A 144179-nucleotide genomic window follows, 5' to 3' on the forward strand; every position below is an offset into this window, starting at 1 on the left:
GATTTTACAGTTCTTTCACACAGACCGTTACTGATAACACTGCTTTACGTGGGGAAAGAGAGTCAAGAGACTCTTTATTATCATAGGTATACCTTTGTCCATGTCAAACCACAACACTCTTTTGGACAGACTTGAATGCCACGTTGGTCTCTCTGGCACTGTCCTCAAGTGGTTCAGATCCTATCTGACAGGTCGAGACTCCTTTGTAGCCCTGGGTGACCATACCTCTGAAAAGATGGAGATGTCATGTGGGGTTCCCCAAGGCTCTATCCTAGGTCCTATGCTTTTTAATTTGTATATGCTGCCACTAGGCAATGTCATCAGGAGACACAAAATTGATTTCCATAGCTATGCGGACGACACGCAACTTTATATATCTGTATCCCCTAAGGACCTCAGCCCCATTGACACCCTAACAAACTGCATCTCTGATATCAATGTCTGGATGTCAGAAAACTTTCTCCAGTTAAATAAAGACAAAACTGAAATCCTAGTTATTGGGGATGACCCCCACAGGGAACAAGTATCTGCTAAACTCAAATCATGCTCATTAAACACCAAGGATCAGGTAAAAAACCTTGGTGTCATACTTGATTCCAATCTCAATTTCAAGGCCCATATCAGTAACATCACCAAAGTGTCTTTCTATCACCTGAGGAATATTGTCAGAGTCCGTGGGTTTCTCTCACAGGCTGATACAGAAAGGCTAATGCACGCATTTATCACTAGCAGGCTAGATTACTGTAATGCTCTCCTATCAGGTATCCCCAAAAAAGAAGTTGCCCGGCTACAACTAGTCCAGAATGCAGCAGCACGCATACTGACCAAGACCAGACGGAGAGCACACATCACACCCATTTTAAAATCACTTCACTGGTTGCCTGTTTTATCCAGAATTGATTTTAAGGTCCTTCTGCTAGTTTTTAAATCTATTAATGGAAATGCACCTGCATATTTGTCTGAAATGCTCCCTGGGTATGTGCCTGGAAGAGCTCTTAGATCCTCGGGAACTGGTCTTTTAGAGGTTCCTAAGACTAGACCTAAAACTAAAAGGCATGGAGAAGCAGCCTTTAGCTATTACGGTCCTATAATGTGGAACAGCCTGCCTGTAAACCTGCGGCTCAGAATCCACGGACATTTTTAAAAGAAAACTTAAGACATACCTTTTTAGCATTGCTTTTAATTAGGTCATATCATTATCCTTGTCTTAGGTTTATTTGTAATGTTTTCCAATGTTTTCTTTTTCCTTCTTTGTTTTTTCCATTCCCTTTAATGTATTTTATATTTGTAAATCTGTGAAGCACATTGGGTTGCACTTGCTGTATGAAATGTGCTATACAAATAAAGTTTTGATTGATTGATTGAAACCGATGGCCATACTTTGAGTTTTTTATTCACTAATGTTTTGCAACCAAAAATAAGGCATGCATTTTTTCTGTCCACATTCATAACATTGTTGCACATGTTTTTGCATTCTGTGAAATAAATTACATTTCTGAACATACTCAACAATTTCAAAAATAGTACCGTAGTACCGTATTTTCACTGACAAAGTATGAAATAGGACTTACTGTAAGTGCTTAAACAGACATCATGAACACGTCTGCTATGAGAATGCCTCAGCCTGCTAGCCTATGTCAGATTTTTGTTAATTGCAGCAGCCTTGTTGTTTTTGTATGAGCTGACAGCACACCCTGGTGATCAATGAAAGGGCAACAGTTTGATATAAAGCACAAGGTCGCCAGTTGCACAGCCTAGCCCTGAAAGTTATATCGGACCAAAGCATACAATCGTTAGGAAATTGTCCTAATAATGACTGATGTCTCTGGGGGTTGAAATTGGTTTAAGTCTGAAGCTTATCTGTCTCTGCAGGTTGTGGAGTATTACTATAATGGAGGCAGGGGAGAGGCCAGAGGCTGTTGACACAATGCGCTCAATACCCTTTCACTACAACCCTGTCCATTGTACACAAGAATGATGTGAAAACACACAAAGACCGGCTATCCAGCCTAATGTTAGGACTTATAAAACCACTGACGAGTGACAGTGAGATTCTGACGTCATTCCCTTTTAAAGACAATATCGCGTTGAAGTGAATCCAGCATTGCACAGATGCAAATGGGAAGGATGCACGGCACTATGTCGTCTCCCAGGCTGATTTGGATGTTGCTTTTGCTCAGCTGCTGTTGTGCTGAGGATGAGATTGAAGTTCTATCCTGCCCAGAATCCCAGGAGGTCTTCGACGGATCATGCTATGAGTTTGTGAAGCTCCAGCGGTCTTTCCTCAGTGCCCAGGGGTGGTGTGAGCGGGGTGGAGGACACCTCACCTTTATCCTGAATGAGGAAACCCAGCAGTTCCTCCAGAAGCACCTGGAGCCGGACAGGGACTGGTGGCTGGGAATGGCACCCGCCTCTCCGAACCTGACCATAGACTCAGCTGCCACTGACCGTGAGTAGAATGATACAGTGTATAGGTCAGGGATAAATAGTGATCATAGTGATGACTAGTGAAATATTATTCATGTTATCCATAGAATGTTCAAATACTGTGTTGATCACACCAAAAACTGGCAGTAGTGTGTGTGTGTGTGTGTGTGTGTGTGTGTGTGTGTGTGTGTGTGTGTGCGCGCGTGCGTGCGTGCGTGCGTGCGTGCGTGCGTGCGTGCGTGCGTGCGTGCGTGTTGTCTCAGCAACTATCTTCTTCGGCAGCTTGCATGTCGAGAGACTTGTTTGTTTCCTTACTATTTGGATATCTCCCTCAAGCCATGCCCCCTGATTTACAAGCCCTCCTTTGTTTCCCTACTCTGTTTTAACTAATCTCTGTTTTAACTAATCTCTGTTTTATAGTCAGCTCATACACTAGTTCTCAGAATGTCTTTGTTTCTTTTTATAACCTAAATTGTCCTTAGACTATATTTTACGAGACCACAATTGCGACAATGTTTCCACCATCGTAATATTAGAAATAAGGATATGTATATACTGCCAATAAACTGTTGTGTCTATATGTTCAGATCACTTGAACTGAACATATAGACTACAGTAGGCATGGATATTATTTATATGGAACCTTTCTTTTGTATCCATCATCAGGTTCTCTGTCTTGGCTGGATGGCTCAGACATCAGCTATAATAACTGGGTGAACAGCCCTGATGCACAAGCAGAATGTGGACACATCCGGAGGGAGTCGGGCTTCCAGTGGGAGGCCGCAGACAATTGTAGCCAGGAACTGTACTTCATTTGTCAGTTTGGTATGATATTTAAAATGTTTATTGTGCGTATTATGTGTGTGTGTGTGTGTGTGGCCGCGCGTGTGCTTGCGTGCGTGCGTGCGTACGTGCGTGTTCCTAAAACCTTGTTTCTTTGTTTTTCATAGAGTCTGGGAGGTCCATTGCATGTGATGGCCAAAATGCTACATTACAGTGTGGTTCTGGTCAAGTTATAGAGATAGAGGACAGTTTCTACGGCCGTAAAACAATTCACTACTGCCAGTCCAGACATACTGCATCCCCCCAGGAAGAATGTAGCTGGATAGATGTTGTGGATTCAGTAACAGGTATTGTGAACTAATCATTTCTATTCTTAGATTTGAATTCAGAATCTATCTGTTGTCTGTGTATAGTCCTGTTCTATGAGCTTAATTGCTGATAGACGCACTACTTTTGGTGGTACGAATTTCATGATTGCTCCTAGCTTGTTCTGAATTTTGTCATCGGTAGTTGTAGTCCCAAGTTTATTTGTAAGGGTGGTGACTGATGATGATTCAGTTGAAGTTCTACTCTGTAGGAAAGAAGTGAGCTCGGAGAACAAGTTTATTTAACACAGAGTGACAAAGAATATATAGTATAGGTCATATTACGTGACCATTTACACCAGGGTGGAGAACTCTTCTGCAAAATAAATGTTTGGCTAAGTTCCTCTAATTGTTTCATTGTCTAAGAACACATTATTGCCATTAGTCAAAGTCAAAGTCGTACGATTAGTCACAGACGTTACCGCAGTGAAATTTGTTCTCCGCATTTGACCCATCTCTTGGAACGGTGAGCCACAGCGTGCGCCGTGCTCGGGAATCATTAGTTGATTTGACCCCCAATCCAACCCATTGATGCTGAGTGCCAAGCAGGGAGGCATTGGGTCCCATTTTACAGTCTTTGGTATGACCCGGCCAGGGATCAAACCCTGACCTCCCAGTTTCAGGGCGGACACTCTAACCACAAGGCCACTGGCCAGTTCCAAACGAATACCAGTGGGGGGCATACTTTCCCCCTGCAAGATAAGACTATTGTTTTTGATATGTCTAACCATGCTAATGCTATTTATAAATACAATAATACATATCTCAGATCTGTTATTTCTTCTTGTAGCTACTCACTCTCTATGACGTACACTATGTCCTCCTGATGCACAATATTGGAGTATAAAGAGCCTACATCAGTATATTGAAGAGTGATATCTGGATTTATGCCATAAACTTTATCTGCACATTCATGCTTCCAAGAGGAAGAACCAACACCTACAGACCAAACTTTAAAATGAGCAAACTGGGGAGATTGTCCAGGCCTTGGCGCCGGCGGGTCAGCACTCCCTGGAGAACAATCTTGTTTGGTCAATATTTAGCTCTATTTCAGTGGTTTTCAACCTGTTCTGGACCTGCAGGGCCCAAATCCCAAAACAGTCTTGTTTGGCTTGCCGTATTAAATGGTCAAATGGGTGGAAACTAACATAATATACTCTAAGTTCTTATAGGCCTACTGTATATTGCTATCATTATGAAAACACATTTTTTCTTCTGTGTGGAGTTTGCATGTTCTCCCCGTGTCCCCTAGGGTAGGTACCCTCACAAAAAACATGCAGTAATCCTGGTCTCTAAAACTGCCTCCCCCTGGCCAGCCGGGGCGCCTGACGGAGGGTAAAGGAACTGGTCGGAATAACGTGTTCCTTCCACGCGCTACGTCCAACCAGGGAAATTCCCCCCTGTCAGGTGAAAAGAAGCAGCTTGGACTCCTCGTGCATAGAAGGAGGCATGAGGTCAGTCCGCTGCCCCCCCCCCAGGTTGGCAGAGGAAGTGTAGCACCCAGGATTACAATAGATAATTGGCACTGGGTGAAAAAACTGGGTTACAAAATCGTGGGATAAAAATTAAGATTTATAAAAAAAAGAAAACACATTTTTCAAGGTTTAAAAAATAATTTCCACATCATTCTTATTTGGGGGTCCACTAATGCCTTCACGGCCCAGTACTGGTTGAGAACCACTGCTCTGGTTGTAAATGCAGATGTCTAACAAAGGCCAGGTAATTAACAGCTCTCTAAAATCGCAGCAAAAGCTGCACTTGGACTTGTATTTCATGTCGAACACAAAAAAGATCTTTGTCCTGTGTCTATGGATATGAGGATTATACTGAGAACAAATAGATGTGTTGTGACCTTAAATATGAGGATTATACTGAGAACAAATACATGTTGTGTGTTAGATGACATCCCACATTCACGTCAGCTCAGTGGTTTGGGGCTAATGGCACTGGAAGAGCTGGTGACATTCACCAAGCTAATACTACCAGCAATAGGCCTTTCTCTTTGGCTAACATCATATGTACACCTTTCTGTTTTCAGGCATGGTAAACACAAAAACCTTTCATCTAAATGTTCTGGAGTACCACTTGTTTAATGACATAAGCCTGTATAATTCCTCATACAACAAATAGCGGAACTAGATTTGAATCGTGTTGTGTGATGCAATTGCGATTTCAGCTATTTTAGATTCCTTTTTCATATTTGAAAAAATATATATATACACCGGTATATATTTTTGGTCCAAAACAGCAATACCAGGGTTAATGTGATGAAATTCAAGATATACAGTCGAAAACCATGAATACAGTTGGAGGCCATCGATATTGTCCTTTTCTTTTTGCTGAGGTTTGCGTGATCTGCGCAAAAGGACAGTTAACCCATTTTGGGCGGGAACCCCTTTTGGTGTTTTAAACATTATGTTATAATTTAGCTATTGAAAAATAGCAGATCTACAAGCTCATAGCGCGCCACCGAGTGGCGCGCTACGAGCTTGCAGGTCTGCTATTTTTGAAAAATCGTGAAAATATTTATTTCAGAAAACTGGAGGATTTAGAAGGATTTTTAAAATTTTGAGGTCAGGCCTAAATGGGTCAAATGATAAGGGACAATATCGGTGGCACCCAACTGTACAGTCGAAAACCATGAATAAATTGATCACTCTGTATTCTACAGGTCACTGCCATGGGCTGCAGGCATGAATAAAACCATGAATACATTGATCACTCTGTATTCTACAGGTCACTGCCATGGGCTGCAGGCGTGCCAGGCGGTTGCAGACGGAGGGTCTTTTGGTGAACCCTGCCCTGGGCTGGGAAGTTATCTGTCAGTGGACTACCGCTGTAAAAATGGTCAGAAGATGGTCCGCTAACATCTGACAGAGATTGACTTGATACAATGTTATGTTATGAAAACAGTACAATACAAATTGTAGACAAAGTCAATACTAACATATATGTAGGCATGCATGAACTGTTAGGCTTTGACAATATCTATATATTATTCACAGTTATTAACTATGGAATCGTGCGTTTTTCGTCACTCAAAATCCCCATTCATGGGGAAAGCCCCCATGTGCCCAGGTCTCGTGACATCACTATGACATCATCATCCCCATACATGGGGAAAGCCCCCATATATTGTGCCCAGGTCTCGTGACATCACTATGACATCATCATCCCCATACATGGGGAAAGCCCCCATATATTGTGCCCAGGTCTCGTGACATCACTATGACATTATCAGGTATATTAAGCCCATATACGTGAATGTCTGCATATATGGTCACGCATTGTGATATCACATCTAGTCATGTCTCCAAGACACGCTATATATGGCCATGAACCCTTGTCCATACTTGTTTTTTCATTGTGCATTTTTTGGTCAAAGTTGATCCCATGCCAAAGCGACAGCTTTCTCGCCCAGCAGTCTGCCGTCACCCAGGCGGATGTGTGTGTGCACACACAGATCTGCCCCATGCAGTACGACTTCCACACTCTCACGCCTGTCTCAACAGGCCCGCAAATTAAGTCCCGGCCCTACCTTCATGGGCCCTCATCAAACCCTGTACACTCAAGACACTGCCCCCGCTGCCACCCTTAGATCTCCATATTCAGTATGGGGCTGACCTGTTCTGACATTCCATATGTTGATCTGACCTCATCACACCCTGTAGTGTACAGTGTAAAGGGCGACGTCTACTTGCTATCCTTTACTCTTTATCACACTGTATTTTTAAAGCACAATAATTACTCGTCCACTTACGCTGATGTTTATTGGCTAGACTAGAGTTCATGACAACTCAGACGTTGTACTTTGTAAGAAGCTCATGGATCATCTGTAACTTGTTATCAGTTACAGACCCAATATCACAATTTGGAGCAGATGTCATGGATTGATTTTCAACTTGATTGTCAAGTTTGTGTGACAGCTGCTTATAGAGCAGTGGGTCCCAAACTTCTCAGGTCGAGACCTGAGCGAGACCCAAAAGACCTGAGCGAGACCCAAAAGGGGATTCAACGTTTTCCTCGAACCCAAACTAGTGAAAATAGCAGATCTACAAGCACACTGTAGATCAGCTATTTTCACTACTACTTAATTATTATTTTATTTGTGAAATGTCTTAGATTTGTTTGTTCGTTTTAAAATGTATACAATAATTTTTACTTTTTTATTGTTTATTTTTTCATATATATTTTGAATTATATATATTTAAATGTAGGAAAAGAAAATGGGATTTTTACTCGAGTCTTGACCCATAACAATAATTGGGAAACAGTGGCTTAGAGGCCAAAAACTATTTCCATAATTATTCATATAGGCATTTCTCTTCCTCTCAGGACTCCACCTGTTAATGAGTAAGCTGGCTGCTGTCTTTGACAATGTGACCATCACTGTCAAGTGGCTACTACATCCTTACAAGGGAAACCTGACCTGCACACTGAATACAGGAGATGGACACACCATTGATCCATACACACCGTCAGAGTGAGTTAATACAGGAGACGGACACACCATTGATCCATACACACCATCAGAGTGAGTTAATACAGGAGACGGACACACCATTGATCCATACACACCATCAGAGTGAGTTAATACAGGAGACGGACACACCATTGATCCATACACACCATCAGAGTGAGTGAATACAGGAGATGGACACACCATTGATCCATACACACCATCAGAGTGAGTTAATACAGGAGACGGACACACCATTGATCCATACACACCATCAGAGTGAGTTAATACAGGAGACGGACACACCATTGATCCATACACACCATCAGAGTGAGTTAATACAGGAGACGGACACACCATTGATCCATACACACCATCAGAGTGAGTTAATACAGGAGACGGACACACCATTGATCCATACACACCATCAGAGTGAGTTAATACAGGAGACGGACACACCATTGATCCATACACACCATCAGAGTGAGTTAATACAGGAGACGGACACACCATTGATCCATACACACCATCAGAGTGAGTTAATACAGGAGACGGACACACCATTGATCCATACACACCATCAGAGTGAGTTAATACAGGAGACGGACACACCATTGATCCATACACACCATCAGAGTGAGTTAATACAGGAGACGGACACACCATTGATCCATACACACCATCAGAGTGAGTGCAGAACATTTAACCGGACGGACGGACGGGCAGATGGATGGATGGATGGATGGATGGATGGATGGATGGATGGATGGATGGATGGATGGATGGATGGATGGATGGATGGATGGATGGATGGATGGATAGATGGATGGATAGATAGATAGATAGATGTTGGATTTTTTTTCTTTATAGAGCCTTGGGTTATAGGATTTAAGTCCAAATATTTGTTATCATCTTATCTGTAATTACTTCTGTGCTCGATTTGCTATCCGGAAGAATTGATTCCTTTCAACTCTCTTCAGATGGTGAAACAGCTGGTCTCAAAATCAAACTGTAGCATCATGAATGCAAACAAAAGTGGAATCTGCCAATATATACGTAAAAATAACTAGTACTGGTACATAATTTGGGGAAGATGAAATGGCTACAGTATGTTCAGGATATATCACTGACTGCAGTTCTCTGGTGTAACAAAAAAAAAACAATATCAAGAATAGGTGGCAAGGTCCAAAATACTGTGCTAACGGCAACATAACAACAGCAATAATAAAGATAACAAAGATAAAGTAATTTAGATAAATGTCCCTTGAGGGATTTCTGTAGCCGAAATAGGGAGGTGTGTGTGTGTGTGTGTGTGTGTGTGTGTGTGTGTGTGTGTGTGTGTGTGTGTGTGTGTGTGTGTGTGTGTGTGTGTGTGTGTGTGTGTGTGTGTGTGTGTGTGTGTGTGTGTGTGTGTGTGTGTGTGTGTGTGTGTGTGTGTGTGTGCGGGCACGCGTGCATGCGTGCGTGTGTGTGTGTGTGTGTGTGGCTAGTAATTACTGCAGTTCTATCAGAGTACAATTGATTTTATTTATGTTGGTGTTGTGATTTTAGAAATCAGTTCAATGTTGATTGATTGATTGAAATATGTAGAATTACAGTTTGCAGAATTACAGTACATTTCAAGCACAAACTCAATACAAAGACTGTTAACTGTGAGTGGACGACCCAATTAAGCATTACACTTGTTTACAAGAGGGTCCACCATGTTCAATTCATCAAAATGTAATGAAAGTGAATTTATTTAGCTGAATTTACTTAGCAGATCTAAAAGCTTGTAGGTCTGCTATTTTTGAAAAATCGAAGAACGACTGACATAGAAACATAGCTTTTTCAGAAAACTGTCAGGATGTAGAAGACATTTTTAGAATGTGATCTCAGGTCAAAGGTTAGGGCCTGTAAGATAGCACACACTACCAGTTAGACTCGGACTATATCATAGATATTATACAGTCTCTGAATACACATGAATGTATACTTTCTCTGCTCTATCAGGCTGGAGAGCAGCTTGATTCACAACTACACTCGTCCAGGTGTTTTCATGGTTCAAGTGGAGTGTTCCACCAGTGACTGGCACGTCACAGCCCAGAAGGACATCACCATCCAAGAGCCTGTTGGGAAGTTAGCTGTTCTAAAGTGCTACAGCAAGGACCTGGAAACAAATGGCACCAAATGCAATGTGCTTTATGGCAACCTTTTCCAAATCCAGGTCCAAGTAGAGAGGGGTAAGTAGATCAAAGATATGTGAAAATGGAGGCTATAATGTACCTGTAAAAGTTAATCGAACTAATTGATTTAACAGTTCTACTGCTTACTACGCGTTACCCGCATTTTAATCAAGTATTCTACGCTGCCGAGATTGTTTTATTACCTTTAGATCATACGCTGAAGTATTTGGGCTTTTGATCCGTGAAAATCCGGCGAAAATAGGTTCCTCCGTTTGTTATGTACGATCGCACCACCCGCCATCTTGGTACGCCACAAGACCGCACCACAAGACCCTCCTCCATGAGGTGTTGTACCCCGTTCACTTGCATTGGCCTCAAATTCCTAGAAGCCCTAGCAGCCCAGCGCATGGGTTGATTTCCGCTTTCGTCATCATAACAGGAAGGTCTCTCCCCCTGCTCCGCGGCAAAGACGGAGTTTCTTTTTAATTATATTAAATACGTTAAACACATAAAACAAATGTCGGGTATATCGTATTAAGCAGGGCATATCGTTTGATCAATCAATTTAACGCCCTCAAAGTGTACAGTTACTGTATACAAAATAATCAATAATCGCTCATTTAATAACAATCAATTCATAATGAATCAATATTTTGGGCATGTCATTATAGGTTAGAAGTGTAAAAGATATTCATAAATTTCAAATGAAAATAGCTGACAGTGTGTTGGTTGCATCACAACGTATTGTGAGCTTGTAGATCAGATACGTCCGATCATGTGATCATCATAATCCATAGTTACAGCTCTAAATGTTCCACACCTGGGCACGTTCCTGAATGGTCCCTTTTCTGATGTCATATAGGCACAAATGTGACCTATACGATCCAACATGGAGACACATTGCTTGCGAGTTCATCAGCTCACATTGGACCCGTCCCTCAGAACATCACAGTGGAAGCAGAGGTGACCGAGCAGCTTGGGCTCGGGTGTCACGTGCTGACTCTGCGTGCGTCCAATGGGTTCACAAGCCCTGAAGTGTCCGTAGAGCTGCACGTATGTCTCCTGAAGCCTGTTGAAGGCTTGCAGGCCTCAGTGATGTCAGAGAGTGATGAGTGTCCAAACACCTCAGATCTCATCATTGGCGTCTCCCTGGAACATGGAACCCCTGTGCAGCTTGTCTTCACTATGACCGGAGACTCTGACACCTTCTCTGAGACCAGGGACATGTTGAATGGTAGCTTGACAACATATACGTTCTCCAGCCCAATCGAAGGTACTCAAGTTATACTGTGTAAAAGCCATACAATAATTAAATGTATGTGATTGTGAAAGCCTTAATGCTCTGATCAATATATATATAATCTGTTGTTCTGTTACAGGACAATTACATGTACAAATAAAAGCAAGCAATGTCTTCAGTGCTGTGGATATGGATCTGGACCTTACGAAGATAATGAACGCTTGTCAGAATTACTCTGACTTTCCACTAAAAATTGATTCAAACTCGGTATTTATGGAATTATCACAAAGATTTGTGCACTATTGCAGGGGTTCTCAACGTTTTTGGCCGGGGACCCCCGGAAATGCTTTGGCAATGTCTCGGGACCCCCTCCCGACCCCCAATATAAATTGACTGCTACAATAACCTTAATAATAGAGACAATACACCATAAATAAATACTGAAACCAGATATAATCATTAGGGAAGGTGCATGTACTATGTGTACTATATGTAAACTCTTCATTTCCATTTTCTAGCCATTCAGTTAGAATGGCTAGACTTTTTATTTATTTATTTGGGGACCCCCCAAAATAATTTGGCGACCCACGGGTTGAGAACCCCTGCACTATTGGACTGTACCTTTTTGTCACTGTGTGTGTATAGACTTATTCCAGAGATATGATGTAAATTGATAACCTGGGCTATAGGTTATTCTTTTCAGGTATAACAATACAGTATGAGCCCCCAAAAAATAAAAAAATAAATAGATTGTATATGCTGACTTACTTTGTTTTGTTTTTAGACGGATAATGATTACTTGAATATCACCGTTAGTCCAGATGTTTTGGTCGACCACACTCAGAATGTCACTCTGGAGGTAACTGGAATTGAAACGTTACCTACTGAGGGAAACAGGTTTGAGTGGAAATGTGGTAAGTATATTAAAACATTTAAATAGTTATCTGACTTATGCTACAACATATAATCCCACTCTATATGCAAAAAGAAAAACTTAAAATAGTAATATGCTAATATAATGATTATTAAGTGTGTACTGCATATTGTGGATCATTGTGAAACATACAGTACATGCATAATATTAATATTGTATAACATACAGTTATTATTTATATCATTATTATTGTTGTGGTTTTACTTCTCCCAATGCTTTTGTCCATACAGATGGAAATTGTACGTGCAATAACAATTCTACTGACACAATTCATGTAATTGAGAAAGACTGCCTCCCAGGTCCATTTGAATATTTTAAATACACATTTACTGTGAGAAAAACACCATGGTTTAGGAAATGGATTGATCTTGCAGCAGTGTCTCAGTGCATCACTGTGACTCCAAAGAAATTCAGAGGTGTCGCCATCAGGTAAATCATTCAATGATTTGATGTATTCTAAAAGTAATTTTTTTTGGACATTTATATGGTGATGACAATTATTATTATTTTTATTTTTTATTTTTCAAGTCAATAGATCAGTCCATTTGTTGGATCAACCACTGCATGATGAAATAAATGTCCACCAACATGCATTAACTTTTAAGTGCCTTTTTCAAGTTTCTTATGATTATTTTATGGCTACAATTTTGCTTTCATTCTTACAGTTGTGATAATTGTTCACCAGTAAATATAAGCAACCACATAAAGTTGAAACTGACCTGTGCAGAAACTTGCCCAGTTGTAGTTTGGCACATCGAGGACCCCAAACCTTGGAAGGTATCTCGACCGTGCTTATAAATCACTCAAATATGCTACATCTACATCTTAATTAACTTTTTGTGAAAAGGATAACTTTTTTATGCTGTCCAATTTCCCCCCATATAGGGAGTCCTCAAAGACTGTTACTCCAAAACACGACCACTCATAGAGGAGCAGGCTGGTGACAGAGACTACGTAGTATCTAGCCAACATCTTAAAGATGCAAAGGCTGCAAACGTAAATCTCAAAGTCATAGCCTATGGTGTGTTTCCTTCTTCTGCCTCATTTATACATACATATCATATGCATACAGTACGTACATGATCATATGCTTGTGAAAATAACAGTGTTTAAAAGTCCCTTGTTTCCGGTGATTAAGTATAAATCAAAATGGTAAATGGTAAATGGTGCATTTATATAGCGCCTTTATCCAAGGCGCTTTACATAGATTGTGCATTACATTCACCCATTCACACACACATTCATACACTGATGGTGGCGGAAACCATGCAAGGTACCAACCAGCACATCAGGAGCAATTAGGGGTTCAGTGTCTTGCTCAAGGACACTTCGACACTAACTCTGGGGGAGCCCGGGTTCGAACTGGCGACCTTGCGGTTACCATCTGGAAACTCTACCCCTGAGCCACCGCCAAGCATTACATTTACTATGATCGACTTGCTTAACTTCTGGAGAGGTTATTTCTCATTTTCCTTTTGTTTGTATGTCTTTAGTTTAAAGAATGAACTTCAATTCAATCATTTATTTCTTTGCAGGAAAGACTGAACCAGGCTTTTCTAGATATGTCATTAAGCTCAGGTCACGTAAACCAGGGGCTGCTGACAGGGATGATGAAGAGAATGATGATGAAGCTACTAGTGATGGTTCCCCTTCATGTAGCATCTCCCCAACGTCAGGAACAGTGTTGGATGCTTTCAGTATTACCTGCAGGACCAGCTCCTTCTGCTCCACAGGCAGATGCCAGTTCTGCTACAGTACAGATACAGGTGAGAAGACAATATCAATGTTCTTTGTCTCTTTAGTTAAACAATAAAAATGGTTTCTTGCCAGAAACAGAGAAGATGGCAGTGGATCAGTGCATGTGGGACTAGTGGGAGGGAATTTTATTTATTTTATACTTTATTTTATGAAATGTGTGTTAGGTTAGATTAGGTTATACTTTCGCAGCTCAGACACAATGAATGATTAGAACATTTTGAATCATGTGGATCTTGGGAACTACGTGGCTCCAATTGTGGATCTCAGACTTCATTTGGTCAGCCTGTGTCTATTACATATCTATGGCATGGTTTCAGCCTGATCAGAGCCCCATTGGACTTCCATTATAACATTAAAGTTAAATATTTCAAAAAGTGTAAAACTCTTTGGCCTACTGGCAGTGTCCCAATCTCACCAATGTGTCTGATACTCTGAAGGGGAAGAATAGCTGAGTCTAGATGAGAGGAACAGAGAAATTTAAGAGAACACTCTCAGTTGTTTTGGGCCCTGGGCGTGGAACGATCTACAGACCAGATTAAAATTGGCTTCTTTGATCCCCCTAGTGACCTTTAAGAGGATTGCCTTGGGCACACACTCTCCAGCCATTGCTCCTGCATTGACGAGTAGCAAATGCTGTGATCTTAGTTTTATATTATCTTAGTAGTTTCACGATGTATTGTTCTTATTAGTCTTTTTATTATCTGTCTGTATTCGGTTAGCTACTTAGACTCTCTCTGAGCCTCCCTGGTCGTAGGTTCTTGGTATTACGGATGTCATATGTTTGTCTTTGTCATGTCCTGTATTGTTGTTACTGGCAGAGCTGTGTAACATTGATTTGCCTCTTCTCTTGGCCAGTGCGCACTCGTAAAAGAGACTATAGGTCTCAATGTGATTTTACTGGTTAAATAAAGGTTAAGCCAATGGTTAAGATTTAAACGTGTCCGCTCTAAACATCAGCGCTCATAACTTTATGTTTTGCAGACTGTGTTGCTCCAGTATTGGAATGAAGACCACTTTTGGGCATTTTATTATAGGCAAACATATTGAACATTTTCCAAAAAATCTACAAGTTATCACATCAGTTATTTTAATTGAATGGGTACTCTCTCCTGATTGGCTGAACATTGGCAAACAACCTGAACATTTATTTTCTGTTTATTAAAGGTGAGAGACAAGGAGACCACTGTGACTGAACAAACACTCTAATCTATAGCAATGAGTACTATCACAAATGTAGTGACCTTTTTAACAAAACGCCTGTGTGTTTGTTTTAACCAAAAAAATATCACTTTACCCTATACCTTTAAATGAGTCTCAAACTATGACTACTTGTCTTTTCAGGCAAATATCTGCGCTGCAGTTTAATGAATGAAGTGAAGTCTGTGTTCCTTCCGCTTGGAGATAAGAATGACAACTACAGTATATCTGTGGTAGTGACTGTGAAAAATGGAGACAAGACGACAAACGCAACTATCGTCACTCAGGTCTGTCATCATCTGTCACAGACATACATCATTTTTACAGCAACATTAGAAAACAGCATGTTCACTTGATGCAGTATATACAGTTGGAGGCCATCGATATTGTCCTTTTCTTTTTGCTGAGGTTTGCGTGATCTGCGCAAAAGGACAGTTAACCCATTTTGGGCGGGAACCCCTTTTGGTGTTTTAAACATTATGTTATAATTTAGCTATTGAAAAATAGCAGATCTACAAGCTCATAGCGCGCCACCGAGTGGCGCGCTACGAGCTTGTAGGTCTGCTATTTTTGAAAAATCGTGAAAATATTTATTTCAGAAAACTGGAGGATTTAGAAGGATTTTTTTAAATTTTGAGGTCAGGCCTAAATGGGTCAAATGATAAGGGACAATATCGGTGGCACCCAACTGTATATAGGCTTGGAGTCAATGAGTGGAGCTGGTTATTTATTTATCTCTCCTCAGGTACGGGAAAGCACCTCCGCTTCCTCCGTGGAAGCTCTGCAATCTGCAGTAGATGATTCTGTCGCTCAGTTGGAGCAACAGGGTCTGTTGTCTGGAGGGGCGTTGGGACAGATATTCAGCTCTGTGTCCGATATGCTGAACTTAGAATCCAGTGCAGATCAGAAGGAAGCGAGGTCAAAGGTCAGCATGCAGTGAGGTCGTATACAACATGTAATGTTACTGTTGTTACTGTTAATGTTAATGTTTTGCACTCCGTCCGTCCGTCCGTCCGTCCGTGTGTCCGTCCGTGTGTCCGTCCGTGTGTCCGTCCGTGTGTCCGTCTGTGAACAGCTAATCTCCGCCACTGTTAACCCGGTCGATGCCACATTTTGCACACACACTCCCTGGATGCCAACGATGAACCTCTGCCCCAAAATTTCCAGAACGGCCTGTTATAGCGCCACCAGGAGGCCGCTTTGTGCAAAACAAGTTTTTGGACAGTACACCTACAGATTTTGTCCAAACATCACGCAAATTGGTACACAGTCTCTCTAGAGCCATTCAACCAAACGGGTCTTTCAGATTTCCCAGACTCCATCCTGATTGGCTAAGATTGGCTTCCAAAGTTCGCAGGAGTGTTCAGTTTCAAACAAAATGCTGCAAATCATGAACACATCGTGTGATTTCCGTGAAATTGCGCACGCACATTCCCACTCGGCCGAGGAAGAAATGCCACGTGAACATTTTCAACTCAGCCTCATGGTGGCGCTATAACTGGCCGAAAAGTGTTTTTACCTCTAACTGCACGGATCTGTGGATAACTTTGTATGCCAACTCCCTAGAGGCCAAGGAAAAACCTTTGCCTGGAATTTTTCACATCTGCTCTTTATAGCGCCACCAGGAGGCCGACATATGTAAAACACATTTTCTAATATTACTCCTTCAGATGTTATCCAAATTGCACGCAAATCGGTACACATGCTCTCCATAGTCATGTAATCCACCTTCATTGCCTACGATTAGCTTCTAAACTTTTCAGGAGTAGCCCGCTTGGTACCCGTTTTGTACAAATCACCACAACTACTCAACGCAGCGTCCGATTTCGGTGAAACTGTGCATGCATATTCCCACTAGGCTGAGGAAAAAATGCCACTTGACAGTTTTCAAATCAGCCTCATGGTGGCGCTACAACAGGCCAAGCTGTGTCTCACACACACACACACACACACACACACACACACACACACACACACACATAAAACATGATTATATTACTCCTAAACATTTTGCCAAACATCACACACACTCCTATCCTCCTGGTGGAGACCTGTGCCCAGAAGGGCACTTTTTCTAGTTTTGTTTTTGTTTTGCTAGAGGTTTGGGTTTTGTAGTTACCAGTACCAGTACCAGTCAGGTGACTGGATTCGCAGATCCAGTCAGGATTTTCTTCCTAATAAACAAAGTACTGGATTTGGTGATGTTCTATATTGTCTGAATTAGCTTTATTTGCATTTGTTTACATGTTTAAAAGAGTGACATTGAGAGCTCTTTCACCATACAATGTAAGTCAACGAGGAGCATATTTTGAATTAACAATTTCTAATCATTGGAGCAAATCTTTTTAAATGTCTTGTTGTTAAACAATGGCAAGGTAACTACACAACCAAAAGCTCTACCAAAGTGTTGTTGCCCTTTAATAATGACTGATTCTGCCCTTGCAGCTACGAGAGCAGATGCTGACTAAAATGAGTCTAGTTCTGCGAGATTCTCCTGGCAATTCCACCCAGGAGGTGCAGGTGACGGCCCGAGCTGTGGCAGGCCTCACCAATCGATCAGATGAGCTCAGTCCCACTGCTCAAGTACGCTATTATATATATTAATATATATTATATATACACACAGTACAATCATCAGTGCTCATTACAGAGTATACAAATAGAACAATATCTGCTCCATTCCATTTCTACACGTTCTGAGTTAAATTGACCACATGACAGATGTACAGGTTAATACTATCAGACAAAATGGTGAAATAAAGATTATTAGTTCAACATAAATATATATTATATGATATAAGAGTAATGGATAATTGTATTTCATCATCCATTATACAGTAATACAATTATAATGCAGTATTAAAAGTGGAAACATAAACCAAAGCTAATTTTGCTTATTGAAGTGCAATCAATCATCCATAATCTTGTGTCCGTTGTTGCAATCATCTGCAGGTAACAACTAGTTCCATGTTGGCAGAACTCAGCTCCACTCTCCATTCCATCAATCCAGATGGAGGGGATGAAGGACAGGTTCTAGAAGCTGCTACACCCATCGTTCAGGCAGCTAGTAACATCTTGGATGCTTCATCAAATGTAAGAACAAGTTCTCTCTTGTTCTGTTTCTTCCTCACTGTCCTCAAACACTGTTACAGATCAGTATCATTTTTTCACTCCAGGAAAAGGTCTCTGGTTTTCTCCTTACTGGAATGGACAAGGTGCAGAGTGCTCTGTTAACTGGTCGAAAGCTGGATGGAGGCCCCACCATTATTAGCATGGGTCAGATCAGTGTATATGTCAACAGGTAAGAGATGTTTGAAACTGAATCAGGGGATATAGGCCTACTGTATTTAACCATATGAACCCTACTGTCCATATTCTTGAATGAGCAGCAGAATTAGGAGATCTAAAAGCTAACACATGTTATGAGCTTGTAGATCTGTTAATTTGGACAATTACATTTGATGTAGAAGCAAATCGGAGGGTGCCTATTGCTATTATAGAACTGGGGGAATAGTATGAAGGGTTTTAGTGGTCAAGAAATATCCATTACTGACTATCCATGTTGTCTTATCTTGATCATTTCAGAGTGTCTCCTGAAATGATCCACCATCAGAATATAGCCACACAGACGCCCAACTCCACCAGGTTTTCCTTCCCACCACTACCTTCTGATTTGGTCGCTCCAGGGGAGCCAGTGGATCTGAGAGTAAGTGCGTGCACAATGTGCACATACTATCACATAGTGGGAGTATGTGTTTTAAAGTCATATGATGACAATATTAGTGAGTATAAGGTAATCTGGAGGGGCATCTCAATCTTGTTTTCCATCGCTCTACTACCTTCAAATGGTGTCTGATTTGAATGAAAGTACACACAGGAGTTCCGTACCAAGCTAGCTTGAATGTGTTCTCATCTCAGCATTCTGCGCTCAAGGCCAAGGGTCAAGTCATCACTCTCTTTTGAACCCCATTTGAAAGAAACTTCATACAGGGCTTCAGCTTTGATTGAATACTTTATTAAACAGAAATGGAGTACAAAAGGATAACACCAAAAAAGTCCTTGCGGTCTTGTTTCCATTGGGGTCTGTCCTATAAGTCCTTGCGGTCTTGTTTCCATTGGGGTCTGTCCTATAAGTCCTTGCGGTCTTGTTTCCATTGGGGTCTGTCCTATAAGTCCTTGCGGTCTTGTTTCCATTGGGGTCTGTCCTATAAGTCCTTGCGGTCTTGTTTCCATTGGGGTCTGTCCTATAATGTATTCAATCACAATTCACTGAATTTGTTCAGCTTGAACAAGTTCATGTGACGTTTCTGTTTAGTCCGGCAGCCGGCAGGTAGCCGGCAGGCTTCTTTTGTTTAAAGTGGGAAATGATATAGTCTTTTTTATTGGCCTAAAATATTGTCTATATATGTATGTATATAAATCTCCCACGTCCACAACCCTGGCTGCCGGACTAGTTACAGTAGTTGGTTAAGGTTTTGTTTATGTGGTTTCAATGAGATCTCCAGATATGTCATAATATGTGTAAGTACTGTAGACAGAATTTGGTCCAGATTTGAGCAAATAGAGTTTTTTAGACAGTACTTTGATTATGTACTGTATGTTGTTCTATTCATTAAAAGAGAAATGACTACACAAGATTTTCTTCAGCCCATTAGTCTTATAACAATATTACAGATGATGAGTTTCGAGAAGGACCCCTATTCTTGGAGTAAGGGGAACATCACGGGCACTGTGGGGTCTGTCTCTCTCACTCGAGCAAACGGCACAGTCATCCCTGTCAGAAACCTGAAGAATGAGATACAGGTATAGGACACTCTTTCTTAATTATTGATCAAACAGAGAACAAGAAAATATATAAAAATGCAAATCAGTAGACTAGACTTTAGGTGCTTGGGGTAATGCGAATACATAAAACATTTTGATTATTAATAATATTTTATACACAATGTGGTCTGTGGTTCCTAGATATTCCTGCCAAGACCTGATGGGGGGCAGGATAACAGTACAGTCCTGGACCTGGGCAATTTCAGCACGTTAATGATTGATGTTCCTTCACCTGACGTGACACTGGTGCTGAAAGTAGAGCCCTCCGAAAATATACTGTTCATGCTGTATTTAGGATACGAGGATTATCCCACTGATGAGAAATACGTCGCAAAAACTCAAATGCCTCTCCAGAACTCCACAGAAGGTATAGATAGATCAACCCAAGGATTTGAAGCAAAAGAGAGAGAAGAGAGAGAGAGAGAGAGAGAGAGAGAGAGAGAGAGAGAGAGAGAGAGAGAGAGAGAGAGAGAGAGAAAGAAAGAGAGATCACGTGTGTGTGTGTGTGTGTGTGTGTGTGTGTGTGTGTGTGTGTGTGTGTGTGTGTGTGTGTGTGTGTGTGTGTGTGTGTGTGTGTGTGTGTGTGTGTGTGTGCGTGCGTGCGTGCGTGCGTGCGTGCGTGCGTGCGTGCGTGCGTGCGTGCGTGCGTGCGTGCGTGCGTGCGTGCGTGCGTGCGTGCGTGCGTGCGTGCGTGCATCTGTGCGCGCACGCGTGTAAATACAGTATATTTTGTCATGTTGATGAATGCAGATGAGAAGCACACATGGGTGTTGGGTCCCAGGGATCGAACAGGATCTGTTGGGATCCACTATCTGGTTGTGAAGCCCATTGTGGAGGCAGGAGTGAAATCCATCAATGCCACTGTGACTGTAAGTACAGTTGCCGCCCAGTGCAAGTATTGGAATGAAAGCAAAGCTTCTTGGAGTGAAGACGGCTGCAGGGTGAGTGTAACATATCTTCACTGGTGGGCGGAAACCTTTTATGTCCAAAACCATTACTTTTCAGGAAACGGGGACAGAAAGCTTGTGTTCCAATCGATCCAATATCATTATTTAGTCACAAGCTCGTGTTAATACTTTTCAATTAAATATTTCTGAAACCCCACAGACAGATTTAACCACATCCAACCTGGCATCCCTACTTTGGCACGTCATTATACTATAGCTGAAAATGTTTTAAAAACCTTTTAAAAAGTAGTAGAAAAAGTTGATCTATACAGTTGTGTTGCGATGCTACTTTTGTGTGACACTTGTCATACAATTTATGACAAAACATAAAAAGATGAATTATGGAGATACAAGGTTTCTGCCTGACAGCGACGACAACAATATACCACATGAAGTGTCCCATCACTGTATCCATGGCGATCTGATTGCAACTCAACAGCTTCTTCTCCCATAGGTCGGGCCCCTCACCACGCCGCTGGTCACGCAATGCCTCTGTAATCACCTAACGTTCTTTGGGAGTTCCTTCTTTGTAATGCCCAACGTGGTGGACGTGTCACGGACTGCAGAACTCTTTGCCACTTTCACTACCAATCCTGTGGTGGTATGTTTCGTCGGAGCCATCTTTCTTGCCTATCTGGTGGTGGTTGTATGGGCGCGCAGGAAAGACATACAGGACTCCTCTAAGGTATGTTTCAATTAACAACCAGTTTCCAACCACATGATACTTGATGTGTTTTAACTGTTGATCCTAAGTAAGTCATTTTAGGTTTGATGAATTGGCACATTGTAAATCATTGCGCTGGCAATTTGAATAATTATTATGTCTTTGTGTCTCTAAATATAGGTGAAGATAACAGTTCTGGAGGACAATGACCCTTTGGCTGAGTGTCGCTACATGTTGACTACCAGCACTGGGCATCGACGTGGTGCCTCCACTTCCTCTCAGGTCAGTGGTTTACTAGGGTCAAGGGGCCAGTGAGGCTATTCAACGTTGAAGCTCTGGGCCCTAGTGATAGGAGGAGGGACTACAGGCGGACCTGTGGATTCATGACCGGGAAACCCCGTGCAGCTGGGCTTTAACATTGAGCGCTCGGTTGCACTTCCGCATTTGACCACCAAAATTTGGTGGTCAAATGCGGAAGTAGACGTTCTGAGACGGTACTTCCGGCAGTCTTCCGGGTGCTTCAAAGCGCCACTGAGCAACTTCCACTGACATGAATAGCTGGGGGGGCGGAGCTTCGCGCTAGTTCAATCTCTATCCTTTTATATACTCTATGACTAGGGTTCTCTATTGTTGATTACCTGCTTGATTCATACATTCAACTATATCCTTAAGGGAGACAGATTCCAGACATTCCCTAATGAGTTTTGCTGAAATTTATATAAAACCAATTTCTTCTAAACATAAAATAAGTTAGCCAAACGACCGAGGCAGAAACCTAGACTATAGCATTAGGTGACAGATTGCGGCCAGATGTAAGCAGCTTGATTGGCTGACACAGTTAACGTTATGTGGTAGTATTGATAGACAACATTAATAGCTCAAATGAATGTTCAGAATTGATCAAATTCTCGTACAGGCCGAATTAGTCGAGTTGAATAGCTATAGACATTTCTGGACATTTGACATTTGAACATCTTGACTTGGCTTCCATTCACTTATACTGTCTTGTTTCAGGTGACACTAACTCTGCTAGGTAAAGAGGGAGAGAGTGAGCCACACCACCTGACAGACCCTGAGAAGCCAGTGTTCGAGGGAGGAGGGGTGGACATGTTCCTGTTGACGACACCCTTTTCCCTGGGAGAGCTGCTTAGCATCAGGCTGTGGCATGATAACTCTGGACCACACCCTGCCTGGTAAGGCGAGAAGCGCGCAGACTCCTCTGACAAAAACACAAAAGATTATTTTCCTGAGCTAACATTTGAGATTTTACATTATGATTAAAGGAACCGGTGATTAACTGTTCAAGTTTGTATGCAGGTATATCAACAAAGTGATGGTGCAGGACCTGGAGACGGGGCAGAAATGGCACTTTCTTTGTAATTCCTGGCTGGCCATAGACATGGGAGAGTGCTCTCTTGACAAGGTTTTCCCTGTTGCCTCAGAAGAAGATTTGACGAGATTCAGGTGTGTGTATTCATGCGTCTCATAGAGTAAAGTTACCAAAGGAAAAAAAAGAACGAAAGCCAGCTCCAGCTCTTCTTATGCTTATACTCTGTTGTGTTTATTCAATCCATTCAATTACATCTTCTTCTTGTGCTCACAAATGCATATTCTAGCAACCTGTTCTTCATGAAAACAGCAAAGGACTTCCGTGACGGCCACATCTGGTTCTCTGTGATCAGCCGACCTCCCAGCAGCACCTTCACCCGCGTGCAGCGAGTGTCCTGCTGTTTCTCTCTGCTGCTGTGCACCATGCTGACCAGCATCATGTTCTGGGGCATCCCCACGGACCCCTCTGAGCAGACCATGGACCTGGGTATGGAACTACTGTCAAGAAAGTATTTTAACGGAACACTGTTCAGATTCTCTTACAGTCTGCTGACAAATATCGTCCTTCTAATGGATGAGGGGACTGTAATTACTCCTCCCCTATGTTCTAATGTTAGACATTTAAAAGGAAAATATCACTCGCCAGAACCAGGGATGTGTGTTTTCAAACATGGCTATAACACTGAGTTTGAAGTTGAAAGGGTCTAATCCAATGAATATCATATCAAATATCAAAATATTGAAACGAGCAACTTAAAAACCATCTGGTGTGCAAAAAGAAAAGCCTGAGTAGATTAAAATGACCATAGAAGTGTAAACTGAAATTGGCCTTTAAGTGTTCTGATATTTAAAGTCCTTCATGATAGGTAGTCAATAGTCATTATACCACTAGCAGATATATTGCCATTTAATATATTTAAACATTTTAATCTACACAAATGAACTTTTCTTTTTTCTTTTCTTTTTGTCAACTACTTTAAAGGTCACATTGAGTTCACCTGGCAACAGGTTGTTATTGGAGTTCAAAGTTCAATCATCATGTTTCCAATCAATCTCCTTATTGTGAGTATCTTCAGAAACACTCGGCCTAGAGAGAAATCTGTTAAATTAGTTAAATTAGACGGTTCGAAGCAGGGGAAGACAGGCCGAGTGTCTCCCTCGCAGAAGTCTTCTCCACGCAAGGAGCTGAAGGACATCACGCCCGACACTGTGATCAAGGTGAAATGTGACGTGCTTAGGCAACAGTTCCATCTCCAGACTTTCTACTGTTGTTTACAGTAAAGGTCCCTGCAGCACACTGCTAAACACATCCAGTCTGCAAGGACCTTTACTGAAATGTATGTACTGAAATGAAAATTAATAATAGCTGAATCTATTCTGTGTATCTGAAAGTCTTCTTTGTGTGGTGGTGTGTGTATCTATCTATATATTAGGACATAAAGAGAATTGTCCAGTCACTCTCCAAAGCCATGAAAAGCCCCATGCCTCATCTGGAATTGAGGCCTGGTCACCAGGCTGATATCAACACTCTGCTGTCCCTGGTGGAGGACATCATCAGGAAGCAGAACCAAGCAGGTGGACAGGTCTGTACTGATGCCTCCAAACGGGAAGCCAGCTCCATCATCCTCACGTTAGGCGCAGTAAATCTGCAAGGTAAGCTGTTCCTTACAATCATATCCAGTTGTTCCAAAATGTTAACTGTTCTGATTGAAAACCTGTATCTCCCATCAGTCAGTCCATCCGTGACACACTCCATACAGTAAAGATTTATCTTCTTAAAACTAAATTCCACATGTTGATCTGACCTCATCTGACCTCATCAAACCCTCACTCAAGCCACTGCCCCGGCTGCCACCCTTAGATCTCCATATATGGAGCCGACCTGTTCTGACATTCCATAATATTGATCTGACCTCATCAAACCCTGTACACTCAAGACACGCTCAATATATGGCCAGTACAGAATTCATTCCATATGTTGATCTGCCCCCCCATCACATGCCAAAGCGCCAGCGCTCGCCCAGCAGTCTGCCGTCACCCAGGCAGATGCGTCCAGCCGTCCACGCGGTTTATTAATGGTCACAGACTAGGGTTACTTTAATCACTGGAATACATTAAATTATGTCGACCAAAATGATATTGACATATTTTCTATCATCAGAGAGCAGTGTGTGTGGCAGCCCAGAGAAGACTGTGGATGGTTCCCAGAAGAGGAACAATAACAGGCAGTATCTGTACAGACAACTAGGTCATGTCGAGAAGGAGTTAGGTCTGCTGGGACCTACTCGCTTTTCAAACTCTGATAGCTACAACCGGGCCGTGCAGCAGGTCCAGGGCATGAAGGGCCTCGTGGAGCATCACCTCCATTCCTCCAGCCCGGGAGGCGCCGACCACAGCGGCAGCCCAGCAGAGAGCATCGATGGTGGGGAGGCCAGCAGGACGAGACCGGGCCTCCCCTGGTGGTTTGTGTTTGTCGGGTGGATTCTGGTGGTGGCCACGAGCTGCGTTTCAGGATACTTCACCATGATGTACGGGCTGACCTATGGGAAGGACCGCTCTATCAGCTGGCTCATCTCCATGCTGGTGTCTTTCTTTGAGAGTCTCTTTGTCACCCAACCTCTGAAGGTGAGCAACATCACAATACAATAATAACCTCTGAAGGTGAGCAAGTACATCACAATACAATAATAACCTCTGAAGGTGAGCAACATCACAATACAATAATAACCTCTGAAGGTGAGCAACATCACAATACAATAATAACCTCTGAAGGTGAGCAACATCACAATGCAATAATAACCTCTGAAGGTGAGCAACATCACAATACAATAATAACCTCTGAAGGTGAGCAACATCACAATACAATAATAACCTCTGAAGGTGAGCAACATCACAATACAATAATAACCTCTGAAGGTGAGCAACATCACAATACAATAATAACCTCTGAAGGTGAGCAACATCACAATACAATAATAACCTCTGAAGGTGAGCAACATCACAATACAATAATAACCTCTGAAGGTGAGCAACATCACAATGCAATAATAACCTCTGAAGGTGAGCAACATCACAATACAATAATAACCTCTGAAGGTGAGCAACATCACAATACAATAATAACCTCTGAAGGTGAGCAACATCACAATACAATAATAACCTCTGAAGGTGAGCAACATCACAATACAATAATAACCTCTGAAGGTGAGCAACATCACAATACAATAATAACCTCTGAAGGTGAGCAACATCACAATACAATAATAACCTCTGAAGGTGAGCAACATCACAATACAATAATGTTACTGAGCAACATCACAATACAATAATGTGAAATGCGTATTTGTGATGCTGGTGTCTGTAACTAACGTTACACATTGTATGTCTACAGGTTCTTGGTTTTGCAGCATTTTTTGCTCTTGTTCTGAAGAAAGTTGATCAAGAGGAATACGGTGATCCTCAGATAGATGATACGCACAGAATCCCAGGTATACTGTTGTTCCCTGACTCTTCTTACTTTTAGCAACATTGTCATTTCTAAGGACAAACAAACACACCAAGAAAAGAAAACTGGACACAATGTGATTACAATTTACAATTTACAATTTAGGCATTTAGCAGACGCTCTTAATCCAGAGCGATTTAGCATGGCATACATCACATACATAAAAAGTAGTTATCATGAAACATGGGAAAGCTAAGAACGTAACAGTGATTGCTTGTGGTAGATGACCCTGATTCAGTCCGAGCGGCCAGGAGAGATAGCACGTGCAGTTTCTATCAGCCACCACCGCCCACTGACATCGAGCGCATGAGGAACAACATGATTAAAGAGCAGAAAGTCTTTGCCCTCATCAAGGAGATTCTTAGTAAGTCAATTAAGCCATTGTAGAGCAAGCACATGCAAAATGTGTTCACTGAGCTACACTATATAACAGCTGATGTGTGTGATTGTGCTGCAGCCTACATGGGATTCATGTGGATGTTGCTCCTGGTGGCGTATGGCCAGAGGGACCCCAATGCTTATTTCCTGACCCAGCACATTCAGCAGAGCTTCAGCAAAGGTGTCTCAGACAGTATGAGTATCAGTGATGTGTTTAACTGGGCAAACACTTCTTTACTGACCAACCTTTTTGGAGAGTACCCAGGTAAGTGATGTGTTGTGCGGGTATACTGTACACGTTTTTAACTTGTTATTCACCCTTAAAATCTGAACATCTGATTTTAGTTTGATATCAATATAGTTTTACTTTTGACCCTCTGATACCTTGACTAAAATCCTCCTCCATGTCTTTCTTACATCACAACAAGTATTTGACACGCACTTTCTATGAAACGTGTTTATAAAACACTATAAACATACTATTGTATGATAAACGTATTTATAGTGTTATGAGACCATAGCTGTAAGACCCTATGGAGATTTATTGTGATTATTTAAGCCACCTCTACCTGAACAACTGGATGAGTGACAGAATTAATGACTTCTGCTTATCTCATCTAGACTACGGTATCTATGCATTCTGTTGTTTTATCACCTTACCTCCGAAAACAGGATTCATCACAGATGGGAACTCTAAGCTAGTTGGTAATGCCCGTCTTCGCCAAGTGAGGGTGCAGAAGAGCTCTTGCGACATTTCCCATTCCATGCAGAAGTCTGTACCTGACTGTCATGCACCATACTCATGGGAGGTGGAGGATATGGGCTCCTACGGTGCAGGCTGGAGCCAATCTGCAGATCATAATGCCTCACAGAGCCTCCGCAGCCCTTGGAAGTACCAGTCCCAGGCTCGACTCAGAGCCCAACCTATCTGGGGTAGTGTGGTGCTATACAGGGGAGGCGGATTTGTTGTTGAATTGGGCCCAGATTCACATAATTCTAGTAGGTAAGTCCCAGCATGGAAACTATGATAGAAAGTCAACAGCATCCCAAATGAGTCTAAATACCAGGGATATTATTACAAAATAGATTTAGGTATACACATACTGTATACAGAAATAAACATCTAATTCTGTCTCATTTGATTGTGGTGGTAATAATAACTTTCAACCTCAAAATATGCCCACATCCCTGTCACCCTGTTCACACCCTGGGTTTCACATCCCTGTCACCCTGTTCACACACCCTGGGTTTCACATCCCTGTCACCCTGTTCACACACCCTGGGTTTCACATCCCTGTCACCCTGTTCACACACCCTGGGTTTCCTGGGGCTTGTTTGGTTTGTCAGAGATGTGTCCAGCTTTTGGAAAACTGAGTTCATGTTCATAAATCTGGTCTTAATTTGAATGTTGCCGATATTTTGTGTCTGCAGAACTCTCCACTACCTATTTGACAACACCTGGCTTGATGTGTACACCCAAGCCATCTTTGTGGAGTTCACTGTGTACAATGCCAACGTCAACCTCTTCTGCATTGTTACGCTCATGTTAGAGACCATAGGCACAGGTTAGTCAACTGCTGTACAACTTTAACCACATGAAATGTCATAATAATTCAGTGAAAACCCTCACGCGTTGCATGCATTGTGAGCTTGTGGAGCTGCTATCTTCACTATTTTACACAAGAGATTTTTGCTGTCAAAGGAAGGAAAAAAGAGTGTGCCCTGCTGGGAGAACCTGGTCAACCATGTATATACTGTAGGGTTTAAGTGGTTAAGAGTTGCATAGACGTCTGACTCAAGGTCCATTCACGCATTACACACTTTTCTTTCAGGAGCATTCCAGTTCCGCAGTGAGCTGCAAAGTGTGCGTCTTTACCAATCCCCTGGTGGCCTGCACATCTTTGTCATGGCCTCTGAAGCCATCTATTTCCTCTTTATATTATATTACATGTTTGTTCAGGTATTTCATCAGATGTTTATGTTATTCTGCTTATACTATAGCTCTGCCTTGGGCATTCTGATTGCTTTGTCTCATACAGGTTTAGTGATATTGTTGTAATATTCTTTTAAATTGTTAAAAGATCTGAAATAATAAGAATTACTATCTACAATAGGTATTGATTGAACAGTAATAATTTCCATACCACTGACTCTAATCTCTCATCATCACCTGACAGGGAAAGCTGATGAAACAACAGAGGTGGACTTATTTCAAGAGTAAATGGAACCTTCTAGAGTTGGCGATCATTCTGCTCAGTTGGAGTGCTCTGACTGTCTTCATCAAGAGGACCCTTCTAGGGCAGAGAGACATGACTTACTACCAGAACAACAGAGACCAGTGAGTCACCAACGTCTTCACTACTACTTACAACCAGTGAACAATTTTCCCATTTCTTTCCTTTCTTTGCAAGCTTATTTTTTAAGTGGTGCAACCACTTCCTTAAGTGAGTATGTGTGTGGGTGGGTGCCTGCCTGCCTGGGTGGCTGGCTGGCTGGCTGGCTGGGTGCGTCTGAGCACGAAAACAGCATGGTTGTTTTTCACCACCTGTGCGCAACCTAACACACACGTCCAACCAGGGAAACTCCCCCCTGTCAGGTGTAAAGGAGCAACTTGGACACTCAGGTATGAAGGAAGCATGAGTTCAAGTCCGTTGCTCTCCTCATGTCCCCCATATATGGGGACTAGGTTGGCGGAGGGTGTGTAGAGACCATGCAGGATCACATTAGATAATTGACACAGGGGTGAAAAATGGGTTACAAAATCATGGGATAAAAATTAGTTTAAAAAAAAAAGGTGGTCTGCAATCACATACATGTCTTAACAAATATTAATAACTGGTAAATTAGTTATACTCAAGCATCTCGATCTGTATTCTGGGTAAAACATTCACAGAAAACATTTCCTCCTCGTTGTGTTCTATGTTCAGATATGCTAGTTTCCATGAGACGGCCACGGCCGATGCAGTGCTGGGGTATTTGATTGCCTTCCTGGTGTTGCTGGCTACAGTGAAGCTATGGCACCTGATGAGACTCAACCCCAAGCTCAACATGATCATTGCCACACTGCAACGGGCATGGACTGACATACAAGGCTTCCTGCTGGTCATGACCATCATGTTCCTTGCTTACTCCATTGCTGTGAGAGGTTTCCCTTTGTCACCCGACATCAATTGTATCTCTGTCCTACAACAGCCAACACTGAACTGTCCAATTTTTGTGCAATACAAAATCAAAACATTGTTTTTTATTAATAACAGTAAACAGAGGAACTTTGTTATCCTTTAAATCACTCTTTGCAGTCCAATCTGATGTTCGGCTGGAAGCTGTACTCGTATCGGACACTGATGGATGCTGCCCAGACAATGGTCAGCCTGCAGCTGGGTATTTTTAATTATGAAGAGGTGAGGGTCTAGTTGTTCATTTCTGAATTATTGGTATGGGATTATGGCAGCTCAAAATCACTGACGGTTTTTTCCCATTCAAATTCCTCAGGTTCTGAATTACAACCCTGTCCTCGGTGCGTTCCTGATTGGCTCCTGCATCGTGTTCATGACCTTTGTGGTGCTGAACCTGTTCATCTCTGTCATCCTAGTGGCGTTCACTCAAGAGCAGATACATCACAAGGTATTCAATGCATGCTTTACTGCATACCTTTAGAAGCTCACAAACATATGGGCTCCATTTTCATCACCGCTAAACCCCTTATCCCTAAACTTCTTTGCCTTTTTTTACTATTTTGAAACACATTTTTGAATAGTTCAACTAGCCAATCTACATTGACACGTTGTGCGCTTGTAGACTGGCCATTTTAACTATTCAAAAATGTTTTCCAAATAGTAAAAAGAAAAAAGGCAAAGAAGTTTAGGGATAAGGGGTTTAGCGGTGATGAAAATGGAGCCCTATAGTGTGGGAAACAATGGAGTGTTTGGTTAAGCCTGGTATACATAGTTATGCATTGGTGTCTTGTACAGAAAATAGGCAACTCTTGGTTCTATGTAGCACCATTTGACAAAAAAGGTCAAAAAGGTCAAAAGGTATAGCATCTTTAACGGTATGTATATAACTCCCTATGATTATGAGTCAAAGAACCACTTTTAGTGCTATGTGGAAACATTTATGTTTAGTGTGCAGCGAAGCCTTTCGTTGTACATTTATGTTTAGTGTGCAGCGAAGCCTTTCGTTGTACATTGTTGTGTCTTTTTACCGTTCCACAGCCCTCAGAAGAGGAGGAGATTGTGGACCTGATGCTGAAGAAATGTTGCAGTTTGTTTGGAATCAAATGTAAGAATGAAGGCGTAAAACTTTCCAATGATAACACGGTTGTTTCCTCTGGTACAAATAAACTCTCAACTATTTCCACTTAATATTAACAAAACACTGTAAGACTTATTGCATGTAATCAATGAGTTCATTTAGTAATACCTTGAAATTGTTTTGTGATCATATTTATCTATATACTGTACTGTAAGTCTAGATATATATTAATATTTCACTTTCATTTTATGAAATACTGAAACTTAAGGAGACAATGCATGCATGCATGTATGTATGTATGTATGGTATATACTATATATTTTGTGAAACAATTAAATTGATGTACGGTATCCATATACTAACATTTTGTCCATCTGTTTATTTTATTTTCCTAATTATTTTTGATTAAATGTTTGTAGTCTTTGTACAGCAACGTTTATTAGAGTCTGTGTGGGTAAATCTGGTTTGGTTGAGCATTTGTACGAACACTATTGGCCTGTGTGTGTGTGTGTGTGTGTGTGTGTGTGTGTGTGTGTGTGTGTGTGTGTGTGTGTGTGTGTGTGTGTGTGTGTGTGTGTGTGTGTGTGTGTGTGTGTGTGTGTGTGTGTGTGTGTGTGTGTGTGTGTGAGTGAGTGAGTGTGTGTTGTAGTGCTCCTCAGTCAGATAGGCTTTCTTTTGTTATTGTCAAAATGTGTTATTGTCACTCTTATTCTCACTCTTATCCTCAACATACGGTTGAATAAAGGATATTAAAACTTTTTATTTTTAATAAACATTTTAATACCGGATTCACAAAAATCCCAACGATACCCATCCCTAGTCAGTACACCAATTGCTGGTCGTTTTGGCTCTGTGGGCAGGTGCCAAGTAGGTGCCAAGTGCTGCCATAATAAATAAATAAACATTGCATGGATGCACCCGGGACGTATCCTCAGTGATGTATCCCAAGGTCATAGGGGTTTCGGGTCTCTCGAACATCATACCCCTCACTCAGGTGACCCAGCTGGGGTGATCAAGTCCCGACTTACGTCCCAGTAGCTACCCTCAATCAGTCCCATTATTAGGGAACATCCAGGGCCACACAATCCGTTGCTCCGGAACTACTCTGCCATGCAGGACTGGGAGAACCAGATTCTGGTGCGTGGAAGGACTAGGCTCTGTGGGTTGACTCCTGTCCGGGCCCCTCCTACGTCTCACCAGGTCCACTCCTGCTCTCACCTGTGCGTTGCACCAGACTCCCAGCACCAGGCACTTCATTCAGGAGTGGTGCATGGATTATAATCCTGAAAAGGAAGATCAGCATCAACATAAAGCTTGTCAATGTACGGAGGCACAACGTGCTGTAAAATATAACTGGGCTATATCTTGCGCCACCCCTTAACCCTTATCTCTAAACTTATTTGCCATTTTTTACTATTTAAAAAAACCTTTTAAAATAGTTCAAATAGCTGATCTACAAGCTCACACCGTGTAGATGTAGATCAGCTAGTTGAACTATTTTAAAACTATTTTCAAAATAGTAAAAAATGGCTAAATAAGTGTAGGGATAAGGGATAAGGGTGGTGCAAGATGGTGCCCTATAAGATGGTTGTGTTGAGAGTCTGAACTTCACAAAACACAGTGATGATTTTGGTCATGTTATCTGCTGCTGTTGATCCAGTGAAAATTGACAGTGAAAACTTAGCAAATGGTTTTCAACACAGCCATCTTTTTAGAGGACATTGTGCTTCAGTATGTTGACAAGCTGCATGGAGATGCTAATTTTTCTTTTCCAGCTCGATTTGGCACCTGCCCACAGAGCCAAAACTATAGGCTACTAGTATTGGTATACCATGGTATTACCATGGTATTACTGTGCTTAACTGACCAGCGAACTGACCTGACCTGAACCCCACAGAGAATCTAAGTTGTATTGTCAAGAGGACATGATGAGACATGAGACTCAACAATTCAAATGCATTTACGGATGTTATCAAAGCAACCCTGGGCGTGTGTGTGTGTGTGTGTGTGTGTGTGTGTGTGTATACATGACCTGGTGGAGACTTGTGCACTTTTTAATGCCATCATGTTTGAATTAGGCTACACAGATTCCATTCTGTAGGAAACTCTTATTCCATAATTATTATTCCAAGTAAGTTCCAACTAAAGTAAACTCACTATATAAACTGAGTCACACAATCACGATCTACACAAAGTATAAAGCCTCATTATTGCGTAATGTATGCAGGAAGGCGTGGCTCTGTGTGGCTGAGCTGAGACTAATCATAAACATCCATCGCTTCACTGATCGCGGAAAGAAGGACTGCCGAACCGGAGCGTTGAGTTGACAGTAGAGACAAGACAGACAGTCATTTAGATCTAATCGAATGGGTTCAGTATTTTGTAGTAGCAGTTGTTGTTATTCGGCTAATAAGACGCTTCTTCTTCTTGGTCGATTATTCCTGACAGTGGTAGAAAGACAGCCTGGTTAAACGTCACACTTTATATCTGTGAGGGTGTCCGGTTTCCCCAGAACTCGGAGGCATTGCGATGCCCTCTGACTTTATTTCCCTTTTCAGCAGCGATGACCTCGACCTGAATTCTCCCAGATCCTTGTATTCAAAAGGTAAGAAGTCTCCCATTTTGTTGTTCTGTCTATCGTACTTTTACTACTACATAGACTACTAGTTAAAGTAGTTGTTGTTAAAGTTGCGCGTAGATCGCGTGTGTGTGTGTGCTGTTTGTGAGTGCGTGTGCCGTGCACGCACGGTGCACCCCCCCCCTCGCCCAATGTCATTCATTAAAGTTGCCTCGTCTCGAATTAAGCCGATTTTATCCGCTGTCGGTTTGCCAAAAAGAACACAACTGAATTAGGCCTGTTGACTGTTATTGTTTTATGGCAAAGCAACCTCAAGCGATGAAGTGTAATATAAATTAATATTTAGTTATTTCGGGTTGTCAAGTTGGTACTATTATATCGCGTGGCAAATACTTTTCTTGATATAATTGTTGTCGATGCTGCTTTCAATTTCCAGAGTATCTTAAAGCTCCACAGCGGAGTGACAGCATAGGAGGCTATGGTTGAATATGGCTTAAATAATACAAAATGGGGTTAAAATTAAATTAGGGTAAAGCCAGGTAGCTATTTTTAACCTCCCAGCCCGGCAAGTACCCCATAAAACCCCATCAATGCCAAACCAACTAGTATAGATAATATAAATGCTATTAATATCCTTGGGCTATCATAGGTATTTTATCGAGTCTGACTCTGACTTTTGCTTTCATGCAGACACGAACACAAATCAAATCTATAATAGTCTTGATCCAAGTAAGCCTTGCCGAGCCATGAGGCCCATCTTGATCCGGCCCATCTTGATCCGTATATAATGAAGTGTGCTGCTGTATCATAATGAAAATGTGGGGAAAAAACATGTATTTTTTACATGTATTCAAGTTCTACTGTACACTATAGAGACAATTCGAAAAACCCAGAAAATCATTTTCTTCTCACAACACTTCTCTGTTGTCAGACTTTATTATTATTAAATGATTGCTATGATATTCTGTGTTTGCATTATTAACCTGCATGATTAGCAGCCTATAGACGTACAAGTGGTGCTTGTTATTTTCCCTGTTGGCTCAGTGGTGATAGATCTATTTATCCAGCCTTGGAATAGACTTCATCACATGCCTGACAATGTTTCCCTCCCATTTCAATGTAATCAGTTTAATGGGCGATAGGAAACCCTCAAGTATGCAAAGCCCTAACCCTAAACCAGTTCATTTCATTCTGATGCTCTTACATGTGGCAGTTTTGTTTTGTGAAGTAACATAATTTTGCAATACTTTCTCAGACAAAAACAAAAGGCAACTATTGAAAAATTCCATATAAAAATATGAAGTATGTTTAAATTATTGTGTTGCAAACCAAATTTGTCACATGGTGAACAGCTATTCAACCTGTAATTTTCCCCCAAAAAAAATTCCCACGATTTCGCAACCCATTTTTTCACCAAAATGTTATCCTGGGTGCTACACTTCCTCTGCCAACCTGGGGAGAGCAGCAGACTGACCTCATGCTGCCTTCTATGCATGAGGAGTCCAAGCCGCTTCTTATCACCTGACAGGGGGGAGTTTCCCCGGCTAGACGTAGCGCTTGGAAGGAACACGTTATTCCAACAAGTTCCTTTTCCCCTCCATCAGGTGCCCTGGCTTGCCAGGGGGCGGCAATTTAGAGACCAGGATGTTTTTTGTGAGGGTAGCTACTAGCTAGAGGACACGGGGAGAACATGCAAACTCCACACAGAAAGGCCAATGCCTCCCATTGGCAGAAGCTAATTCTCTTTAATTTTCCTGAAAGAGAGAGCGGAGTACTGATGCTATAATTTTGAGGATGCCAGTTTCCCTGCTACTTGCCTACTTGTTATACTTTTGTAGCGCTGTGACCAAACTTAGTTTATTTAAGCTGTATGTGAGAATGAAATCAATCTTGTATTAGGCAGTCAAGCTGTCATGGTTATAAGAATGATGGTGTGATATAAGAAGCTGAAGATAATGTTCAAAATGTCTTCAATTATCTTGTTATTTGTAAGATTTGAATAGTCAGTTTAACGTAATGCTATCTTGGTGTCTCTCAGGACAATAGCTTGGTAAACATTCATAGTATAACCTTAAATGGTTGATTTTCACAATATCTCATCTTTGAAAGTATGCAGTGGGTTGTTTTCCCACTAAGTTTGCTGAGCAGGCATGAAATGTCATTATGGATTAGTACTGAGGAAACCGGCTGACAGCAGCAGTCAAGTAGCTGATGATGGTACTGTACAAATAACCACATTAACCCTGGCATCCATATTTTTGGCAATTGTTTTCAAAAGATAAAAAAAAAATCTTTTCATTTTAAATGTCAAAAGTAACAGAAATAGCAGATCTGCAAGCGCACTGACTGCACATCTTGAAGTGACACGCTGTGAGCTTGTAGATCTGCTATGTTCACTATTTGTTGTATGCAGGGCGTGAGTGGTTAACTACCACAAATTGAAAAACAATAGTTGTTTTGAGGCTGACATACATTTTAAGTCTCATGGGTGATGGGTGGTAGGTAAGGATTTCACAAGACCTAGTTCAAATCAGATTCAGTGCACTAGTTTGGTCTAAAGCTATAGAAGATGTTAGCATCCATGACACATTGTATACCTCGGTTGAGAATTGTGAGACCAAGGTCTCCTCATATTTTAGGTTTTCTATATTGACACCCACCAAGGCCCTGTCAATAATTAACCATCTGATGGAGAGTGGGGCGCTCTGTGTATAAACCTGGGCTTACATAGCACTCTATTAATATTGACTCTGCTATGTTAAGCAAACTTGGCGGCGTGTGCTTAGAAATACTTGATTGCCTTGAAAGCTTGTAGATTTCTGATGATGAAAGATGAAAGACTGTGGAGTGAAAATGAGAAACTTTCTAAGATAAACCCATCTGGCTACATGTCATGCAGTCTAAATCATCAACAGGCTCACTTCTATCTAAGATCTGCAGGCATACCGAGCCAATGATAATGAGCCAATGAGAATGGTTTGTGATCTACTTTGAGCCAATGGGAATGGTTTGTGATCTACTTTCACAACCTTCACAAAAACCTGCTTGCAACCTGAGGCTGAGCTGTTTAAAGTTGTGTTTTGAATCCTTGTTCACTAATCTGCTTTTATCCAGTTACAGTATATCATATCTGTTCTAAAAACTAACAGTACGTTTTAACAGCGGGCGACAGCCAGACGAATGTTCCGGAAGTGCATTATTTGTTGGGTGGGGCAACGTCGCCGGAAAAGATACAAATAATTCATCTTTTCGGGCGATTGGGCCAAAGTATGAGAGCACTGAAGTCTGACGTTACTGCCGCTAGAGGGCGCTATTCCCTTCATTCGTGAAGTAATTTGTTGTGTTGAAATCCCCACAGGGGAATCTTAAATTGCCTACGGTATATTATAAGAATTGTGTTCCAAAAATAAACAAATCACCAGGGCTTTTCTGTTCATTGTAGGGGGGGGGGCGAGGTAAATATTCTGTGCATACCGGGTCGCAACTCGAACAGGGATGAGTCTGCTCAAGCCAACTTTGCAACGTTCGACCCAGCAACTCACTGGCTTTAGCTTTAGTCTCTCGTGGTTCAAGTTAGCTTGAGATGGCGTCACGGCACCCCTCCGTCGGGGTCTAAAACTAGTCCCTCCCTTCATGGGAAAATCCATCCCTTTGTGGGGCAGAAAACTGTGTCGCGTCAAACTCAAGACAACAAGCGGTGGTCATGACGTATGTTGTGTGCGACTGGCAGCAGCCCGGAAATGTAGTCTTTGGGTTGTTTGACTTGTTTCTAGCGTTTATTGTTTGCGTTTACTCTTTGGGTATATTTGTACACTACATTTCCACCTTCATATCCATATTAATACAATCTCTGGGGTGATTTGTATATTTTTCTAACACAGTCAAACATCAGACATGAGGCGATCTAAGATCAACAGTACAAATAACCCCACGAACCAGGAGAATAGCGCCACCTAGCGGCAGCGGTCTATAGCTTTAGTGTTTAACCTGGACAGGTAAGGTTCCAAAAGTGGCTCAACTTGCCTCAATAACTTCCCTTAAAAACTCATGGGTTAATGGTTAACACTAACCAAACTTCAGTAAAAAAGGCTAATCAGTCCCAGGTCAAAATATCACCTCTTCCAGTATTTACCGCACACTCATGACTTTGTTTTGGCCTGAACACATCTATGCATGAGTGCTTTAACCTCTATAGGCCCTAGCAACACAAACTGCTGCCAAACCATGTGCCGAACCTCATCACTGTCATTTATATTCATTACATATTATAGATAAATTGTATACCTTTTGCTTTATTCAACAGTATAGTGTAATAACTTAAAAACAACAGTGTTTTGTCTGAACATGCATATCGATGTTGTCTTGTAAATATAATTTAATCACATTGTACCATTTTATCACAATGTGTTCATCAGTTTGTTGCGTGTGACACACGCACGCACGCACGCACGCACGCACGCACGCACGCACGCACGCACGCACGCACGCACACACACAGCCCCTTCAGAGTGAGACACACACACATGTCAACAAAGACATTAAATATGAAGAGGGGTAAATCTTGGCTGCTGAGAGTCATTGGCAGATGAAAAGCAGAGGTTCAAGTTTCAGGTTAAGGTTGCAACTAGGCTACACACACTGTATAGGGCCCAATGTCAAAGAGCAGTGGTTCTTATTTGGGTTTCATACGTGCCCCAGTACCCTAGTAAGACTAACATTGTTCAGATTTCTCAATATTGTTCGTCATTTCTAAACGATACATGACTCCAGTTATCCCTCTTGCCTTGGATGTTTTCAGACGCCCCTCACCCTCCAGCCACCGTCTATGGTTTCAAAGCCCTTGATCCAGATTTATGAGTGGTGCTTCATGCCCCAAATGGAATCCTGTTAAAGCTGTCCTGTTCGCCATCTCCGTGTCTACCTTTATTCACACCCACTCGTGTGACATGGTTTTCCTAGCTGAAGCCCTGGTATTTTGAAAGCCCCAGAAATGCAGAGTGTATTTAACATTAAATAAACAAACATTCCATTGCCCTGTAGCTTTATGATTGTGCAGACTCAATTTCCTGTGTTTTCATTTGGTTCTCTCCTGATTCACCTGTTGGTTTCCAACTTCCCGTTCATACTGGTAGGCAGGGAATAAAACAGCGACATCTCACTGTTCCATGGCATTTCCTCCAGTATCCTGTCATTGTTGGTATGTTTTTCAACTGCCATCTTAAGGCCAACGGCTAAGATATTTTATAGATGAAGAGAAACGTTGCTGTGTGGCAGCAGGGAGAAAACAACTCGCTGAGAGTGGTTCTTGAGAGAGAGAGAGAGAGAGAGAGAGAGAGAGAGGAGAGAGAGAGAGGAGAGAGAGAGAGAGAGAGAGAGAGAGAGAGAGAGAGAGAGAGAGAGAGAGAGAGAGAGAGAGAGGAGAGAGAGAGAGAGAGAGAGAGAGAGAGAGAGAGAGAGGGGGAAAAAAAAGTTATGGCATTTTGAAGCCACATGTGTAACTGCAATATACTGATAAAAAATTAAAAAAAAGAATTGGTATACCGTAATCAAAAATGCTGCTTTAACTCAAAGTGGATGCCTCCAGTTGAGTGTCCTTGGACCAAAGAGATATATATATGCATTGTAGACTTTAAACTCGCAACACGTTTGTCTAAAGGCTACTTTTATAACCATCATAAGTCTTTGTTTGGTCTACTTTAATGTAGGCCTGAAGTCGAAATAAGAAAAACGTTCGCTCTGAAAGAATATATATTCAAAGATTTGTGCCGCATTTTTACGATTTTTCAAAAATAGCAGATCTACAAGCTCATAGCGTGCCATCGAGTGACGCGCTATGAGCTTGTAGATCTGCTATTTTTCAATAGCTAAAGTATAACATAATGCTTAGTTTAAAACACCAAAAGGGGTTCCCGTCCAGAATGGGTTAACCCATTCTTGCCTTCTGCTTGTTTGAGCTGATTCTCCTTGAGGTCTGAACCCTAACCCTATATTAAACAATCCTTCTGTCTGAACACGCTCTAGTGAAATGTGGCTTATCTTAGGTAAAATGCCTCAAAACCTGTCTGGTCGCTTTATATTCTATAATCTCTGATTCAAGTGAGTTTTTATCTCAATAATGGCAAATAGTACATATATATACATATATTATACATATATTCTTGAGCTATTGACAACCTACAACCTAATAAATAGTACTCATAATAATAATAATACAAAAACATAATAATAATAGTCTGTGTTTTAGCATCTATTTGTAAATCTGTTTGTAAGTCCCCATACACTGGTTTAATTATAATAAATATAATAGACAGTTACCATCTGTCTTTTATTTCATATACAGTGGTTGCTTTGGATTTTTAAGAAATTTACTGTAAATGTTCTAATCCTGTTTGATCATTACTGTTGTTAAGATATGGCAGCCTTAAGGTCCACAACCGATGTTTGCCAACCGTTTTATCTGTTTGTTCTCACATTCTTATCAGGTGAGTCAACAGCTTGCATCAAAAATCACAGGGAAATCGAGATCTGTCTGACACCACAGGCCTATTCCCTATTGGACAATAACCACATTAGCCCTGGCATGCCTATTCCCTATTGGACAATAACCACATTAGCCCTGGCATGCCTATTCCCTATTGGACAATAACCACATTAGCCCTGGCATGCCTATTCCCTATTGGACAATAACAACATTAACCCTGGCATGCCTGTTCCCTACTTATTGTCTCCACCAGGCCGAAGGCATGGGGAGAGAGTATGTTTTGCACTCCGTCCGTGTGTGTGTCCGTCCGTGTGTGTGTCCGTCCTTCCTTCCGTCCGTCTGTGTACAGCTAATCTCCGGCACCGTTAACCCGGCCGATGCCAAACTTTGCACACACACTCCCTGGATGCCAACGATGAACCTCTGCCCCACATTTTCCAGAACGGCCTGTTATAGCGCCACCATGAGGCAGCTTTTCACATGTTTTACCTAAAACTGCACCGATCTGCGTGAAACGTTGCATGCACACTCCCTAGAGGCCAAGGACAAACCTTTGACCTGCATTTTCCGCATCTGCCTTTTATAGCGCCACCAGGAGGCCAACTTTTGTAAAACACATTTTTTGATATTACTCCTCCAGATTCTGTCCAAAAATCTCACAAATCGTTACACAGTATCTCTATGGTCATGTGCTCAAGTCGGATCTGTCTGATATTTCATATTCCATCCTAATTGGCTATAATTGGCTTTCACAGTTTGCAAGATTGCCCCGTTTTGAACAATAGCCTCAAATCATGAACGCAGCATGCAATTTACCTGAAATCTTTCGCACATTTTCTTACTAGGCTGAGGAATATATCCCACCCTTTTCACATTGGCCTGTTATAGCGCCACCAACAGGTTGATTTTTGCAAAACACATTTTTGGAACAAAATGCCTCAAATCATCCAATTGCCATCAAAGGCGTATGAAGAAATGGCAATCGGTACACATGATCTCTGTAGTCATGTGATCAAGACGAGTCTGTTGGATTTCTCAGATTGTACACTGATTGGCTAAGATTGCCTTCCAAGGTTTTCAGGAGTGGCCCGTTTTGTACAAAATGCTGCACATGTCCTGCTCATCCAGAATTCTATCCTCAGAGATGCTATGAGTGATCTGGCTCTGCATTTCCTCAACAAAATGAAGAAAATTGTTGCAAAAACAAATAAAAAAAAACATCTCCTAAACATTTTGCCAAACATCACACACACTCCTATCCTCCTGGTGGAGACCTGTGCCCGGAAGGGCACTTTTTCTAGTTTGGTTTTGTGATGGTATACAGTATTGACAGAATCTGTGATGGTATACAGTATTGACAGAATCTGTGATGGTATACAGTATTGACAGAATCTGTGATGGTATACAGTATTGGCAGAATCTGTGATGGTATACAGTATTGACAGAATCTGTGATGGTATACATACAGTATTGGCAGAATCTGTGATGGTATAGTATACAGTATTGGCAGAATCTGTGATGGTATACAGTATTGGCAGAATCTGTGATGGTATACAGTATTGGCAGAATCTGTGATGGTATACAGTATTGACAGAATCTGTGATGGTATACAGTATTGACAGAATCTGTGATGGTATACAGTATTGACAGAATCTGTGATGGTATAGTATACAGTATTGACAGAATCTGTGATGGTATAGTATACAGTATTGGCAGAATCTGTGATGGTATAGTATACAGTATTGGCAGAATCTGTGATGGCATACAGTATTGACAGAATCTGTGATGGTATAGTATACAGTATTGGCAGAATCTGTGATGGTATACAGTATTGACAGAATCTGTGATGGTATACAGTATTGGCAGAATCTGTGATGGTATACAGTATTGGCAGAATCTGTGATGGTATAGTATACAGTATTGGCAGAATCTGTGATGGTATACAGTATTGGCAGAATCTGTGATGGTATACATACAGTATTGGCAGAATCTGTGATGGTATACAGTATTGACAGAATATGTGATGGTATACAGTATTGATAGAATCTGTGATGGTATACAGTATTGGCAGAATCTGTGATGGTATACAGTATTGACAGAATATGTGATGGTATACAGTATTGACAGAATCTGTGATGGTATACATACAGTATTGACAGAATATGTGATGGTATACAGTATTGACAGAATATGTGATGGTATACATACAGTATTGGCAGAATCTGGTATAGAGTATTGGCAGAATCTGTGATGGTATACAGTATTGACAGAATATGTGACAGTATTGGCAGAATCTGATGTGTTTTTGTTGGTTTGACTCATTTTGAGAGCTTTTTCAGTGTGGAATGTAAGTTAGTGAGGACTCAGGAGACCACAGTTTGGAATCCCAATTTCTCATCAATGGAGCAAAATGTCTCGCCAATATTTGAAGTTACATGGCGACGAACACAACCAAAAATGTCTGCAAAAAGTGTCATTGTACTGTGGTTAGCAACATGGCACAAGCTTGGTGATGTCATACTGTACTTTCTGAATATGTGCGTGCTAAATTACACACAGGCTTTCCTGTTGCCTCAGCAAGGTTTGGTTTTCCTGCTACCGTAAACTGGGCAGAAGTGCCAGTGTGCACACTGGACACATTGTGGAGCAATTCTCCGGTTCTAAGATGCTGTTGGAACTTGAAGTTGCGATTCTGTGTGTAATGCTGGGTGAGAGCTTGTGCTGAGGGGGGGACAGGCCTGTATTAGTTACAGTAATACATATCAGAATCCATTTTTATTTGTCACATTACAGGTTTATTATAGGTGTAAATCCGTGGGTGAAAAGCTCCATCATTGTTGTTTTCTAAGCAGCGGTTCCCAAACCTTTTGGGTTGTGCACCCCCTGTTATCTTCCGACCTAGCTGACGCACACCCTTCGATGGAAAGGAGACAGGAGACACCGAGGAGACAGCTGTCTCTCAGGTGTGAAATTACCATAGCACCACCATTATAGCCTTTTCATGTAACACACCCCCTAGAGGGCATCGGCGCACCACAGGGGGTGCACGGCACGCACCACAGTTTGGGAACTCCTGGGCTAAAGGAATATGATAGAAACTCTATGGGCTAAAGGAATATGATAGAAACTCTAGTCTCTATATCTGGATGTAAAGGTTTCTGTGAGGCATCTTTTACATATAGGCACTGCATCATTTACACGCACGCACGCATGCACGCACGCACGCACGCACACACGCATGCACGCACGCACGCACGCACGCACGCACGCACACACGCATGCACGCACGCACGCACGCACGCACGCACGCACACACGCATGCACGCACGCACGCACGCACGCACGCACACACACACACACACACACACATGTGAGACAGAATGTGCATGCATGTGTGTCTGTGTGCTTGTTCGTGTCAAAGGGCTGTCTTGTGTAAATAGTTTGAATTCCACTGCTTTCTGAGGTCTAGCTTTCATGTTAAGCCGAGTGTCCTAGTGTTCATTCTCTCCTCAATCCTCAGGTAAACACTAGATCAGATCTATAGTGTCCTAGTGTTCATTCTCTCCTCAATCCTCAGGTAAACACTAGATCAGATCTATAGTGTCCTAGTGTTCATTCTCTCCTCAATCCTCAGGTAAACACTAGATCAGATCTATAGTGTCCTAGTGTTCATTCTCTCTCAGTCCTCAGGTAAACACTAGATCAGATCTATAGTGTCCTAGTGTTCATTCTCTCCTCAATCCTCAGGTAAACACTAGATCAGATCTATAGTGTCCTAGTGTTCATTCTCTCTCTCAGTCCTCAGGTAAACACTAGATCAGATCTATAGTGTCCTAGTGTTCATTCTCTCTCTCAGTCCTCAGGTAAACACTAGATCAGATCTATAGTGTCCTAGTGTTCATTCTCTCCTCAATCCTCAGGTAAACACTAGATCAGATCTATAGTGTCCTAGTGTTCATTCTCTCTCTCAGTCCTCAGGTAAACACTAGATCAGATCTATAGTGTCCTAGTGTTCATTCTCTCCTCAATCCTCAGGTAAACACTAGATCAGATCTATCGCCTTGCTTAAAATTAAAATTAATTTGATGGAAAATTTACATTTCAATTCCAACGCTTTGTGGTTTGTGCATTAATATGGTAAATGATAGTAAAATAATCACATCTGATATAACATATAATATCTTTTTATCCATTGACATTTATATTGACAATTATGATAATAACTGATTGGCAACTTTAAAACACGCAAACATGCAATGAGTTGTTTTTCTGCAAGCAAAGATTTCTTTCCAGTTATTTGAGTCATAATGATGAAGTATAAATAATTAGGCATAACACTACATATTTAGTTGGCTGTCATGGAAGTCGCGTGCGTGCGTGCGTGCGTGCGTGTGCGCTGAAAGCAGCTACTGTAATCTGACCTCCTGAAGGTGGTCTCTGGTCACTCTGGGTCAGGGATTAGCTGGACAGAAGGAGCTGCGTGCTGCAGCGTGCCACACGTCTGAGCTTTGTGTCACACAAGTGATTTTCCTTTGCCATACAAAGCGATGGAGCGATGGTGGTGAGCACAGAAAATACACGGTCAGTGGCCGAAGACATCACTGTCGTCTGCCTTCGTTCAAAATGTACTGTGTGTGTGTGTGTGTGTGTGTGTGTGTGTGTGTGTGTGTGTGTGTGTGTGTGTGTGTGTGTGTGTGTGTGTGTGTCTGTGTCTGTGTGTGTGATAGGCTGCTCAACAGTGACACCTTAGGTCACCCACCGGTATTTCTGTTCTCAAGTGGCCATACATATCAATCAATCAATCAATCTTTATTTATATAAAAAAAACAAGAATCAAAATGCAAATAATAAAGCATCAACTACATAGTAATAGTAGAAAAACAAGAAATGATGACAGTCATATTTTTACCAGCTGTGTGGTGGTGGTCCGCCATGTATGTAATAGACGAACAACACGCATTTGAGCAGGTTGAGAAATAAAAGTGATGTGTGGTAACTGGTTAATGTCCATTTGTCCACATGGCTGTCGTTTAACCCATTTTGGGCGAGAACCCCTTTTGGTGTTTTAAACATGTTTATAATTCAGCTATTGAAAAATAGCAGATCTACAAGCTCATAGCACGCCACCGAGTGGCGTGCTATGAGCTTGTAGGTCTGCTATTTTTGAAAAGTCGTGAAAATGTGGCGCAAATCTTTGAATATATATTTCAGAGAGAACATTTTTAACTAAAGTATTGGCTTCTGGGGAGGTCCCTGGAACTACATATTTTGAGATGGGGGTCCGTGGTAGCCTGGCTAATAAGCCAGACCGAATCAGCCGTTGGCAAAAAAAAAATTGCCTGCCGGCGGATTACGGTCTGGAGAGGCTCAATTGTACGCCCATTTCCTACACCAGAGAACTGGTGTGGCCAATCGGGACACGGTATGCACTATGGGCGGGCTTTGGTACATTGACGTTCAATGCTTGAGACCTTTGACTGACAGTAGCTCTAACCAATTGCGTCAAAGAGAAAATGTTTGAACCCGCCCCCCCGGGAAACAAGATCCATACACAGCATCTCCAGACTCAAATACCACACGACTGTGATTTGAGTCTGGCTTATTAGCCAGGCTAGGTCCGTGGCCCAATAGAGATAATTCTGGGGGTCCTTGACATGAAAAATGGGTTAATCTTCACATGCATGCATGCGTGCCACACATACACACACACACACACACACACACACACACACACACACACACACACACACACACACACACACACACACACACACACACACACACACACACACAGGCAGCCAATCAGGACGATAGGTCGTCAGCACGGCAGCCAATGAGAAACATAGGTCGCTACTACAGCCAGTGGGTGTGAAAGCCAAGGCGAGAGAAAATAGACCAGCTGTGCTGCTTACACAGCAGCTGGTAAAATAGCAAAAGACATGCAACGATCTAAGTAAAAGCAATGATTGAATGAAGATTTTGTTTAACATGTCCACAGATTCAGAGAACCGTAGATCCCTCGGCAAGCTGTTCCACAGCACAGGGGCATAGTAACTAAAGGCAGCTTCTCCATATTTCTTTGTGTTTGGAGTCTCTGGAATCTCTAGGAGACCATGCAGCGCTAGAGGAGACCAGCACTAGAGGCACATACATGGAGACAATGAGACATACGGACAGACATTGCTGTTCATGGAGCGGTTTATAGGCGACGCTCAAATTACACGGGCACTTCACCTCGCAGTATCACCTCGCAGTATCAGTCACCAGTAAAAGGAACGGGTCAAAGTCAAAGTCAAAGTCGTACGATTAGTCACAGACGTTACCGCAGTGAAATTTGTTCTCCGCATTTGACCCATCTCTTGGAGCGGTGAGCCGCAGCGTGCGCCACGCTCGGGAATCATTAGTTGATTTGACCCCCAATCCAACCCTTTGATGCTGAGTGTCAAGCAGGGAGGCATTGGGTCCCATTTTTACAGTCTTTGGTATGACCCGGCCGGGGATCGAACCCTGACCTCCCAGTTTCAGGGCGGACACTCAACCACAAGGCCACTGTCGGGTCACCCGTCACGGGTGTTTTGGATGAATCTATCATGGTTAAAGTGGAGTTTGAAGTTATAATGGGTTTGTATAGGAAGGGGGCGGGGCAGCTAAAACGAATATCAAATATCTAAATACTGAATCGAGCAACTTAAAAACTGTCTTGGGGGTTCAGGTTCACGCGAGTAGACGATGAAATGACCAAAAGTATTTTTGAAAGTGATATATCCCTTTATAGGAGTAGTTCACCCAAAACATGACTTATGTTCTATCTATACAGCACCGAAGTCTGACGTCAATATCGCTAGAGGCCATATTGACGTTTGTGTAGATCGCCTCATAAGAACTGTGTTATAATAAACAAATCATCCCAGCGGTTTCACTCATATTGATATGAAGAATCAACTGACTGACAGAAAACGCTGATATTTCTAGTTTTCACTAGAAACTGACTGTATCAATTACGAGTGACCGACCCCCCCCCCCCCCCCCCCCCCCCCCGACAATATCACAGAGACATTTTTTTTTTTTTTGGACCACAATTCTTATACGAGACGATTTTAAGATGTTATTCTCCATAGAGAAGAACGTCCGCGGACCCCTTAGAACCAGCGGATGATCGAGTGACGTCAAGACTTCGGCGCTCTATTAAACACCCCATGCCTTGATTTCATGTTTTTGAGTTTTCCTTTTTTGTAAAAAACAAAACAAAACAAAACAAATGCTTGAATGAATTCAAGGCTTCATGGGGTGTGTTATTGATAGAAAATATTTTTTTGGGGTGAACCCTTTAACCGTTTCTGTCCATCCGACGTGTCAGCACGTCCTAGGCGTCCCAATCGACGCGTCCTAAAGACGTGTGAGGACGTCCTAGCGCATCCTCAATGATACAGGGCGAGATAAGAATATTCTGAATTTTTCCCTTTTTTTTATTTGTCAGTTCACCTCTCGGCTACCGTATGCTCCCGCTCTGTCCCCATGTTAGCTTATCATTGAGTTAGCCGTTAGCGCGGCGGAAAGAATGACTCGTCTCTCCTAATCCAGGGGCGCTTTCCGTGGTGTTGAAGGAATCGATATACTGGCGCTTCATTTCTGCTCCTCATCCGTCTCTCCCGCAAAATATGAACGCTTTTTGGATCATATATCGTATAAACTAAAACGATCGCAATGTAAGCCAGCTATGTAAAGTGAACTTTTTTTAGTAGATTGTTTCCGGGTCATGGCTTTCCGAGTAAAAGCGGCCATTTTGTTCCACCACGCAAAGTGTGTGTGTGTGTGTGTGTGTGTGTGTGTGTGTGTGTGTGTGTGTGTGTGTGTGTGTGTGTGTGTGTGTGTGTGTGTGTGTGTGTGTGTGTGTGTGTGTGTGTGTGTGTGTGTGTGTCTGTCTCACTCGGACACACGATATTCACAGAGAAATAACACAAACGCCAGACAAGCCGGCTGAGCTCTGACGGTTATTGCAACCCACTAGAAGTCGACACACATTGGATTTATATGCTTTATCAAGTCCCTTTGCTGACTCCAGAGTTAGGGCCGATTCATACTCCTATTTTATCGCTGTAGTGCCGAAATTATTTCGGCTCGTCAGAAAATTTCAGTAGCACCGAAGAGCCGACTTTAGGACGGTACCCGCCTCCTCCGAACCTCAAATGACGTCACATTGTAGGCTCTACCGAGCCGAACCCACTTTTATTCGGCTCTAAAATAGGAGTATGAATCGGCCCTTAGCCCGTATGTTCTGATAACTGCCTGGGCTGTCAACTAGGGTGCGTCTCTGTTTATGGTGGTGGGAGACCGTTTAGCTCCTCTAAGAGTGTTAACCCATGTTGGGCGGGAACCCCTGTTGGTGTTTTAAAGCATTATGTTATACTTTAGCTATTTTTTAAAAACCGTGAAAATGTGCCTCAAATCTTTGAGTATATATTATTACAGAGTGAACGTTTTTAACTCAAATCTTTGCTTCCGAGAGGTTCCTGGAACAACATATTTTCAGATGGGGGTCGGCGGCCAATTTCATTTTTGGGGGTCCTCGACATGAAATATTGAGCACCACTGATACAGAAACATGAGGTTTTTCAGAAAACTGTCAAGATTTAGAAGACATTTTTTAAATTTCGACGTCAGGCCAAAATGGGTTAAACATATTTGGTTGTCTAGTGCCTCTCATCTATCGTGGACAAAACCCAAAGTGGTTCACAAAAAAAAGACATGTTTTTCCATTACACTTTATATTACACAGTAAAGTTGACTCTGCAAATGTAAAAATGCAACCAAATGGATATTGTTTATGCACACTCAGAGTTAAAATTAAAATGTTACATTGTAGCCGTTAGCCTCACATGTGTTGCTGTGATTTGTGTTTTCACAATCATTTCCTGCTGTGGTAATTAATCTTAACCAGAGATGCGTCATCGTCAGGCATTCATTTTGTCAAAACATGTCAATTTGCGACGTTGGGCAAGTTGTAAAATGCAGCACCAGTTGTAGAAACAAATCTCAGCCATCACTTTTGATGTCATGGTTGAACATGTATCTCTCCCATGGATCTTAAATGTCAAAATATAAACCATTTGCAGCCAGTGCACTAATTGCTGGTATCACAATGAACCTGGAGGGCTTGTTGAGATGTTACCATCCCTATAGGCGCATGGCACTGAGAACCTGATACGAATGGGCAAAATTACCGTGCAGATATTTTTCAACAGCTTTGGGATACCTTTACACATTGTTGGGTGGCACAGAATGAGGTGAAGATTTAACCCTTTGGTTGCTTCAATAGATTTTTTGATACATGAGGAGGATTCTGCAACGGTGTTGTTGTAACAGTATCCCACAACAGTTTGTTAAACTTAATAGACATTGCGTTTTTGCTAATTTTCTCCACGTCGTCTCATGAGAGGAGCTAATATCTAGAGAGAGAAAGTGGTTCCCTGGTCCATGTTGCTATGGAGTCCCTGGCAGCCCTCATGTAGGCTTGGCTGTAAACATATCAGGGTTGTTGTAGATGGCTTGCCGCAGGTGCCAGCCCTTTTGAATGAGCTTCTCTCTGCTTGGGAGTACTCGTCAAACGTGCTGCTGTCACAAGGTGAGCTTTATATTCTCGTCCTTCCCTCTTCCCTCACGGTTCAGTGGCGCCTCACCAGTCAACCACACACGGTGTTTCCCACCAAGTGTACCCTATATAAACCACTCAGGCGGTAGATACTTCTGTCAACGGCTTCATTTCTGCTCTACGGGCGTCCTCATGACAATACCACTAACCTGCTGAACAAGTTGAAGTAGTGAAAAGGGTCCACACACAGGCACAGTAAACAAGACAGTGAAGGGAGGAGGGGGTGGAGTGGAGGAGGGGGGCAGAGGGGGAGTTAACAGTCACTCAGTGCCACGCCCCCAGGTGCCAAGGCCAGTAAGAGGAGGGGGGGCAGAGGGGGAGTTAACAGTCACTCGGTGCCACGCCCCCAGGTGCCAAGGCCAGTAAGAGCAAGCAGCAGGAATGTGAGGGAAATGAATGGGAGTGTTAAGTCCTTGCCTTTTCACAGGGTGAGTGCTTTCTCTTTTCACCTTTTTAGTCTTCCATTACTTACTATATAATGTGAACAGAAGTGGCGGTCAGGATTTGTTGGTTATGGAGGATATTTTACCGTGGGGTTTTAATCGTGGTTAGTCTTGTGTACAATTTCCAACACAGAGCACAAATTGTATGTGTATTTGGTTTGGGTATTTGTTCTTGTTTACATATTCATGGAAATGGAAATTGGACTGCTCACACTGCAGGCTACACATTTTCATGTTGACGCCAGACAACATTTATCCACATTTATGTTATGTTAGTAGAAAACAGTCATTTTATCTGAAAATCTGCACCACAAGCTCATTTCATCAATGTGGGCTTTTTGAGTGAAGATTTGATGATAAATAAAAACGAGATGCTGTCCGCAGTGCTCTCTTCGTTAGGTTGTCACTATGCAAAACACGACTGCAATCTGAGGTCTGTCCAAATCACAACATCACGTGAGGCGGGGCAGTGTGTTTATTTTCCCAGCTAATGATGTTGACCATGTATTTTTTTCCCCCCGTAATGTGAAAGAGGCCGTGTTTTCTAAATGCACAAAGAAAGAACTGTATTCTTGTCTGCCACTGGGTAGACAAATATGCAGCATAATGGGAATTCTCACTCTTTATAAAAGTTGTGGGACTTACTGTGGAAACACTTTGAACAGGCCAGCCAGTGATTCGAGCAGCAGCTCTGTGAGAGCTAGAGTACATATTTTCTGTCTGTGTGGTTGGCAATCTGTTTACTGGAAGGGCTGCTCACTCACAGTCACAGCACATGTTTCCGCATGTGCAGTCAGTCATTTAGCCGAGGGAGGACTTGTAACTGTAGATGAGGGGACAGAGACACAAAAGAAATGTGCGTAGGTATGTGTGCATAGTGCATAGTATACTATACATACAGTATAGTAAAGCACAAGACACATACAGTATGTGTTGAGTTGAGTTTCTTTGAATTTCTTAGCAAATAACCCAACATGACCACACTAGGAGGCCTCATGTGTTTGGTTAGAGGAGTTTGCCGAGTCCATATTTAAGCTCCTATGCTGGGAACCAGTGTTCTGTACTCATCCAAACAGTTTGAAACTAAAGGGCTTAGGGACTGAAGAGGCAGCATGGGGCTAGTTTCAGTAAGTTCCAGGTTTGTCTGTTGTACACAGCCAGTGGTAACAATGGGAGGGTTAAGTATCCGATACACACCAAACCCTGGGACTCAGCTGCAAGTAATTAAAGCTGGCAGTTGGCAGAGAGTCAGGCGACTGTAATGGCCGCTGTAAGTTCATACCATAATATTTGGATGATGAATCGGCCTTCTAGTAAAAGTGTTGTCGTGTTGTTGACCTAAGGCTTTCTCCCCTGCCTGTGTCCTGCCGGCCCCGAGGGGAGACAGGGAGAGGGGAGAGAGAAAGGCTTTTGTGCAGCCCTGCTCCCTCTACTGTAATGAGATCTGCTATTTATTTGGCATGCCAGGACTTTTGCCTTGACCTGCGTAGTCTTGTTTTACTGTACCACTTCTCCATACAGTTCAGTTCTCCCTAAGGTGCATTAATACAGATCCCAAAACTATTCTCTATACAGTTCAGTTTTCCCTAAGGTGCATACAGATCCCAAAAGTATTCTCTATACAGTTCAGTTCTCCCTGAGGTGCATACAGATCCCAAAACTATTCTCTATACAGTTCAGTTCTCCCTAAGGTGCATACAGATCCCAAAACTATTCTCTATACAGTTCAGTTTTCCCTGAGGTGCATACAGATCCCAAAACTATTCTCTATACAGTTCTGTTTTCACTGAGGTGCATACAGATCCCAAAACTATTCTCCATACAGTTCAGTTTTCCCTAAGGTGCATACAGATCCCAAAACTATTCTCTATACAGTTCAGTTTTCCCTGAGGTGCATACAGATCCCAAAACTACTCTCTATACAGTTCAGTTCTCCCTGAGGTGCATACAGATCCCAAAACTATTCTCTATACAGTTCAGTTCTCCCTAAGGTGCATACAGATCCCAAAACTACTCTCTATACAGTTCAGTTCTCCCTGAGGTGCATACAGATCCCAAAACTATTCTCTATACAGTTCAGTTTTCCCTGAGGTGCATACAGATCCCAAAACTATTCTCTATACAGTTCAGTTTTCCCTGAGGTGCATACAGATCCCAAAACTATTCTCTATACAGTTCAGTTTTCCCTAAGGTGCATTAATACAGATCCCAAAACTCCAATGAAATGGATAACCTTTAGGGAGCTCCGATGCCTCCATTGCCTTGAGTTTGGAAATACATATTGAGGTATTGGGGTAATGCATTCATAAAGATCTGGATTAGAGATTAGTTTGAGGCATAAGGTTTATAGGGAAAAATTAATTTCTAGACCACCAACCGGATTATGTCCGACATCACCGATCTGTGTATTCAAGTTGCAAATTACTCTTGTTCTACCGTTCTTTATTAGCGACACTCGAATTATGGAGAACCTGTAGTAACCTAAGTAAATCATGCTTAAACGGTTAAACCTAACCTTATTCCCAACCTTAAGCTCAGTAAAACTATGCCTAAACCTAACCCTATACCTAAACTTAACCCCAGTAAAACTATGCCTAACCCTAAACTTTTTTATAACCTTATTCTCAGTAAAACAAAATAAAGAATACCACAACCGTGGGAAAAATCGAGGGGCGAGATGGTTTAGGGGCGACCGTACCTGATACTGTCAGAAACACCAGCCTGATCACACAGAAATACGTACGATATGTACGGAATTGCAATTCCGTACATACACGACTAGAAAACCCCAAAATCCGTACATACACATATATGACACTACTACTGTTTTGACCGCGATGGAGGCGTGGCTTTCACTAGTGAGGAAGTGCTATTTCACCATGGCTGGTTCGGGCTGCCTCAAAGTGATCGCAAACAGCTGATCCTTACTTAATTTCGTTCCTAGCGTTGATAAATGTGACGGCTGAAATCAATCTGGCACGCCCTATAAAATCAAGCCTCACCCTCGTTTTTGCGACGTGAACAACTGCAATACGACCAACATATGGAAACCATAGTTACATGATGGAAAAAGCCAATAAGAAAGTTTCCCCCGCTTGCCTTTCTGCCCGCCTCACCCCCCTCTCACACACACACGCACGCACGCACACACACACACACAACTTGCAAGCCCAACTCAATGGTGTGTTGTATCTTAAATAAATAAAGATATACCGGTATTTGAACGAACACCTGTATGAATTAAATAATATAGGCCTACCCTACACGTTGTCTGTTTCCCTCTAGCCTCACTTGCCTGGCTGTCATGTCCACACAAGCACGCACACGCACGCACCTCAAGTCTACATGAGACATCACATCGCCATGAATGGAATACGTTTGTAGGCTACTATATTAATTTGACCCATTCGTGCAGAGTGCAGCAGTCATGTACTTTAGGTAGGCGAAGGCGATCCCAGCACTCACTGCTGTGAGTGCTGTGGGTGAGTGATGCCTGCACCGCAGTGACCGCACGTTAATGAGAGATAGCCTGGCATAATCAACGTTTATGGAGTGATTGATGAATGAATCATGAACATATGGATGAAGGCTGGTGTGTGCTGGTATGTGCTGGTGATGGAGATGGAGATCTCTGTAACCTTTTGTCCATGTCTTTTTTATGCCCAGATATCGATTGGTCGGATGGTTACACACAGAGATTACACACACTCACCTGCAGACGCACAGATATTTGCGTATTTTATAGTTAGATTGTCACCCTTTCCCAGCAGAAAGAGATGATAGCAACAATGCCAGAGCTACAATAAAGGGGTTGGTGCATATAGTATTACTCTGGTGATGTTGCCTATCCAATAAGCAATGAATCCTATGTAGTTTACACTTTACAGCAATCAATGTCATTAACAACAATAACATAACGTAAACTCATTGCTTACGGTCTTCTTGCCGGAATGTAACTGTAGCAGGTTAGTCGAAATGGATCAATGGAAGCGTTAGTAGAGTTAGTAGAGTTAGTAGACCACCTCCAACCACTAAATGTGCTAGTTGTATAATATTCTCTACCGTCGTGATTGGTTAAAATAATGTTTTATTAATTCAAATGCATCCCAGATTTCAGCTTTTAACTGAGAAAACGACGAGGCTTTCGAAGGACGATTTGTATTTCTCAGAAAAGCAGTTGTCAATTAGTGGTCAATTTTGCCATCAATCTTTTCCTCCCTCTCTCCTCCCTCAGAGTCAGTGTATGACCTTCTTCCTCCCTCTCTCCTCCCTCAGAGTCAGTGTATGACCTTCTTCCTCCCTCTCTCCTCCCTCAGAGTCAGTGTATGACCTTCTTCCCTCCCTCTCTCCTCCCTCAGAGTCAGTGTATGACCTTCTTCCTCCCTCTCTCCTCCCTCAGAGTCAGTGTATGACCTTCTTCCCTCCCTCTCTCCTCCCTCAGAGTCAGTGTATGACCTTCTTCCTCCCTCTCTCCTCCCTCAGAGTCAGTGTATGACCTTCCTCCCTCTCTCCTCCCTCAGAATCAGTGTATGACTTTCCTCCCTCTCTCCTCCCTCAGAATCAGTGTATGACTTTCCTCCCTCTCTCCTCCCTCAGAGTCAGTGTATGACCTTCTTCCTCCCTCTCTCCTCCCTCAGAGTCAGTGTATGACCTTCTTCCTCCCTCTCTCCTCCCTCAGAGTCAGTGTATGACCTTCTTCCTCCCTCTCTCCTCCCTCAGAGTCAGTGTATGACCTTCTTCCTCCCTCTCCTCCCTCAGAGTCAGTGTATGACCTTCTTCCTCCCTCTCTCCTCCCTCAGAGTCAGTGTATGACCTTCTTCCTCCCTCTCTCCTCCCTCAGAGTCAGTGTATGACCTTCTTCCTCCCTCCCTCCTCCCTCAGAGTCAGTGTATGACCTTCTTCCTCCCTCCCTCCTCCCTCAGAGTCAGTGTATGACCCTCTTCCTCCCTCTCTCCTCCCTCAGAGTCAGTGTATGACCTTCTTCCTCCCTCTCTCCTCCCTCAGAGTCAGTGTATGACCTTCTTCCTCCCTCTCTCCTCCCTCAGAGTCAGTGTATGACCTTCGTCCTCCCTCTCTCCTCCCTCAGAGACAGAGTCAGTGTATGACCTTCTTCCTCTCTCTCTCCTCCCTCAGAGTCAGTGTATGACCTTCTTCCTCCCTCTCTCCTCCCTCAGAGTCAGTGTATGACCTTCCTCCTCCCTCTCTCCTCCCTCAGAGTCAGTGTATGACCTTCTTCCTCCCTCTCTCCTCCCTCAGAGTCAGTGTATGACCTTCTTCCTCCCTCTCTCCTCCCTCAGAGTCAGTGTATGACCTTCTTCCTCCCTCTCTCCTCCCTCAGAATCAGTGTATGACCTTCTTCCTCCCTCTCTCTCCCTCAGAGTCAGTATATGACCTTCTTCCTCCCTCTCTCCTCCCTCAGAATCAGTGTATGACCTTCCTCCCGCTCTCCTCCCTCAGAGTCAGTGTATGACCTTCCTCTCTCCTCCCTCAGAGTCAGTGTATGACCTTCTTCCTCCCTCTCTCCTCCCTCAGAGTCAGTGTATGACCTTCTTCCTCCCTCTCTCCTCCCTCAGAGTCAGTGTATGACCTTCTTCCTCCCTCTCTCCTCCCTCAGAGTCAGTGTATGACCTTCCTCCTCCCTCTCTCCTCCCTCAGAGTCAGTGTATGACCTTCTTCCTCCCTCTCTCCTCCCTCAGAGTCAGTGTATGACCTTCTTCCTCCCTCTCTCCTCCCTCAGAGTCAGTGTATGACCTTCTTCCTCCCTCAGAGTCAGTGTATGACCTTCTTCCTCCCTCTCTCCTCCCTCAGAGTCAGTGTATGACCTTCTTCCTCCCTCTCTCCTCCCTCAGAGTCAGTGTATGACCTTCTTCCTCCTCCCTCTCTCCTCCCTCAGAGTCAGTGTATGACCTTCTTCCTCCCTCTCTCCTCCCTCAGAGTCAGTGTATGACCTTCCTCTCTCCTCCCTCAGTCAGTGTATGACCTTCTTCCTCCCTCTCTCCTCCCTCAGAGTCAGTGTATGACCTTCTTCCTCCCTCTCTCCTCCCTCAGAGTCAGTGTATGACCTTCTTCCTCCCTCTCTCCTCCCTCAGAATCAGTGTATGACCTTCCTCCCTCTCTCCTCCCTCAGAGTCAGTGTATGACCTTCTTCCTCCCTCTCTCCTCCCTCAGAGTCAGTGTATGACCTTCTTCCCAGAGAGTTGCAGTTGCCGTCCTCCTCTCAGCAGAACCACACCGCCATGAGCCAGAAGAGTGGTGGAGAGGCGGGGCCTCCTCCCTCAGCTGCGCTTGCATCAGGTAAGCTCCTCCCACTGAGTGACCCCCACCCCCCACGGTGACAGTGAGCAGTGCTGGTAATATCCTGTTGCCTGGAGTCTAAACTTCTTTAGGCCACCTACGAGACTATTGCACAACGGGCATTAGCATTTAGCAATCAGTTTGTACTTGTAGATGGGCACACGCATGCAGGGTGTAGAGGCAAGACAGCCATTACTATGCATTGGATGGGGCCTCATATTGGGGAAAAAATGGGGAAACAAGATGCTGATGACTTTTTGAGTTAACCCATTTTGGGCGGGAACCCCTTTTGGTGTTAGCATTATGTTATGCTTTAGCTATTGAAAAATAGCAGATCTAGGTCTGCTATTTTAGAAAAATCGAAGAACGACTGACATAGAAACATAGCTTTTTCAGAAAACTGTCAAACAGACATTTTTAGAATCTGATCTCAGGTCAAAATGGGTTAAATGCCCTCTCCCAGGGGCTGATGTTGACCTTCAAGTCACCTGCACATGACAGAAAGGATCACACTTGCATCTAAGGGGCTGAAATTAGGTTTAACTTTGGTTTGATATGCCTAGGATTACGAATGTAATTTTCAAGTATACATAATCAGCAGTACCACTGAACCAGTGCTTGTTGTAACCAGCTTCGTTAAAGGACAACTTCACCACTTTTCAACTTCTCTTCATATAATTGGTCCCCACTAATGTTCATGATAAAATACCACAATTCTTTTTCTACTTAGTCTGTGTCTCATAGGAGGGCTGTTGGCAGTTCAGAAACCTGTCCACCAGTGACTTTTTAAACAAGATTTAAAAATATATATATTTTGGATTTTTATTATTGTGAGAACGATGGCTTCCATTATCGCATTGCAACTTTTCAGGAATAGAAAGCTGCAGTTTCTATTAGCTTGGATTCCCCATTGATGATGTCACTGGTGGACGGGTTTCTGAACTGCCCACAGCCCTCCCATGAGACACAGACCGAGTAGAAAATGGCATTTTATCATGAACATTAGTGAGGAGTGAGGACCAATTATATGAAGCTAGGTTGAATAGTGGCTAAGTGGTCCTTTAAGTTAAGAGGTTTCACAAAAAATGAGCAGTTGGCTGGTTTTATGCAAAAGGAGAAAACAATTATGAGATCACACATGGCATACAAGTTTACTTGAAACTTTACAGTATATATTATAAAAATTAGGGCTAGGACATAAAATACGATATGTCGTTCTTCCGCATGCTGTCGATACACTAGCACCAAGTATTAATATTTTATTACAACACGCAGGTCCTCTATATTATGGATTAAAGGTGTAGTGAAATGAAAAATACGTTTTTCACACTTTTAGACCATATCCGTGGTCATCATATGGGCATACCTAACAAAAAAAAATGGGCAAATTCTCATTTCTATGTGTTTTTATATCAAAAGTCCATAAATATATATTTTTTATTACTTCCTGAAAACTAAAACGTGCTGCGTGATGACGTGTCGAGGCCCACATCGATAAAAGCCAATAAAAATGAAGCTCACCCGTTTAATTCCCCATATGTGCGCATCCGTGCAGCACAGCTGCTATTGATTACAGAAATCCTCCGTTTTTATTCCCATTCAAGATAACATCCAGACAGTGTATTACTCGGTTTCAACTTAATCATCACGCTAAAATATGTATCTGAAAACATTATAGGGTAGAAATAAGCCACATAACAGTAAACTGGTACAGCTGGCCGTCTATCTGATTTGTAAACAAACACACAGCATGCGCTGCTGCGTATAGCATAGCTACCGTCCCTAGCTACCGTCCCATCGCCTGAATGATGCGACGCTCTGATTGGTTCAGAAACTTCAGACCGGTGTTTCAACTTGAAACCGTTTGAAACTTAAAAATAAAAGTCCACCATTTCCGTTGCACTGCACCTTTAAGCGTAAACTTGAGGCACAACACCACTGCATTTGAGCAGCACGCAGTCGCAGTAGCTATACTGGTCATCCTCTCAGCAGTCGCAGTAGCTACTGATCATCCTCAGCCCAGATAGCTACTGATCATCCTCTCAGCCCAGGTATAATTTGCAAACAGGCTGCGCAATTTCAGAGGATAAACATAGAACAGAAAAACAAACCAACCAACCAACCCTAGTCAACCAATCCAGCTAATATAGGTTGCTGGCTGGCGGAGATGAATTACAAACCTTGCCGTTTCCTTTCCATATCCTTGCATCTCTGTTCTCGTAACATGAGTGCTCACCACAACTTGCTCTGTCTGCGCTTCACAGTTAACGCTGTGGTATTTTATTAAACACTCTCAATAGCAAGGCATGTCATTAAAAAGTGATCCCGTCTCTGCAGCAACAAGTTAATCTCTCTCTACTCACGTGCATACGGTTCTTTATTTTTCTTTTGTGAGGGCAGTGGTCATTGTTTCATGTACGATTGGTCAGTCTGTGATGTTCAATGAAGAATCTATTAGGCTTGTATGTCAATTCTATGAATACATTTAATACATAATTCCTGCTTTCTTACTTCAGTTTGAGTTACACAGATATTGTGATGTATGATAGATGAGATTTCTTGCGATATATATCGATTATAGGAGATCATGTATCTGCTATAATGTGGAAATAATCGGAAATATCACAGTATCGTATTGTGAGTTACTCGTATCATCCCACCCCTATTAAAATGTGCACTGTCTCTTTAAAGTATTCTAAAAATACAATACCGGTATGCTGTATATACATTATGTTGTACACAGTATGGGTGTTAAGCGTCATAAATCACAGGATAGTGCTGAGCTGAGATCATTGACTGTACCTTCATTTCTTACAATGATTTATGGCTCCGTCAGACCTGAGAACATCGTGTTCTAACCTCTAAATTATGCATTATATACTTGAGAAATTATACCCCAGTACAGACTTTGGCTTCTCAAGCAGAATTATGACCATGTCCGAATACTTTTAAACTCATTAAGGGGATCAATACGAACCTCCTGATTAATTCAAGTAATTTGGAATATTATTTTGTATTAAACGTTATGACTAAAATCGTCCAAATTAAATTGCTAACAATATCATCTTGGGACAAGTCAAGTCTGAAGCTATTTTCTTTAGTCCCAACCCCTCCCCGAGAGTTCAACGGAATAGTTTAGAATGAATCCATTGTTCTTGGTCAAATCAGAGTTTAGTTTAGTTTATTTGATCATCCTTCAGTTTCAAATACAATATTTAAAGACAATGAATGGAAGCTGTTACAAAAACAAAACAAAACATGAAGATGATCAAAAGGAGTAGGCAGAAGCTAAAAGCTTATAAATGCCTATCCTACTTACAACAGAACATGATTCGTAATACTCATTACATTAACATTAACAGATTCACAAAACAAAAGTCAGAAAACATGGACATTCAAAATGCAAATCACTTTAGCCATTTCTTCTCTAAGTAAGTAGCCTTGCCGAGCCATGAGGCCCATAGGGCAGGAGCCTATCTCCTGTTTCTGTAGCGTGAGGCAGCTTGATGTACAAGTACACCCCCTGGACATGACGCTAGTATGTCGCAGGGACTTACCCCCAATCCAACCCTTGATGCCGAGTGTCAAGCAGGGAGGCACTGGGTCCCATTTTTAGAGTCTTTGGTATGACCCGGCCGGGGATTGAACCCCAACCTCCCAGTCTCAGGGCGGACACTCTAACCACAAGGCCACTGAACTGGTATTTCTTCTCTGCCCCTTATGAAATGACCCAGGCTTTAGTGAGTTTCTGTAGGAGAAGCCTCAGAGTCAGTGCCATACTGCAGCCATTTGCAGGCCTCTGACCTGGTGGGACATAATGGGCTGTAGCACAATGAAGGTGACGTATATTTCAGTTTTAAAGGCAAATTCCAGACAAGCAGTTTTTTTGTCAGGTGAAACCTGACTAATGAAAGCTCATGAAATGTAAAGGACCTAGTCATCAATGGACCTAGTCATCAATGGATGATATTGTTAGCAATTTAATTGGACGATTTTAGTCATAACGTTTAATACAAAATAATATTCCAAATTACTTGAATTAATCAGGAGGTTCGTATTGATCCCCTTAATGAGTTTAAAAGTATTCGGACATGGTCATAATTCTGCTTGAGAAGCCAAAGTCTGTTTAACTGTAACCTGACTGCTTGCCCAAATGCTGCACTGCATGCTGGGTGAGATTTGAACCACTGTTTTTAGCCACCACCTGCCTGCTGTCGATGCTACTGCTATTCATAGATTCACCTTTGCAGTAGCAGACAGAGCAACCTTGTGACAATACAGATTGTTTGAAATAGAACTGTTCTCTTACACAACGTTTTGCTCCAGTCTGTCATTTATGATCTTTGTTTTATTTCAAGCATTAGCCTTAATTGTTGTTGTTGTTTTTTGCTGCCCCTGCTATCACGGTCGGCGGCCAAACACATATATTTTTGGGGGTCCTTGACATGAAAATGTTTGAGAACGACTCACATAGAAACATGAGGTTTTTCAGAAAACTGTCAGGATTTAGAAGACATTTGTAGAATCGTTCCGAGGTCAAAATGGGTTAAAACAAAAAGTGCTTTGTGAAAAGGTTACTCAGGAAGAAGAACCCATAGATCAGCTTCAATGTTAGTGTTCCAGTTCCAGTTTTGTCTGCTCAGTCATGACCTGTTTATCCTGTATGGGTTTTCTCTCCTGATTGGATAAAATTGGTATCCTGGCCTGAAAAGAGGGCGTCTTTTAAATTGAATATGTAATCTTTCAATATTGAATCAAGCAACTTAAAGGAGAATTCCATGCTAGAAGTCTTTCTTACCTTTCTTACCTTTCTTTGTAGTCGTTACGTCCCCACCAAAGAGGTCCTGGTGTTTTTTTGTGCAAAAACTCCTTATTGGCTATTTCCCCTACCATAAGCCCTCAATGAATTGTATTGAATTGAATGGGAATTGAATGGGGCTATGGGGTGTTGTGCTAATTTGCTTATTTCCATCGAAATAATGGGGGGGGGGGGATTCTCCTTTTAGGCTAGTGGTTTAGATGTTGGCTTTCCACATGTGAGACCTGGGTTCGAATCTCAGGCGTTACACGGCTACACGCGCATCTTGTCCTGTACAAGCTTCTGCCTTTCCTTCCCGTTGTCATATTGGCATTATGTTGAGCACTCGAGTCCGGCTCTGCTCTGTGCCTCACTCCTGAATAGGGTCTATAAGTCAGTGCCTCAGCCAAGTTTCTGCCTGCTGGACTGTCTCGGCTGCCCCCCACTTACTCCCCGTCCTCACAATGATCCTGACACTGAGGTGTAGCTGGAGCTGGTTTTCTTGTGCCCATGCCACGATGAACCTGGCGAGCTGAATGGAACTGTGTTCTTCAGGCTGCAATGGGCTCTATGCACACAGAATAACTCGTCCTACTTCCGGGCCCCTTCCCTTAACTTCCTTAGGTGTTACCAATGATACTAATTAAGGCTCTGTTCCATTTAGTGTACAGTGGTTCTTGAACCTTTTTATTTCAAGGACCCCAATAACTCTCTGACTGTACAAACGGAACCAAACGGATTTGGTTCCATTTGTATACTTTCAGTTACAGACCTGGGCGGGGACCATTTGGATCCCCATGGGCACACTTTAGCCGACAGCCGCGGACAGAAGAAGCTGTATTTTACGTCATTTCCAAGTTTTTAGACAGCTGGTGGATGGAAAAGAAGCTCCACCCCCGCGGCTGACTGCTGCGGAGGAGAGCATTTCCGGGAATCTGTCCGTCGCGGCAGTCAGCCACGGGAGTGGAGCTTCTTTTCCATCCACCAGCTGTCTAATAACTCTGAAATGACGTAAAACACAGCTTCTTCTGTCTGCGGCTGTCCGCTAAAGTCTGCCCATGCAGACTCAAGGACACTTTGAGACCCACCCAGAGTGTTTCTAGTGAGCACACTATCAGCACCCTGACTCTGTTTGACCCATAGACTTATATATAATAGAGACTTCTCCTCTCATCCACTTGCATTGAGTTGCTCACCCAGTGCATGAGGCGATCTTCCGGTTTGGAACAGAGTGCATTCTGGGATTGGAATTGGCCCATACGTGAACGCGCTGGGCCGTTCATAGCATAGCGCACGTTCACGTATGGAGCATATAGTGCGTGTTCACGTAGTGCCGCTCGAAGCTGCAATACCACTTTCGGCCACCATGTCTTCCATACTTCCTCTTAGTGATGTCTCTATTATCTTATAACTCTATTCTATGGTTTGACCAGAATGGAACAGAGCCTTCATTAGTATCACTGGTAACACCTGTGAAGGAAGTAGGGAAGGAGGCCAAGTTCTTTCCAAAATGACGTATGTGCATAGAGCCCATTGAAGACCTTAAGACTCTTCACTGGTTGTCCTCCCCCGGCAGAGGCCCCCAGGGTGTTGCCCCTGGTTGTCCTCCCCCGGGCAGAGGCCCCCAGGGAGGGTGTTGGGGCCCCCCAGGGTGTTTTATGGGATCTGGTTTTCTCCCAACCTGAAGAGGAACTTGTCAGTGAACGTCCCTCTAAAAAACAAAGACTTGGCTGAAAGACTATTATACAACCTATACTTTGAAATAGTATGCATGGACACGGACGAAGCTTTCTGTTTGCTTTCTGTATTCATTTGATTCCGTCTGTCTTTGTGCATGTTTTCCGAAATCTTACGGATGTAGTAGAAACTGAGCAGTACCACCGGAAATCAACTGTAGATCTCTTGAGACGAGAAACACTTTAAAATAACTTTAGTCAGAAACTTGTCTATTCCAACAACAGAGTAAAACATTGAAATGTTTATTGTACTATTACATTTACGTTTGTTTTATTTTCTTTACAGGCCTGCAGTTGTACATGAGCTTAATTTACAAGTGCCCAATCCTCTGCAAAGAGGCAATGAGACAACAACAGATTGAGAGGGCAGATTAGTTTAGCAGTTGCAGTTCTACCTTTGTGTTTTCTGCCGACTGTAGCACCTTTAATGGAAGATATCTTTATGGCCTTCATTTTGTTCAGACCAAAACATGTTTTGTTTGGTTGGGCATGTTGTAACCAACATTGCTGCTAGCTACAGTACCATCTGTGGTTTATGCAATCCAGCCACAAGCAGCAGCATTTAATTCACATAGGATTTACAGTACTGTACATGCTCGAATCTGTATATTTGGTGTTTAACCCAACAGTTGATGAAAGCAGAGTAACTAGGAACATCTTTGTCCTGTGATAGCAGTTGAAAAGAATAACTATTTGTTAATCTGTTTCGATTCATGATCATCTTCATAGAGATTGGTTAATTCTTAATCATTTTCTAGCAGCAAATAATTAGTTGTAGCTGCATTTATAGTGAGGTATTTCTTGTGTACAGAATGTTGCATTTAAATATATCATGTAATCTGAATTTGTAGCACAAATACACATTAAAACAGTAACCTTCAGAGAAAGAAAAAGTAGTGTTCTCTGTATTCAAGAACACACACACACACACACACACACACACACACACACACACACACACACACACACACACACACACACACACACACACACACACACACACACACACACACACACACACACACACACACACACACACTTTTTAACATATTCACATCAAGTGTGAATACAAGGTGTGCCGTTTTCTTTTTTTTTCCCACCCCGCACAGAGCCAAGAACACTCGTCTTTTTATTGAGTCACAACTCGCTCAAATCTCGCCCAGTTGTAAAGATTCGATATGAAATTAGGGCTTTTGTTTGGTATATAGATCGTTTGGTATATAGATGTTTGGTATGTTTGGTATATAGATGTTTGGTGTATAGATGTTTGGTATATAGATGTTTGGTATATAGATCGTTTGTTATATAGATCGTTTGGTATATAGATTGTTTGGTATATAGATGTTTGGTATGTTTGGTATATAGATGTTTGGTGTATAGATGTTTGGTATATAGATGTTTGGTATATAGATCGTTTGGTATATAGATCGTTTGGTATATAGATCGTTTGGTATATAGATCGTTTGGTATATAGATCGTTTGGTATATAGATGGTGCGTGGAGGCCGTCTCTACGGAACGGTATGGGGCGAAAGGGAAAGTTCGGTAGGTCGGATTAAACCCCACTTGCTGCGCTGGTGATGAACTAAACGAGCAAATGGAACCGCGCACGCCCCACAATGCCTGGGACAACTAACTTCTTTGACTATACAATTATATAAATGGCAGGCACTCACTTCTGCTGATTATAGGAAAATTACAAAGAGATGCAAAAGGAGCATAAGGAGAGATGAGGCAGCCTGACTAGTCTGTGCCTGGACATCTCCATTGAGGCGCGCGCCGCACGCCGCTCTACCAAACTAATTTATGCATTATGGGTGGTTTTAAACTCCACTGTCGCTTTCCCAAATGTGTGTGTGACCAAAATAGCAATTTAGGGGAAAGCGTGCCAACACGCCCATGACCACACCTCTAGGCGCAAATACCGGATAGCGGTTGACGCTGGACCAAAATACCATTGAGGGACATAGCAAGCTCCTATACTCATAATTTTCGGGCCGCGGCTGCTTTGCGGGCGGCGACGAAATTGGAGCCCTTAGGCTCCCTGATATTGCATTGAGAAATGTCAACCCTGGTGTTATAGGATACTGGTTATCAGTGGTGTGCACAGACATTTAGAGGGGCAGGTGCTCAAGGAAAAGAAAGGGCACCTTGTGCAGCGCGGAGAACCGGCCGGTTGCCTAAATAGTGTGAGATTTATAGATTCTGGGGACTAAATAATATATTAGAAGCTTTTTATTAAGAATTGATCAATGTCACCATGGTCCACATACTGTACAGTGTACACCGTACACAAAAAATAAAAATACGTTTTTTTTTTTTGTTTTTGTTTTTTCTTTCAAAAGGGCACATTGCCAAAAGGGCAGGGGGTGCTGTGCACGCCACTGCTGGTTATCTGCTTGCATGCCAGCAGCCCCATGGACCCTGTATTCATGGACCCTGTATTCATGTCAACTCTTGCAGTAATCTTACAGTATAGAATTGTTTGATGGTTATTAATGTTAGCTCCATCTATCAACATCTTTGTTCATGAGCTAATCCTTGTCAATTAAAGGGGCATTCCACTCATATTCAACATTTTACTATGTCATTAATATACCTTAGAGGTGTTGTGTGGAAATAATAAAAAAGTCCCCCCAATTTCTTGTTTCCTCGAACTGGAGGTCTGAAAAAACCATTAACATGGTGAAACACATCTTGATGATGTCATCAAGATGTGATTCACCATGTTAATGTTTTTTTTCATAATTACAGTTCTAGGAAACACAGAATGGGGGGACTTTTTTTTAATTATTTCCACACTACACCTCTAAGGTATATTAATGACATAGTAAAATGTTGAAAATGAGTGGAATGCCCCTTTAAGCAGTTCATTTGCATGCTCAAAACACACACTTGTCCTGTCAAAAACTTGATATTATCTCACTAATATTAGCTTTTGAATGTTTATTGTGCCTTTCTTTCCCTCCAGCTCTGTTCAAGCTAATAAATCACCCCAGAAAGGCATCGTCATTCTAACTCCTCGTATAATCCAAGCCTGCCATTTAACCACTTTCAACCTGGCTTCCCTATTTTGGGAATTACATTATCTTAAGGTATCAATAACAAATGTTAGAGCTTAAAATAGATGATGTACAAGCTCACAACATGTTGCAAGCGCGACTCGTAGCTTGTAGATCGTCTATTTTTTTTTGGTATTCATCTTTACGACATCTAAGTGGTTAACTTGCAAGTGTCACACTCTCAAGTCCAAGATAACCATTGGAATGCACACTAAAAATTGCACACTGTCTGAAACCAAAGGAAAGGAACTCGGACAACAGTTCCTTTTTACTCTTTCTGCCCTGTTTTATGAATATTTTTGACAAATTCTTACACTATTTTTAATGTTCAGCATTTTATTGCTCATTCGCCTGTCTCGTTTGTATTCCAGGAAGTTCCCTCTGAAGCAGGGAGTGTCTGCATATAAAATGGTCTGCAGTTCTCTGCTTCATAGGTCAGAAGCTTGTTTATTTTGTCTCTGTGGCTACATGCAGTCCCAACTAAATTATGTCAACCTGTTATGGCAAAAAGATCCAATTGGCATGCATCATCCTATCCTACACACACATGTAATCCTGACCTTATCTTTGCATTCCAATACATGGATGAATAATACATGGCAAATGTTGTAATCAGTCTGATAAATATCGACCACATTTAACATGAATGAAATCCATTGTAATTGGATGTTTTCAATTGCATTTTGATTAATCTACTACATGTTTGTCACAAGTGCCTGTGCAAAAATATTTATGAATCCAGGCTATTCTTATTAATATTTTGGCAACATCCTAGCACCTTTCTATACCCCCCCCCCCCACACACACACACACACACACACACACACACACACACACACACACACACACACACACACACACACACACACACACACACACACACACAAGATGCAATAAAATGGAACATTTGGATGACTGAAGAAATATTTGAAAAAAAACAAAAACAAAAACACAAGTAATCACAAACAAATTTCGCTGCTTAAATGGGACTGCTAGCCAGCGATGGTTGAGATTCCTTTATTGACTGTGTATTTGTATACACTGTAGATGCCACCGTTGTCTCCTCTTCTATGACCATGGGAGACCACCGCAGTGCTTACCCCACCTCTTCCAGCTCCACCTCCTCAGCCAGTGACCAGATCCCAGATCACAGCGGTAGCAGCGTTGATCCAGAGGACAACCGGTGCAGCAGAGTGGTGCCAGAGGTTCTAGCGGCTGAGGGTGGGAATGGCAACAGCGGGAATGCCGGTAACTGCAGGTCCAATACGGAGAAAGGCGGAGGATGTGGATCCTCGGGCGGAGGAAAAGGGGGTTCATCTCAGGAGGCGTCTCAGCAGCACCACCAGACGACCCCCTCCAAACGACGCACCGTGCTCAACATCTCACCTCCACCAGAAGACCTGTTGACGTGCGACGACAGCCACATGTCCTGCCAAGACGGGTCGGTCCTCGACTCCGAGCAGAGCAGCAGCATCTGGATGGACGACTCTCTCTCCAACTTCAGCGTCCTCAGTTCCGCCTCGTACAATGACAACACAGAGGTGCCGCGCAAGTCCCGCAAGCGCACCCCTCGCCAGAGGCCCGGCCCCAAGCCCGTCTCCGACGCCAGCATGGATGTGTTTGACGCAGACAGTGCCAAAGGGCCACACTTTGTTCTGTCCCAACTAGGGTCCGACAGCAAGGGCTGTCCCAAAGGAAGGTTGGTGCTCCCGTGTTTCTGTTAAGGCTACAGTATCTACTGTACTGTTGTCTTTATGTCCTTGTTGTTCTATATCTGATTCAGCTTTCATGAGAACACTTTATTATGTTGATCTATTATTGAGAACCTGAACAAAGTATAATATAAATCAATTGGTACGTTTAATGTTAAGGTGTTTTAGTCACAGTGGCTGATATTCACTTTTAGGTAGTTGGAAACAATACAGACCAGGATTGGGGTGTCGATCTGAATTACTGCTTAGCTTCTACTAGATGGGATTCCTCCATTATAGCCATACAGCCACTTGCACTCATTGTAAGAGTAAGTGTGAGGAAATTAACCCATTTTGGGTGGGAACCCCTTTTGGTGTTAGCATTATGTTATGCTTTAGCTATTGAAAAATAGCAGATCTACAAGCTCATAGCGCGCCACCGAGTGCCGCGCTATGAACTTGTAGGTCTGCTATTTTTGAAAAATCGTAAAAATGTGGCACAAATCTTTGAATATATATATTCTTTCAAAGTGAATGTTTTTAACTCGGGTCTAAATGGGTTAAACATTGTGCACAGATATCTTTGATAAACAGGCTCTACTCTTCCTACTGAAGAGGACGGGTTAGAGGACGGGTTAGATGGACAGGGAGTGGCAGGATACCCAAACATAAACAATGATCCGCCACGATGAATCACACTCGGCTCTTTCAAAGACTGCCGATAAACAGAGAAGATTAAAGAAACCGATAAGTCGACGTCCCCACAGTTATTCCCATTCCTTGTTATAGATGTTTAATTCTTATCGGCGTCATGGTTTGGCTACAATACATCACTGAAAGCAAGTGAACAGTTTCCAAGTGCTGACAGGGTTCCTTCCAAACAAAGGCAACACGCCAGCAGCTGAACGTTTTGTTTTCCATCTATAGAGGGTATGCGTGCGACATCATCATCATACCCGGAAGTTATGCGGGAACGCCTACTGAGTGGCAAACAACTACTTTCTGGCCTTGACAGCCCCGTACATCCACAAAGAAAAGTCCTATTTGATTCCATTAAATGACTTTAAACAACATTTGTCACTCACTTTGCCACTCGATCTGCCATTCACTTTATGCATGCGCATACCCTCTATATAGAATATTATAGACAAACACAACCAAGGAACAGAAAGGGTTACTGCCAGTGGAGGTCATACTGTGACCTCTTGCTCACTACAGTCATACAGTAGTTTTAACTATAGCTACAGCATTTCCATGCAAAAGTATAACTTGTTGCCAATCCGAAATAATCTGGTGATGTTTCTGCCAAACCCGTCTGTCTTTCAGTTCTTCAGAGGGTCCTCAGCCCACCAAAGGAGGACCCCTCTCAGTGCAGTACCCTCAGAAGTGTGACGGGAAAGAGCTGAAGATCCTAGTCCAGCCTGAGACGCAGCACAGAGCCCGCTACCTGACCGAGGGCAGCAGAGGGTCAGTCAAGGACCGTACTCAGCAGGGATTCCCCACTGTAAAGGTAAACTTTAAACCAATAAATGTAGTTTCTAAATGTGTTAGTTACGGTTTATATATATATATACACATACACACACACACACACACACACACACAAACACACACACACATTGTTCTGTTTTTTTAACGTTCATTTGGCCTTTCATTTTGCCTCTCCTTCATCAAACGTCACCATCAACTAGCCTCAGGCTCATTGTTGCAGAACTCCTCACTGAGTAAACGTACTTAGGTTAGTCATTGAGTGAATGTTGGAGGTTGTGTAGAGACAGGTATGTGTTGGAACAGATCTGCCTGCAGGCATTTCTGTCATTAAAAAACCTGGTGAGGCAACGCACTACCGCAATTATATAATACAAATAGTAGGTTGTTGTTAGTCATAAAATGTGGTCAGTCATTTCTCTTACCAGCTTTTTAAGAACAGTATACCAAATATTTATCTTATTTGTGTTTATCATTCACCTTACATTTGTTTACGTTTTTATATAATGTTATTGGTCAATCATGATCATTGATATATTATCAATATAATTCATTTTCCAAATATTTAAAAAACACACTTGGCCGATTATTCAATCAATCCAAAAAGTGAATCAATAGAATAATCGCTTAGTAAATAATCAATATATGGCAGGCCTAACCCATTCTGGACGGGAACCCCTTTTGGTGTGTGTTATACTTTAGCTATTGAAAAATAGCAGATCTACAAGCTTGTAGGTCTGCTATTTTTGAAAAATCGTACAAATGCGGCACAAATCTTTGAATATATATTCTTTCAGAGCGAACGTTTTTTTTATTTTGATGTCAGGCATTAAAGGGGAATACCACTCATTTTCAACTTTTTACCATGTCATTAATATACCTTAGAGCTGTTGTGTGGAAACAATAAAAAAGTCCCCCCCATTCTGTGTTTCCTAGAAAAACCATTGATGTCATCAAGATGTGATTCACCATGTTAATGATTTTTTTCAGACCTCCAGTTCTAGGAAACACATAATAGGGGGACTTTTTTATTATTTCCACACAACAGCTCTAAGGTATATTAATGACATAGTAAAATGTTGAAAATGAATGGAATGCCCCTTTAATGGGCTAATGTTTTCTAACGTGAGTTTCCCTGTCGTACGCAGCTGGAGGGAGTCAACGAGGCGGTGGCGCTGCAGGTGTTCGTGGGTAACGATGCTGGGCGTGTGAAGCCTCACGGCTTCTACCAGGCCTGCAAGGTGACGGGACGGAACACCACGGCCTGCAAGGAGGTCGACGTGGAGGGCACGACTGTTATCGAGGTGTCCTTGGAGCCCAGCACCAACATGACACTAGCGTATGTGCTTTACTTCAATGTACACGTACAGGGCGTTTCTTCTAGTTTGACTGAGCAAATCATTGCTGTCGGCCTAAAATGGGGGTGAAAGTCACACTCATGTGAAGTGAGGGGCGCTCTTATCATCACATGTCATCATACATCATCACATTCCGGCCACTTACAAATTGGTGTCCTCAATTTTCTGTCCTCACTTTTTATCCTCAATTCTGTGGTGCACACAGACACAGAAATCTGGCTATAGCTGGCTCAAAAACAACCTGCGTTCCAAATCAAACCAATGTAGTTACTTAGTCACAAGCGCTTTGTTAATACTTTTCATTGGTTAGATATTCATGAACGCTACAGGCAAGAGGTTTAACTACCATCTGGGTTCCCTATTTTGGGCATTTTTTCAAAGTATCAAACCATTTTCAAAAATGGCAAATATTGCAGATCTACGAATCACATGTCATATAACAATGCATTGTTAGCCTATTTTTTCCACTTTTATGTAATATAATATAGGGCATTTATTTAGACATAATGGAGCTACAAGGTTTCTACCCAAGAGCGAAGAAATACAATAGTAGTTGATTTTTTGCATTGTTGTTTCACAGACTAAACCACTACGTGGAGAGAGTCTGTTTGAATAATTGCTGTTACTTATTTAGAATAGAGATGTCCCGATACTGTATCGGTATCGGGAAAAGTATCGGATCGGCCCGTATTTGTCATATCGGGTCATATCGGTATCGGTGAAAATGCCAGTCTAACCACAGATCCGACACAGGGGTAAGGGGTTGACACTATGGCAGGTAAATAAAATGTTGGGAAACAAAATGTGGAATTTGCTTTGGAGTTGCCCAAACTGCAAGTGCACATTTGAGTGAGGAGTCTGCTATAAACACAACACCAGATATATAGCTAGATAGCTATAAACACAACATGAAATCACGACACTGGTATCGGTATTCAGTATCGGTATCGGCTAACACAGAAATTGAGGTATCGGGATCGGATCGGAAGCGAAAAAAGTGTATCGGGACATCCCTAATTTAGAATGAACGTTTAACGGCCATAAAATTGCAACAGATGGGAGCTGTGAAGTATTGAGACTGTGCTACTGTATGGAGCTGCGGTGCAGATCTCTCTCTTTCTAGGTCGTCCTCAGACGAGTCCTCCATCGTCGCTTCCAGTCATCTCGGTTCTCCATACATGGTGCTTTGCACTCTTTGCGTAGTTCTTGAGTAAATCCACATTATGTTAATGTGGGACATGCTCGTGACCGGTCCCCGTGTGTGGGTTCCCACAGCACTAGTTTGCTGGCTGGCAGCTCTTGGGTGTCTTTGGCAGATGGAGAATTGTTTTAGTCAGACAGCAATGTTTCCATACTAACTGCGGTCTTCCTATGCAGAGTGGACTGCGTTGGGATCCTGAAGCTCCGTAACGCCGACGTCGAGGCTCGCATCGGCGTGGCCGGCTCCAAGAAGAAGAGTACACGGGCTAGGCTAGTGTTCAGGGTCAACATCCCCCGTCCCGATGGGTCACTGCTCACCTTACAGACCCCATCATGTGCCATCCTCTGCAGTAAGTATCCCCCGTCCTGATGGATCACTGCTCACCTTACAGACCCCATCATGTGCCATCCTCTGCAGTAAGTATCCCCCGTCCTGATGGATCACTGCTCACCTTACAGACCCCATCATGTGCCATCCTCTGCAGTAAGTATCCCCCGTCCCGATGGGTCACTGCTCACCTTACAGACCCCATCATGTGCCATCCTCTGCAGTGAGTGCTTTTGTGTTATTCAAGGAAAATTATAAATATACCTGATTATGGGCGGCGGTGGCTCAGGGGTAGAGTGGATGGATGGTAACCGCAAGGTTGCCTGTTCGAACCCGGGCTCCCCCAGAGTTAGTGTCGAAGTGTCCTTGAGCAAGACACTGAACCCCAAATTGCTCCTGATGTGCTGGTTGGTGCCTTGCATGGTTTCTGCCGCCATCGGTGTATGAATGTGTGTGTGAATGGGTGAATTGATGCACATCTATGTAAAGCGCCTTGGATAAAGGCACTATATAAAATGCACCATTTACCATTTATTTACCATTTATGAATGCTAGCACAGACATTTCCGTATACATACATTCTCACCTATGGTTTTGCTATAGTATGACAAGACAAAACAAACCAGAGTGGCAAAACGGATAGCTTACGAGTAACCTACTTTAGTTAATAATTGACAGCACAAATTGAACCATTTCCTTTGAAGCTAGAGGTCTCGCTTCTAATGTTTAATGTAGCCTCAGGTCAGGAGTCCATTGTCTTTTGATGTTTGTATTTGAAGACAATGTGTAAAGACACCCTTCAGGTTCAAGTGCTCCTCATAATAAAGTATAAGGTGTGGTCGCTCTCAGAAACAGGACAGACCGCTTAGGGCCACAAGACAGTTTCGTTCGAAGTAGCGTTGGGAGAGGGAAGGGAAAGAAAGACGTTAAAGAGCTGTGTGGACTTCTATTGTTTACCAGGCAACAGCAGGCAACCCAAGAAAATGTCTTTCTGTAAAATGTGAAATACAACGTGTGTGTGTGTGTGTGTGTGTGTGTGTGTGTGTGCGTGTGTGCGTGTGTGCGTGTGTGCGTGCGTGTGCGTGTGGGCGGTCTGCGCTGTAACAGAGTGGTTTGAAATCTGTAGGGAAGACGAGGTCAGAAGGAGGAGCCTTGACATGTTTATAGAATCATTAGGCTGTTGTAAGGCTGCGGGAACAACGGGTTGAGTCCTATAAAAACACCAGCTCTTTGTTGGTTTGTCTTTCACCCATTTAGGCCTGACGTCGAAATTTAAATAATGTCTTCTAAATTATGACAATTGTCTGAAAAACCTCATGTTTCTGTATCAGTGGTGCTCAATATTTCATGTCAAGGACCCCCATCTGAAAATGTGTTCCCTCAGAAGCAATGATTTGATTTTAAAACGTTCGCTCTGAAAGAATATATATTGAGCCACATTTTCAAGATTTTTCAAAAATAGCAGATCTACAAGCTCGTAGCGCGCCACTCGGTGGCGCGCTATGAGCTTGTAGATCTGCTATTTTTCAACACCAAAAGGGGTTCCCGCCCAAAATGGGTTAACGATGATCTAACGGTACAAGAAAATAAACTCAACCAGTTGAGTTTACACTGTACGCCTATTGTTAAATGTTTCAAAGTGAATGTCTTAGTTATTCTTCTTCAAGATTAAAAAAAGACACCAATCAACCACCCGATCAATCAATGTCACAAAAATGTAAATAATTATCCTTTTGGACTAGAGTTATAGACCACCAATAAACCCATTGGTAATAATTGATTAGGGTCTTATTTGTTTTGAAGTACCTCAGCTCTAAACCGTCAGAAGGTTTGGTGTTGGAGACAATAGGACAGTTAATGTTTAAAATCACTTTCAAATAGTATCTAGAATGCTGTGTTCACCAAGCCCTTGTAGATTTTGTATTTCCCTTCCGCCCCGAAGGGAATCTTCATCTGCATTAGCTCAGCAATAGAACTTTCGGTGCTCACCCAGGATTGGATCCCAGGCAGGACATGAAAGTTGCAAGATTGCAGCTGTAATGACGATCCATTACCTGCCTATATGCCAATTATTTTCATTTGTCCAAAAAAGCATGCTGACCTGATTGAGTCTTTACTTATACAAACAGTACAGTACAGTACAGTACAGTACAGTACAGTACAGTACAGTACAGTACATATCGTCCGTCCATGTTGGGTGGAAACCATGTATGTCCAAAACTGTTCTTCAGGAAATAGAACGCACATTTTCAGAACTAGTGATAATGGCAGATCTAGAGCTTGTAGACTGGCTATTTTCACTACTTTAGGTTGACACTGTGTGTCGTTACTGTAAATGACAATAGGACAGTTAATGTTTAAAATCACTTTCAAAATAGTATCTAGAATGCTGTGTTCACCAAGCCCTTGTAGATTGTGTATTTTCACCGCAGGACACCGTCATTCAACAAAATATAAATTAGGCTGAAGAAGTAGGAAATAATACCCCCCCCCCCCCCCCCCAGCGTTATTTAATACAGGCGGGCATTTGCAGTAGAGCTACTATTTGGAAATATACTGTATTTACTTTTAAGAATACTTGCCATTAGTCTGATAAAGTTGAATGGATCGTACATCGTTGTTGTTATGCCTTGTTTGAGTATTGTGTGTGATTTAATTGCGCAACCCAACCAACACACATGCGCGCACACACATTTTATTATCGCTCGTCACTCTCATTTTATTGCAACACAAAGTAAACATAATTAGTTTCCCCGAATGTGCTTTCCAAGAAATCACAAGGTAGATTTAAGAATTTAGTTTTGTTTCTGTGGGCGATCCTGAGAAGTAGCAGTGCCCCCCTTGACAATTTACAATTTAGGCATTTAGCAGACGCTCTTAATCCAGAGCGACTTACATTAAGCAATAACAAAAGCATGGCATACATCACATATATAAAAAGTAGTTATCATGAATAAACTAAGAATGTAACAGTGGAGTATCTATGTAAACTATACATACTATACTATATAATATATTATATATGTGTACTATAAAGTGCTATGACTACATAAAGTGCAATTCTAGAGTTGTCTACGTAACAAGTCTGTTTAAAATACTATCTAAGTCTACATAATGTGCTATCTAAGAAATGGCAAGAATAGAAAAGCAGAATTTTGCGGTCTTCTAAATCTAAACTGCTTTATTTTTGCCTTTTCTACAGCTCAGCCTGCAGGGGTGCCTGAGATCCTTAAGAAGTCACTCCACACCTGCTCAGTGAGGGGCGGAGAGGAGCTCTTCATCATCGGCAAGAACTTTCTCAAAGACACCAAGGTCATGTTTCAGGAGAATGTTTCCGGTAAGAAATCAGTGTTTTGTTTGTAGAAATATTCACATGTTTCCATTCTTAATGATCTACTGTACGCTCTCCAACTAACGCTGCATCTCACTGCCCTCCAGATGAGCAATCATGGAAGGTAGAAGCTGAAATTGATATGGAGCTGTTTCACCAGGTAAGACTTGAATGTTCAGTTTTTCGTTTTCGTTCCAAAGGATTAATACTGTTGACTATGGAGGTGATTATACTGTAGATAGAAGTAGCCCGTTCAGATTGGTATGGGGATTAGATGTAATCATCTTAAATGGCTGCTTGTTCAAAGGTTTGAGTGCATGGGGCTCATTGTGTTGTGACCTAATTACTCTGAGCCACAGACGCTACAGCGAGTGTGTCTCAATAGCCTTTTTAAAACCTTTGCCCCTCGTGAACAGAAGGGTCAGACGAAGGTGAGCAGCCAAGGACTGCATGATAATTATGTCTAAAGCATTAGCTAACTATAATGGCATTATTTACAATGATTAATTGACATAATTGTTATCAGTCATCAGACATTTTACTCATTAGCCAAATGTATGAGGTTGTTACTGTACAGCTATGTACTGTATGTCTAGCTTGTGAAGAAGAAAGTGTATTTTTATGTTTGTCTTGTCTATCTTTGTTTAAAGCTGCAATCAAACTTTGTTTTAGTGAATATAACTTTATTTTATTTTGACCGATCTGTATGATAGAGTGTGTTAATACAATATAACTAACACAAGTACAGCAGTATTATATTGACCCATTTTGACCTGAGATCAGATTCTAAAAATGTCTTCTACATCCTGACAGTTTTCTGAAAAAGCTATGTTTCTATGTCAGTCGTCCTTCGAATTTTCTAAAATAGCAGACCTACAAGATCGTAGCGCGCCACTCGGTGGCGCGCTATGAGCTTGTAGATCTGCTATTTTTCAATAGCTAAAGCATAGCATTATGTTAACACCAAAGGGGGTTCCCGCCCAGAATGGGTTAACACACTCTACCATACTCCCCTGCTCGTCTATTGAGAGATGCAGATCCCATGGTCAGGGAGGACCACTGTAGTTGCCATTGCCAAGTGGTATTGCATGAAACTAAAAACACAATATACGGTATATTCCGCCGCCAAGGGAATCTTCATCTGCATTATTAGCTCAGCAATAGAACTTTCGGTGCTCATCCAGGCAGGAGATGAAAGTTGCAAGATTGCAGCTGTAATGACGATCCATTGAGTTGTCATTACCTGCCTATGCCAATTATTTTCATTTTTTTTCCAAAAAAGCATGCTGACCTGATTGATGTCTTTACTTATACAAACAGTATATTACATAGTACAGTACAGTACAGTACAGTACAGTACAGTACAGTACAGTACAGTACAGTACAGTACAGTACAGTACAGTACAGTACAGTACAGTACAGTACAGTACAGTACAGTACAGTACAGTACAGTACATATCGTCCGTCCATGTTGGCTGGAAACCATGTATGTCCAAAACTGTTCTTCAGGAAATAGAACGCACATTTTCAGAACTAGTGATAATGGCAGATCTAGAGCTTGTAGACTGGTTATTTTCACTACTTTGGGTTGACACTCTTACTGTACGCGTTACTGTAAATGACAAAAAGTGTCCATTCTTGTTGGACTGTAACTATTTTCCTTTTGATTTTCCCCCCAAAGAATCACTTGGTAGTGAAGGTTCCATCGTACCATAACCAAGCCGCCACGTCTGCAGTGTGTGTGGGGATCTATGTGGTGACGAATGCTGGGAGATCCCATGATGTGCAACCTTTCACCTTTACTCCAGATACAGGTTTGCAGTAGTTTTGTCATTTATTGTGAAATTTGGTTATTGGTTATTCTGAAATGTCATAATTTATTAAAAATATTTCAGTCAGGCAACTCTTAGAATTAATTTAGAATATATGAAGCATAGTTTGGCGTCAGGGTTATGTCTCCATTCATTCCCTGTAGTATGACATTTTTTAGTTAAGATATAAGCCAAATAGAATTAGGCTACAGAGAATTAATTAACCCATTTAGGCCTGATGTCGAAATAAATAAAAAGTATTCTGAAAGAATATTATATTCAAAGATTTGTGCCAAATTTTTACGATTTTTCAAAAATAGCAGACCTACAAGCTCGTAGTGCGCCACTCGGTGGCGCGCTATGCGCCTGTAGATCTGCTATTTTTCAATAGCTAAAGTACAACATAATGCAGAATGGGTTAAGACCAGGCTGCGTATCATAAAGTGTTCCTATGTCCATTTGTTCGTAGCTTAATGTTTCAGTCTTGTTCACTTGGCACATGAGTCACGTGACTCGTGACTGTAGTCAACCAACAAGACATGGTGCTTAAATTGTTCATTAAGTGGACAATGCAAAAGAGAAGAGCTGTAAAATCTTAATTGATTTTCCATTTTATTTGTTTTCTGATTTGTGAAAACATAGTGGAAACACATACTGTACATTCCATTTAGAGCTGACTCAGGGCGATTCTACAAAACGCTGTCTGAAACCAAACCTACGTTTTCTGAAAACCTTCAAATGCTTATTCAAAATGTAAACATTTTAAAAAGTAGTGTGTGTATGTGGTATCTTGAGTATTATATTAAGCGAATAATTGAAAGACCCATGGGATTGATTCATTGGTTCATTTCACCTTAACCCATTTAGGACTATTCCGATTCTAAAAAGGAAAAAAAAACCTTCTACATACTGACCTAAGTTTTCAGATTTTTTTCAAATGTTAATTCAAAAATTACAAAAATATTATGCTGCCAATATACTGGACATAGCAACAAGAACCGTCCTGAAGGGGTTTATATTAACTAAATGTTTTAATTACTTTTCATATTTGCACTCCCAAAACATTCAAAAAGGGGGGCTACTAATGTTACATTAAAAGTTACTCAACAACACCATCTACAGTACAATAGGAGTCATGGCACCAGAACCACATCAACTCAGGCACTGTGCGTTTTCGCCCATTACTTTTACTTGTGCTTTGGGCATGTTAACAACAGAGTTAAAAAACAATGATGAAGATAATGAAGGTGTTGACATTGTCAATCTACCTAAATAATCACACAAATTGTTGATATGATTCTTTACACAATAGTGATTGTTTTTATTATGTTTTGTTCTTGTGTGCTACAGTCAAAGCAGATGTTTCTGTGAAGAAAGAGAGTTCCTCTGCAGGGAATCCCTGTTCCTATGATGAAGGAATTAAAGGTACTTTTTGTTTTTCCAATTGTTGTCGTTCAGTGCACTACATACATGATGGTTACTTGAACTTCTATTTTAGCTGTGGATATTGTTCACTGGATACCATGATTGTTACTGTCACACTAGAGCTTTAATTCGGCCTAACATTTGAGCCTGATTTGGCCCTAGCCTGGCCCTAGCCTGGCCCTAGCCTGGCCCTAGCCTGGCCCTAGCCTGGCCCTAGCCTGGCCCTAGCCTGGCTCTAGCCTGGCCCTAGCCTGGCCCTAGCCTGGCCCGAAGCCCAATACATGTGACAATCTGGGCCTGGCCCGGCCAGTGGCAGCCTTTTTTAATCTTCATTAAATATTATTGGCTATTCATAAAGAATAATCCTACCTTTTCACAACTAGCAGTTGCACTCATTCTGTTTTTCAGAGTGACTCGGCAATTAATATCCATTTAACATACCAGTAAGATGCCCTGAGGGCGCGAATCGACCTTACTCTAAAGGGCGGGTCGCACTGAAACAACAGGTCTGGGAATGCCCATATATGGACCTTTTTTCCGTTTTCGTGCCGGGTAGGGCGTAGGCCAGGCGGGGCCTCGGGCCTTAATTTTCGGGCCTGTTGAGAACTCTAGTTTTCGCCGGCTGCCTGGGCACGGCTGCGATAATGACTTTGAGACGGGGCGTCTAGAGTTTGAATGGACAGGTATCGGTCAAAAGGGAGACATCGAAGAGGAAGGATTGGTGGGAAAGGATCAACATATGGAATGTCAGAACAGGTCAGCTCCATATATGGAGATCTAAGGGTTTGATGGGGTCAGATCAACATGGTGTCCGTGAAGTCAGATGTAGACTTGCTCGCCGGTTCCATATATGCAGCTCTAGGTGATGAATTCCAGTCTTCTCCATGTATGGCTATTCAGGGTTTGATGAGGTCAGTGTCGTGATCTTTATATATGGAGACGGCCAAATATGGAGCGTGTCACGATGCGTGACGGACTGACTGACTGAGATGAAATGCAGGTTTTCATAGTAAAATGCGACCTATTGTCGCAGTTCATTTTGAAATGCGCAACACCTTTCATGTGATGAGGTGCACTGATTAGTGTCAGACTGACAACTGCTGCATTTTCTAAGAAAATATTAAATATTAATGCTGACTTTATCCAGTTGGATTCTTTCAACATTATGCTTTATAATCAATGTTGCTGTACAACACAAGTAGCAGCATCTCAGTAGCAGCAGCACGTATTTCACGTATTTCATTTTTGTTTATAAAAAAGGCTTTGATCTAAAATCATAGTTGAAACATTTTGCCTCCTGAAAGACTGTTGACGATGGCTGTGGGCTTTATTTACTGTAGCCTCCAACACTGTCTTCGTCAGGGACTTCCTGACGAAGACCCGAAGGGGTCGAAATGTTGCGTCTTCCTCAAATAAAAAGCTTGGAGCTCAAGAGACCAGTGTGCGAACCTCTTCTCTTCATGCCTGTTTAATAACAAAAATCTATTACTAGTTGGCACTAAGAAAGCAATTTACATCGTCAACAACATTGACATTGAACATTGACATGTCAGGTTCCCCTGTCGCATCAATGTTCCCGGTAGTCCCACATCCCGCGTCAAACGCGGCAGTAGATTTTGCTCAACTCGTCACCATATTACATCCTGAGAGTGAGACCTAAGAATGCGTAGTGCAGACTGGATAACATACATGCCAATGGAGTCGATTATTATAAGTGGTCTGAAATCAATTGTATTGAGTTTGTGCTTGAAATGTACTGTAATTCTGCAAACTGTTGATACATATTTCAATCAATCAATCAATCAAAATCTCTATTCTTTGTGTTGCTCCTGCAGCTCTAGACAGTGCCTTGATGACTCCAATGATGATCTCTATTCTTTGTGTTGCTCCTGCAGCTCTAGACAGTGCCTTGATGACTCCAATGATGACTCTATTCTTTGTGTTGCTCCTGCAGCTCTAGATGGTGCCTTGATGTCTATTCTTTGTGTTGCTCCTGCAGCTCTAGATAGTGCCTTGATGACTCTATTCTTTGTGTTGCTCCTGCAGCTCTAGACAGTGCCTTGATGACTCTATTCTTTGTGTTGCTCCTGCAGCTCTAGATAGTGCCTTGATGACTATTCTTTGTGTTGCTCCTGCAGCTCTAGATAGTGCCTTGATGACTCCAATGATGCCTCTGGTGAAACAAGAAGAGGTCACTCCAATGGACATCTCCCACAACCTCCAAGTGTTCAAGGTGTTAATAATAGTTCATTCATTTGCCTGTCAGTAACGGCCAAGCTACACCAGGCTTTTCTCGCGCGTTTACCCTAAACGTGCGGCCCGCGCGTGCGTTTTTTAAAATAGGACTGGACCTAAATTAAACGCACGCGCGGGAGAAAACGCGCGAGAAAAGCCTGGTGTAGCGTGGCCGTAAGAGTGTTTCCGGAGATATAGTGATTCAACATAACATATTATGTGTTGATAATGTAATAATTAACATGTTTTGTTTTATACCCTGTAGAGCGCTGAGGCTAACAGCAGGTCGTTCTCCAGCAACCTTCCACCGCCTGCAGGCGACTCAGAGAAGGTTCAGTCTGCAGTCTTCACCAACACAGAGCCGCTGAGCACCATCCAGAAACAGGACATAGCCGCCGCTACAAATACTTTCCCTGTATCTGCAGACCCCCTGCTCCAGCAAGGCTCTCAGCAATTCCTCCTGGAACCCAGAGATGGCCTGGTACAGGAGAGAATAGGTGGTAATACCGGGGCTTTTGGGAGGCTGTGTGGGGAACCTGGTCCCCAGCAGCATCAACTACCAATGTTCCCTCCAGATGAGGTGGCCCAGTTGGAGCAAGCAGTGAGGCAACTTCACCCCGAAGACTTCTGCAGCCTTCCGCTACAGAGCCTACCGCTACAGACAGACAGCTCTTTGGCTAAACAGCAGCAGTGTCAGCAACACATACAACAGCAACAGCATATACAAAAACAACAGATTCAGCAACAGCAACAACAACAACAAATTCAGCAACAACAAATTCAACAACAGCAAATTCAACAGCAGCAGCAGCAACAACAACAAATTCAGAAAATTCAACAACAACAACAAATTCAGCAACAACAAATTCAGCAACAGCAAATTCAACAGCAGCAGCAGCAGGTTTTGGATAACCTACAAAATCAGATCTTTCAGTCCCAGATCCCCATGCAGTGTGGCTTGTTCCAGGGTGCTTCGCAGGCTGAAAATGCAGAACAGCAGGGTTCATCGCAAAGCTTGGTGTCAAACAGGGGTTCCCTTTTCCAACAGCAAAAACAGCAGCATCAGCAAGCAGCTCTCTTTCAGCAGGAGATCCTTTCTATTCAGACAAATTTTCTCCAGCAGACGCCCTCACACACTTCCCCACCCCTTTTCCACAGTCCCAGTTCCTTGACGGAGGCACGAGATCCACAGGGAACTCTGTTTCACCCTCAGAAAACTTCTCACGCTCAAGAGCAAGTTCAGGCTGCCCTCTACCAGAATCTCTCTCCTGAGCTACAGCCCTCCACCCCAAGCCTTTTCCTCCCTCCGACATCTATGCCTTCTCAGCTTACAACCAACAGCAGTCAGCAGCAGCAGCAGCAGCAGCAGCAGCAGCAGCAGCAGCAGCTAGCCTTCCTCAGTGCACTACAAATACAAACCCCTTCACCCGAGCCACAGTCTGTGTTCCAGGCTCAAACCCAGATGTCCCCCATTCAGCAAGGAACTCCCATGGAACAACATCAGCCCTCCCAGCCTCAACCCCTGGCACAGCCACCCCAACAAGCCCCCCTTTTTCTTCCCATCTCCCCCCACTCATCTGCAAACAGCCTCTCTCAGAGCCAGCAACAGCAGGCTGGCCTATTGTTCCACAGCAGTCCCCTGTCCAGTCCGGACCAGTCCACAGGCCTCCTTTTCAGCAGGCAGGGACAAATCCCACCCAGCAGCCTAGCTTCTCAAGAGCCGCCGAACCCCGCTATGCTCTTTTCCCAGGCCGGCATGGTGACAGACAGGCAGCAGGACCGCTCGGAGCCCATGGCGTTAGGAAACCCTGCAGAACCTCGTCAGCAGGTCCTGTTCCAGGAGCAGCAGCCCATGCAGCTGGGCCGCAGCTCAAACAATGGGCCGGAGCGGCCCGTGGCCCTCTTCATGTCTCAGTCCAACATGGCTACCTTACAGATAGGAATGGCTACTCAAGAGCTGCCCCAGACGACCATCTTCACCACGCAGAACGGCCTCCAGGCGACCGCCTCGTCCCCTGTGCAGCAGCCAGGCTCTCTGTTCCAAACAGCTGTCAACGGAACCATCAGTCAGCCCAACCAGTCTCAGCCACCTGGTCTCTTCCTGTTTGGAATTCAGAACGGTAAGCAGCTGAAATACACTATTTTATTTTTAAGTCCAAAAGAAGGCCTCACGATGAACTAGATTCAAATATGAATGACGCATGCACGCACATTTTTTGAAAATGCATTTCAAACAGTGAAAAGTATTAAAGATGGAGTGCCGTGATTCTTTTGTATGTGTCTATGGAGTTAACATTACTCTATCTTTAACACATTGATTGTGTTAGCATTATGTTATGCTTTAGCTATTGAAAAATAGCAGATCTACATGCTCATAGCGCGCCACCGAGTGGCGCGCTACGAGCTTGCTATTTTTTGAAAAATCGAAGAACGACTGACATAGAAACATAGCTTTTTCAGAAAACTGTCAGGAGGTAGAAGACATTTTTAGAATCCGATCTCAGGTCAAAATGGGTTAAGGTTTCTGAAGCGATTGTTCCTAATGTTCTGTGTCCTCTCCTTCCAGAGTGCAGCCAGATGATGAACACTGGAACCACCCTCTCAGATCAGATCATAGCTATCAGCCAGTCAGGACAGAACCAGAGGGAGAGCGACGCACGCATCCAGAACCTTCTCAGCCAGTCGTTGTCAGATGCTGGGTCCATGCTGGTCCATGCTGGGTCCATGCAGAACAGCATGACAGTATCTGAAAACATGGAGAAGATTGACGACCTGTTGGTCAGCCTGCAGGGCAGCAACCTAACCCGGTCCTACTAACCATCATAAAGTACAGGTGATACACATTTTATGTTTTATCACGTTAACCCATTTTTGGGCGGGATTGCCGCGGGAACCCCTTTTGGTGTTAGCATTATGTTATGCTTTAGCTATTGAAAAATAGCAGATCTACGAGCTCATAGCGCGCCACCGAGTGGCGCGCTATGAGCTTGTAGATCTGCTATTTTTTAAAGATCGAAGAACCACTGACATAGAAACATAGCTTTTTCAGAAAACTGTCAGGATGTAGAAGACATTTTTAGAATCCGATCTCAGGTCCAAATGGGTTAAACCACTTAAGCCCTATTCTATAGTTTCGTCATGATGTGTCACAGCCGGGCAAAAATCACCAATAACCAATAATCTACAGCTCACAACGTGTCTCATGTCACAGTACGTTGTGAGCTTCATCTGCTACTTTGGAAAGATTTAGAAACTTTTTACCGTTAATGACATGCCCAAAATCGGGATGCCAGATCGACAGTGGTCAATAATTAAATAGTTAAGTCAAAATATTCCCTTTGTTGACAGTGGTGCACAGAAAATCTGATTTTCACTGTGTAATATCCCTGCAGTAGTTATGATCTAGGTACATGTTTATGGCCTGCTAACATGTGATCTAGGTACATGTTTATGGCCTGCTAACATGTGATCTAGGTACATGTTTATGGCCTGCTAACATGTGAACTAGGTATATGTTTATGGCCTGCTAACATGTGATCTAGGTACATGTTTATGGCCTGCTAACATGTGATCTAGGTACATGTTTATGTCCTGCTAACATGTGATCTAGGTACATGTTTATGTCCTGCTAACATGTGATCTAGGTATATGTTTATGGCCTGCTAACATGTGATCTAGGTACATGTTTATGTCCTGCTAACATGTGATCTAGGTACATGTTTATGTCCTGCTAACATGTGATCTAGGTACATGTTTATGTCCTGCTAACATGTGATCTAGGTATATGTTTATGGCCTGCTAACATGTGATCTAGGTACATGTTTATGTCCTGCTAACATGTGATCTAGGTACATGTTTATGTCCTGCTAACATGTGATCTAGGTACATGTTTATGTCCTGCTAACATGTGATCTAGGTATATGTTTATGTCCTGCTAACATGTGATCTAGGTATATGTTTATGTCCTGCTAACATGTGATCTAGGTATATGTTTATGGCCTGCTAACATGTGATCTAGGTATATGTTTATGGCCTGCTAACATGTGATCTAGGTACATGTTTATGTCCTGCTAACATGTGATCTAGGTACATGTTTATGTCCTGCTAACATGTGATCTAGGTATATGTTTATGGCCTGCTAACATGTGATCTAGGTATATGTTTATGGCCTGCTAACATGTGATCTAGGTATATGTTTATGGCCTGCTAACATGTGATCTAGGTACATGTTTATGTCCTGCTAACATGTGATCTAGGTACATGTTTATGTCCTGCTAACATGTGATCTAGGTATATGTTTATGTCCTGCTAACATGTGATCTAGGTATATGTTTATGGCCTGCTAACATGTGATCTAGGTATATGTTTATGTCCTGCTAACATGTGATCTAGGTATATGTTTATGGCCTGCTAACATGTGATCTAGGTATATGTTTATGGCCTGCTAACATGTGATCTAGGTATATGTTTATGGCCTGCTAACATGTGATCTAGGTATATGTTTATGTCCTGCTAACATGTGATCTAGGTACATGTTTATGTCCTGCTAACATGTGATCTAGGTATATGTTTATGGCCTGCTAACATGTGATCTAGGTATATGTTTCCTGCTAACATGTGAACTGAACTAGGTATATGTTTATGTCCTGCTAACATGTGAACTGATCTAGGTATATGTTTATGGCCTGCTAACATGTGATCTAGGTATATGTTTCCTGCTAACATGTGAACTGAACTAGGTATATGTTTCCTGCTAACATGTGAACTGATCTAGGCATATGTTTATGTCCTGCTAACATGTGAACTGATCTAGGTATATGTTTATGGCCTGCTAACATGTGATCTAGGTATATGTTTCCTGCTAACATGTGAACTGATCTAGGCATATGTTTATGTCCTGCTAACATGTGAACTGATCTAGGTATATGTTTATGTCCTGCTAACATGTGAACTGATCTAGGTATATGTTTCCTGCTAACATGTGAACTGATCTAGGTATATGTTTCCTGCTAACATGTGAACTGATCTAGGTATATGTTTCCTGCTAACATGTGAACTGATCTAGGTATATGTTTCCTGCTAACATGTGAACTGATCTAGGTATATGTTTATGTCCTGCTAACATGTGAACTGATCTAGGTATATGTTTCCTGCTAACATGTGAACTGATCTAGGTATATGTTTATGTCCTGCTAACATGTGAACTGATCTAGGTATATGTTTATGTCCTGCTAACATGTGAACTGATCTAGGTATATGTATCCTGCTAACATGTGAACTGCTCTCATTTAGGAACTGTGCAGATTATCTTGGATGCAGGAGGACGTTGAAAGTTGAATGAACTTATGTGTGGCTGTCCATGAGGACTTTCTTTTCAAAGGACAGCCTTCACGAAGATTATGATGTCATCGTGGAATTGATGATATCATTTGGAAAAAGGCAAAGACAAAGACCTTGACATTGGCTTTTGAAATTTATATTTTTGTCTACACATTTTTACTCAATGTTTGTAGTGTTCTTACAGCTGTTTTATTAGAATGAAGCACATCGCCTCCAGCTGTGAGTGAAACATCTGAAAATGATTGACGTTGGATTATTTCATTGTAGTCATATTTTGTAATTTAGACATAGCTGTTGGTGCAAGTTAGCATATCATTCTATATTCTCCAGTACTAGACTGTGTCGGCTTGCTACGTACTGTTTAGAACACATTCTCCTTTTTATATCTTAACAACGCATTGAGTATTTTAGGTAAGTTAGAGGGTATCAATGTAGGACAGGCAGGCAGAGAATCTATTTTTTAATGTTTTCATTCAGCACTTTATGATGCTCTATATTGTGACCTGTTACTTATAGGGGGTAACACACCAGAGGAATTATTTTTCACAGTTGCCTCTTTTCCTCAATGTTTACAAAGGAAAGGAATCTACTTATGGTGACAACAGTCAGCTTAACAAGTACATTGAGTTTTCCCCTGCAAAATATCTAGTGGATCCATTATCTTTAAGTCATTCTCCATACATTTATTCAAATATATCCATCAGAAGCACATGAAGCTCTCCTACGCTGTAAAATCCTTATGGGTCCATTTTTACTTGTTTTGTTTGCTTCTCTTCACTCTTTTTTATTTTATTTTTTTAAATTTTAATCTCATGAGATAACTTCACATCATTCTACTACTGCGAGTTATACCGTAGTATATTTTGACTATTATGGATATAGTTCTCCCTAAAAAAACCTCCCAATTGTGAATTCTGAATGAGAATGAATGTGAAACAAGAGTGGAGAAGAAATTGTTTAGCAAACTCTCGACTAAATATTGGTGTTTTCTCACTTTGTGTTCATGCACACCTCATCAACTGTACTGGATGCGTGTCCTGTGCGCATGGTGCGAGTGTGTGTATTGTTTTTGTAATGAATAGTATATAGATTGTGTTTTCACGTGATGCGTCAGGAACGCATAAACTGGAATAGTATTCATAGATTAGCTGGAGTTATCCAACTGTAACAATGTGATAGAATTAGTGAATGTTGCCATGTAATGGAGAGGCAGCTGTTCTTTGGCGGCATCCATTTTCTGTTGTTTTATGTTGTCCGGGTTGGTGTTACATGCAGGAATAGAGCCCATCATACAGTACATACAGTATACTCATGTAAATGGAAACCGTTCAAGTTTTTAATTCTTATATTGTACAGTAGAATACAGCATTTTCTAATTTTGGCCAATGAAGGTCAACTCAGGACCCAAGTTTGTCTCAAGTCTTGCTTCATTTTCATCCTGATGGAAGCCCAGCAGTCTCAAGGCTCAGACGGGTTGTTAGTTTGTTGTTTGCGACTTATTGCCATATTATGATGACAGGGAAAAGTAACTGGAATTTATAGATACATTTGTTCTGTTTCTTTGTCTCGCCTCTATCAGATCTGTCAGTAGATGGATTTCCAAAGTTGATATATCATTAACCCATTTTGACCTGAGATCAGATTCTAAAAATGTCTTCTACATCCTGGCAGTTTTCTGAAAAGGCTTGTAGATCTGCTATTTTTCAATAGCTAAAGCATAACATAATGCTAACACCAAAAGGGGTTCCCGCCCCAAAATGGGTTAAGCATGAAAATCTGAAAACCTGCTGCCAAAGTTTCAAATGTAACTTTCTTTCTATGAACAAGGGGCTGGTCTCTGACGACAAGAAGAGCTCCGTTAAATGCTACGTTTCTTATCTTGTTGTCTGTGTACTGTACTTTATATTAGAATACATTAAAAACACCTATACATTTTATGGACATTTGTATAATCCTCTTGGTAATGTGATTGGTAGGGGGCGCTAAAGGGAACCTACTGTTGAAGGCAACCTCAAGCCCAATTTATACTGAAATATTATATACACACACACACACACACACACACACACACAGAGCACACACAAGCTTATACAATAGATCAGCTATTTTCGGTCCGACGCTGCGTACGACGGGGCGTAAATTAGGCTTTGCTTTGGAGAAAAGATCTGACTGTGATTGGCTTTCTTCATGTGAAACACCAGATATTATGTTTCAGATGTATTTTTTTTCCTATTTAAATCAGATTTCAAATGTTTTCTCTTTTTTTTATTGGTTTATTACCTGTACTTATTTCTTAGTCCATTTTCAAATTATATGTAATTTATTTTTTTCGTGTTGGGTAAATTGTGTCCAAGAAGAATCATACTGGTGCTCAGATTAATCACCATCGATGGGGTTTTGTCCCACAAACGCCACCTCCTGAAACTCCAATAGGCTTTCTGTGATTGTGATGTTTTAAATTGGGATTGAAAGGTGATATGTACAACATTAACATTATTAATATGTACATTCCTATGTATTGTTTGTTTTCCCTTTCTGATTTGGGCACAGACGGATTGGAACATTGTCAATAATACATCACTTCAAACTTTACAAACTTCTAAATTGCAATAAACCATACAAAGGGTAAAACCCCATCAATACACACTATAATTAGCTTTATAACATATCCTTCAAAAAGGACCAATTAGTTACATGATTTTAAAGTTGTTTTTACTGTATATCGTTTACAGTAGAGCTGTAGATATATCTCACCTAGGCATGGAATGTTTTTTTTTTTTATTGCACAGTGGAGGTATTACAAAGTATTCGCACCGAGGAAAATTGTTTCTTCTAAAATTTGACTTGCGTTTCTGTAAAAAACGGTTATTACTGTACATGTCCAACAAATCTGATATTCATAATTAAGGTCAGTTGTATGACTGGGAGCAATTCCCCCCCCTTTTATTTTTTTTACATGTTACTGCTACATGTTATGTTAAATCATAATAAATGACACTGAAATCTATAGTGTTACTAATATTATTACATTTTTCAGAATTCAGAATTGCTGAAGTGTCACTTAAGAGCAATTCAAGCACTTTCTGTTATCTGAGTTTGGGCAAAGATTAAGTTAATAGACTAGGGGCTCCATTTTCGTCACTGCTAAACCCCTTGTCCCTAAACTTCTTTGCCTTTGTTACTATTTTGATATTTTTTTTTGAATAGTTCAACTAGCCAATCTACATTGACACGTTGTGAGCTTGTAGACTGGTCATTTTAACTATTCAATTTTTTTTTAGCAAAATAGTAAAAAAAGGCAAAGAAGTTTAGGGATAAGGGGTTTAGCGCTGACGAAAATGGAGCCCTAGGACTTCAACATTCTCTCTAAGTGATGATTGGCATTCTCTAATGTGAATTAGATGTAATTGCACTTGGGAGAAACCAGTGAGTGACGACTCCAGTCAAATATATTTTAGAAGTGTTATTGAGATTCCGACAATTAAAAATGAATGTGCCTTGAGAAACATTTTAATAGACAACATGTATCTATTACCATTGTTGCCTAATGTGTGTTTAAATCACAGTGAAGATTAGCCCTCTATAAATAATATGATGGAAGCCATAAGATGCATTGAGTGTGCATTCAAAAAACAAAACAAAAAACTGATAAATGTAGTGCTGTACAATTGGTTTGTTTATACTGAAGTATCCATTGCATTCATGTTGTATAATGTATAATGTAGATGCAGCTGATTTATTTTTCTGAAACTGCTATGCAGCTAATATAGTATACAACAGATGTACACTCCTGTGCAAAATCACTTGAATATTAAATCATTTAAAATATTATCACCTTACAGTAATTTAATTACTTTCAAGTTGAACAGCGATATTTGCTCTTCTGTAAAATAAACTAATTTGCAGTTTATATTCAGAGTATTAAAAATGCATACGCCACTGTAGGTCAGTAGCCTAATACCTGAACTCTACTCAATACCCCCCCCCCATACCTATACCGATAATATGTGTTGTAGTTGTAGGTTACAGTATGTGAGTTGTGTAAACATGTTACACTACACACACTTTTTCACACGTTTTTAGAGCTCCATAGTAGACTTACTTGTCAAAAACATCTGCAAACATCTGCAACATGTGCACACAATCCTCTCTGTGATGTGTTGCACATGCACATCACATGAGTGATGTGTTCTGTACAGTAAACATATTGAACATAGCCTAGTCTACTGTATGTTGACTGTGACTGATGTGTTGTTAATGTATGGTGGTGTTGGTGTTGTATGTGAGTGATATGTTCAGTAAACATATTGAACGTGGTTGATGAGTTGTTGGCTGTGAGTGGTTTGTACGTGAGATATGTGTTCAGTAGGCTAAACATGTTGGGAGTGATGTGTTGAACGTGATAGCCTTTAAATTTGAATGAATTTTGATCAAATTGATCTTAAAGTTATCCTAATGGCATCGTTCACCACCGTTGTCATTATAGTAGTGGTGTGGACTTTTTAGTTGGTTCTCAATGTGGACGGTCATTCTGTCCTAAACTAATTTCTCTCTCTCTCTCTCTCTCTCTCTCTCTCTCTCTCTCTCTATATCTCTCTCTCTCTCTCTCTCTGGTCTTTCCCTAAGAAATGTTATGTTTTGAGTGATACAATTTTGAATCATTTGACATTTAGTGATAATGCACAAGGGTGTACTCATTTCTGCAAATTTAGATCTGTTACTTTTTGAATATATATTTTTCTATAGGCATAAAGCCTCTCACTTTTTTCATTATGGAAAGAATTAAGAAATATATATTGTAATTCTATCAATTATTTATGTTGCTTTTTAAAATATCTTCTGTTGCTTTATGTGCCGCTTGAGATGGATTTTCATTTTTACAGTCGAGACCAATGCAGAAATATTATCTAAACAATTGGAAGATTACTTTAAAGTATTTCAAACTATACAATGGACATGAAATATATTTTTGTCCAAGTTTTTCTTCTCATCTCACTCTCACTGGGGTTTGATGCGGAGGTTGGAATTTAGAACCAGGGCAGGTACTGGTGCAGTGGATCATGAGCCGTGGTTCATGAGCCTTTCATTATGTTCTAAAGCAGAAGAATCTCAAAATGTTATAACATGACATAACAGATCAAATCTGAATCATCTTTACATCACAGGTTTACATGTGTAAAGCAGTGGTGAAATTTGTTTTTTGTGCAACTCCATCGTTTTTTTTTTTGCTGTTTTCTTTCTGGCCAATAAAAGTAATTCAAAGAATAATTCATTGTTTTTTCTGCCCTATTATTTCTCTTGTGGTTGTTATTGTTTAGTATTATAATCATTAGACCTATTATTATTATTATTATTATTATTATTATCAATTTAAGAACCATATAATTAAAGCATAGCTTTGGAAATATAAGAATGTGTTGGCTTTTCTTCATGAACGCTAGAGGGCAGTATTACGCCTTTTGCGTCCAGAGTGCCGGAAATCAGAGTTCACGCAGGTTTGTGCACTGCGCAGTGCGCATGCGCGTTGTCCTTTCTGTGCATAGCATCAACAAGATGGCAGACGTTGCAGAGGTGGACCAGGTGGACGGCGAGAAAATCAGCAAAAAGTGAGTAAAATAATATATTTACGTCTAGGATGAGAAATTAATAGAAACGGTATGGCCGTGTTTCGTACAAGTACTTTGCACATATAAGGGCCATCGTTTAAGTGACAATGTTTCACGTTGTTGCATCAGGTCAGAGTGAAGTGTGGGTACCATATGGTTTCATACGCAAGGACTACATATCCCCTAGGGCAGTTCGCCTGAGCGTGTTGGCAATGTAGTTTTGTTCCTCTGTGGTTGTCATTTGCTTTTCGTTATGCGGTGTTACCTTATATACTCTAAGGGTGTTACTGTGTAAAGTAGAACTACAAGATCCTAGATGCATTTCATTAAATACCCCGCCGCCCGCTGTCGACTTTTTAGTCCGACGTCATGTTGTAGTCCTACGTTACGTCCGGGTCCAAGTGGCACCAGCTCCCGTCCGCTTCTCAGTGTAAATAGCTATATCTCTAAACGCGTGAATCTTTTTACAATAACGTTATTTTTCAGAAAGGAAGCCATTGAGGGTTAAAATGGGTCTTAATGCTTCCAACTCGAGTAGAATGAAATGCCCTCTGAGTCCATGACAAAGACAATATGATGTGGAGACAATAAAGACTATTATTATTGAAGGTGGTTTGATTGATTGAAATATTTATTAACAGTTTGCAGAATTACAGTACATTTCAAACACAAACTCAATACAAAGACTGTTAACTGTGAGTGGACGATCCAATTAAGCACCCCCATGTTCAATTCATCAAAACATTTAGAGATGTACAAATAGACACTTCTATATAGTCAAAGAACAGAACAGGAATTCATCATAAGTGCTATGGTAGCAGTCAATTAGCTCAGTACAATATTTCTGGGGCATTATTTAGATTTAGAATGTGTGCAGGGTTGAGTATGTTGAATCTAGCTATATTGCATTAATACGATCTCTAATTAAATAAAATGGCGATATAGCCTAAGATTTAGACTCTCGTAGACGTATTTATCGATTCTGACATCACTCTACGAGAGTCTAAGGGTACTTGCTCCATGGGTTGCTGTCTGAAAAGCTTTGTCTCAGAGTAACTCTTAACGTGTACACGTGCAAAATCTAAGGTGCTTTCCCTGCTGCCCCACTTGTCCGATTAGGGTAGGCTAAGCAATTACAACCCGTACCCCCATAGTTTTCAATAAAGTATTCTAATCCACTCTCTCGGAATCTTGGATTTCCCTCCATTGTAAATCAGCGGTCAGGGTTCTGTTGCGCATTTACAACGGAGGGAAATCCAAGATTCCGAGGCAGAGTGGATTAAAATACTTGTTTTATTGAAAACTACGGGGGTACGGCCGGGTTGTAGTTGCTTAGCCTACCCTAATCGGACAAGTGGGGCAGCAGGGAAAGCACCTTAGATTTTGCAAAGCGTGTACAAATTTCAGTAACTCTGAGGCAAAGCTTTTCAGACAGCAACCCATGGGGCAAGTACCCTTAAGGCCTATTCATAGTCTGGATTTTCGGTGGTGAGGTGACCACCGCTCCGGTGGTGAGCTGACCACCGGAGCTGAAATAACGTTGAGCGGTGGTGAGTAAAAACAGAGAGAAGGGCTGGAGCGGTGGCGGTGGTTTGCTCTTCACCGCGGCTCGTGACGTCATGTTGTAGTTTGGTGGTCACCTCACCACCGAAAATCCAGACTATGTTTAGACTCTCGTAGAGAGTAATGATGTCAGAATCGATAAATACGTCTACGAGAGTCTAAATCTTAGGCTAATGGCGATAGTATTCAGTCTGGGGCAGACAGCCTGTCACAGCCAGATTTGGGAGAGCTTTGTTGTTGCAAGGAAAGCGGTAAAATGAGACTTGTTCTAGTCTCAGATCGGTTCAAATACCGCTCTGACGGAGGGACACAGTATAATTCTATGGCAGGGGTGGGCAACTTTGACGATGGCGAGGGCCAACATATTTCCACACCCACTCCAGAGGGCCACAGTGCATATTACTGTCGTAGCAAAAATAGCCGATCTACAAGTTCAAAACGCGTCGCAATGCGGCGCGTTTTGAACTTGTAGATCAGCATTTTTGCTATATTTGAATTGAAAACCTGAATAATGTTTTGTTATTTTTTTAATTGGAATCCTGAAAGTAACCTTTTTATTGAATTTCAAATGCATTTAGTTATAGTTATGTTAACTTTATGAACTGTTAACATAACTACATTGGACACAAAAAGACGATAACATTGTAATACTAGTCATTAAGTAATTAAAGCGGGTTTGGAATTGTAACAGCTGAAATCAATACTATATCAGTATTCTGATATTAACATGCGGGCCGCATTAAGTGAAGGTGGGGGCCGCATGTGGCCCCCGGGCCGCCAGTTGCCCACCCCTGCTCTATGGGGACACAAAAACGGAACAAACCGTAGGACCAAGGAAGCTTAGAGAAGGAAGTGTCGTCATGGTCACGTGACTGCTGCGGCGCTGCGCCATGACACTTTCATGGGAGCCAAATCTCGCACCAGAAGTTACATGAATATACAAAGCAGTGAATGGAGCAAGCTTGACCAGCTCATAACAAACATTATTTATGAACCATTGAGACCTGTGTCATATAATCGGTTCAGGAATATAAGAGAAGACATATCAGTTTGTTTTCTAATCACTTGCTTTTCGATGTGCACAGACATTTTATTTAAACAGCAGCAGGTATCGTTTCTGTTCCGGGGGTATCGCGAGATTTGGCTGCCAGACAGGAAACGGTGGACAGTCTTGCGATACTTGGCACGTTCAGAAACGTACTTTTTGCTCTTTAGATACCTCTATAAAAAAACACAGTGTACACATCGAAAAGCAACACAGCAGACAATGATGTGTTATGTCTTCTGTTATTTTCCAGAAGCGATTACTTTACAAAAGATCTCAGTCATTCAGAAATAGTGTTTGTTCATGAGCTGGTCACTGAGCTCTCATTGACTCCAGTGCATTCTTCCGGACTTCCTGGTGTAGTTTGGGTTCCATGGTGCGACTAATCTGCCGTCTGGAATTAGCTCTTCGCTAAGTCCCACCCAAGCCCGTTCTTGGCCAATGCCACGTTAGCGACGGTTACTATGTTAGGATCCTGGTCACGCTTTCAATGCTGGTCAAAATGTTTAAGCAGTGTCAATAAATATATTTGCTGTACAGCATGTGTGGACCTCAGAAAGAGGGTTTGTTTTCTTACCTTGTTGTGAGCAAACTAGTCCATTCCATGAATTATTTCGCTCCGTTGTGCAGTTTAATAGTACATATTAGAAATAAAAATAGGCTCTCATTGACTTCCATTGTAACGGGGAAACAGCTCTCAAAGTCACTCTTTTAGAACACTAAGCTGATTCTGACCGTTTATGACATCAGGAAAACTCATGCGGTTATATTTTTAATAAAAAATGTCAAGGTTGTCTTGTTTTTGTTTTGACTTCAGTGTTGCCACATTGTGTGAGAGAAATAAGCCAACCCACCTCCAAAAACAAGCCAACTCTTAAAGCCAAATCAAGAAAAACAAGCCAAAACAAACACAATAATATGACCATATATAATCATAATAAAAAGATTGTATGCATTTATCATTATAAATACTATGTAGGCATTTGTCTGATAATTCATGTTTTGGTAATGTATTACATACACTAATTATTTGCCTTAAGCCAAAAGTAGCGGGAAATAAGCAGACCTGGCAACCCTGACAAGTTTGTGTGGTAAGAAGTTCTGGTTTGCCTACAAAACGATCTGATTGGTCCAAATCTGTACACCCACTTCTGAAGTAGCCTCGGTCTCAGGCCATTGGATGTAAACATTAAACAAATGTATTTGATCTCGTCCACTTGTCGCAAACACCATACACAATTTTGGACGTGTTTGAGGGAGACACTTTAGGAGAAATGTCTGGGACTGCAGCTGGGTGCATCTCAAACAGCATGGCGACTTGTTTACAAACGAGAGTTGGGAACACCAGAACCGCTTCACACCAAAATAGTTACTTTATAAATCTATCAAAAGACGAAAATAAAACGAGTTTTCCTGATGTCATAAACTGATTCATGGAATGGACTAGTTTGCTCATAACAAGGTAAGAAAACAAACCATCTTTCTGAGGTCCACACATGCTGTACAGCAAATATATTTATTGACACTGCTGAAACATTTTGACCAGCATTGAAAGCGTGACCAGGATCCTAACATAGTAACCGTCGCTAACGTGGTATTGGCCAAGAACGGGCTTGGGTGGGACTTAGCGAAGAGTGAATTGCGTGATAGCGAAAATGACGACGGTGACCTTTACCTCCATTTCATATACCTTGAGTAGGACCCGCAGTGGCTCTGGAGGAGGCGCTTAAATACAGAGTAGTTTCACTTGGTTTCGTTTTATTTCACTTTTGAAAGACAAATCCTTCTTCAACCCCTGCAGTTTATTGCTACGAGCCTATTAAAACGCTAGTAGTAGCAGCCTAATAGGCACTTTAATTCTATAACACAGTGGAACAATGATGTGAAGCAGTAATGCTCTTGTGGTCACTTGCATTTGTGCTGTCTTCTTCCAAGTTCCTTGACATAATACCAAGTTGAAATATGGAATGGACGTACAGGTGCTTAATCGGTATAGGCCTCCCGTTTTATATGAATCAGATTCAGTAACGGTTGTTAACCTTTATAAATATAGTCACACGGCACTTTTTTCTTTGCATCTGCCAGAGAGAGCTTTAAGGTTTGTATGTGTTTGCGCATGTCTGTCTCTACAGGTTGCTGTAGCTCACAGCTCAGTAGGGCTTCAGTATGCTGTCTCTGGCCAGGGCTGCCAGTCAGCAGTTGGGCCAAGCCTTTTGGGTCAGGGGACATGGGTTAAAATTCACGCTTCCCTGCTCAGCTTCAGTTCCAACTCAAATTTACGGCAATCGCTGGAGAGGTGACAAAAGGTTGGTGGCTTTTCCATTCCAGTGAGAAAAACATCCAACCTTTTGTCATCAAAGTTCATCCCCGTACCATAGTAACCATACCCTTACATTGTGGCAGTGCATTCCACTTTTTAGTGGCTCGGTATACTCTTCTTGTTTAAGAAACTTAGACGTCATCCAGACAAGCAAAGTGACGTAAAGGAAACCATATCCTGTGTTCACAGCTTCGCCGCTTTCTGAGTCGAAAAAGCCACTATCCGCACTATTTATACTTTTCTTTAAAGACCCGACCGTCTTAAAAGACCATTCTGAGTACCTTATGGCGGGATCCATTGTGTTCTAGGTGAGATGCTACATGTTAACATGCCCAAGACTGCACGCTATTATATATATATACCTATATTATTTATTTGTAACGCAGGTGAGATTTTGAACTACTTTCCTTTGGTGTTCACTGGTGCACTCTTCTATAAGACTTGAATGATGCCAAAGGATTAAGGGTTCATTTAGCTTACATACATTTAATTTCCATTTGTTTCTGCTAACAAAAAAAGTGCACGCTTGGCTTTTAAATTTGGAACCTATACCCACCACAGCAGTAGAATGTATTCGAAAAATATGGAAAATAAATGTCAGTATATTGAGTCAGTGATTTGTGACTGAGTAAATGTCATTAAATTAGAGTTCCTACTTTAGCAGACAAGTTTGTAAACTCATTTGCACTCTTCTGTTTGTACCTTGCCGTCAGTGAGCAGAAGAGGCGAATGAAAGCTGAGAAGGTGGCTGAGAAGAAGGACGCCAGAATTAAAGAACAGGTGGAGCAGAAGAAGGAATGTAGTAACACAGGAGATCAGGATGACCTCGGGGTGGACGAGGAGACGCTGGACCCTAACGTGAGTTTAGAATCTCTGCACTTTTACACCTTTTCAATTAATTCTGTCACCTCACTTTAAACCATTTTGGGGCGGGAACCCCTTATGGTGTTTTAAACATTATTAACGTCATGATTTAGCTATTGAAAAATAGCAGATCTACAAGCTCATAGCGCGCCACAAGCTTGTAGGTCTGCTATTTTTGAAAAATCGTTAAAATGTGGCGCAAATCATTGAATATATATTTCAGAGACGCCTTTATTTTATATTTTTTATAGAGGGACAGACAGTAGGCTGACAGGAAATGGGGGGGTTACATGCAGTAAAGGCCGTCGGGATCGGGAGTCGAACCCGCGGCACACTGGATTACCAGCCAAGGTGCCTGGACCATTAAGCCATGGCCCATGCCAGAGCCAACATTTTTAACTAAAATATTGGCTTCTGGGGGGGTCCCTGGAACTACATATTTTGAGATGGGGGTCCGTGGCCCAATAGAGATAATTCTGGGGGTCCTTGACATGAAAAAGGTTGAGCACCACTGACATAGAAACATGAGGTTTTTCAGAAAAATGTTAGGATTTAGAAGCCTTTTTTTTAATCGACCTCAGTCCAAAATGGGTTAAACCAGCCAAAAAGTGCTACCTGTCAGTGTCAACCCATGATTCTCTTTCTGTGATGATAATTTGCTAATGTTTTCCATGTAATGCAGCAATACTTCAAGATCCGCAGCCAGGCCATCCAAGCTCTGAAGGGCACAGTAGAGGACCCTTACCCGCATAAATATCACGTGGATTCATCGCTCACAGACTTCATTGAGAAATACAACTATCTACAGCCTGGAGACCAGCTAACAGATGTTGTTCTCAACGTCTCAGGTACTTGGATCTCATTACAACATTTTTACACATTCTGGGCGGGAACCCCTTTTGGTGTTAGCATTATGTTATGCTTTAGCTATTGAAAAATAGCAGATATACAAGCTCATAGCGCGGCACTCGAGCTTGTAGGTCTGCTATTTAAAAAAGAAAAAAAAAACGACTGGCAGAAACATAGCTTTTTCAGAAAACTGTCATGATATAGAAGACATTTAGAATCTGATCTCAGGTCAAAATGGGTTAAGGATCTACAAGCTCATAGTGCGCCACTCGGTGGCGCGCTACGAGCTTGTAGGTCTGCTATTTTTGAAAAATCGTAAAAATGCGGCACAAATCTTTGAATATATATTCTTTCAGAAGACTTTTTTTTTTTTTTTCTCCACGTCAGGCCTAAATGGGTTAACATTGAGTGACTTCAATTTCTTCCAGCGGTGAAATGTCCCTTTAATAAATTAAATTGCGAATGAAATGATCTCTCAAATGTCCTGTTGAGGACCACCTTTTTATTCAGTCATTAAGTTTTCACATTACCCATATGATTGTCAGGCCGGATCCATGCCAAGAGGGAATCTGGTGCTAAGCTGCTGTTCTATGACTTGCGAGGGGAAGGTGTCAAGCTGCAAGTTATGGCAACCTCAAGGTATTGAAGGATACTTATTATTATCAATTATTCTTTTAAGGATACTTCTGAACAAGAGCAGAAATTATATAACTGTCTTTACATAAGAGAAAGTATTGTAAATCCATTTGCCATTGTTCTTCAAGTGAATAGCTTTATTCTTTTTTTTTTAAATAATTTTTATCCCACGATTTTGCAACCCAGTTTTTTCACCCAGTGCCAATTATCTAATGTAATCCTGGGCGCTACACTTCCTCTGCCAACCTGGGGGGGGCAGCGGACTTCTATGCATAAGCAGTCCAAGCTGCTTCTTTTCACCTGACGGGGAGTTTCCCTGGTCGGACGTATCGCGTGGAAGGAACACGTTATTCCGACCAGTTCCTTTCCCCTCCATCAGGTGCCCCGGCTGGCCAGGGGGAGGTAGTTTTAGAGACCAGGATTACTGCATGTTTTTGTGAGGGTACCTACCCTAGGGGACACGGGGAGAACATGTGAGGGTACCTACCCTAGGGGACACGGGGAGAACATGTGAGGTTACCTACCCTAGGGGACACGGGGAGAACATGTGAGGGTACCTACCCTAGGGGACACGGGGAGAACATGTGAGGGTACCTACCCTAGGGGACACGGGGAGAACATGCAAATAGCTTTATTCTTGTGCGGTTGTCCACCTCTCTCCCTGCCAGGCACTACAAGTCTGAGGAGGCCTTTGAAGCCATCAACAACAAGCTGCGTCGTGGTGACATCGTGGGTGTCCGTGGTAACCCAGGGAAAACCAAGAAAGGAGAGTTGAGCATCATTCCTACAGAGATGACTCTACTGTCACCCTGTCTGCACATGTTGCCACATCTTCACTTTGGTCTCAAAGACAAGGTAAAGGCTTAACACACACACTTTTTTTATTCTTAATAAAAAAATACATTGTTTCACTTTAATATTAAATTAACTAATCACCCAAAGTAGACACACCTTACTAGCTTATATTAGCTTACTTTTTGTCATTTGATGTCTAAAAAAATAAACAAAAAATAAATGGTGATGTCAGCCAAGACATTTTGCACTGTATTTTGGGCGGGAACCCCTTTTGGTGTTAGCATTATGTTATGCTTTAGCTGTTGAAAAATAGCAGATCTACAAGCTCATACGAGCTTGTACAGTAGGTCTGCTATTTTTGAAAAATCGAAGAACGACTGACATAGAAACATAGCTTTTTCAGAAAACTCAGGATGTAGAAGACATTTTTAGAATCTGATCTCAGGTCAAAATGGGTTATAAAAAATCACATGGGTCAATAAAACGATAGCATACATTCTAATAATTAATTTTGGTAACCCTAAAACCCCTTGAGTGGCACAAAACAACGTCACTGGTCACGAGCATACATGTTCTACACGAAGCTACACGTCACTTTCAAGCAACTTCTCACCGGCATGTCTTCTTTCTGTCCAAAGGAGACCAGGTTCCGTCAGCGCTACCTGGATCTGATTCTCAACGACTACGTGAGACAGAAGTTTATAACACGCTCCAAAGTCATCACCTACCTGCGCAGCTTCCTGGACCAGATGGGATTCCTGGAGGTGATTGTCAATTATTATTATTATTCTTTATTTAGGGAAGTAGCTGAGCACAGGTGCTCATTTTCAGCAACGCCCTGCACATAGAAACACACAGACACACACACATTAAAACCTGGAAGCTGACCAGTACAACCACAGTCTTATACTGTTGGCCACTAAGCAGCTCCAGGGGGAGCAGTTGGGGGTTCAGTGCCTTGCTCAAGGGCACTTCAGCGGTGTTGGGTGAGTGAAAAAGAAGAGGGGAGGGACGCAAACTAAAGTGCACAATATGTAACTAAGGTCATATTCACACCAGAAACCTTGAGTGCCCTGAAAGGCGCCTTGTAAATAAAGATTTAAAAAAGTATTATTATTATTATTATTAGAAGGTTTTACTGCGAATAAAACAAATCCTGCTGCACATTGTCGTAAAAGTGCGCTTCGTTTGGCAGGTGTGAAGCCTCATTCGAATCCTAATGCGCACCAAAGAACCGCATTCTACTCCACCAAAAAACTGGTGTTTTGCTTCGCTTCAAAACACAGCAGACAGAGTGCGGATCACTGCTGGTGTGAATGCGAAAGCATTAAACTGGGAGTGAATGTACCAACGTGGGATGAAGAAGTTGATATTTGGCACACGAGAAGGAAGGAAAAGGTATTATTACACAGCGACGCGTGAAGATGTCAAGTGGACACACGTGGTCTAATGAAGAGATAGAAGCCCTTATTGCAATATGGGCCTATCATAGGCTTATATGTGTGTGTAACCTTTGCTCGTGTGTATAACCCATTGTTTGTGTGTGTAACCTTCAGCATAAGCGGCTTGTGCTAAAGGTTACACACACAAACAATGCAGTGTGCAGGATACATAGCAAGAGAACGGAGGCGATTCCGTCGAACAATGTTGCAGGTTGCATAAAGTGTTTGCACTCGTAGTACAGACCTGGAGCGGGAATCCTGACGGGCGGCTCCGCTGATCTGGAGTCAGATAAAAGTGGTGTGTGTGTGTGTGTGTGTGTGTGTGTGTAGGCTACTCCTATGGTGTGTAGGCTACTCCTATTAACTTACCAGGCTACCAGGTTTATTTAATGTATGTAGTCTTTAGTAGGCTAGCCGCTACTTTATAAAACAAGTTGGTAAAGTTGTAGACATCCGTTATTACACACACACGCGCACACACACACACACACACACTGCAACCATGTTACCATCACTTTACATCCTAAAGTCCTAACTATTCCTCAAACTATATATATTTTTTGAACACATAGCCTATATATTTCACTGTGTAGTTTATGAATTGAGCACATTGATAAAGGTCCCTGCTACGTTTACAATTGCTGCGAATGACAGCACAGTGAGAAGGCAAACGCAGCAAATTAAATATGCAGAATGGCTCAACTTCTCCGCCCATTCGCATCGAGTCTACCGAAGAATTAGGTGTGAATGTGACCTAAATGACTTATTTACTGCCAGGATGGTTTTAGTCTGTCCCTTTCCTGCCGAGGTCTTTTCAGCTGGATATTTTATTTTAAAGACCAACAACTCATTGGCCTACAACTGGAAGTAAAAGTCATTAAGTCATGAAATGTATTGTGAGAGTGCCCATGAAATGTATGGGAAAGAGCATGCATTGTAATTTTTACTACTTTAAGTCTACCTTGCTTAAATGCATTGTTTTGATTTCAGATTGAGACGCCAATGATGAACCTTATCCCTGGTGGTGCAGTGGCCAAGCCTTTTGTTACTTATCACAACGACCTGGACATGAACCTCTACATGAGAATAGCACCTGAGCTCTACCACAAGGTAATGACATGAACCTCTACATGAGAATAGCACCTGAGCTCTACCACAAGGTAATGACATGAACCTCTACATGAGAATAGCACCTGAGCTCTACCACAAGGTAATGACATGAACCTCTACATGAGAATAGCACCTGAGCTCTACCACAAGGTAATGACATGAACCTCTACATGAGAATAGCACCTGAGCTCTACCACAAGGTAATGACATGAACCTCTACATGAGAATAGCACCTGAGCTCTACCACAAGGTAATGACATGAACCTCTACATGAGAATAGCCCCTGAGCTCTACCACAAGGTAATGACATGAACCTCTACATGAGAATAGCCCCTGAGCTCTACCACAAGGTAATGACATGAACCTCTACATGAGAATAGCCCCTGAGCTCTACCACAAGGTAATGACATGAACCTCTACATGAGAATAGCACCTGAGCTCTACCACAAGGTAATGACATGAACCTCTACATGAGAATAGCACCTGAGCTCTACCACAAGGTAATGACATGAACCTCTACATGAGAATAGCACCTGAGCTCTACCACAAGGTAATGACATGAACCTCTACATGAGAATAGCACCTGAGCTCTACCACAAGGTAATGACATGAACCTCTACATGAGAATAGCACCTGAGCTCTACCACAAGGTAATGACATGAACCTCTACATGAGAATAGCACCTGAGCTCTACCACAAGGTAATGACATGAACCTCTACATGAGAATAGCACCTGAGCTCTACCACAAGGTAATGACATGAACCTCTACATGAGAATAGCACCTGAGCTCTACCACAAGGTAATGACATGAACCTCTACATGAGAATAGCACCTGAGCTCTACCACAAGGTAATGACATGAACCTCTACATGAGAATAGCACATGAGCTCTACCACAAGGTAATGAACCTCTACATGAGAATAGCCCCTGAGCTCTACCACAAGGTAATGACATGAACCTCTACATGAGAATAGCACCTGAGCTCTACCACAAGGTAATGAACCTCTACATGAGAATAGCCCCTGAGCTCTACCACAAGGTAATGATTTCAGGATGAATCCTAGTACATAATCAAAGTGCACTGTTGATGTGGCGAGTACGTCCTTTTGGCAGTCTAACAATCTGTTGATGTGGCGAGTACGTCCTTTTGGCAGTCTAACAATCTGTTGATGTGGCGAGTTTGTCCTTTTGGCAGTCTAACAATCTGCATAGAAACCTCCTGAGTTGTAATTCAAAAATCACACCCGGTTGAACTGAGTGGTGTAAGGTCTTATATAGCCTGTCTGACGTAATGAAATCATGTCTGACGTAATGAAATCACACCCGGGTGAACAGGGTGAACATAGCAACCATGCTCATTTTTTCTGCACAGACTAACAAAGCCAGTTGAAATCACACCCGGGTGAACAGGGTGAACATAGCAACCATGCTCATTTTTTCTGCACTAACAAAGCCAGTTGTAGGAGTGGTTTACACCACTCAAAAATAAAAAAAGTTAACGAGGATGCCAAAATGTTGCTCAAATACATATCAGTTTGGTCGTATTAGATTGAGTTTGGTAGTATTGGTAAATTAAATAAAGGTGTCAGATACTAAGTATTTCCTAAACTCTGTCATTGCATCATTTGTTGGGGCATCACCCTCACAGGGAACTTTCAAGATTTTCAGGAAAAAAAATTAATGTTCCAAAATACCCTATCTATCTACAAAGCAATACAACATGTACAGTATGTCACGGGTGAGCTTTTAGATATTAGCTATTTTTGCTATTCACCGTACGACAAAGTATGTAGGGCTTAATTAAGTGGTTAAAAATAACTTGCTGTCCAAATACTCGCGGAGCTCACGGCGTACCATTTTTCTTTTCTCCCCAGATGCTGGTGGTTGGCGGTTTAGACAGAGTGTATGAGATTGGCCGTCAATTCAGGAATGAAGGCATTGATCTCACTCATAACCCAGAGTTCACCACCTGTGAATTCTACATGGCCTTTGCAGATTACCACGACTTGATGGAAATCACAGAGAAACTTCTGTCGGGTAAGCAAAGGCAACTCATTAGTTTTATTTTTATCGGACCATGCACAAGTAAGTCAGTCAAAATACATGATCAATACATGATACAAATCAAAATACATGATAAGAAATACTTGATACAAATCAAAATGCACAAAATACATTAACCCATTTTGGGTGGGAACCCCTTCAGGTGTTAGCATTATGTTATGCTTTAGCTATTGAAAAATAGCAGATCTACAAGCTCATAGCGCACCACCGAGTGGCACGCTACGAGCTTGTAGGTCTGCTATTTTTTTTAAATCGAAGAACGACTGACATAGAAACATAGCTTTTTCAGAAAACTGTCAGGATTTAGAAGACATTTTTAGAATCTGATCTCAGGTCTCAAAGAAAACAATCCTTGTTATATACTGTTTTATATCAAGCTCTGTGGTTGTTTACCTGTCTTCAGGAATGGTGAAGCACATCACTGGGGGGTACAAGGTCACGTATCATCCCGATGGTCCAGAGGGACAGGCTTATGAGATCGACTTCACTCCACCGTTCAGAAGAGTGAGCATGACACATGACCTCGAGAAGGAAATGGGCGTTAAGTTTCCTCCTGCTGACACCTATGACAGTGACGGTAAATCAGAATTGAAATTTACAGTGTTTTTCTTTTTTGTTCCAAATTGCCAGTAATATTTTACTGTTCGCCTCATATTTCATTGCATAAAAATGAATACACACCGTTTCTTCAATCAGCCACAGACTTTATGTTAACAAGTTCTGTTTGTTCCTCCTCAGAGACTCGTAAGTTCTTTGATGACTTGTGTGCCTCAAAAGGAGTGGAATGTCCTCCTCCCAGAACTACTGCCCGCCTCCTCGACAAGGTGCTCAATCAATCAATACCATCTGATCTGGACTTAATTATTGCTTAATCAATACCATCTGATCTGGACTTAATTATTCCGTAGTTATTCCTTAACTTGCATACTCACAAAGATAATCTGATCTGTTTTGCTGCAGTTGGTGGGAGATTTCCTCGAAGTCACGTGTATCAGCCCCACATTTATCTGTGACCATCCTCAAATCATGAGCCCTCTTGCAAAATGGTGAGATACCTTTAACGTGAACCTAGTTTTATGCAGAGCAGAGTTTCAATACTGTTCAAAGTAGGAGTCATTGTATCACAGGATAGCATGGTGGGGCGACTGTGGCTCAGGAGGTAGAGCAGGTCGTCCACTGATCCATGGGTTGGCGGTTCGAATCTCGGCTCCTCATGTCTACATGTCGAAGTGTCCTTGGGCAATACACTGAACCCCAAATTGCTCCCGATGTGCTGGTTGGTACCTTGCATGGCTTCCGCCGCAATCGGTGTATGAATGTGTGTGTGTGAATGGGTGAATGTAATGCACAATCTATGTAAAGCGCCTTGGATAAAGACGATATATAAATGCACCATTTACCATTTAGCAGATCCAACGTTGATCTGCTCCTTTCCCCAATATATCAAAAGAATAGTGTGAATACTTCCATGGCCTTACTAAAGGATAAACTATCCGTCTTCTCTCGATCTCTGTCATTTCGCACACATGTTGACATCGGAATGTAAACAAGAAGAGCTGTGTGTGTCACACCAAAAGTGACACTTATTGAATGCGGTACATTAGAATCATTCCGCAATCACCACAGACTCCAAAGCATAATGGGTACCATTATGATTTTTGTGTAACACTGAGACATGACGATGATGCTGGCAGCCTTTCACGTCTCTGTTGATAGAGCTCATTCATTCAAGAAACAGCTGAAATGTGTCACATGGATTCTTTTTCCTTTGTGGCAACAGAATAAAACGGGGAAATATAGGTCTTGAATGTAACTAGTAGCGCCATTGTTTCTGGAAAAGGTAACGGATTACTCTAATTGCAAACTAACTCGTTAGGTTACTCCCTTACCCCAAAAAAGTATTCCCGTTATATAACGCTGTTATTTCTAACGCCGTTACCACCAACACTGCTTGTAATTAGTCAACACTAGTTGTATTTCTAAATCTACTTGCAGGGTGTAGATAGACGTGTAGTATGTGACACCAGAGCTCGTAACGGGGCTTGCTTCTTGGACATTTTGACGAGTGCTTGGCTGTAATGCAGCAGAATGTCAGGATTCTCAGGCCTCATTCACACGTACCAAACACCAATCAAGCAATGTTTGGTCGTTTTTTTTGGGCTTCGTACACACATAAAGAACAACTGTGCTGTGCTCTGCCTGTGTTTCATGGCCGCCCCAATGCATTTCCAATGGAAGACACGTGGTTTGACCAAACACTTGTGTTTGATTGCCCCCCTCCCCCCATCACACACAACTGTTTGGTCAAACCACGTGACTTCCATTGGAAAAGCATTGAGGCGGCCATGAAACATGGACAGCACAGAGCATGTTCATCTGTGTGTGTACAAAGCCTTGGGCCACCACAATGCTTTTCCAATGGGAGTCACATGGTTTGATCAAACATTTGTGTTTGATTGCTGATTGCTCCCCTTTCATCAAACAAAAATGTTTGGTCAAACCATGTGACTCCCATTGAAAAGGAATTGGAGCAGCAATCAAACAGCAATCAGACATCACACACGGACCGAACATTTGTTGTGTAGGTGTGTACGAAGCCTCGGGAAGTAAATTCCTGTCCCAGTGGCCCCAGCTCTTGGTACGCAAAAGCACCTCCATGCCTTTGATCTGCTGCACCAGCATGCATTTTGACGACGCATGCGCACTGGCGCACCACTTACCGCATGGGCACTGGCGCACCACTTACCGCATGGGCACTGGCGCACCACTTACCGCATGGGCACTGGCGCACCACTTACCGTATGGGCACTGGCGCACCACTTACCGCATGGGCACTGGCGCACCACTTACCGCATGGGCACTGGCGCACCACTTACCGCATGGGCACTGGCGCACCACTTACCGTATGGGCACTGGCGCACCACTTACCGTATGGGCACTGGCGCACCACTTACCGTATGGGCACTGGCGCACCACTTACCGTATGGGCACTGGCGCACCACTTACCGCATGGGCACTGGCGCACCACTTACCGCATGGGCACTGGCGCACCACTTACCGCATGGGCACTGGCGCACCACTTACCGTATGGGCACTGGCGCACCACTTACCGTATGGGCACTGGTGCACCACTTACCGCATGGGCACTGGCGCACCACTTACCGTATGTGCACCACTTACCGTATGGGCACCACTTACCGTATGGGCACCCCTGGTTAGAGATAAATATATGTATCGTTGCTGTCGGGCGGAAACTTTGTATGTCTCTAGTCTAAAACCATTACTTTTAAGGAAATCGAAAAAATAACCTGTGTTATGTAGTTATTAATTTGTCACAAGCTCGTTTTATTGGTTAAATATTTATAAAACCCACAAAGAGACTTAACCGTTGCTGCAATCACGTCATTATAATCAAAACTGTATAAACTGTTTACACGTCACATTGCAATGCGCTGTGAGCTTGTAGATCGGCTATTTGTGCTACTTTTGCATGAAATTATATAATATACACAATGACAAAGTATAAAATAGGGAATTTGTTTATGAAAAATAAATGTAAAATATGGCGATACAAGGATTCTGCGCATTAGCGTAATTGTGTAAAGTCCTTGAATTGCAAATGTGGCTCCTGTTAAAAATCTCAGCTGATATTGGTGTACAAACAACATTCTCTCTCCCTACAGGCACAGAACTCACAAAGGCCTGACTGAGCGTTTTGAACTCTTTGTGATGAAGAAGGAGATCTGCAATGCCTACACAGAGTTGAACGATCCCGTGAGGCAGAGAGAGCTCTTTGAACAGCAGGCCATGGTCTGTATGACAGTAAACTGACACTTGATCTTGCAAAAGGATCTTGAATGTGATCCATGCTATTATATCTAAGGCTTTAACTAGCAATCCATTAAATCAATCTGATTATTCAATTGTTTACTTTTTGATTCATCTGATAATCTTGTAATGGCCAAATATTCTAATAGATTTTTTTTTAAATAATTGACTTAATTGATTAGTCTGATTAACCACTTATGCCGTATTTAATTGTACATCATGTAAAGATTGTGAAAATTGCAGATCTACAAACACATCTACAAGCTACATGTTGTGAGCTTGTAGATTGTCAAGTCAAGTTTGTAATCACTTACTGTTGCACTGTTAATTATATCATGTATTTGTAATGTGAAACTATTTCTCCCATATCTACATCAATCTCAGATGTCATACCTCCTATCCTAACCTGACTCTGCCAGATGCGGCTAGCCTGGCTAATAAGCCAGACTCAAATCACACTGTCGTGTGGTATTTGAGTCTGGAGATGCTGTGTATGGATCTTGTTTCCCGGGGGGCGGGTTCAAACATTTTCTCTTTGACGCAATTGGTCAGAGCTACTGTCAGTCAAAGGTCTCAAGCATTGAACGTCACTGTACCAAAGCCCACCCATATAGCATACCGTGTCCCGATTGGCCACACCAGTTCTCTGGTGTAGGAAATGGGTGTACAATTGAGCCTCTCCAGACCGTAATCCGCCGGCAGGCAATTTTTTTTTGCCAACGGCTGATTCGGTCTGGCTTATTAGCCAGGCTAAGATGGGGCAGCAGAAAGTACACTGGGTTCCCCCCTCTGTACTCTCTCCTGCCCCATCTGGCGGAGTCAGGTTACTCCTATCCCTCTTGTCATCCAATCGCAAAACACAAAAAATTCCAAGTGGATGTTATTTGACCCTCTAAAGTCTAAAGAGATGTATTTTTCTTTCCAGGCCAAAGCTGAGGGTGATGACGAGTCTATGTCCATTGATGAGACCTTCTGCACAGCACTAGAATATGGTCTGCCACCAACTGCTGGTTGGGGTTTGGGCATTGATCGTCTCACCATGTTCCTCACAGACTCTAACAACATCAAGGTAAAATTGTTAATACAGAACAAACACATGGTAATCTTATTGGAAAGATGATGATGATGCATGCAACATCCTCGAGCAATTTTGATCAGAACCGTTAAGGCACGAGCCATACATAGGTTGCAGAAAAATGGCGCGCGCGCGTGTGTGTGTGTGTGTGTGTGTGTGTGTGTGTGTGTGTGTGTGTGTGTGTGTGTGTGTGTGTGTGTGTGTGTGTGCGTGTGCGCGCGTGCACGTGCGCGTGCACGTGCACGTGCCCCAAGGGAGACTTAATTGCCCCACATTGGCCGTTCGGTCTGTTTGTTTGTTTTTCAACCAGGGTCGCCCACACACTCTGCGTCCCTTAATTATCTTATTGGTTTCACAGGAGGTGCTGCTCTTCCCAGCCATGAAGCCTGATGACCAACAGAACAAGGCACCCACAGAGGGCAGTCAGGGCACCTCTGTGTAAAAGGCAGAACTCTCTGGCCTCGGCAGGAGTTAGGGACTCAACTGCTATGCGTGTTTCAGTGGAGTTCACTGATTTGTTTGTTATGGTATGCTCTTAGCTGGGGGGATTTAAAGAAAAACCCTGCTTGTCTCAGAATGATCTGAGTGAATGCCTGTAATCAATGTTGGGCTCTTTTGTATTTCTGATGCACATGATCATATGTTATCCTTGTTATATGAGTGTTCTGACATTTTATCCATAGTCTGGTTCAGATAGTTAATACCTAATCTGAAGGCGTTGTCCCACTCTTGCATTCAGACCCAGAGGAATGTATTTGAATACACTCTTTATATAATATTTGATAAATCATTATAGATAATTATTTACAATGGTTTAGATATGCTGTAACTCTTACCAGATACACAGTTTCAAGTATACACCTTATTTGCTAATTAAGGAGGGTAACCTATCTATTCAATTGCTGTTTTCTCCAGGTCTGGTTATTTCACTTTCTTTTTCATGGATTTTCAAAATGTGCAGTAATGTTTCACTCCTCTGCCAAGAACTTTCAATGTGGATAATAAAAATGTTCAGAATAATTGTATTCTCTGATAATATATAAGGGGAACCCCTTTTGGTGTTTTAAACATTATGTTATAAATTTAGCAGAAAAATAGATCTACAAGCTTGTACGTCTGCTATTTTTGAAAATGAGGCACAAATCTTTGAATATATATAAAAAAGAAATCAGCGCAAACGTTTTTAACTCAAATCTTTGCTTCTGGGGGTCCCTGGAACTACATATATTCAGATAACTAAAGTGCCAGCCCACCACTGTGGAGGTTGTTTGTTCGAATCCACTGTGGTGCACCTAGCTTTGTCGAGCGTCTACATATTTGCCCGTATTTGGGGTTGGAAAGCTGGATGTGGAGGGTGATATTTCTCCAGTCAGTGGGGCGGCACCTGGATGTGGAGGGTGATGTTTCTCTCCAGGCAGTGGGGTGGCACCTGTCAGCAGGGAGTGGTGGAGTAGGATGAAGGTTCTAGGTTCTACGTCGTCCTGGTGTGTGGGGGGGGGGGGGCTCCTCACTGGCCGGTGAGTCAGTAGGATACAACAGCCAAGCGGATATACAGTTGCGGGGAGGAATTTGATTGATTGAAATATTTATTAACAGTTTGCAGAATTACAGTACATTTCAAGCACAAACTCAATACAAAGACTTAACTGTGAGTGGACGACCCAATTAAGCATTACACTTGTTTACAAGAGGTCCACCATGTTCAATTCATCAAAACATTTAGTCAAAGAACAGGAATTCATCATAAAGGAGGTAAAAATCAATTGACAATTTGCATCAATTGACATTTACTGAATTTGGGGGGGGGGGGGGGGGGGGGAAGCAACACAAATAAAATAAACTGAATGCTTGGGTTATTTGCATTGTGTACCAAGACAGTACATTCACATCTAACTCATGTTACCTGCTAGATGTTGAGTCGACAGATGGCTGATTTGATTAATTTATTCTGATAAGTGGCAACATGATGCATTTTAATTCAAGTAGATTAATTACATGAAAAGTTTGAAAGTACCGGGTAGATTAATTACATAGTTTGAAACGGAACGGGCCATGTAAACTTTCAAAACGAACTCCAGATAAAATGCCAAAAGTGGACAAACATTAACATATTTATTCCTTCGAATTCCTGATACAGATCATTATTACACTTGGTATTTCAACCCTAATGCAAAATCCCTTCAAGCCTTTTCTTTGACTTGAGAATAGCTCTACAACACTGATATTATGGACCCTGAGTCTGAAATAAAGATTGAATTAACTATTTAACGGCTGTCAATTTGATTGACGACAACATACTGAATGATTGAATAAGGCAGTAGTATTAATTTATATAATGAATGTCACGAAAACAAAGGCAAGGCATTGATTGATTGATTTATTAACAGTTTGCAGAATTACAGTACATTTCAAGCACAAACTCAATACAAACAAGAGGGTCCACCTTGTTCAATTCATCAAAAAGTGTAAAATTTATTTTGCGCTGAATATCTCATGGATGCTGTGGCCCCCTAGTGGCGCTTGCTTTCCATTTAATTCCAGCTTGCTTCCACCATGCTTTCCACTGGGAGCGCGCAACGCAGGATGGTTGCTCGTTCCCGTCGCGGTCAAGTGTGCGTGTGTGTGCGTGCGTGTGTGCGCGATGTTGGGCCGACACTGTCTCACTCAGTGAATGAAGATGGCGATGAGAGTAGCGCTCCAGTGCTTTTCTGCAAACTTTTCCACAAAACTGCCTCAGTTCTCGCAAATAGCCCAAATCACAGCCTCTCGGCGTCCATGGAGGAACGACGTTCCACGCACGCTGAGCACAGCCTCGCCGCTGTCCACAGGTACAAGTTTTGTTTTATATATATATAATCCAATATCCCAAAATTTGTGAACGAATGTTATAACATGCCGACACATTCCTCTGCAGTCAGTGGGCCAAAGAAATCACTTTCCCACGCTGTAATTCCTCACCAGGCAGCAAGACAGAGTAGAACAATATAACTTCTATTTACTAAACTGTCATTTACTTGAGAACGCGCTGTTGTAGAAGCGAAAGTTTGGTTGATAGAAAAATCCTTAAATTGTCATTTTTTATGATGACATAACATTGATGACGATCCATGCAAGTTTGAAATGAGTCTACTGATCACTGGCAGTGGGTGACATATTATGCTTAATTAAACTGACACCCACGATCTCATGTATCTCATTACGACAGTCATGCATTATTTTTGGACATGTGCCAGTCAGGTCTTTAACGATAGATGTCAGTAAGTAACGATAGGCTACATATTTGGAAACGTAATTTGAAATTTGGTTGTGTGTTATATATATTTTTTTAAATGGGATCTCGTTTCGGAGACAGTTATTCATCTCTATTCTTGTGTGAAAACAACGTTTCCAGTATACTAAATAAGGGCAGAAGGCTCTCTTTTGAGTCTGTCCAGCCATGCCTCAGCATCTTTCACACATCCACAGTTTCACAATCTGGTTTAAACCTGTATTTTTCTGCATGATCTGCATCTGAACTGTGTTGTTGAGGCATTACTATTGTTCCCTTTGGGTGTTGTAAATATGACAGCAGCACTTGTTAATTCTATAATTATAATTCTATTATAATTAGCTTATCCCACACTTTGTAGTGGTAATTCATTTAGAAAGAAAGTGCAGTTTATTGTTGCCGCTCTGAATGTGATGTCTTTTGTTGTAGCAGGGGAATGACATTACTGTAATGCCTTGCGGCCCACATGTCTTTTTGAGAGAGTTCAAGTACAGAACAGACTGACCTGCTGATTGTCAGGTCAATTGATTGAAGTAAATTATAGCCAATTTCAAAACAATTTGCACAATTTCCAACCTCGACATTATGCATCGTAGCTTTATCACAATTACTTTTCTTTGCTTTTTTTAATTCAAAGATTTACGAGACTCTGTCATATCTACAACCTTGTGGACTTCTAAATTAGGGCAGACGGTGTTGCACAAGTAATACAGACACTCTGGTCCAGAGTACATTAATGTGTTCTTTGGACAGTCAAATATGAGAACCTTGGGGCTGTTTTGAGACCAGCAAGATGTCTGTTTTGCACTTTTAGCTTGAAAACCTTTTTTTTAATTAAAGACAGTGTGCAATTGTGCAGGTGTTTTTTTTAATTATTTGATCTGTGTATACTCCACCACTGCACCTGCCACAAATATGTATGTTGGTGTGCAAAAAGGCATGATTGTCTATATAATAATAATAACTATAACTATGGCTCATAACATACATGATGTGGTCCTATGCAGCTCAGTGATAGGCTCAACAAATGTCAAGTGTTTGACTCCCACTAAGGGCGATTCACTAACATATGACTCCCACTAAGGGCGATTCACTAACATATGCACTACTAAGTAAAAACTTAAAAACAATAGAATATTCCTCACTCAACCTACTAGTTGGAGTCCATGAATTAGACATAATACGTACTTTTACTCATGAAGGAGTACAGTATGATTCCATTTATCATGAATTAGACATGTGTACTTTTACTCATGAAGGAGTATGATTCCATGTATCATGAATTAGACATGTGTACTTTTCCCCCTGAAGGAGTATGATTCCATTTATCAAACATCAATTTTAACAGTGAACATTTGAAACTCATGTGAAACTTTGACTTGCACATTAATTAATTACACTAATTACATCCCTTCTCCCTGCAGCTCTTGTGTTCACAGAAAAGCATGAGTGGGTCCGAGTGGAGGGGGGAGTTGGCACCGTTGGCATCAGCAATTTTGCTCAGGTACAGTAGGTGGCTTGGCCTGCATTCATAATATTAATCATTGATTTTATGGTGTGCTTTGGCATTATAATTTGGCTTGTGTTCTTGAAGTATTCATGAAGCTCTGCACTTTGCCCACCTATTGATAGAACTACAGTATAACAAGCTATTTCAGACTTTTAGGTAATTGATTACTTGTTTTAGGTAATTGATTACTGTACCACTCCAGGCTGCAGTGGTGTGCAGTCTCAAGCGTATATGAACTATGAAATACTGGACACTTTCTCTTTCATGCAAAATACTATATTTCTTGGAAATAATTTATTTTTAGATCATTTAGATGAGACCATTTTTAGTTTCACGATGCTTAACAACACACGTGTGCGTGTGCGTGTGTGTATATATAATTATATATCTGTCTACGAAACGTATGTCGGTCTGTCCCGGTCACCATCTGACTAAAAAACATCAAACTTAACCCATTTTGAGAGGGAACCCTTTTTGGTGTTTTAAGCATTATGTTATACTTTAGCTATTGAAAAATAGCAGATCTACAAGCTCATAGCGCGGCACCGAGTGCCGCGCTACAAGCTTGTAGGTCTGCTATTTTTGAAAAATCGTGAAAATGTGGCGCAAATCTTGAATATATATATATATATATTCTTTCAGGGCAAACGATTTTAACTCAAATCTTTGCTTCTGGGGAGGTCCCTGGAACAACATATTTTCAGATGGGGGGGCGGAGGCATATTACATATAATTTTTGGGGTCCTTGACATGAAATAGTGAGCACCACTGATATAGAAACATGAGGTTTTTCAGAAAACTGTTTTTAAATTTCGACGTCAGGCCTAAATGGGTTAAGGGGATGTGTGGCAATTCAGTTGGACCAAAGGTGTCCAAGAACCGAAGAAACATGAATATCTGTCTATCTTCGGGTCTCCGGAGGACTTATAGGGCAGTATTATGCGTGTCTTAAGTACCAGGTCTTATTACTTAACTTAATACCTGGAGGCGTGATCAATGCCATTTGGCTATTCTGAGTGGCCAAACAGCATTGACCATGCCTCCAGGTCTTAAGTTAAGTCATAAGACCTGGTACTTAAGACACGCATAATACTGCCCATAGTGTTTCGAGGGTTTGTATGTTAATGGAGTATTCTGAGACTGTGTACAACATGTACTCTGACAGCAAGTACTCTGATAACAATCAGTACAATAAGGGTATTGCATAAACAGGTGGTGCGTGCATTCCCGACTTGCATCGTTCCTGACTTGTGTGGCCCCCAAGTTGATAGTAGGCTATATGAAAGGGACATCTGCTTTCTTTCATTTTTTTTACTTTTTTACTTTTAGGTTGCCAAATCAGAGGGTATGGCATAACCAGCATGAGTATTTGAAAGTTGGAAACACTGTACTGTAGTGTACAGGTTGCAGCTGAGAAGTGGTAGAACAGAGCATGTCTACTTAATTATATGGTTCATTGTTTTGGATGCTTTGATTACTATTCACAATCTTTCATTTCTACCCATTTGTTATCTTCTTATTATGATAATTTAACAGCCAGGGATCTTTTTTGGTTATAGATCTATAGGCATATAGACATCATTGAGTGGAAGATCATGTTTAATCTCACTGGGCTCACTTACTTCCTGGACTACATGTTGTCTCAGTAAGACAGCCCTCCCCCTCTCCACAAGGAGGAGCAGTGCACCAAAGCATTATGGGATTTGTAGTCCAGGAAGGAAGTGAGCCCAGTGTCCATGACATCAGAGACACTAGGCTCACTGCTAAAATCAAAAATATCTAAGACCACGTATTACACACATAAAGACCCCAGGAAAGTGTTCTAAATCTCCTAAACGTCATTAACATATTTTTTTTATTTTTTGCAAAAAGGGTGAAGTGTCCCTTTAAGTTCTTCAAAGCCCAAGGTTCACTTTGCCCCCTCCTATTAATAATCACCTTGGCACTATCTAGGACAACCTAGTCCATATGTGAAACTATACTCTCCCAGAGCAATAAAAGGAGCAAAGGTTTCAAACTATAATGTCGTGATTTTAGGATAATAGTGGTGATTTCCAGTCTTTGTTCCTAAATTATCTTTATTTTACAACAATGGTCTGGTAATAAACCTGAAAAAGCAGACCTGTACTCATAAACTCCCCCCCCCGGGGTGTTTTCACTGTCCATTCTTTTGCCAAACATTCCAACTCGTTCACTTTGGAGCAGCTCCTTTGACCTCAACAGTTTATGTTTATAATTTGATTGTTTAGGTCAAAATTGTCCATCATTGAATGCTTTTGAGTCTCAATTCCCATTACCAGTGCTCGATTATTGAATGCATTGTTAACTTTATAAACTTTATAATGGTGTTAGCATTATGTTATGCTTTAGCTATTGAAAAATAGCAGATCTACACTCATAGCTCATAGCGCGCCACCGAGTGGCGCGCTACAAGCTTGTAGGTCTGCTATTTTTTTAAAACGACTGACACAGAAACATAGCTTTTTCAGAAAACTGTCAGGATGTAGAGGACATTTTTAGAATCTGATCTCAGGACAAAATGGGATAAAGTAATGTTGAACTTTGTTAGAAGCTTTGCAGGATAAGTGCAACTATTGTAGATCATCTTTATCTGTCCCTTCTGTGATGGAAAAACCATACGTAGCGGTTTAGGCACTCATTACGATAAGGCACCTCAGAGTCCAATATCTGCAGCCTAATGCAGAGCAGTGCAGTGAGCCGTGCTTTGCAGATCATGGTTATGTAATGAGGGCATAGTTGGAGGACGTAGACCGATGAGTTTAAGGACTGGTGTTGTAACCCTTAAGACTTTATTGCATTGTTTGATGCTTAGCAGATTTAAATAAAATGCTAGCCAATGTGAGCAGTGGTTCTACAATGCTGCGGTTCAGTAATATCCAACACTTTGGATTTGACAAGGGAGTTCTGGAAACGTCTGACAGCTGCTGTAGCACTTTTTTTTGGGTCATTTCTGTAGTGGGATTGTAATGGGGTATTGGTAGGGCCTAGGAATGCAAATTCTAAAGAATTCCCTTAGTTTTAACTTTGTCAAATGATCATCAATTAATTGATTATCTGTGATTTAGTGTGAAAAGAAGTGTGATTTATCTACAGTAACTGCAATATGTTAAAACACCTTTATTAATGTGTGTCTCAGGAAGCACTGGGGGACGTGGTGTACTGTGGACTCCCTGAAGTCGGCCAAAAACTTGATCAAATGGGTAAGAGTCAAGGAGAAATGATACAGTATAGAAAAGGAACTTAAATTACAGTATATTGTACAACTCTCCAGTAGTTTGTTCCAAAAAAGGATTTATGACAGGAACAGCTGTCATAAATACATTAGTATACTAGAGGTGCCATTGTCTCTATTAATATAGGTATATTCTTTCTTTCTCTTCTTTTTTGGAACAGCAATGTGTTAACCTATGTGACTATGTGTTAAGTTAACCCATTTAGGCCTGACCTCAAAATTTTAAAAAAAACTTCTAAATCCTCCAGTTTTCTGAAATAAATATTTTCACGATTTTTCAAAAATAGCAGACCTACAAGCTCATAGCACGCAACTCGGTGGCGCGCTATGAGCTTGTAGGGGCAAAAGTGGCGCTGTTGTGCCAGAAACAGAGAGAGAGAGTGCTGCACTGTTGCCTGCTAATGAGAGACAGAGAGAGAGAGAGAGAGGGAGGGGGGGGGGCAGGGGGAGAGGGGAGTTGCACCACTCAGTTCACACAGGTGTGATTTTTAAGATAATTTTGGCATTTCTGCTTTATAGGATAGAGACAGTAATCCAAGAGACAGAGGTTTGATGGCATGCATACATCAGTAGTCTGACGATGATTTGGATCATGTGCTCCAAACATCACAGCAGCAGAACATTTGGTGACTTCAGAAAATGTCCTTTCCTAACAAAACTACAAATGGAGCTTGTACGAAACATTACTTCATCTACCTGTTTACACCTAAACATGTGATGTGACTTTAAGCTCAAAATGCTTTTAACCCATTTTGGGCGGGAACCCCTTTTGGTGTTAGCATTATGTTATGCTTTAGCTATTGAAAAATAGCAGCTCTACAAGCTCATAGCGCGCCACTCTGTGGCGCGCTATGAGCTTGTAGATCTGCTATTTTTGAAAAATCGAAGAACGACTGACATAGAAACATAGCTTTGTCTGTCAGGATGTAGAAGACATTTTTAGAATCTGATCTCAGGTCAAAATGCTTTTAAAGGGAGCTATTTGGTAATGGTCAAGGAGAGACATTTGTCTGTGGTCTGTCCTGTCCAGCAGTGAGATAAGATGAGTCATAATATTATGTCATGGGCCCTTTTTGTTTGTATTGCAGAAGAATTTGGTGCCTTGGAAAGCGTAAAGGCTGCCAGTGAGTTATATTCTCCTCTTACCGGGGAGGTGACTGAGATCAACACGCAACTGGCAGACAACCCTGCACTTGTGAATAAGTCCTGCTATGATGAAGGTATGCATCTCCTAAAACCCTGCACTTGTGAATAAGTCCTGCTATGACGAAGGTATGCATCTCCTAAAATCAGAATGATTTTATCCACCATTGCATTTGTCTACCAGCACGATTAGTGGTATGTTACATTTGGTGCCACACATTGAATGTAGCTCATAAGATTAGAACCACTAAGACCCCAAAGCACAGCAGTGGGCAAATCAAAATCTCAAGGCATACCTGTAATCATAGCCAAGCCAAGTTCACATGTCATGATGTAACACATTATGCTCTTGTAGATGTGCTAATTTCACTATTTATTTCATTTGTTAAAAACAAAATGAAATAAATAATGTTTATTTAATATCTACAGTTTAATTTTCACCAATAATGACATTTATTATATACCCAAAATAGGCACACCTGGTTGAAAGTGGTTACACACATTTTTTAGGGTATTAAACTGCCTCTGGGTTGGTTAATTAGCGTGCACAATTTATGACATTGTAAATCAAAAAGCACAATTCATATCGTTTTGAGATTACAGTTTATTGCAAAAATGATGTGTGGTTGTCCCAAAATCCCACCTGGATTTGTCTCACTGCACAACCGTTGAGAACCACTGCCTTGCTTGAATTCTCGTTCTGCCAAACTGATAATCCGTAACTTTTCTTACCTTCCAGGATGGCTACTCAAGATGACAATTGAAAATCCCAGCGAACTCGATGGTCTCATGGACGACCAGGCCTATGAGAAATTCATCAAATCTCTTGAATAAAGTGTTAGATAATACTATAAATTTAATAATGTAATTATACTCAAATATTAGTGGTTGTGTTTACTAATTTCTGGTTTGAGAATCCTTGTGATATTTATTTTGATACTGTAATTGTGCTATCAAAATAACCAAATTTGTAATGTTTCATTAATAACCTTCACTCAGATGTTTAGGATTTATAAATATATGCATGAGACAAACTGAAGGGCTGCTGTTATGTGAGTGTATCAACAACAACATGTTCTACATTGTTCCGTTTTGTTTCAGGTGCTTCTGTTGGTCAGTACATTGATACTGTACCGTACTACATTGATACTGTACCGTACTACATTGATACTGTACCGTACGTCAACAGGTTGGAAATGTCAGACAATAAATTACATAATTTGGTTTGCGGTCATGACAGTTGTCCCTTCCTTTATGCACTGTAATGATATAACATTGGTTATATTTCAGTGGTGAATACTAGTGCGTTGTGTTTATTAGAGACATGGAATTATCCACTGAGTGAGATGAAAAGAAAATGTGCTCGGATCAGAAAAATATTGTACAAGCAAGAACAAAACGTATTGATAATCTTCACTTAATTCACAGTAAATGTGCGTGGTCTCGAGACTTTGATAAGACAATGTATAGACAGTAACATGGTGTATACTTAAGTGTACAGTAATGACATGAAGCCAAGGGACCTCATACGATGAAAAGCGACATCACTGTACACTATGTTCTATGAAGTTGTCCAGTCAATTATTTATCTATACTATAGCATGATGCAGATTGGACATGTCAAATTGCTTTACAGAGCAGGTACTGTACATGGTAACTTCATAAGATTTCGCCAAATAGCCTTGTAAACGACCATACAAACAACATGAACATAAAACAGTAGAAATGATAAGTATAGTGTATGAATATAGGCAATATGGATCAGCTAGTGAATAGGACTGGAGCTTACTATGGGAAAGTGTATGTTCGGCAGTGTGAAGGAAATGCGTGTTTGTGTGTGTGGCGTCAAGGAAGTAATCTGACAAATCCTTCTGCAGTTTTAATTATTAGGATGAAACGCATTAAATAAGAAGCACAGAAAATGAATGATTTTGGAATTGTGTTTATGTACTGTCCAGAAGGAACAAACATGCATCAATCAATGCATGCTTGATTAGATGGTTACAAAAAATAACTAGAGGCAATTCTGTTTTTGTTTTACATAATGCAATTAAAAAAGAAAAATGCATGGTAATAACTATTAATGTGTTTACAGCTTAGCTTAATTTCGTCACAACTTTGTTGCATGTATAAAAGGATTTTCGAAGCGCAACACCATCAGACAAAGGAGTAGGCTGTTTGGTTGCATCTTTTTGGAAGTAGCTAGAACGTGGTTTTGGTCTGAATTCACCTTAAAAGTATGAGAGTATTTGCATTGGAGACATGAATTGCTCTAACATGGACCATCTGTGGACTTGTATGTTCTACCTATAGCCCATCTGAGGATAATGATAAACCATTCAACTACACGTGCCGACATGGAAAGCCTCTCGTTTCCATGTTAAATCTCTGCATACCTTGACCTTTGCCCTCAGATAACGATAGAAAGGGATTGCAGAGTTGCAAGTTGATCAATGATTAATGAAACAGTAGTTTTAAAGTCAGTGAAGTACACTGTATTTAGGCCTATAGTACGTCAACACTATTTAATATTTTAGAATATGAACCTCTGCTAACCACATTTGTAAAAAGGAAAAACAAATCAACTGGCATATTGCATAGCATGAAATAATGGTTTTGTATTCCTTTTTGATAAATTAGGAAATAGATTGCTCATTGGTCAGATTTGTCCTTACTTTGGTTAATTTATATTTCAGAAACATCAACTGTGTGACAGCAAGCATAATATTTTATGTGCCAACTTGCAATATGGGTCCTTTCTTGAAAATAGACAATCTATTGCTCAACAGCTTAATCCCTCTCGGGTGCCAGAAGTGATCACCAAAAGGTCATTATTTCTCATCTTTCTTTTATTCAGTATATTGATTATTGAGGTACCAAATAACCCCATTTTTGCATAAACTTCCTGGGCTACACACTCAGTCACACGCACAGCACAGGCATGTACAATAGCACAATCCTACTGTATTACTGTGTTTACATCAGAGGTTTTCAACTGATTGTGAACAGGGACAGACACAAGGACTAAGAATCAACCAGGAGACCACTGGGAATATTGCCTAAGATTAGTGTTTTTGGTAACACTTGACTTGCTATGCATCCATGTCTATAATGCATAATAAATGAAATCAGCTTGCATTATCAACACTAGTATGGTTATAGTTGTAAGAACTAAAATACGCATAACCCTATTGTCCATGGACACATGTTCTTAAATTAATGACTGAAATATGCCCAGTGATTGAGTTTTTTAGCCAGCCTTCTATATTAAACTCATTAACTGATTTGTATGAGTGAGCAGACACCCTATTACAGTGGTTCCCAAAGTGGGGTCCGGGGACCCCCAGGGGTACTTGAGGGAGTTCCAGGGGGTCCCCCAGCTAAATGATAGTTTGGAACCAAATGGATCCTTATGGGTCTGTAACTCTGAGAGTGTGATTTGTACACTCTCAGAGTTAAATTAAGATTGATTTTACAATATAAATTGGGGGTCCCAGAGATAGAAATGCTATTAAATTAAATGGGGGGTCCGTAGACTAATGCATGTCAAACTGGGGGTCCTTGAAATTAAACGGGTTGAAAATCACTGCTAGAGCCATAAAAATCTTCTCTTATTGCAGGGGTCCCTGGCATATATTTTCAAATGGGGGGTCCGCGGGCTAATTAGTGTCAATTTGGGGGTCCCTGACACGAAAAAGTTTGGGAACCACTGCCCTATTACATAATAGGCACATACATTCCCTAATGATGTGATCTGGTACACTTCCGCTTCTCCTCTCTTTTCTGTGGAAGTTCTTACTGTAGGTCAACAGGTCATTGAGTGAACTGATTCTCATCGCATGCATACGGAATTTACGTGTGGTCCATGTCTGTCTCTTCTTGGAGTCTCACGGTCTCATGTTATTTTCTGAGAGAATAGTACTGCCGTAGCAGACAACCCGCAGCACTCCAGGTTCAAACAAAATCCTTATAGGTGCAAGGCTCGAAGATATAAGTAGAGATAACGCTGAGGAAGGCCATACAGGCCGAAACGCGTCCGTTTTTCAGTCTCAGAGGTAAATAAAATCATGTAAAAGGACATACAATGAGTGCTGGCATTTTCTTCATCTCTACTCATGTTATTTTCTGGCCCGAACCTTTCCCTGTACATTCTGCAGGTATTCCAGCATGAAAATACTACTGACACAGAGATAGGCCTTATAGTTGCAAAGGGTAAAATACATTTGGTTTTCAATGTAAGCTCTGGGAATTCAGCTGCCTGACAACTCATCCATAACTTCACAAGGGACTGTGAAGTTCTTCATTTTCCCACATTACTGAATGCATGATCAGGGATGAGGGACCACCAGTTGAAAACCCCTGCTTTACAGGATAACAGCTACAGTTTGATACGTTGAACTTATTATACTTATAATAACTTACTTATTATATCAGAGAACACGCATGCAGAGACAGTGGATGGTCTGGGTATCCATTGTTAACAAACTACTCCATAAAGAGCTGGCTAAATAGTAGCTGGACCTGGACCTACAATTATACAAACTACCAAATTATAACTGTTGCGAAGGCTTTCACTTAGAGCTCCATATATGGGGATAACCTATAGTTCCATATATGTGTGAGCCGGTGGAAATTTAGATTTCGCTCACACAAATATAGATTTAGATTTTGCTTTATTATGTGATTTTGTGTTTGCTGTGTTTTCTATATTTTGCATGCTTTAGAATAAGATTATTGTCGAGTCGTTTTACTTTATTGGTTGCTTAATATTTCCTTTGTGTTGAGTTTCACTGTTGCATGATTTGGTATAACCATATTTTCTTTCCACTGACTGGCTAAATATCCCACTGAGCAATGAGGACCTGCAGCTGATGACTGGCACCTGGGTGTGGGTGTGTCTACTAACGAGGAGGCCTATATAACAGACTTGGAGTGTTTGGAGAGGGATAGAGACAAGCAGGGAAGAGGCCTACAGAACCAGAAGGAAGGTTGAAGGAGGGTGTGAAGAGGGCAGTGACCATGGCTGGGGGCCAAGATGCAGCCGGGGGCCAGTGGTAGCCATCTAGTCGACACGAGAAGGGCTGTAAGTGCCACAACCACGACCCCCGTGGGTGGCCAGTGGTAGCCATGTCCCTCAACTCTATAAGCGCCACGACCTCCAGAGTGTGCGCCCCTTGCTGTGGGGGGGCTGCCCAGATGCGAGAGGAGGAGATGGTAGAGAGGCCGCAACACTACATGCCATCATCAGAAGGGCCCAGGGTAAAACCTGGGCTGTCTGTAAGTACCTGCTCTGTAGTGTTGCCAACATAGAACCTATCTGTGGAACCATCACTAGAGTAAATTATTGTGGAGCGGATGAACTGGTTGCTGCCCTTGTGTGTTACAGTGTCGACAGAAGGAAGTAGAAGCCTGATGGTCTCAGCACACCGCATGTGTGGTGCCACATATGGATGTTGCGAAGGCTTTCACTTAGAGCTCCATATATGGGGATAACCTATAGTTCCATATATGGAGACAACGGCGATATCCAGCGCTGACAGATTAATGTAGAAATCCCAAAGATGGATATACACAATGGTGACATCATCGTGACACTAGACTTTCACAGCATAAAAAGCGGCTCCCAGCTTCTAACCTCAGATGCCAAGCCACGCACGTGGTATCTCCAATGATCTTAAATCCTCAGAATCTACAAGACCCAATTAATTGGTAAAACATTGATTTTTTTTTATTCACAGTATGAATGGGTACATTTCAAACGAGTCAATACAAAAACTGCTACAAGGATAAAACCACTAACACACCTCAATTTTCAAATTTCAATTGAAACAAACAACGTTTATACTACATGTGTACTCAAAGGACTGTAAAATAGAAATTAGCTCCACAGATTTGTTTTTGTGTTTTATCCTTTTCACAGATATTATGTTTGTGTAAAATCAAAATTCAAATGTATGATTTTGTGCAACATGTTCAAAAATGTTGAACTTTTGAACACCTCAAAACCTGCGTGGAGCATCATTGTGCACATTGGTGAAAGTTGGATGATCATTGATCTCTCATCTGCACCTTAGGCCGGGTATGTTTATGTTATAAACGGTGGGCAGTACCCAAGACCAACAGTGGGAGGCAGCAACACACCAACGGGCGTTTAATCTGTCGCGGAAAAAAATAGAAGAAGTATCTTCCCACAATGCACTGCTTTGCATTTAACACTTCCTTTTTCTATCGGCCATTTTCCGCCCAGACGGTATGAATAAATACTCTCTGCTGTTTTTAAAGAAATCTACCCCAATCCTTCAATTTGTCAAATTATATCACAGTTGTATTTACTCGTCGTGAAAGTGTACTTTGTCATCTTCATAAACATGTGATTATTGACGCCGACAACTTAAAATTGATGCTACGTTGCACCTGAAACTGGCTGTCTATTCGAGCAGCATCTTTAGTTGCTGTTTGCCTTGCAGTCTCAGATCAACGTGACAATTATGTATTTTAAAAATGTGCAATACATAATTGGCAGGCACACACAGTAATGGAAGTAAATTATATACAGTATTGTCGTTATATATATCCTTGTTTGTAACTTGGCAATGGCCGCCAATCCACTCCTGGTAGCTACGAGCTAAGTCGCCGGCATGTGAAGCTAGTAGTGACCTAAGGTAGTGACCCATGCTTCTTCTTGTGTGTTTACTCTTCCAGGAAAGTAGGCAGCCATGGCTCCCAGCCGGAATGGAATGATTCTGAACCCCCACTTCCACAAAGACTGGCAGAAGAGGGTGCGAACCTGGTTCAACCAGCCCGCAAGGAAACTCCGCAGGTGGGGTACAAGTTGTACAACAGGGCTGTTTCTAACCGAGGCTGCTAGCCTAGCCTGCTTTAATACCTGCGGTGTTGGGGAAACCCACAATATTTAATTTAGTAAGTTTTAAGTACTGAGACATTGAGAATTGTATTTGATTGAAAATGTCTAAAATGGGAATTGTAGCTTCAAAACACTCTAGTGTCTTGAGATAACTTACGTTTGTTTAACTAAATCTAGTCTGACTTGGACCTTTTTTGTTCTCTCCCATACATTGAATTGCACATGTATCTGTATCATAATAGTTTAGTGCCCTTATTTTGAAGCAGCAGTCAGATGATGACAAATCTCCGGAATCTCTGTACTTCCTTGATGAATACCTTGAACCTATTTTCTGATGACTGTCTGCTCTAACTGTTTAGCTCATGGGCCTGCTTTTTAAAAGCTTCAAGTCTGCTTTAATCTGCTTTTTAAAAGCTTCAAGTCTGCTTTAATCTTGGCTTTCACAATTGTACAGAGGTACAATTGGCTAGCTAAGATACTAAGTTACAAAAAAGTAAAGGCATACACTAAAAGTTCCTTAACTACACCTTACAACATTGAGTGATTTTGATCAAATACACAACTGTGTAAAAGCTACAAATGAATGGAGATGGACAATCTGTGCTCAAAACTAATCTGTTACATGTTGATGTGCCACTGAAAATGTAGCGAAGCTTTTGTCAAGATATCTAGCTACATGGTGAAAAGGGATAGCTTAACTATTTGAAAGCCATATCTGAAAGTATTGCAATGAGCTGATAGATTTGCTACTGTCAAACATGGATAGCTGTTACTATGAGGTAATTTAGTGATGGAAAGATGCCATGGTACAGAATTGAGTGGTAGTATTAGTATGTCTGTTGTTAAAAGAATATTCAATTGCTTATTATGAGATGTCTTGTTTCACAGGAGAAAGGCCCGTCAGGCTAAGGCCCGTCGCATAGCTCCACGTCCGGTAGCCGGACCCCTTCGGCCACAGGTTCGGTGTCCCACCATCAGGTACCACACCAAGGTCCGTGGAGGTCGTGGCTTCACTCTGGAGGAGCTCAAGGTAATGACAACTTGATATCTTCATAAATGGATGCAGTTTATTTGAAAATTATTTGAAGATTGTATTTATTTGTCTCATGGTCTCATCCCAGTCAAAGAGTAAGAATCTTGGTCTGTTCCAGTCCATGTCCCCATTTAAGTCCCATGGTCTGACCTGATTTAAAGTGTACAACTATCTGTAAATGTCTAGACATTTAATCTCTTTACAGGGGAGATGTAAGCTTCAAAAGGCTTCTGAGATAACTTATAAAGTATATTTAACTACATGTATTAATTCTGTGACTTAATTGTTTTTACGTATTGCAGCAGACAGTCAGATGATGACAAATCTCCGGAATCTCTGTATTTCCTTGATGATTACCTTGAACCTTTTTTCTGATGACTGTCTGCTCTAATCCATTACAAATCAGAACTGTTTGGCTCATGGCCCTGGGTCATGGGCCTGGCCTGGCTCATGGGCCGTGCCTGGGCCTTGCTCATGGGCCTGCTTAAAAGATCAAGTCTGCTTTAATCTTGGTTCTCACAATTATACAAAGAGGGACATGACACCATTATGTTGTGGGGTTGTTATCTAAATCTTCAATGTGTTCATTTGTTCCTGCAGGCAGCTGCCATCAACAAAAAGACAGCCCGTTCCATTGGTATCTCAGTTGACCCCCGCCGCCGTAACAGATCCACAGAGTCTCTGCAGGCCAACGTGCAACGCCTGAAGGAGTACCGTTCCAAACTCATCCTGTTCCCCAGGAAGGCTGCGGCCCCCAAGAAGGGTGACAGCACTGTAAGTATCTTAAAATTGTTTGCTTACTGGGACGACGGCTCCCACTTAAATGTTTTTGTTTTGGGATCAGTTTTGTGTGAACTTGGAGATTAGGTTACTTGGTAGTGTGACTCAATAGCACCTTCATATAGCATTTATTTTAATGCCCTGTGACTGTCAACATGGACAATGTAACTAATTAAACTGCATCTGTTGTGTGGCCCGTCATATCTATCAGATTTATTTGATGTTATTAAAGTGCAGTCAAGTGATGACAAATTCTCCGGAATCTCTGTACTTAATTGATGATTACCATTTGAACCTTTTATTCTGATGACTGCATATGTTACGTGGAGTGATGGCTACTGCTTTCATAATCAACTGTCGTGCTGTTTTATATGCAACATAAACATATGTTTTTCCCATCTCCAGGAGGAAGAACTAAAGATGGCCACTCAGCTCAAGGGTCCCATTGTTATGCCCATCAAAAATGTAAGTTGTCAATGTTTAAATGTGTTAAAGTTATGCTGGTGAATTAGTTTATCCTCATTTATCGTTTATCCTCAAATCATTAGTGTTACGACCCAGGCTAGGGATCTCTAGGTGTAACAGTTCCTTCCCAGTCCCCAAACAGCCAGGCCACCCTAGTTAAATGTAAACCCAAGTGATCCAAAATACATAACACATTTTGCTTTTCCATTTAATCTCCAGATTGCTCATCTCGATTTACTGAATAAAATGATTGATAAATGGTGTTTAATTTGTCCCACATGATGCTCTTGTTCTTATTGGTGAACTTGTTTTCCCTCTGCTACAGACACACAAGAAGGAGAAGGCCCGCATCATCTCTGAGGATGAGAAGAACTTCAAGGCCTTCGCCAGCCTGCGTATGGCCCGTGCCAATGCTCGTCTCTTTGGCATCCGTGCCAAGAGAGCAAAGGAGGCTGCCGAGCAGGACGTGGAGAAGAAGAAATAAACCTTAAACTTTGCAAAATAAAGTGTACAAAATGATCACTCTGGTCACTATTGTCATGACTGATTGTTAGTTTTTGTTGACTGCATTTATAGTAATCGTTTGTGTTGACGCCACTACCTGTGGATTTATATGGTTATAGTTAACTTTGACCACTGGATTTATGGTTTTCAGTGGACAGTGAAATGAGACGTACATTATTTCACTAATGGGTAGGTTTTCTCTTGAAGGTAGAGTACCGGTATGTGATATTTTGCTAAAGGCTTTTTTTTAATGAGTCTTAACTAAATTTACAGCGCTTTAATAAGAGGAAAATATATTCTTATCAGGACAGTACTACTAGCTTGCCTTCTTTGCCTTCCCTCTTCTATTTTTGTCTGCTCGTTTAAATTTTATATTCCATTTGTCTGCTTGTTTAAATTTTATATTCCATTTTTGTCTGCTCATTTCTTTGTCACCGCTTATATTCAAGGTGGGTGGTTAAACTTATTTTGACAAGGCATATCTGCATAATCGGAAAGAACAGTCCATCTGATAACTTTGAATGACTTGGTCACTGGGTTTGCATGAACAAACATTCATAGCTCACGTTTGAGTCAACAGCCTTATTTAATCCTCTGATAGTAATTCGTGTAGTTTACTCCTGTTGCGATAAATACATCACAATGTAAATTCTTAACTATTGTTCAGCCCTACTGCAAACTACATTTATTTAAACCATTGGGACCAGGATTTGTTTCAAGCAACATGACATGCAGAGGTTCTTACGGTGGTCCAGGGACCTCCGGGATTAAATATAGCATAGTTTAAATACTCATTTGTGTGCAGCTAAATATAATTTGAGACCTCAGTAAATAGTTGCACTACATTTTACAATCGGTAGGTGGTGCTATTGATTTGATACAAACGTCAACTGCATTCCTAGTATAGTATGACAAAGTGATGGATTTTTGAATGAGATATAACAAACTTAGCAAAGTGGCATTTTATTCAACTTTGTTGTCCTAAACTCACTATGTCCAGGTTGTGTTTGTAACCTGGCAGTATAGTGACATATCCCAGGTCATGCAGTTTGTTCCCAAGTAATCCACTAGGTCGTCTAGGTACAATTAAAGGCCAGTGTCTGATCGGGTCTGATCAGAAATCAATTAAGTGTACCGCGGTAGGCGAGTATTCGGCAATTGTAATGTGTAGAGATCACGTGGTAAGCACTAAGCAGAATTTCTCAGGTTCACCAACCAGCTATCCAGCTGTGTCGAAGCCCTAATGATAATTCTGCCCTATTAGCATTAGGGCTATGGACCTGAGCTATGTCGAAATGTATCTGAGCAAGACAAATACATTTTCAGGTAGGATTGATTGATTGCACCGCTGAATGGGTACATTTCAAACGAAAGCACAAGTCAATACAAAAACTTACTTTGTGGACGATCCATGATAAAGCATAGGCCTACTAGGCTACTATTTACCACAGGAACGTTCCACCACCATTTTCAATTCAATCATAGAGACGTACAATTACAAATAGCCTATACACTGACTTACAACAGTGTGAAGCTCAACAGCGTCTAATTTATTTAAAGTGGCAGCGGTGGCCGAACGGATTGCGGAGCGGTCTTGATACCGGAAGGTCGCCAGTTCGAATCAGCGGTCCGACACGTTAAAATTACCACCGCTGAAGTGCCCTTGAACAAGGCATTGAACCACTACGATGAAATGTTCTATGAGCAGGGCCTGGCTGGAAACAAGTTCTTGAGCTTAGCCCAGATACCCTGGGTAAATATAGTAATCATTTCATTTCATTTCATTGCTCCCTTTCTTGTGCAGGGGGGTAAGATTTAAAACTTTGGCAAGTTTTAAATCTTGAGGGACCTGTCCCTGATTGATTGAGAGGTAGGGTTGTTATGGCCAGTGCCCTAGTTGGGTTGCAGGGCACTTTCTGGCTGCAGCCTAGTTGGTTGTTGAGTTAGCCTGGCTAATAAGCCAGACTCAAATCACACTGTCGCAGGCAATTTCTTTTTTGCCAACTTGATTGATTGATTGATTGAAAATTGTATTAACAGTTTGCAGAATTACAGTACATTTCAAGCACAAACTCAATACAAAGGCTGTTAACTGTGAGTGGACGACCCAATTAAGCATTACACTTGTTTACAACAGGGTCCACCATGTTCAAATCATCAAAACATTTAGAGACGTACAAATAGACACTTCTATATAGACAAAGAACAGTACAGGAATTCATCATAATGGAGGTAAAAAGGGAAAAGAAACATATACAGTGAGGGGAAAAAGGGGGAGGGCGGTGGGGGGGGGGTTCAGATTTTACGGGGGCCAGTTTCGAATTGCAGCCATCCGTAGGTGCCCTTTGAGAGCGGTTTTGAAGGAGTCAAGGGATTCGCATGTCTTAATGACTGTCAATGACAATGAATGTTGGTAGGGCGTTCCACATTTTGGTGGCATAGGAGCGAAAATAATTTAGTCCCTTGTTTGTGCCGAATCTGGGTTGAACATGATTCGTTGCACTCCCTCTGGTGTTGTGGGTGTGGACTTCATTAACATTGACTGCTGATTCGGTCTGGCTTATTAGCCAGGCTATTGTTGAGTAGCTTCCAGAGCTCCAGAGGATTGTTTTGTTTTCCTCTGCTTTATCATTGATAGTGTCTTTTTGCAGATCTGGTCATGGCAGTCAATGTTTCTTAGCTTGTTTCGTTGGGTTTTTACTTTTTAGGTTGCCCAGCTGAGCTTGGAGATCACTATCAAAGCCCAATAACAAACCATGCCCAACCCAGATTTGGCTCAAACAAGGGATTAAATTAATTTAGCACAAAAAACAAATTGTGGAATGCCCTACCAACAGCCATTAAGAAATGTGAATCCCTTGACTCCTTCAAAACTGCTCTAAAAGAGCACCTGCATTTCTGTACGTCAAATGTTATGATGAATTTAAAATGGATGCAAACAAGTTAGTGCTTTTCGGTGTCGTCCTCAAAGTTACAGTTTTTGGTTTTTGTATTGACGTGCTTTCGTTTGAAATGTACCCATTCTACATACTGTGAAATAAAAATGTATCAATCAATCCTGATTGGATATAAAATTGTCATCATGCGACCTGAAAATGTATTTTCTGTTTAACAAAGAGCTGGTGAGACATGGAGACTCCTGTCTTGAACAGTCTAGATATAGCACTGGTTCCCAATACCCAAACCTTATAGCCTGTGACCCAAAAGAGAAAGTAGACATTCTCCCAGGACCCAAACTAGTGAAAATTGCATCAACTATTTTCACTAACCTTTACACTTTTTTTCTAATTTATGGAATTTCTTATATTCCATTTATTGTATTCATTAAAGAAATGACTTTGGTATTAATTCATGAAAACTTTAGCTTTTTTGAGAATATTTTTTGAAAATGCTTTGAAATTATAATAAGTAAAAACAAAATAGGAAATACAAAATTAAGGGACCCATACAAATGTTTAATACTTGTTTTAACCAAAGATAATCACTTACCCTACCTTTAAAGCACTGAGTATTAAAAGTGATGTCATGAATGAAGGACTCATCTTCAAAGTGCTGTCCCATTCCTTTCATTACAATTTGGAGCCCTTGCAGCCTCTCACCCTCAACGTAGCACTTACCAGCTGACGGCACTTTAAGTCAGTGAGTGTGCAGGGCTTGCCTTGAGGGCTTGAGGCCGGACATTGGAATTGGGCCTATGGTTGCCAGACACGAATCTGCCTCTGGCGATGCTATAGGCTGCCATATTATTCTACCACTGAGTGGCTGACATATATATATGCCACCATGCACTGCTTTAACACTTCCTTTTTCCACCCCAGACCGCATGCCTAAATCTCTGCTGTTTTCAAAGAAATCTACACCCCCGTTCGTTCAATTTGTCAAGGTATATTGCAGTTGAATTTACTCGTCGTAAAAGTGTACTTTGTCATCTTTTTATAATAATGTGATTATTGATGCCGACAATTTAAAATTGATGCTACTTTGAACCTGAAATTGTGGTGGTGTCTATTCAAACGGCATCTTATTTGCTAGATGTTTGGGTTGCAGTCTCAGATTAATGTGACATGATATCAAAATGTGCAAATGCATTATTGGCATGTGCTACGAACAGTAATGAAGTAAATACTTGAGAGTTTTGTTATGTATCCTTGTTTGTAACTTGGCAATGGCAACCAGTCCACTCCTGGTAGCTACTTGCCAGCATGTGAACATTGTGAAGTGACCCATGCTGCTTGTCTGCTGTTCATACTCCTCCAGGGAAGTAGGCAGCCATGGCCCCCGGCCGGAATGGAATGATTCTGAACCCCCACTACATCAAATCCTGGCGGTATAGTGTGACGACCTGGTTCAACCAGCCATTAAGGAAAATCCGCAGGTGGGCTAGCCTACAGGGCTGTTGCAAATTAACCAAGGCTGTTGGCCTAGTCTGCTTGTTCTCTGCAGTGTTTGGGAAACTCACAATTTAATTTTGACCTGAGATCGGATTCTAAAAATGTCTGTTTGAAAATGACAGTTTTCAGTCCTCCTTTGATGTTTCAAAAATAGCAGACCTACAAGCTCGTGGCGTGCTATGAGTTTGTAGATCTGCTATTTTTAAATGGGTAAAGCATAACATAATGCTAACACCAAAAGGGGTTCCCACCCAAAATGGGTATAAGTAAACATTTCATTGAGACTTGTAATTTGTATTTGTTTGAAAATAAATCTAGTCTGACTTGGACAACACATGTTCCGTTCTCTCTCTCTCATACATTGAATGGCCCATACTGTATGATCATCTGCTGTAGCATAATAGTCTGGTGTCTTTATTTTGAAGTCTGAAGACAAATCTCAGGAATCCCTGTACTTCCTTGAACCCATTTTCTGATTATCTGCTCTAATCCATTCCAAATCAGAACCGTTTAGCTCATTGGCCTACTTTTTAAAAGCTCAAGTCCTTTTCTTGTTTTTGCTAGCTATTAAAGCTACCACTTACTAAAAAAAGTAAAGGGATACACTAAAGGTTATTTAACAACATTGAGTGATTTGATAAAAGGCTCAACTGTTTGTGTAAACTACAAATGAATGGAAATCTTTGATGTGATGGACTGTGGACGAACTGCACTCAAAACCACAGAAAATGTAGCGATTAAGCTTTTGTCACGCTACACTACATGGTGAAAAATAGTGTAAATATTTGAAAGCCACATCTGAAAGTTTTTAAGTGAGATGTTGACTAGTATTGACTACAGACTTCTAGATATGCTACTGCCCACCATGGCTAGCTGTTACTATGAGGTCATTTAGCAAGACACGGTGGAAAGATGTACAGAATGAGTGGTAAGTATTAGTACTTCTGTTGTAAACATGCTTAGTAGTTGTGGGCTTATTATGAGATGTCTTGTTTCACAGGCGAAAGGCCCGTCAGGCTAAGGCCCGTCGCATAGCTCCACGTCCAGTAGCGGGACCCCTGAGGCCACAGGTTAGGTGTCCCACCATCAGGTACCACACCAAGGTCCGTGGAGGTCGTGGCTTCAGTGTGGAGGAGCTCAAGGTAATGACAACATGATCTCTTTATGAATGGATGCAGTTTATTTGAAAGCCTGAAGAAATGAGCGTCGCCTGTCTCAGCCATGCGTAGAGCAAGTTCAGTCAGGAAACTCAGTGCAGTTGCTGCTGGCCATTAATTGAGCCGCCTCAGCATCACGTTCTCATTCACATGATTCATTTCATTCCATTTTCATACAAACTGTAAGTTTGCACTGCTCAATCTGCTTGCTTACTTGCTGCTGCACACTGATACTGCTGTGCTGCTGCCTGCTTAAACCTTTGCTGCTGCGCACCCTCCTGCACCCCAGCTGCTGTTTAGGTACGGGGGATATGGTTGGGACTGATGCGCTTGATCTCGGTACCAAAAAAGCAGATCAAATTCATCGCCGAACAATAAATATATTGCTCATTTTATATTCTCTATATATTTCATCCAATCTTGAGTTGTCCTGACTGAACCTAACTTTACAAATTGGAAGATTCCTTTTTTTTCCCAGTCCAGTTTGACCTCTGTAAAGTGTACATCTATGTAAATGGATAACTATCTTTACACAATTAATATCTTTCAAGTACAGAAACATTACATTGTATCTGATCATTTGAAAATGTCTAGACATTTAATCTATTTTCAGGGGATATGTAAGCTAGCTTCAAGAGGTTCTGAGATAACTTAAAGTATTAACTAAATGCATTCATTCCGTCACTTGGACATTCTCTGTTCTCTCTCTCTCTCTCTCTCTCTCTCTCTCTCTCTCTTTCATACATTATCTGTAGCATAATAATCTGGTGTCCTTATTTCTTTTAAACCTATTGCAGCAGTCAGATGACACATTCTCTGTATTTCCTTGATGAATCCCTTGAACCCCCTTTCTGATGTCTGCTCTAATCCATTACAAATCTGTTTAGCTCATGGGCCGGTTTATTTTTAAGAAAGTCTGCTTTAATCTTCTCACAATTCTACAAAGGAAGTTTTAGAAAATAACCCCACAACATAATGGTCATGTACTGACCCTTATGGATATGGTCATGTACTGACCCTTACGTTTCTTTTCCTAAAACTTCAATGCGCCGTTTGTTCCTGCAGGCAGCCGGCATCAACAAAAAGACAGCTCGTTGCATTGGTATCTCATTTGACCATCGGCGTCGTAACAGATCCACAGAGACTCTGCAGGCCAACGTGCAACGCCTGAAGGAGTACCGTTCCAAACTCATCCTGTTCCCCAGGAAGGCTGCTGCCCCCAAGAAGGCTGACAGCACAGTGAGTGTCCCGTCTAAAATGTTTGCTTACTGGGACGACAGTGCCCACTTAAATGTTTTGGGATCAGTTTCGTGTGGACTTGGATATTAGTTACAAAACTCCTTTCAACCTTGCAGGGTTTCCACGGGTGTCTTTAAACTTATTAAAGTTATTGTAAACTGTCTAGACAGGCAGTGCAACTTAAAACTGATTTCTACCATTTTAAACCACATGTTTTTAAAAGCTGACAAAGCGACTAATTAGTCGGTAGTGCAATCATGACTCGGAGGGTGAAAACTATTAATCAATGGCCTACAGTATGTTCTGAAAGGAATATAAAGGCCTAAGTAATCATGACTCTTTTAATGCCTTGTGAATGTCAACATTCATAATGTACCTAATTAAACCGCATCTCCTGTTGAATGCCCTGTCTGTGTATCAGCTTTATTTGATATTAAAGTGCAGTCAAGTGATGACAAATTCTCCGGAATCTCTGTACTTAATTGATGATTACCAGTTGAACCCTTTATTCTGATGACTGCATATGTTACGTGGAGTGATGGCTACTGCTTTCATAATCAACTGTCGTGCTGTTTTATATGCAACGTAAACTTATGTTTTCCCATCTCCAGGAGGAAGAACAAAAGATGGCCACTCAGCTCAAGGGTGCTGCTGTTATGCCCATCAAAAATGTAAGTTGTCATTCATGTTTAAACGTTATGCTGGGGAATCTGTTTATCCTTATTAAAATGTAAACTCAAGTGATTCAAAATAAGTGGATGTGTACAGTGGAGGTTTCATCAATAAAATTTGATAAATGCTGTTTATTTTGTCCCACATGATGCTCTTGTTCTAATTGGTGAACTTGTTTTCCCTCTACTACAGGTACACAAGGGAGAGAAGGCCCGCGTCATCTCCGAGGATGAGAAGAAGTTCAAGGCCTTCCAAAGCCTGTGTATGGCCCGTGCCCATGCTCGTCTCTTTGGCGTCCGTGCCAAGAGAGCAAAGGAGGCTGCCGACGCGGATGTGGCCGCGAAGAAATAACTAAATGCTATGGAACAGAACTTTGCAAATAAAATGTACAAAACGATCACTCTGGTCACTATTGTCATGACTGGTTTTTGTTGACCCGGTACTGGTGGATTTGTATGGTTATAGTTTTCCTTGAACTTTATGGTTTTCATGTAGTCAGTGAAATAAGAGGTACTGGTATTCACACATTTGAGGAATTTTACGTGTTATATAAACTATGAAATGATTTGTTCACAGGATTCTACCGGTTCATATTAATTGCATGCAGTTGATGGTTGGTGGAACTAAACTATTTCTCGACTAAATACAAAGGAAGGTTTAACAAAATGTCACTGCGTAATCAGGACGAAAACGGTACAGTCCAGCTGATGACTTCTTGACAACTTAGTCCTTCGGCTGGAGGCCTGGGTGAGATCGGTACCACTAAAAGGCTGGGTGAGATCTCTGTACCACTAAAAGGGACAAGACATGTGGTATAATTTTGATTGACATCCAGGAGTGATAAAATGTGTGGTAGCTGAATACTGTTTTAGGGGTATAATGTGACTATGCCAAATCACATAATTCATTGTCTAAACTTAATGTATTAATTTTTCTGCCCATTTCTGATGTTTGTACCATTGATGGACGCATAGCCAACATCACACGCCTGGCAGGATGAATTATATTTCTGGTAGCCATACTGGGCAAATTAGATTAGCCACTCTGAAACAGGGTACATCTTAAACCTCACAGAACCATCTTTTTATGGGTTTAAGGCTGTAGAAACCTTTTAGACATTAGTTTAAAGCGTCCGGGACTCAAACTCAATGTTGTATCCCAGCACACAACTTGACTCAGGTAGACGTGTCATAAATGTGGACTCAACTAGACTTAACTTACAGGCGTGCGTGCGTGCGCACACACACTGAAGATACTGATGTTATGGTTCTCTGTTTAGCCTTCCAAAAATGCATACCTTGTCCTTTCTTACAGAAGCATGGTACACAAACCCGCACATGGTTGTTGGACATAGACAAGCTAGGCCAATGCTTTGGGAGAACCTCCGAGTCTAGTTGTGCTACACGCATTTACAAGATATGACACTGACGGGCCACTTTTCCACCGGTTGGTTCCCAATGGGAACCGGTTCAGTTCATTTTGGTTTTTAGTCCATGAGCCAGAGCTCCAAAATTGAAACGTTAATTATGAAGAGTGGGCAAAACCATACCTATATTAGATTGTTATCACCATTAAACTTCCCCAATTGAGTACTTACACGAAGACAATGATTTATTGTATTACACATTTGACATTTTTAAATATGCAAATGAGGCATTATGTTGGAAAATGTGCAAATTAATTGAAAATATGAAAAAGCTACTACTGTGGAAGGGCTATCATGTATTAATTTACTTGTATTGATCATATAAACAATTTAATATAAGGTATAGTTTGCCCACCAATTTTGGAGCTCTGGCCCATGGACTAAAAACCAAAAAGAACTGAACCGGTTCCCATTCAAGATTCAAGATTGCTTTATTTGTCATTCTTTCCAACTGCAGCAGCAGAAAAAAAACGAAATTACATTTCTCCTAGTGAAGAGACAGCACAGGCTCATACAATAATAAATATATTGGGAACCAACCGGTGGAAAAGGGGTCTGAGTGCCTTTGCTGGTCGTGGAAAACTAAATGCATGGGGTTACTAAAGAAAACCCCTGATTTTCAGGAGACATTCAAACAACTTGGCATGTTTCAATAGAGCTCTTTGACCAACTGCAGCAGTTCACTTGTAGCTGCTATCTGTCTGGGAACAAGATTGTCTGTGCCAGGAGAGAGGCTGATTCCAGTCAACTCCCACCATGTAGAGAATATCTATTTCTCCATGCCCTCTGTACCAATTACCAGACTTGAATATGGAGATGCTCTCTGCAGACTCGCCCATCTGCACCAGATCCCATACAGAGTGGATGGACAACTGTTGATTGTGGACAGTTAGCAATTCAACTTCCACCATTCAACTCCCACCATGTAGAGAATATCTATTTCTCCATGCCCTCTGTGCCAATTACCAGACTCGAATATGGAGATGCTCTCTGCAGACTCGCCCATCTGCACCAGATCCCATACAGAGTGCATAGACAACTGTTGATTGTGGACAGTTAGCAATTCACTGGATGCGCACAGCCCACGCACCAGATGTAGTCCTTGAGTTTTAGGCTTGTAAATGTGCACGTCTAACTATGCAAGCTTCCTAACTGCAGTTGTCTCGGGAATGGGTTGACATGTACAGACCTATGCAAACTCCAGAACTGTACAAACCAAGCTAGATTCAATGCCTACCGTTGAACAGGACAGTTCTGATGAGGAAGAGGTTGCGTAGTTCAATATTAACTCATTAACTGTTTCTCTAGAACAGTCTGCACACACTGCCAGCATTTTTACTAATCTTTCAAGACCCACAGAATATTTTGTTCTATAAATTCGGAAAGGTCTCCGGAATTATTACCATCCGATTAGCTTGGGGTTACGTTTCGGTTGAATTATAAAGAGATTGCCGGTCGATCCATTAGCCATTTGCTAACTTCCGGTTTACGACGTGGCCTAATTTCCGCCTTAAAATAAGGACCTGACTGAAAAGGCCTTTAAGGGGAGAACAGATGGCAAAATTCATTTGGCACTGAATTAGACTGATATTTGTGACTGTCGTGCATAATAAAATAATATAACTATTGAGCTTATTTGTTTGTTTATTTGCTACAAAATGTAATTTCATTTGCAATGTATTATTGAGGGCAAGGTCAACATAAAAGTCAAGGCCAAGATAGGCCAGTTTTGTTAACATTTTGGATTGAAAATTACCTTGACATTGACCTTCAACCTTTGACTGAACTTGAATTGTCATCTCATAAATCAACTCAGCACCCCAGAAAACTAGATACTTTGATAGCAGAAAACTAGATACTTTGATAGCAGAATCATTCAAATTGGCCCATTAGTTGCCGAGTTATGCCATTCACTGTACCAATTTCTGTACCAATCAGATATAAGGGCTGAAAACAAGTAATCAGCTAATATTTTGAGATTGCTATATAGTCAACAGCCTTATTTAATCCCCTGATATTTAAAAAATTGAGCTATTGTAGTTTACTCCTTATGTCGTGATACATATTGCAAAAAAAATCACAATGTAAATTCTTTACAGTATTCAGCCCTACTGCATGCAGAACAACTGCAATGTCTATTTAAACCAGGATTCAAGCAACATGACTCAGGTTCTCAAGGGGGTCCAATTGTCAAATATAGCAAACATTCATTTAAATGCTTTGCCTTTGCAGCCAAATATTAATTTCTGGGCCCTACTTGGTTTTCGGACCTCTGTAATTAAACTTACACTACAGTTTGCTATCAGTAGGTGGTGCTATTGATACAAACTTCATAAGACTTTGAAAGAGGGATGGATTTTTGAATGCAATATTACAAGCTAAAGTGGTATTTTATTCAGCTTTGTATTTTCCTTAACTCACTAAACTTTACTAGGTTTTAAAACATTGCAGTAGTGACATATCTCAGATCATCAAGCGGTTTGTTCCCAAGTAGTCTACTCGATTTGTTTTCTAGGTACAATTAAGAGGACAGTGTTTGATAGAAATCAATGAAGTGTACCGTAAGTATTCTAGACAATTTAACACTGCACATCAAAAACACAACATTTTAGGTATAGTACACAGGTTCCCTTAACCTTTCTCTCCCCATGACTAAGATCAAAGCTCTACCATGTACGACGGGCCTTCTTCACAGCGGCTTCTCAACTCTGGAATGCCCTCCCTGACCCTCCCTGACCCTCCCTGACCCCCCCTGACCCTCCCTGACCCTCCCTGACCACCTGAGAATACTGCAATCTGTTGATGCTTTTAAAAGGACCGACCTTTTTAATAATTTAATTGTTTAGCTATTCATTTTCCCCCCTTCTTTCTCCTAGACTTTATCATAAGGGACCAAACCTGAAGGGACTTCTTGGTCCCTTATTGTATTTTTCCGGATTTGTCTTGTTTCTTCCACCATTGGCCATGCATGCCAAATGGTGAGGACGCGAAGCCCACCACCAATGGGTGGCGCTATAGCACTCAATTGAAAATGCAAACTTTGGACAGGCACATAGCTCATGAAGCGTTTGACCGGCGGCAATAAAACGTCTCCTCATGCCGAACAACTTTTGTGACCTTTTTGTGATCACCCGAATTATAAATAATTTATTCTGTCGGCACTCCAGGCCAAACCATGCAGTTGTTTTTTATGAAATACGGCAATATGGTAGAGTGCTATGTCACCCTAGCCTGGCTTGGCCAGCCTCATAGCGGGGATTCACTGAAGATTCTTCCCCGGGGAGGAAACATCAGTGAACCCTCGCTATGAGTCTGGCCGCGCCAGGCTAATGTCACCCTGCTTAGGCACGAAGCCCACAACCATTGGCCAAAGGGTGGCGTTTGACCGCCAGCAATAAAACTTCAATACACATGCATCTCCTCACGAGGAACAAATGTTTTTGAATTATCTGAAAAACAGTTCAAATTTAACTCCTGCCGGGATCTTTGATCAAAATGCACGAAAAATGTCTACACGTGAACTTTATCTGAAATCCCAGTTGAAGAGAAGTTTGTACGTGAATCCTTTTTACAAAAAATATAGCTGCAAGCAGCGATAACAGGCACTTTGAACAGGCATAACTCATGTCTCATCCGTCTGTATCTGTCTGTATGTTTGGGGGACGGACAGCTGCAATACCGGTGGGTAACCTAAAGTGGCACTGTTGAGCAGCCTAAAAGGGCTTATTGCCTTATCGCTGCTTGCAGCTATATTTTTGAGGGCCCCTCCTATGTCCAGCTTTTGGTGTGCGTGCACAAACTTTCTCCTACACAAACTTGAAATGCTGGTGCCATGCTGGTGCCACCCCAGCCCCTAGGAACATAACACTCCCTGCTGACAGCTGATGCCACCCCAGCCCCTAGGAACATAACACTCCCTGCTGACAGGTGCCACCCCAGCCCCTAGGAACATAACACTCCCTGCTGACAGGTGCCACCCCAGCCCGTAGGAACATAACACTCCCTGCTGACAGGTGCCCCCCCAGCCCGTAGGAACATAACACTCCCTGCTGACAGGTGCCACCCCAGCCCGTAGGAATATAACACTCCCTGCTGACAGGTGCCACCCCAGCCCGTAGGAACATAACACTCCCTGCTGACAGGTGCCACCCCAGCCCCTAGGAACATAACACTCCCTGCTGACAGGTGCCACCCCAGCCCCTAGGAACATAACACTCCCTGCTGACAGATGCCACCCCAGCCCGTAGGAACATAACACTCGCTGCTGACAGGTGCCACCCCAGCCCATAGGAACATAACACTCCCTGCTGGCAGGTGCCACCCCAGCCCCTAGGAACATAACACTCCCTGCTGACAGGTGCCACCCCAGTCCCTAGGAACATAACACTCCCTGCTGACAGGTGCCACCCCAGCCCGTAGGAATATAACACTCCCTGCTGACAGGTGCCCCCCCAGCCCGTAGGAACATAACACTCCCTGCTGACAGATGCCACCCCAGCCCATAGGAACATAACACTCCCTGCTGACAGGTGCCCCCCCAGCCCGTAGGAACATAACACTCCCTGCTAACAGGTGCCACCCCAGCCCGTAGGAACATAACACTCCCTGCTGACAGGTGCCACCCCAGCCCGTAGGAATATAACACTCCCTGCTGACAGGTGCCCCCCAGCCCATAGGAACATAACACTCCCTGCTGACAGGTGCCCCCCCAGCCCGTAGGAACATAACACTCCCTGCTGACAGGTTCCCCCCCAGCCCGTAGGAACATAACACTCCCTGCTGACAGGTGCCACCCCAGCCCGTAGGAATATAACGCTCCCTGCTGACAGGTGCCACCCCAGCCCATAGGAACACTCCCTGCTGACAGGTGCCACCCAGCCCGTAGGAACATAACACTCCCTGCTGGCAGGTGCCACCCCAGCCCCTAGGAACATAACACTCCCTGCTGACAGGTGCCACCCCAGTCCCTAGGAACATAACACTCCCTGCTGACAGGTGCCACCCCAGCCCGTAGGAATATAACACTCCCTGCTGACAGGTGCCCCCCCAGCCCGTAGGAACATAACACTCCCTGCTGACAGATGCCACCCCAGCCCATAGGAACATAACACTCCCTGCTGACAGGTGCCCCCCCAGCCCGTAGGAACATAACACTCCCTGCTAACAGGTGCCACCCCAGCCCGTAGGAACATAACACTCCCTGCTGACAGGTGCCACCCCAGCCCGTAGGAACATAACACTCCCTGCTGACAGGTGCCACCCCAGCCCGTAGGAACATAACACTCCCTGCTGACAGGTGCCACCCCAGCCCGTAGGAATATAACACTCCCTGCTGACAGGTGCCACCCCAGCCCGTATGAACATAACACTCCCTGCTGGCAGGTGCCACCCCCGCCTCTAGGAACATAACACTCCCTGCTGACAGGTGCCACCCCAGCCCCTAGGAACATAACACTCCCTGCTGACAGCTGGTGCCACCCCAGCCCCTAGGAACATAACACTCCCTGCTGACAGGTGCCACCCCAGCCCGTAGGAACATAACACTCCCTGCTGACAGGTGCCACCCCAGCCCATAGGAACACTCCCTGCTGACAGGTACCCCCCCAGCCCGTAGGAACATAACACTCCCTGCTGACAGGTGCCACCCCAGCCCGTAGGAATATAACACTCCCTGCTGACAGGTGCCACCCCAGCCCATAGGAATATAACACTCCCTGCTGACAGGTGCCCCCCCAGCCCCTAGGAATATAACACTCCCTGCTACAGGTGCCACCCCAGCCCGTAGGAATATGACAGGTGCCATCCCAGCCCGTAGGAATATGTGCAATGACCAATATCACCCTCCCCGCCCCTGCTTCCCACATGGGCCAATAGTGGCAAAGCCGGATGCACCACGGTGGATTCAAACCCACAACCTCAGTGGTGGTGGTGGTGGTTGGCAGGGACCTTTACCACTGCACCACCCAAGTGTAATTTGAATGTTTTTTAAATTCCTTTTTAGCTTTATCATGTTTTATGCAAATATTTTACCCTGATTGTAGAGGCACGTTGGTCCGACTCACTAGACCGGTGCCCGGCTGTAGAGCACAAAGTCGGTAACGATGGAAGTTGGAGATCCATTCCCCACACGGCTATACAATACCCGTTGTACCCGTGTAGAGCGTGGCAATTTTTGGGGTGGTCTTTTCGTGGGGGTCCCTCGTGCCATTTCACACCAGAAATGTAGTACATAGGATGTCCACAATAACTTAAAATAAGCAACATGTTCTCATTACCATGTAAACATGAAATGTTGGACAGGAAAAGGGCACTTTGAGGCAAAAGGGCCCTATATCTTGTGCCACCCCTTATCCCTAAACGTATTTAACATTTTTTACTATTTTGAAAAACATTTTTTACTATTTTGAAAAACATTTTTAAATAGTTCAACTAGACAAGTTGTGAGCTTGTAGATCGGCTATTTGAACTATTTTAAAAGGTCAAAATGTAAAAAAATGGCAAATGCATTTAGGGAAGTGGCCCAAGATAATATCTTGTGGGGCTATATTATAGCCCCACGTGCCCAAGCCCCAGAAGTTCCCCACAGTCTGCACATGCCTGGTCCCCGACTGGAGCACTTTGAGATTATATTATTATTATTAACGGCAAAGGATATGTGAGTAGGCTATTGTGTTCAGTTTGAATTGTGTGAGCATTGGGGACTGTCTGCTTCTCACATAGAATGATGACGTCAGTGGAGAACCCTGGGAGATCATGTTTCTATCCATAGTAAGAACCTAATCCTACTGAAACCTAAGCA

At 41.9% G+C, this 144179-nt stretch overlaps 6 protein-coding genes across 8 annotated transcripts; all 6 read left to right on the forward strand.

The window, feature by feature from the left end:
• Positions 1 to 2131: 2131 nt before the first annotated feature.
• Positions 2132 to 31462, forward strand: pkd1l2a (polycystic kidney disease 1 like 2a). Its single transcript, XM_079496400.1, has 41 exons — positions 2132 to 2449; positions 3094 to 3252; positions 3378 to 3557; positions 6312 to 6422; positions 7911 to 8058; positions 10027 to 10256; positions 11062 to 11472; positions 11579 to 11706; positions 12224 to 12353; positions 12604 to 12802; positions 13039 to 13150; positions 13259 to 13394; positions 13909 to 14139; positions 15473 to 15615; positions 16074 to 16253; positions 17774 to 17911; positions 18281 to 18421; positions 18505 to 18629; positions 18914 to 19034; positions 20003 to 20131; positions 20294 to 20519; positions 20903 to 21093; positions 21554 to 21784; positions 21944 to 22045; positions 22778 to 22956; positions 23081 to 23227; positions 23380 to 23579; positions 24075 to 24310; positions 24526 to 24745; positions 25254 to 25717; positions 26484 to 26580; positions 26821 to 26961; positions 27055 to 27240; positions 27648 to 27978; positions 28407 to 28540; positions 28808 to 28935; positions 29153 to 29313; positions 29903 to 30113; positions 30275 to 30376; positions 30468 to 30599; positions 31190 to 31462. Exons 1-41 carry the CDS (start codon positions 2140 to 2142, stop codon positions 31337 to 31339), a joined length of 7431 nt encoding a protein of 2476 aa, XP_079352526.1. The 5' UTR covers positions 2132 to 2139; the 3' UTR covers positions 31340 to 31462.
• Positions 31463 to 33645: 2183 nt separating this feature from the next.
• On the forward strand, positions 33646 to 86554 carry nfat5b (nuclear factor of activated T cells 5b). 2 transcript variants are annotated; one of them, XM_079497650.1, is made up of 14 exons: positions 33646 to 33834; positions 56549 to 56674; positions 67317 to 67968; positions 69287 to 69470; positions 70597 to 70787; positions 72184 to 72356; positions 75537 to 75671; positions 75773 to 75825; positions 77347 to 77479; positions 78827 to 78901; positions 81040 to 81134; positions 81402 to 83256; positions 83703 to 83969; positions 86429 to 86554. In XM_079497650.1, the coding sequence occupies exons 1-13, from the start codon at positions 33759 to 33761 to the stop codon at positions 83951 to 83953; spliced, it is 3999 nt and encodes a 1332-aa protein (XP_079353776.1). In that variant the 5' UTR covers positions 33646 to 33758; the 3' UTR covers positions 83954 to 83969; positions 86429 to 86554. The 2 variants fall into 2 exon arrangements, with proteins under 2 accessions (XP_079353776.1, XP_079353777.1); XM_079497651.1 differs by lacking the exons at positions 33646 to 33834; positions 56549 to 56674 and adding an exon at positions 66648 to 66703.
• Positions 86555 to 91935: 5381 nt separating this feature from the next.
• Positions 91936 to 110694, forward strand: kars1 (lysyl-tRNA synthetase 1). 2 transcript variants are annotated; one of them, XM_079497492.1, is made up of 15 exons: positions 91950 to 92082; positions 96823 to 96996; positions 97724 to 97868; positions 98557 to 98722; positions 99269 to 99362; positions 100028 to 100214; positions 100793 to 100918; positions 102587 to 102706; positions 104582 to 104744; positions 105175 to 105348; positions 105510 to 105595; positions 105732 to 105817; positions 108455 to 108581; positions 109525 to 109668; positions 110033 to 110694. In XM_079497492.1, the coding sequence occupies exons 2-15, from the start codon at positions 96857 to 96859 to the stop codon at positions 110114 to 110116; spliced, it is 1842 nt and encodes a 613-aa protein (XP_079353618.1). In that variant the 5' UTR covers positions 91950 to 92082; positions 96823 to 96856; the 3' UTR covers positions 110117 to 110694. The 2 variants fall into 2 exon arrangements, with proteins under 2 accessions (XP_079353619.1, XP_079353618.1); XM_079497493.1 differs by lacking the exon at positions 96823 to 96996 and having other exon boundaries at positions 91936 to 92082.
• Positions 110695 to 112252: 1558 nt separating this feature from the next.
• On the forward strand, positions 112253 to 120082 carry gcshb (glycine cleavage system protein H (aminomethyl carrier), b). Its single transcript, XM_079496468.1, has 5 exons — positions 112253 to 112502; positions 114367 to 114446; positions 117610 to 117673; positions 118794 to 118925; positions 119588 to 120082. Exons 1-5 carry the CDS (start codon positions 112346 to 112348, stop codon positions 119680 to 119682), a joined length of 528 nt encoding a protein of 175 aa, XP_079352594.1. The 5' UTR covers positions 112253 to 112345; the 3' UTR covers positions 119683 to 120082.
• A 4995-nt stretch (positions 120083 to 125077) lies between these two features.
• On the forward strand, positions 125078 to 128511 carry rpl13 (ribosomal protein L13). Its single transcript, XM_079497496.1, has 6 exons — positions 125078 to 125098; positions 125551 to 125668; positions 126602 to 126743; positions 127347 to 127520; positions 127932 to 127991; positions 128317 to 128511. Exons 2-6 carry the CDS (start codon positions 125565 to 125567, stop codon positions 128473 to 128475), a joined length of 639 nt encoding a protein of 212 aa, XP_079353622.1. The 5' UTR covers positions 125078 to 125098; positions 125551 to 125564; the 3' UTR covers positions 128476 to 128511.
• A 3721-nt stretch (positions 128512 to 132232) lies between these two features.
• Positions 132233 to 136359, forward strand: LOC306920676 (large ribosomal subunit protein eL13-like). Its single transcript, XM_079497497.1, has 6 exons — positions 132233 to 132378; positions 132753 to 132870; positions 133887 to 134028; positions 135109 to 135282; positions 135894 to 135953; positions 136147 to 136359. The coding sequence occupies exons 2-6, from the start codon at positions 132767 to 132769 to the stop codon at positions 136303 to 136305; spliced, it is 639 nt and encodes a 212-aa protein (XP_079353623.1). The 5' UTR covers positions 132233 to 132378; positions 132753 to 132766; the 3' UTR covers positions 136306 to 136359.
• The last annotated feature ends 7820 nt before the right edge of the window (positions 136360 to 144179 follow it).

Source organism: Electrona antarctica (genome assembly GCF_951216825.1).
Source record: "Electrona antarctica genome assembly, chromosome: 3".
In the NCBI taxonomy this organism is placed as follows: Eukaryota; Metazoa; Chordata; class Actinopteri; order Myctophiformes; family Myctophidae; genus Electrona; species Electrona antarctica.

What these genes read in the sequence shown, in the direction of transcription:
- pkd1l2a (XM_079496400.1), top strand. Translation starts at nt 2,140, where the DNA reads ATGTCGTCTCCCAGGCTGATTTGGATGTTGCTTTTGCTCAGCTGCTGT. An exon ending in TCTCCAGAACTCCACAGAAG is followed by an intron (nt 20,520 to 20,902) that starts GTATAGATAGAT and finishes TGATGAATGCAG; the next exon opens with ATGAGAAGCACACATGGGTG. An exon ending in CGCCCGACACTGTGATCAAG is followed by an intron (nt 24,311 to 24,525) that starts GTGAAATGTGAC and finishes TCTATATATTAG; the next exon opens with GACATAAAGAGAATTGTCCA.
- nfat5b (XM_079497650.1), top strand. Translation starts at nt 33,759, where the DNA reads ATGCCCTCTGACTTTATTTCCCTTTTCAGCAGCGATGACCTCGACCTG. An exon ending in AGGGATTCCCCACTGTAAAG is followed by an intron (nt 69,471 to 70,596) that starts GTAAACTTTAAA and finishes TGTCGTACGCAG; the next exon opens with CTGGAGGGAGTCAACGAGGC. An exon ending in CACCTTTACTCCAGATACAG is followed by an intron (nt 77,480 to 78,826) that starts GTTTGCAGTAGT and finishes TGTGTGCTACAG; the next exon opens with TCAAAGCAGATGTTTCTGTG.
- kars1 (XM_079497492.1), top strand. Translation starts at nt 96,857, where the DNA reads ATGCTGTCTCTGGCCAGGGCTGCCAGTCAGCAGTTGGGCCAAGCCTTT. An exon ending in TCTTTGAACAGCAGGCCATG is followed by an intron (nt 108,582 to 109,524) that starts GTCTGTATGACA and finishes TTTTCTTTCCAG; the next exon opens with GCCAAAGCTGAGGGTGATGA. An exon ending in CAGACTCTAACAACATCAAG is followed by an intron (nt 109,669 to 110,032) that starts GTAAAATTGTTA and finishes TTGGTTTCACAG; the next exon opens with GAGGTGCTGCTCTTCCCAGC.
- gcshb (XM_079496468.1), top strand. Translation starts at nt 112,346, where the DNA reads ATGAAGATGGCGATGAGAGTAGCGCTCCAGTGCTTTTCTGCAAACTTT. An exon ending in GCATCAGCAATTTTGCTCAG is followed by an intron (nt 114,447 to 117,609) that starts GTACAGTAGGTG and finishes TGTGTGTCTCAG; the next exon opens with GAAGCACTGGGGGACGTGGT. An exon ending in CCAAAAACTTGATCAAATGG is followed by an intron (nt 117,674 to 118,793) that starts GTAAGAGTCAAG and finishes TTTGTATTGCAG; the next exon opens with AAGAATTTGGTGCCTTGGAA.
- rpl13 (XM_079497496.1), top strand. Translation starts at nt 125,565, where the DNA reads ATGGCTCCCAGCCGGAATGGAATGATTCTGAACCCCCACTTCCACAAA. An exon ending in CCCGCAAGGAAACTCCGCAG is followed by an intron (nt 125,669 to 126,601) that starts GTGGGGTACAAG and finishes CTTGTTTCACAG; the next exon opens with GAGAAAGGCCCGTCAGGCTA. An exon ending in CCAAGAAGGGTGACAGCACT is followed by an intron (nt 127,521 to 127,931) that starts GTAAGTATCTTA and finishes TCCCATCTCCAG; the next exon opens with GAGGAAGAACTAAAGATGGC.
- LOC306920676 (XM_079497497.1), top strand. Translation starts at nt 132,767, where the DNA reads ATGGCCCCCGGCCGGAATGGAATGATTCTGAACCCCCACTACATCAAA. An exon ending in CCAAGAAGGCTGACAGCACA is followed by an intron (nt 135,283 to 135,893) that starts GTGAGTGTCCCG and finishes TCCCATCTCCAG; the next exon opens with GAGGAAGAACAAAAGATGGC. An exon ending in CTGTTATGCCCATCAAAAAT is followed by an intron (nt 135,954 to 136,146) that starts GTAAGTTGTCAT and finishes CCTCTACTACAG; the next exon opens with GTACACAAGGGAGAGAAGGC.